The sequence below is a fragment of the Coregonus lavaretus genome (genome assembly GCF_964263955.1).
Source record: "Coregonus lavaretus genome assembly, chromosome: 37".
In the NCBI taxonomy this organism is placed as follows: Eukaryota; Metazoa; Chordata; class Actinopteri; order Salmoniformes; family Salmonidae; genus Coregonus; species Coregonus lavaretus.
The window spans coordinates 25,715,096-25,859,274 of NC_140024.1; the positions used below are offsets into that span (position 1 = coordinate 25,715,096).

At 43.2% G+C, this 144,179-nt stretch overlaps 6 protein-coding genes across 10 annotated transcripts in view; 3 read left to right on the forward strand and 3 right to left on the reverse strand.

Annotated features, from left to right (window-relative positions):
• The window catches only part of scg3 (secretogranin III), a gene marked incomplete at its 5' end in the record, with an annotated part of 23,595 nt that extends 22,183 nt beyond the window's left edge, over nt 1-1,412 (forward strand). Inside the window, one exon of the mRNA XM_084154259.1 lies at nt 269-1,412. Coding sequence (XP_084010385.1) covers nt 269-387 — 119 coding nt within the window. The 3' untranslated portion in view covers nt 388-1,412. The remainder of the gene's footprint in view (nt 1-268) is intronic.
• A 2,068-nt stretch (nt 1,413-3,480) lies between these two features.
• On the reverse strand, nt 3,481-11,305 carry LOC311111925 (lysM and putative peptidoglycan-binding domain-containing protein 2-like). 3 transcript variants are annotated; one of them, XR_014610804.1, is made up of 4 exons: nt 10,813-11,299; nt 9,457-9,818; nt 3,866-4,502; nt 3,481-3,734 (listed from the first exon to the last, which is right to left on the reverse strand). XR_014610804.1 is itself a non-coding variant. In XM_084154849.1 (3 exons), the coding sequence occupies exons 1-3, from the start codon at nt 11,062-11,064 to the stop codon at nt 4,451-4,453; spliced, it is 666 nt and encodes a 221-aa protein (XP_084010975.1). In that variant the 5' UTR covers nt 11,065-11,305; the 3' UTR covers nt 3,481-4,450. The 3 variants fall into 3 exon arrangements, 1 of the variants encoding a protein (XP_084010975.1); XR_014610805.1 differs by having other exon boundaries at nt 3,863-4,502; XM_084154849.1 differs by having other exon boundaries at nt 3,481-4,502; nt 10,813-11,305.
• A 24,402-nt stretch (nt 11,306-35,707) lies between these two features.
• On the reverse strand, nt 35,708-59,687 carry LOC311111692 (monoacylglycerol lipase ABHD2). The gene is made up of 11 exons (XM_084154485.1): nt 59,510-59,687; nt 57,664-57,754; nt 56,863-57,087; nt 51,989-52,164; nt 50,698-50,865; nt 50,267-50,450; nt 47,574-47,666; nt 47,056-47,154; nt 43,628-43,697; nt 43,289-43,373; nt 35,708-39,478 (listed from the first exon to the last, which is right to left on the reverse strand). The coding sequence occupies exons 3-11, from the start codon at nt 57,078-57,080 to the stop codon at nt 39,267-39,269; spliced, it is 1,305 nt and encodes a 434-aa protein (XP_084010611.1). The 5' UTR covers nt 57,081-57,087; nt 57,664-57,754; nt 59,510-59,687; the 3' UTR covers nt 35,708-39,266.
• A 1,978-nt stretch (nt 59,688-61,665) lies between these two features.
• On the forward strand, nt 61,666-82,688 carry LOC311111830 (lactadherin-like). 3 transcript variants are annotated; one of them, XR_014610795.1, is made up of 11 exons: nt 61,666-61,833; nt 66,922-67,047; nt 68,369-68,500; nt 72,942-73,055; nt 73,251-73,432; nt 74,118-74,273; nt 74,551-74,695; nt 75,992-76,176; nt 77,587-77,742; nt 80,644-81,420; nt 81,970-82,688. XR_014610795.1 is itself a non-coding variant. In XM_084154700.1 (10 exons), exons 1-10 carry the CDS (start codon nt 61,755-61,757, stop codon nt 80,785-80,787), a joined length of 1,437 nt encoding a protein of 478 aa, XP_084010826.1. In that variant the 5' UTR covers nt 61,666-61,754; the 3' UTR covers nt 80,788-82,688. The 3 variants fall into 3 exon arrangements, 2 of the variants coding, with proteins under 2 accessions (XP_084010826.1, XP_084010827.1); XM_084154700.1 differs by having other exon boundaries at nt 75,974-76,176; nt 80,644-82,688; XM_084154701.1 differs by having other exon boundaries at nt 80,644-82,688.
• A 3,977-nt stretch (nt 82,689-86,665) lies between these two features.
• On the forward strand, nt 86,666-106,436 carry LOC311111391 (hyaluronan and proteoglycan link protein 3-like; the record flags this gene model as incomplete). Its single annotated transcript, XM_084154107.1, has 8 exons — nt 86,666-86,672; nt 88,301-88,441; nt 88,732-88,954; nt 90,014-90,159; nt 90,563-90,865; nt 93,410-93,688; nt 103,142-103,444; nt 106,147-106,436. The coding sequence occupies 8 exons, from the start codon at nt 86,666-86,668 to the stop codon at nt 106,434-106,436; spliced, it is 1,692 nt and encodes a 563-aa protein (XP_084010233.1).
• A 6,106-nt stretch (nt 106,437-112,542) lies between these two features.
• On the reverse strand, nt 112,543-132,233 carry LOC311111525 (aggrecan core protein-like; the record flags this gene model as incomplete). The annotated part of the gene is made up of 19 exons (XM_084154260.1): nt 112,543-112,622; nt 112,925-113,107; nt 115,003-115,147; nt 115,873-115,955; nt 116,098-116,256; nt 119,339-119,452; nt 120,815-120,928; nt 121,185-123,125; nt 124,979-125,077; nt 125,255-125,548; nt 126,025-126,152; nt 126,567-126,741; nt 127,060-127,641; nt 128,076-128,369; nt 128,641-128,768; nt 129,965-130,139; nt 130,653-130,944; nt 131,808-131,899; nt 132,131-132,233. 19 exons carry the CDS (start codon nt 132,231-132,233, stop codon nt 112,543-112,545), a joined length of 5,181 nt encoding a protein of 1,726 aa, XP_084010386.1.
• Nucleotides 132,234-144,179: the final 11,946 nt, after the last annotated feature.

Below are 144,179 nucleotides of genomic sequence, written 5' to 3' on the forward strand. Positions count from 1 at the left end.
AATAATATGCCATTTAGCAGACGCTTTTATCCAAAGCGACTTACAGTCATGCGTGCATACATTTTTGTGTATGGGTGGTCCCGGGGATCGAACCCACTACCTTGGCGTTACAGGCGCCGTGCTCTACCAGCTGAGCTACAGAGGACCACTATGATATGACATGCAAATTATTTTTTGTTTAGTTTCAGGGTTGGGTTTACACAATCCTTGTTCACATTATTCCAGATTAGATTATAATCTGTCTCTATCCTTGTGTATTGTATTCCAGATTACGACCTGTCCAAACTGAGGGACTTCATGGACCAGCAAGTGGACTCCTACATCGACAAGGGCATCATTGAGAAGGGCGAGGGAGAGACCATCAAGAGGATCTACGGCAGCCTGTAACCTTCAACCAACCTTAAAATAACTAACAACTAACCTTTAAATAACCTACGACCAACCTTAAAAAACCTACGACCAACCTTCAAAAAACCTACTGGAAATGTATGACGATTGATAAACCTATGAATAGGGCCTATAATTTTTCCTGTTCAGGTAACATCATTTGGAAAAACTCCTGGCTTGAGATGATGATCCCTGAAAGTAACTGACTCTGATTTTGGTGTGAATTCTTGCCTTGATGTCAATTGGAGTGTGAGTAAATTGAGTGGATCTCAAGTTAGGATTCGGCCCCTATGAGACGAAATGTATGATCTGTATGTATTTAAAATAAACAATTTAGGCAAAAACATATTGTATTTGACATTTCCAGAAAGCTGGAATGGAATAATCGTAATATTATCACGGAAAGTATATATTAAACTATACAGCACTCAGTTCAGCAGGCTAGAAAACAATCAGCAATAGTCCGATGTCACTGAGTGGCACTGATGATGGGATATCAACGTCAAACTGACTCGATTAGGAAGGGGAAACACAACAGTTATTCTGTCAAATCAACTGACTGCTCTAATGTACCTTGAGGAGTGAAATGTTGACATACTGAGGGGGAATAAGTGTTAAACCATCCCACTGGACACACACTGGTTGAATCAACGTTGTTTCCACGTCATTTCAATGAAATTACGTCTGTTCCCAGTGGGATGATTGTGTCCCAAATGGCATACAATTCCCTATTTAGCGCACTATTTTTGACTAGGCCCCATATGGCTCTGTTAAAAAATAGTGCACTATATAGGAAATAGGGTGCCATTTGGGACACAAATATGTCTGGTAGTAGAGTTCCAACTCTAGCTTTCTCATGGATTACAGGTCATAAGTACTGTATGTCTTTGCAATAGACTTTTGCAACAAGTACACATATCTAAATGTATTCATTCTGTGTAATCTGTCCTAGCATATTATATATATATTTTTTCCCTCTCCAGCATCAATGTAAAATCTATTGTATTAAGGCTTTTAACTCAACCAAAAACAGCTGTGTCCAGTATCATTTCAGTGCCCTGTATGTCCAGCCTCTCCTCTGTTCTTTGTTCTGGGGTCATTCCTTTGGGGCCCTATCTGTGTCCTTTCCCTCTATCTGCATTCTGCAAAATGGGTAGTAGTGGGAAGTTGCCCCTAGATGCTGATCTTGGATCAGTTGTGCGTTTTCCCCACTAATGGTAAAGGTTAGGATTGTGGGAACCCACCTTCTGTACGTCTCAGTATATTCAACATGTATACAACCGCTCTAGAGACACAAAATGAAGTATTTTTTAATGTAAATATTTGTGATGTTTTTTCCAAAAATGTTAAAGCAATTAAAACATTGCCTTTCTTTATCTTTATCTGTGTAGTTGACTCTGGTAAAGAGAATATCAAAGGATGCATCCCAAATGGCACCCTATTCCCTATATACAGTGGGGGAAAAAAGTATTTAGTCAGCCACCAATTGTGCAAGTTCTCCCACTTAAAAAGATGAGAGAGGCCTGTAATTTTCATCATAGGTACACGTCAACTATGACAGACAAATTGAGGGAAAAAAATCCAGAAGGATTTTTAATGAATTTATTTGCAAATTATGGTGGAAAATAAGTATTTGGTCACCTACAAACAAGCAAGATTTCTGGCTCTCACAGACCTGTAACTTCTTCTTTAAGAGGCTCCTCTGTCCTCCACTCGTTACCTGTATTAATGGCACCTGTTTGAACTTGTTATCAGTATAAAAGACACCTGTCCACAACCTCAAACAGTCACACTCCAAACTCCACTATGGCCAAGACCAAAGAGCTGTCAAAGGACACCAGAAACAAAATTGTAGACCTGCACCAGGTTGGGAAGACTGAATCTGCAATTGGTAAGCAGCTTGGTTTGAAGAAATCAACTGTGGGAGCAATTATTAGGAAATGGAAGACATACAAGACCACTGATAATCTCCCTCGATCTGGGGCTCCACGCAAGATCTCACCCCGTGGGGTCAAAATGATCACAAGAACGGTGAGCAAAAATCCCAGAACCAGACGGGGGGACCTAGTGAATGACCTGCAGAGAGCTGGGACCAAAGTAACAAAGCCTACCATCAGTAACACACTACGCCGCCAGTGACTCAAATCCTGCAGTGCCAGACGTGTACCCCTGCTTAAGCCAGTACATGTCCAGGCCCATCTGAAGTTTGCTAGAGTGCATTTGGATGATCCAGAAGAGGATTGGGAGAATGTCATATGGTCAGATGAAACCAAAATATAACTTTTTGGTAAAAACTCAACTCGTCGTGTTTGGAGGACAAAGAATGATGAGTTGCATCCAAAGAACACCATACCTACTGTGAAGCATGGGGGTGGAAACATCATGCTTTGGGGCTGTCTTTCTGCAAAGGGACCAGGACGACTGATATTGTTATTGACCAAATACTTATTTTCCACCATAATTTGAAATAAATTCATAAAAAATCCTACAATGTGATTTTCTGGAATTTTTTTTCTCATTTTGTCTGTCATAGTTGATGTGTACCTATGATGAAAATTATAGGCCTCTCTCATCTTTTTAAGTGGGAGAACTTGCACAATTGGTGGCTGACTAATTACTTTTTTTTCCCCCTGTAGTGCACTACTTTTGACCAGAGCCCTATGGGCCTTTACATGGAATAGGGTGCCATTTGGGACAAAAACTTGTGTGAGACAATGTAGTTCCTCATGTTGCTACCTGACATTAAGAATCAGGATTCTGAGCCAATATTGTTATTGATCGAGAGAGAGCTGATGCTGCAACAAGATTTAAAGAACAAAGGCATAACTTTGAATATTGAGTCACATTCCAGATGAGCCCCTTCTCTGATCCTATAGAAACACATGAAGCTGTTCAACATTTTCAACTCTTCTTTTTTGAAACAATCAACTATCAGAGGGCAGGGTAGCCTCAGAGGCCCGGGCTTCTCACATCATAGTCCAGTCAACAAGATGAGATTTGGAAGGATGCCACACGAGACTAGAGGTGGGGTAACTCAGCAAAATGTACAACAACATCTATCATCAACAAAAACAACTAGGAAACCAAGAGAAGTCTGTTTTAAAGTTGCATTTATTCATCCTCAAAAATCAAGAAAAAAAGCACATTAAAACTCAGTCATGGTTTATTTGCACAGTATTCCACACTTTAAAAACAACGGTACATTCACACTTCAAAAAGAGCTTTCCCTTTATGTTACCAATGAATGCTTCTAAACAGGTAAACAAAACAGTTAAAAGGCTTCACCACCCCGCCCATCCATAGCTTCTGGTGAGAATTCAGTCAAGGGATACGTCCAAAATGGCACCCTATTCTCTATGTAGTGCACTACTCTTGACCAAAACCCTATGGGCCCTGGTCAAAAGTAGTGCACTACATAGTGAGCCATTTGGGATGCGCCCAATATGGGGAATAAATAGGGTGCCATTATGGATGCAGCCTAGTAGGAGTAGGAGGTGAAGGAAGAGGAGGAAGAGAGGAGGAGGAAGAGAGGAGGAGGTAATACTGGAGGCTTCTCCATCTAGCTATCCATCCATCTACTGGACTGATGCTATTCTAGTAGGGATTGGATAATCAGAGTTGGGGTAAAAGCGAGTATCGATCTAATCCCCCAAACACACACCTGTGTGTTTCCTGTGTGTGTTTCCTATGAGTGTGTGTGTGTGTGTGTGTGTGTGTGTGTGTGTGTGTGGTAAACACACAGCTGAGGGTTATTCTGTACAGCAGCATCATGTAGACTTGTAGTGAGTGGATGAGTGTTGAGGTAACAGACTACCTGCTGTTCACATGACTGACAGCAGTTGAACAGTAATAATCCTAATAATAAAACCTATGATAATGATACTAATATTAAAAAGGCAAAGGATGACACCTCACTTGGACATGACGTCCAGTGTCATGGTTTGGTAGAGAGAGATACAAGAAGAACGGGAAAGGAAGGAAGGATGGATGGATGGATGGATGGGTGGATGGTTAGATGGATGGATGGATGGTTGTCAGGGCTTCAGGTAAACAAGTGTGTCCTTTAGATCTCCTGGTATGATGAAACAGGAAGTGTGTATTCCTCTTCACTGTCCCTGTGAACAAACAGAACACACACATTAGCGCACACACATATCAACACACACATATCAACACACATTTGAACTGGACTGACCACATGTACAGACTTTCCGCACCTTAGCACACTCACCCCCACACAGATATACACTCATCCACACACACACCCACACAGATATACACTCATCCACACACACACCCACACAGATATATTGGACTATGTGTATCCTGTACATATGACTAATAAAACTTGAAATAAATAACACACACATATCATCAACACACACAAACATAACATCCAGTGAATTCACTCTATTTGCATATAGACACCCTATAAACAGGGTGTTTGCTAACTAAAGCCATCTCAGACCACAATCGTGTGTGTGTGTGTGTGTGTGTGTGTGGCTCAGACTCAAACCCTAGTCCTACAGTGTGTTTGCTCCAACAAGAGGCACGCTCCTCTGTTTCCTCACAGACGCCAGAGTAAACATAGACCTGGTGCCAGAACCACACTGATAACTATCCTGCTACTAAACACACAGGTCCTTGGCTGGCAGATATACTGCAGTACTGTACAGCTGAGCCATAGCTATATAGATATGGCTCTGGTATCACAGGAGGCTGTTGAGGGGAGGACGGCTCATAATAAATGATAGAATGGAGTGAATAGAATGTGTTTGATAGCGTTCCATTTATTCCGTTCCAGCCATTACTATGAGCCTGTCCTCACCAATGACGGTGCCACCAGCCGCCTGTGTCAGGTACAGAGGATGATAACCCACTGAGTCAATTAAGCAACAAGGCACGAGGAGGTGTGGTATATGGCCAATATATCACGGCTAAGGACTGTTCCATAAGTGCGACAGCGCGGAGTGCCTGGATACAGCCCTTAGCCGAGGTATATTGGCCATATACCACAAACCCCCCAGGTGCGTTATTGCTATTTATAACTGGTTACCAATGTAATTAGAGCAGTAAAAAGAAATGTTTTGTCATACCCATGGTATATGGTCTGATATACCACGGCTGTCAGCCAATCAGAATTCAGGGCTCGAACCACCCAGTTTATAATATCCAGTATTTGCTGATCATGGGGTTTTGAGTTATCTGTAAACAAGGTCCTATAATATTTTAATTGTACAGAGGTAGACAGAGAATGAGAAGTCACATGGTGCGCCGGCCTCAGTGTGTCAACCCTCCCATGGAGATGTTACATTCCTATTAGAGGTGTGAGGGCTGGGATGAATAAGCGTTAGCCTAATCACTGCCACACTCCCTCTCTCCCTTCTTATCCATCACTCCTTAGCCCCTTCCTTCAACCGTTATGTATTCTCTTCACCACTCCTTAGCCCCTTCCTTCAACCGTTATGTCTTCTCTTCACCACTCCTTAGCCCATTCCTTCACCCGTTATGTCTTCTCTTCACCACTCCTTAGCCCCTTCCTTCAACCGTTATGTCTTCTCTTCACCACTCCTTAGCCCCTTCCTTCAACCGTTATGTCTTCTCTTCACCACTCCTTAGCCCCTTCCTTCAACCGTTATGTATTCTCTTCACTACTCCTTAGCCCCTTCCTTCACCCATTATGTCTTCTCTTCACCACTTCTTAGCACCTTCCATCTTCTCTCCCTTCTTTCTGCCAAACTTACTTCCTTTTTTCTTCCTTGCTTTCTTTCCTCTCCTTCTTCCTTTAGTCCTTGCTGCCCTCATACACACTCCCCCCCCCCTCCCCTTTTCTCTCTCTTTCCTGGCAGGTCTATAATTAGCTGATAGATCAGTCTGCAGAGGGATGTGTCCTCCTATGTGGCCTAATAGGGTTGCATCTCAATAGTCTACAGTAGCTTGGACCATAAACCCAAAATAACCAACACCGACATTTCTATGAAAAAGAGGTGGACAGGAAGGAGAGGTGGACAGGAAAGAGAGGTGGACAGGAAAGAGAGGTGGACAGGAAAGAGAGGTAGACAGGAAAGAGAGGTGGACAGGAAAGATAGGTGGACAGGAAAGATAGGTGGACAGGAAAGAGAGGTGGACAGGAAAGAGAGGTGGACAGGAAAGAGAGGTGGACAGGAAAGAGAGGTGGACAGGAAAGAGAGGTGGACAGGAAAGAGAGGTGGACAGGAAAGAGAGGTGGACAGGAAAGAGAGGTGGACAGGAAGGAGAGGTGGACAGGAAAGAGAGGTGGACAGGAAAGAGAGGTGGACAGGAAGGAGAGGTGGACAGGAAGGAGAGGTGTAGATGAAAGAGAGGTGGAGAGGAAGGAAAGGTGGAAGCCTCTCACCTTAACCATTAGATACCAGTGGTTAGGTCAGTCTACTGCTGTGTCCTGAGCACTGTGTATGTACTGAGTACCACACTGCTCCCCGAGCATTGTTCATCCATTATTCACAGACTCACTCAGGCACCACGGCAACCCACATTCCAATTAGACCAGCAGGTGTGTGTCAGAGTGACAGCACAGACTGCATGTTACCAACTAGAACTGTCCTCAACTGCAGAAAATCTAACCCAGTTTCCATTACCAAGTCTCAGATCATGTAAAGCTTGTTTTACTCCATAGATTCAAAACTATATTAAAACAATATTAAAACTATATTTCTCTTGCAACCATAGCTCTTTATAAAAAAATGTGAGAGTGGTTACATTTCTCCTTCCGCATCCCTCAGCTGTTAACCAAAACAAGTGGCAGGGTGACGGCTTGTTGTTTTTCGACTCCCAGATTGCCCGTTTAAACCAGTTTCACTTCAAGGAAATGATTACATTTCCTATCAATCCTGTAACATAGCTTTTAAACCACAGTTCATCTAAGATAACTCAATAAATCTGTCATTCATTTTGACGTTTTGGTCGCGCAATTTTACATCCAACTAAGATACAGTATTATCTGGTGCAGTATTTCTAAAGTGAACAAAATGTGCATGAGAACTAGTTGCCTGTCGTTGAATGACAACAAACACTTAATTGAAGAATCCGTACTGTTGACCAATCACCGACGAAGGGGCGTAGACTTCGGCTACCGAAGAAAAAATGTTGTGTGCTCAAACAGCCGGAAAGAAACCTGCCGAACACCAAAACAAACCAAAATGACACAAAATGTAGTCATAATATATGCACAAACTGTTTCAACTGGGAAGCATATTGTAAGCGTTATTCATTGTGATCTAAAAGGCAAAAGTGATCCTATATCAGCACTCCTATTCTGAGACGCTGTGTGGATGCAGCCCCTGGCCTAGCCAGCTAGACTAGCGGGTCCTAGCAGTTTTTCACCTACCTACCAGTATCATTATTGTAGCCGTAGCCTCCCGCGTCCCGCCTGCCTGCCTGAGAAAGAGAAGTGTGAGAAGGGACAGACTGCAGCTGCTGCCAGCGTGACTCAGTACTGACTTGGCAGTTCCTCTAACTAAATGTGTGTGTGTGTTCGTTCACATGCCAGCCAACTAGCCGATCTTCACAGACGTGACTGTGTCTCAGCACGCAGTCAGCGAGACAAGCTCAGGCCTGACTTATGCTGAATTCCAAATCAACCCCTAGATAGAGCCTACTCCCCTAGATGGCCCCTACTCCCCTAGATGGCCCCTACTCCACTAGATGGCCCCTACTCCCCTAGATAGAGCCTACTCCCCTAGATAGAGCCTACTCCCCTAGATGGCCCCTACTCCCCTAGATGGCCCCTACTCCCCTAGATGGCCCCTACTCCCCTAGATGGCCCCTACTCCCCTAGATGGCCCCTACTCCCCTAGATGGCCCCTACTCCCCTAGATGGCCCCTACTCCCCTAGATGGCCCCTACTACCCTAGATGGCCCCTACTCCCCTAGATGGCCCCTACTCCCCTAGATGGCCCCTACTCCCCTAGATGGCCCCTACTCCCCTAGATGGCCCCTACTCCCCTAGATAGAGCCTACTCCCCTAGATGGCCCCTACTCCCCTAGATGGCCCCTACTCCCCTAGATGGCCCCTACTCCCCTAGATGGCCCCTACCCTACATTGCTTGTTGTTTGCTTGTCTCTCAGTCCTGTACTGTCATCCGTTTGGAAGGGAATCTGAGCAGTAATAGAATAGAGGTTTAAACGTTAGGCTACACTGGGAGTCAGGTGGGCTGAGAACAGACCAAGACACTGTTGATGGACAACTCTCTCTCCTGACGCATCAGTACACACACACACACACACACACACACAGGGTGAAGGCATCTGCAGTGACAGCATCTTCTGGTCTCAGCCTCCTATGCACACCCCCTCACACTCTCTCTCCATCTCTCTCTCACACACACACACTCCTGATCTCAGCCCCTCACCACCCACAGTTTGGCAGGAAGTCCGCATGACTCAGCATTTATGACTAGCAGCCAATCGCAGGCCAGGAGAGAGGGGCACTGGCCAATGGGAATGCAGAATCTGACAGGCATCCGTCACCTGCATCTGTGTAAGCAGGACGTCACACATCACACTTACACTGGCAGCTTTCTGATTCGACGTCACACTCACAGGCAGTCTGCTGATTGGACCGCTGGTTTGATTGATGTGCCTGGACGAAGCAACTTTTAACGAAGACAAGAGTTGGCTAAAGGACAACTACTAGTCTGAATTGCTAGTCTGAAAACCACCCCTAGCTCCTACCACTTTGCTGAGAATTGAGGATTTGTGTTACCTACCCCAAGCTGATTCATTGGTTTTAGCTCAGCGGGCTAACACGTCTTGTGGTATGCAGAAGGGATAAGGAAAATGCTTGTCAACTCAGTTGTTCAGTTCAATGTGGTTCACTGAGTGTGCCAGGGGCACATCTGACATTACACATTATTACCTATATAGTTCCCTACTTCAAATGGCACCCTATTCTGAACATAGTGCACTACTTTTGACCATAGCCCTATAGGCCCTGGTCAAAAAGTAGTGTACTAAATATGGAATAGGGTGCCATTTTGGACGAAACCCATGTGATTGGCTATCACCACCTCAGCGTATTCCGTCTCTTACCTCACTTCCTCTTCTTTGAGCCTGCGTGCTGCCTGCTTTGACTGTTTAATCTGCAAGTCCAGTCTGTGGAGGAAGTCTTGAGCTGACAGCTCTTCTGGCTGGGGCCGTTTAGAACTACTACTGTCCTTTTCCCCGGGGCCAGGGGCCAGGGGCAGCGAGGGGTCCTCCTCAGTGTCCCTGTCCCTGTCCTGCCCCACACACAGGGGGTTGAAGTCCTGGTCCTGGGGCTCTCCGTCGGGGGACTCTAGAGACAGGCCGTTGAAGGGAGAGGTCTTCTCTGAGACGACAGGGATGTTGAGGGTGTTACGCAGAAAGATACAGTCGTTACTGAACAGCTTGTTGGTCCTCTTAATCTGTTCCATCTGGAATCATATATGTGACATAACGATTAGAACAGTATTAATAACATGGTATAACACAATAATAACAGTATTAATAACATGTAACAAAGCAGTAATATCAGTATCAATAACTGCAGTCATAAAGCAGTCATAACAAATAGCAATGCTAATAAGATAGTAATAACACAAAGCAGTAATAACAGTATCACTACAAATACTAATTTAGTTAGTAACACATGTTTTTGGGTGTGAGGTGAGCAATGCACGCTGATGTTCAGGAAGACAGACATTCCTAGAAGCCCCTAGGGTAGGGATGGGCAACTCCAGTCCTGGAGGGACACAGTGTGTGCAAGCTTTTGTTCCACCCCAACACTAACACACCCAATTAAACGAAAACCAGCACACTGTGCTCCTTCAGGACTGGAGTTGCCCACGTTGGTCATCAGTGACAGTGAACTACAGAGATGGGAATGAAGACTGCCAGAGAGCCAAACACTGCATGTGGCTGAAGTTGCTCAAACAAGATCACACAAACCCTTGTGTTGCCTGTTTGTTCCAGTATTCTACAGGTAAGGATACAGTAGCCAACATTGCTACATTGTAGTACATTCTGTTATGACTCATGACCATGTTGTTAATGCAACAATGTAACAGTAAGAATGTAGCTAACAGTAACAGTTGAGCAGGGACGCTCAGGCCTTGAATCTTAAATCTGATACTTCCTGAAGTTCATGGTTCGAAGCCTGTCCAGTCCGTCCGTTGCATTCAGGTATCACGAGAGTAAGTCATACATGTTTGGATCTAAGAATAATTTAATCGTGTAGTAGGTCTAGGCTAATCTTGCAAGCACTGATTTTATTATACTCGCGACCATCATATGACAATTTAGCAAATAGGTGGTCCCAAAAATGCTCGCATGCATGCCAGATGATCAAAACAAATGAATGTGATTTCACATTTGTATATCCACAACCATAACACACAAGACGTGTGTATATACCGGTAATAACCTTACCGTTACTTCGTATTTGAGGGCTATCCCTTGCAAAGTGTCGCTGTCTGTCACCCGATGCTCTATGTATTTCTCGCCGAGAGAAGCCGCGACGCTAGCCGTACTCCCGTACGACCGGATCTTGGTTCGGGCCAGGCTCTGTGACAGTTCACTATCGGATTCAGAACCGGACCGGGAGCGAGGAAAGATGGGCTGTCCAAGACCAAACCTCGCTCCACCATCCCTCATCGGCAGGACAGGCGAGTACTCCGCCATCTTCTCCTCTCCGTAGCTGATTGTTTGTTTGTGATGCGCCGACTACACTCAGCTAACCTGGTCTAGGAGGTAGCTAAGTGGCTGGCTAGCTTACTCAGTCAGGCTGCGGGAAGATTGCCATTTCTAGTTTGGTGATACATGTCGATCCTGTGTGAATGTGGCATATTTCAGGTCAGGCAAAACCGAGCCGCTCGCTGTTTGGTGCCACAGACCAACACTCGTTACTTCACGTTGCAGACGTAAAAAAAAAAAAAAGAACGTGAAACGCTCGGTGTGAATTTGGGGCAATGCAATTGGATACGCACTCCAGCGTGTCTTCCCTGCTCCAAGCTTGTGACATCACCAGTGTCATTTGAGAGCACAGGCATACTGCTAGCTAGGGCCCAAAAATACGGATGTTGTTTTACAGTAGGCCTATCTGATCAATAAAAGTAATGTCAGACTACTTTAAGAAATATATGTTCACACCAAACCATTGTGGAATAGAGTGAATACATAATTTACTGTCCATTTGATTAGAATAGCACCTGTGGATGGAGAGCAATTTTGGGGTTAGTGCCTTGCTCTAGGACACAACGGCAGTGGTTTGTAGGCCTACCTACCAGCCTGGGGCTGCTGGTATTGCCTGGTCATCCTTCTTGGTAAGTCTCATGTCCCTGTGAGCTGTGTGCCTGTGGAATGTAACCATGGCCAGGGACACAGAGGAGGGGAGGGGAGGAGGGAGGGAGGGGGAGGGGGAAATGGGGAGAGAGAAGGAAGGGGGGATATGGGGGAGGGAGAGGTAGGGAGAACTAATTTTCATGTGGAGAGAAAACATTCAGCAACCCACGTCACCAATGTGATTCCTTGTATGTGTGTGTGAGAGAGATGGCAGTTTGGGAGAGTCTCTCGTAGAGATAAGGTCTGTGGTCTCTATGGTCTGTCTCTTCTCAGATGACATGAAAAGGAAGCAGGGACGAATTGGGACCAGAAACCGGACCACTTTTTTCTCTTGAGGCCCCCATATTAGTCAAATAATTATAATTTTGTCCAAAAACACACATTTAGACAGGCCCACAGTGCTAAAAATGGACCAGCCCACCTGGCATTTACCTGAAATGCCCTATGACCAGTCCGCCCCTGAGAGGAAGTGTATATGTGTTTTTATAACTGAGATGTTCCTTCTGTTCCAAAAACACACACATTCTCATGACAACCAACCACTTCTGGGTAGTAGGGCCACTCTCTCTTCCTCATTGGGGAAAACCCATGCAGCTGTTGTCACACACTATTGGGTGTAGTAACCAATTTATGTAATGATTTTAATATTGAACTTAAAATAAAGTACCAAGTTTTTAGCTAGAGTAAGAGTCACGCCTTTTCCTTTGTTAAAATTTTTGGGGTGGCACCTCATGTTGGTTAAGGGCTTCCTACTCCTCTCCATCCTGTACAGTAACCAAACAAGGTTATTATTATTATTTTAGAACCACTGTCATGGCTCGTAAGAGAATCCCTTATTTCTGTTGTGCTGGTGGTGAAACAGGTCTCATAGTGAAAATAGAAAGTTGTATTGTATTGTATCAACATTAAACAGTCTGTACCATTAAACAGTATCAGACGCAGAGATTACACAGAGACACGACGAACAGCATGTGCTGATGTCTCATATACACACACACACACATACACACACACATACACACACACACACATACACACACACACACACACACACACACACACACACACCCACACATATATACACACACACACACCCACATACACACACACATACACACACACACACACACATACACACACACACGTACACACACACATTTCTCTGAATGCATCAACATATTGAAATGTAATTTGCCTTACTGCGGGAAGCAAAAGTGGAGGAATAGAATCATGAATCTTGTATGATTCATTAATATCATTAGATGGAGATTATGCTTCTGTCATGTCATTTTTTCACTGACATTTAACTAATGGAAATCACATCATTAAAACACATGTACGGGGAGATGGACAGAGAGAGAGAGAGAGTGAGAGAGAGAGATTAAGTGAGAGATAGACAGAGCAGAGGAAAGAGAGATGAAGGGTAGAGAGAGAGAGAGAGAGAGAGAGAGAGATGAAGGGGATAGAGAGAGAGAGAGCAGAGAGAGAGAGATAGATAGATGAAGGGAGAGAGAGCTCAGAGAGAGCACGGAGAGAGATGGAAAGAGAGAGAGAGAGAGAGGGAGAGAAAGATAGAGAGATTGGGGCATAGAGATCCTATACTTGACTGTTCTATATCATTCTGTTGATGGGGAAACAGCAACAACAAGTGGGATGGTGAAAGAACAAGACGAGAGAGAGAGAAAGAAAGAGAGCGAGAGAGAGAGAAAGCGTGCACACACACACACACGCACACACACATTTCTCTGAATGCATCACCATATTGAAATGTAATTTGCTCAAAAGCAAATATTGCATTACAAGTGGGAAACAAGTGGAGGAATAGATTCATGAATCCTGTATAATTAATTCATATAATTAGATGGAGATTATGCTTTTGTCACATCCTTTTCTCTCTGAAATTCAACTAATGGAAATCACATCATTAAAACACATGTAAGGGCAGATGGACAGAGAGAGAGAGAGATGAAAGGGGCGAGAAACAGCAGAGCGAGAGAGAGTAGAGTGCAGAGACAGAGTGGAGAGAGAGAGAGCAGAGAGAGAGAGAGAGACCACTGACCACTGTGACTGACCCCAAATTAAGAAAATCCTTGACTATGTACAGACTCAGTGAGCACAGCCCTGCTATTGAGAGAGGCTGCCTTAGGCAGACCTGGCTCTCAAGAGAAGACAGGCTATGTGCCCACTGCCCACAAAATGACAAACTGAGCTGCACTTCCTAATCTTCTGCCAAATGTATGACCACATTAGAGACACATATTTCCCACAGATCACACAAACCCACAAGAATTTGAAAGCAAATCAAACATTGATAAACTCCCATATCTGTTAGGCGAAATAATGCAGTGTGCAATCACAGCAGCAAGATTTGTGGCCCGTTGCCATGAGAAAAGGGCAACCACTGGAGCACAAACAACATTGTAAATACAACATATATTTACTGTATCTGTTTATTTATTTTCCCTTTCATACTTCAACTACTTGCACATTGTTACAATACTGTACATAGCCAATAATATACCATTTTGAATATCTATATTATTTTAAAACTTTTTTGAGTGTAATGTTCACTAATGTTTCCCTTGTTTATTTCCCTTTTGTTTATTGTCTATTCAATTTGATTTGGCAATGTAAATATATGTCTCCCATGCCAATAAAGCCCCTTGAATTGGATTGAATTGAATTGAAATTGAGAGAGAGCAGAGAGAGAGCAAGGAGAGAGACGAAAGAGAACTGAAAGAGAAATGAAGGGAGAGAGAGAACAGAGAGAGAGAGAGCAGAGAGGGAGCAGAGAGAGAACTGAAAGAGAGAGATAAAGGGAGAGAGAGAACAGAGAGAGATAAAGGGAGAGAGAGAACAGAGAGCGAGAGCAGGGAGAGTGATAACAGACATTAGGAGAGAGAGCAGAGAGATAGAGCGATGAAGGGAGAGAGAGAAAGAGAGAGAGCAGGGAGAGAGACACAGAGCAGAGGGAAAGAGAGAGAGAGAATGAAAAAGGAGATAGAAAGAGACAGAGAGTGAAAGGGACAGTGATAGCAGAAAGAGAGAGATGGTGAGGTGATATATTCATCCCAGACTGAACCTGTCTGTCTGGCCTGACCTGTTGAATGTGTTTAAATCAGTTCATTAGTGTCATGGAATAATACCAGCCCTCTGAGACAGCTGCTCACCTCAACACTACACCTTTAAAATATATCTACAGGGAGAGAGAGATAGTGGAGGGAGGGAAGGAAGGAGGGAAAGAGAGAGAGAGTGATGGGGAAGGACTGAGAGAGATGGAGAGAGATAGAGAGATGGGGAGGGAGTGAGAAAGAGAGATTGAGAGAGACAGAGAGATAGGGGAGGGAGAGAGAGAAGGGGAGAAATAGAGAGGGGGGGAGAGAGAGAGATGGGGAAGAAAAATACAGAGCGATTGGGGCATAGAGATCCTATAATTGACTGTATATAATTCTGGGGATGGGGAGACAGAGCAGCAACAGGTAGGATGTAAAACAACAAGGAGAGAAAACGAGAGAGAGAGAAAACAAGATAGAGAAGAAAAGAGAGAAAGAGAGAGAGAAGAGATAAAAAGAGAGAGGAGAGAAAAAGAGAGAGGGAGAGAGAGAGAGAGAGAGAAGAGAGAGAGAAGAGAGAGAGAGAGAGAGAGAGAGAGAGAGAGAGAGAGAGAGAAAGAGAGAGAGAGAGGAGAGAGAGAGAGAGAGAGAGAAAGAGAAGAGAGAAAAGGAGAGAGTAGAGAGAGGAGAGAAAAAGAGAGAGGGGGAGAGAGAGAGAGAGAGAGAGAGAGAAGAGAGAGAGAGAGAAAGAGAGAGAAAGAGAAGAGAGAAAAGGAGAGAGGAGAGAGAGGAGAGAGAGAGCATGTCCTTCAGTGGGCCAGTGTGACCTGTGTCTCAGAGCACCTAGACAACAAGAGAATCTCTTTAATATCAATCAGCTCAACACAAGGCCTGTCTCCCCTAGTTAGTTACACCACTAAGCCCTGGTCAGGGCCAAAGGAAGGTCTGTGTGTCCTCCCCCTTTACCCACAGCTGCAGAGAGGCAGTCAACAGGTGAACAAATACATGGAAAGAAGGAACAAAGTCATGACTCACTACTCATCCTTCAGAACAGGATCACCATAACAACACACACACACACACACAATTTTAACCTCAGCATAAGAATTGGAGTGTTAAAATCAACAACCTCTCCCTCAACGTCAGAAAGGCTGAGTTGATCGTGGACTACAGGAAAGGGGGGCGAGCACGCCCCAATCCACACCAATGGGGCTGCAGTGGAGCGGGTCGAGAGCTTCAAGTTCCTCGGTGTCCAAATCACTAAGAACTAAAAATGGTCCACACACGAGCACAGTCGTGAAGAAGGCGTGACAGCACCTCTTCCCCCTCAGGAGGTTGAAAAGGTTTGGCATGGGCCCTCAAATCCTCAAAACATTATACAGCTGTACCATTGAGAGCATCTTGACTGGCTGCATCATTGCTTGGTATGGCAACAGCACCTCCCTCGCTCGCATTGGCACTACAGAGGGTGGTGCGGACAGACCAGTACATCACTGGGACTGAACTCCCTGCCATCCAGGACCTCTATATCAGGAGGTGTGAAAGGAAGACCCGGAAAATCGTTAAAGACACCAACCACCCAACCCATAGACTGTTCTCTCAGCTTCCACACGGCAAGCGGTACCGGTGCATCAAGTCTGACACCAATAGGCTCCTGAACAACGTCTACCCCCATGCCATAAGACTGCTAAATAGCTAACAGAATGGCCTTTGTATTTTATTCTTATTTTTGCACTGTCTCTATGCACACTCACTGGGCCCTGCACACTACGCACACTGATACTCCAACACACATACAAACACTCCATCATTTGCTCACACACATATAATATGTATCTACATTTATACTGACTCTACACACACACTCACACCCACTCACATACAACCATCATAAACGCTGCTGCTACTCTGTTTATCATATATCCTGATGCCTAGTCACCTTACCCCTATACATATTTACATTTACATTTTAGTCATTTAGCAGTGCATACATTTTTTCATATCATATGTTAATAACATTTGGAAAGTATTCAGACCCCTTCCCCTTTTTCACATTTTGTTACGTTATAGCCTTATTCTAAAATGTATTAAATAAATAAAAATCCTCATCAATCTACACACAACACTCCACAATGACAAAGCGAAAACAGCTCTTTCGAAATGTTTGCAAATGTATACAACATTTAAAACTGAAATACCTTATTTAAATAACTATTTAGACCTTTGCTATGAGACTCGAAACAGAGCTCAGGTGCATCTTGTTTCCATTGATCATCCTTGAGATGTTTCTACAACTAGAGTCCACCTGTGGTAAATTCAAATGATTGGACATGATTTGGAAAGGCACACACCTGTCTATATAAGGTCCCACAGTTGACAGTGCATGTCAAAACAAAAAACAAGCCATGAGGTCGAAGGAATTGTCTGTAGAGCTCCAAGACAGAATTGTGTCGAGGCACAGATCTGGGGAAGTGTACCAAAACATTTCTGCAGCATCGAAGGTCCCCAAGAACACAGCGGCCTCTATCATTCTTAAATAGAAGAAGTTTGGAACCACCAAGACTCTTCCTAGAGCTGGCCACCCGGCCAAACTGAGCAATCGGGGGAGAAGGGCCTTAGTCAGGGAGTTGACCAAGGACCCGATGGTCACTCTGGAGAAAATTACAGAGATCCTTGATGAAAACCTACTCCAGAGCACTCAGGACCTCCGACTGGGTTCACCTTCCAACAGGATAACGACCCTAAGCACACAACCAAGACAATGCAGAAGTGGCTTCGGGACAAGTCTCTGAATGTCCTTGAGTGGCCCAGCCAGAGCCCGTACTTGAACCCGATCGAACATCTCTGGAGAGAGCTGAAAATAGCTGTGCAGCGATGCTCCCCATCCAACCTGACAGAGAGGATATGCAGAGAAGAATGGGAGAAACTCCCCAAATACAGGTGTGCCAAGCTTGTAGCATCATACCCAAGAAAACTTGAGACTGTAATCGCTGCCAAAGGTGCTTCAACAAAGTACTGAGTAAAGGATCTGACTACTTATGTAAATGTGATATTTAATAAATATGCTAAAATTTCAAAAAACCTGTTTTTGCTTTGTCATTATGGGGTATTGTGTGTAGATTGATGAGAGGGGGAAAAGAATGTAATCCATTTTAGAATAAGGCTGTAACGCAACAAAATGTGGAAAAAGTCAAGGGGTCTGAATTCTTGCCCAGCCAATCAGAATGAGTTTTTCCCCACAAAAGGGCTTTATTACAGACATAAATACTCCTCAGTTTCATCAGCTGTCCAGGTGGCTGGTTTCAGATGGTCCCGCAGGTGAAGAAGCCAGATGTGGAGGTCCTGGGCTGGCGTGGTTACACGTGGTATGCGGTTGTGAGGCCGGTTGGACGTACTGCCAAATTCTCTAAAACAACGTTGGAGGCGACTTATGGTAGAGAAATTAACATTAAATTCTCTGGCAACAGCTCTGGTGGACATTCCTGCAGTCAGCATGCCAATTGCACGCTCCCTCAAAACTTGAGACATCTGTGGCATTGTGTTGTGTGACCACACTGCACATTTTAGAATGGCCTTTTATTGTCCCCAGCACAAGGTGCACCTGTGTAATGATCATGCTGTTTAATCAGCTTCTTGATATGCCACACCTGTCAGGTGGATGGATTATCTTGGCAAAGGAGAAATGCTCACTAACAGGGATGTAAACAAATGTGTCCACACATTTTGAGAGAAATAAGCTTTTTGTGCGTATGGGACATTTCTGGGATCTTTTACTTCAGCTCATGAAACATGGGACCAACACTTTACATGTTGCGTTTATATTTTATATATATCAGTATATAATACTTTTGTCCATTTAAATCTATGACACCTACCAATAACCAACAGGGGGAGACTAAGTCCATCTAAAAACCACAGATGCAGTTCCATCTTGAGTCTCAGAGTATTGTATGCACGCACGCAAACACACACGCACACACACGCAAACACACACACACACACACACACACACACACACACACACACACACACTGAGAACATGTTCAGAGAGGTTTATACGCAGCATTAAATCCTGTCTCATAACACCAGAAATGAAACATAATCAATTCATCTGATCAGTAAATAGCCTCCTGCAGTCAGAAAGGATCTCTTCTCCAGTCATCTGTATTGATTATGACAGATGTTTGCAAACAGAAGAGTCAGTCTGGGCTGATAAGCTGCATCCTCATTACTGTGACAGGATCACTTTCATCCCTTTTCACCAAGTTAGCTTGCTTACTTTATTGTGTTCTTCCTATTTCTTATTTTTTCATTGAGTGTGTTTTTGTTCTACCTTGTTATTTTTAATATTACATTGTTATTGATTACTGCATTGTTGGGGTTAGAGCTTGCAAGAAAGGTATTTCACTGTACTTGTGCATGTGACATTAAAACTTAAAACTTTGTCAGCTAGACGCTAGAGGATGGTCAAGACAATATAAGGGGAGAAAACAGAGACATCACAGACGAGGACAGGGTATTGTGTCCTTATCAGTCCATCTCTGTCTGTTTAGAAGGATAGAGATGCAAAGACAGCTGTTCTCTCTCCTCTCCTCTCCCCCTCCCTCCTCTGTGTACTGCTGTGATTGTGTACAGGTCTAACAGAACAGGGTCGTTATACAGATAGAGAAATAAGAGATGTGGGTGACATTTAAAACTTTGAGACCATAACACCTGCTGCATTAAAACAGCTCTCTCCCCCCTTCCTCTCTCTCTCGCTCTCCCCTTCCACTCTCTCTCTCCCGTAGCCTCTCCTGACCTCTGATGGTGACATACTGATGTTACATCTTTATTTATTCACCACTGGTGTTCTCTTTTCTGTCAGCAGGTGGCGCTGCTGAACCACTGCCACCTGGAGTGTGTTGTTTGAACAAGTATAATTAATTGTCTGATCCCTCCTGATGACGTGGATGGAATTATGTGATCCTTCCTTTAACCATAGGAAGTCCCACCCAGTTCAAATGAAATACAATGTTATTGTTTGCTTACACATATTTAGCAGATGTCATGGCAGGTGCAGAGAAATGCTTATGTTTTTAGCTCCAACAGTGCAGTAATACCTAACAAAACATAACAATACACACAAATCCAAAAAATTAAGAGAAAGGAATTTAGAAATATCAGAACAAGTAATGTCAGAGTCCGGAATGTAAATATATACACTGAGTGTACAAAACATTAAGAACACCTGCTCTTTCCATGACATTGACTGACCAGGTGAAAGCTATGATCCCTTATTGATGTCACTTGTTAAATCCATTTTAATCAGTGTAGATCAGGGTTCTTCAATTCCGGTCCTGGAGGGCCGAAACACTTCTGTTTTTTATTTCTACCTGGTAGTTAATTGCACTCACCTGGTGTCCCAGGTCTGAATTAGCCCCTGATTAGAAGGAGAGGATGAAAAACAGAGGTGTTTCGGCCCTCCAGGACCGGAATTGAAGAACCCTGGTGTAGATGAAGGGAAGGACGGAGACAGGTTAAAGAAGGACTTTTAAGCCTTGAGACAATTGAGACATGGATTGTGTATGTGTGCCATTCAGAGGGTGAATGGGCAAGACAAAATATTTAAGTGCCTTTGAACGGGGTATGGTAGCAGGTGCCAGGCGCACCAGTTTGAGTGTGTCAAGAACTGCAACACTGCAGGGTTTTTCACGCTCAACAGTTTCCCGTGTGTATCAAGAATGGTCCACCACCCAAAGGACATCCAGCCAACTTGACACAACTGTGGTAAGCATTGGAGTCAACATCGGCCAGCATCCCTGTGGAACGCTTTAGACACCTTGTAGAGTCCATGCCCCGACGAATTGAGGCTTGTCTGAAAAAAAGGATACAACTCAATAGGTGTTCCTAATGTTTTGTACACTCAGTGTATGTATATAATGGTGTGTATAGACAGTATGGCCAGTATATGAATAGAAAAGGTGTGTACAGCTATAGTTATATAGGATGAGTCATGACTAAATTACACTACATAAATATGAAAGTGGGTAAAACAGTATGTAAACATTATTAACGTGACCAGTGTTCAATGACTATGTACATAGGGCAGCAGTCTCTAAAGTGCAGGGAAGAGTACCGGGTGGTAGCCGGCTAGTAACAGTGACTAAGTTCAGGGCAGGTTACTGGGCGGAAGCCTGATGGTGACTATTTAACAGTCGGATGGCCTGGAGATAGAAGCTGTAGAAGTTTCTTCAGCCTCCTGAGGTGCTGTTGCGCCTTCTTCACCACACTGTCTGTGTCGATGGACCGTTTCAGATTGTCAGTGCCGAGGAACTTGAGGTTTTCACCCTCTCCACTGCGGCCCTGTCGATGTGGATGGGGGCTTACTCTCTCGACTGTCTCCTGAAGTCCACGATCAGCACCTTAGTTTTGACATTGAGGGAAAACGAAGGTGCTCCCCTCCTCCCTGTAGGCTGTCTCGTCGTTGTTGGTAATCAGGCCTACCACTGTTGTGTCTTCTGCAAACTTTATGATTGTGTTGGAGACGTGCATGGCCACGCAGTCATGGGTGACCGGAGTAGAGGACCTACCTTCACCACCTGGGGTCAGCCCGTCAGAAAGTCCAGGACCCAGTTTCACTACTTAAAAATTGTGAAAGTCCTCAATGCCTGTCACGAACGTTGAGAGACGGGTCGGACCAAGGTGCAGCGTGAAAAGCGTACATGTTTATTAACTCAAATAAACATACAAGAAAACAACGTAACGTGAAGTCCAAAGGGCTATACATATACCAGCCTAACAGGAACAAGATCCCACAACTAAGGTAGGCAAACAGGCTACTTAAGTATGATCCCCAATCAGAGACAACGAGCGACAGCTGCCTCTGATTGGGAATCACACCCGGCCAAACATAGAAATACGAATACTAGAATCCTAAACATAGAAATACTAACATAGATCCTCACGCCCTGACCAAACTAACTAAAGACGACCGGCCTCTCAAGGCAAGGGCGTGACAATGCCACTGCCTATGCTAAAACAGGGTCTTTATACATCTCTATGCCTTGCTCCTATACAGTCTACATACAGAAACGCTTTAAAAAACAAAATGGCCTGTTATCATTAACCGTGCTGTCTGAGAGTGTCACCCAATGTCTGTTTCTAAATATTACTCTAGAAACAGTGAATACGTTTCAGCTCGAAGTTAACTTACAGGTAACACGTTTTGTTACGCCATAGCTGCTAAGTTATTGTGGTCTCACTTTTTAAAAATGTTTTTAAAAACACTATCTGCACAGATAGGCAACATCTTGACACAGGGCTGGTGACAAGACTGGAATTACATGAGATCAATCATACCACCAGTTGACACAAGGCTGGTGACAAGACTGGAATTACATGAGATCAATCATACCCCCAGTTGACACAGGGCTGGTGAGACAGACTGGAATTACAGTGCCTTCAGAAAGCATTCATACCCCTCGACTTTTTCCTAATTTTGTTGTGTTACAGCCTGAATTTAAAATTGATTAAAGTGAGATTTTTTTGTCACTGGCCTAACACACAAATTTTTTTTAAAATTAATTATAAATGAAAAGCTGAAATGTCTGGAACCATTAAGTATTCAACCCCTTTTTATGGAAGCCTAAATAAGTTCAGGAGTAAACATTTGGGTAACACTTGAAACCCAGCATCATAACATGTTATGACACGGTCATAACCATGTAATAATATGTCATAACACTCATGACCCATATATTTACACCTGTTGTGACCTATATTGTGTTATTTTATGGCTGGTTATGACACCTACATAAGAGTGTCAAAACCTACGATTATTCAAACGTGTTTTTTCCCTGCCTTCATTTAGTTTGAAAGTTTGTTTCTTAAGTCCTTTGTTGTTGTTGTAATGAATTCTTTTCAGATGTTCTTTTTCCATAAAATTTTAAATAACTTGTAGAAAATACTATTTCTGACACTGTCAAGAAGCATTATGACCATCATAATCATATAAGCTAGATAGGCCTATCACGTACATGCCCTTATGTTAGTCATCAGTCAAAAAGAAGGTGTCCTGCTCCTGAAATCTGCTCCTGCATTCATCCCAGTCATCAGCAAAAGAGCATTGGGGTAGGTGCATGTCTGACATCAATGTGTGCATAATTACATTGATAATTTAATATGGTACATTTCAGAAAATGTTATGTAATATAAACATACTGTTGACAAGTAGGCCATTGTGTAATGGAATGTTATGCCTTGAGTGGTAGGTTTTGTGGATTTTGACACTCTTATGTAGGTGTTATTACCAGGCAAAAAATAACTACCGTGGTAGGTTTTGTTGGTTTTGACACTCTTACAGTGGGGAAAAAAAGTATTTAGTCAGCCACCAATTGTGCAAGTTCTCCCACTTAAAAAGATGAGAGAGGCCTGTAATTTTCATCATAGGTACACGTCAACTATGACAGACCAATTGAGATTTTTTTTCTCCAGAAAATCACATTGTAGGATTTTTAATGAATTTATTTGCAAATGATGGCAAAATAAGTATTTGGTCACCTACAAACAAGCAAGATTTCTGGCTCTCACAGACCTGTAACTTCTTCTTTAAGAGGCTCCTCTGTCCTCCACTCGTCACCTGTATTAATGGCACCTGTTTGAACTTGTTATCAGTATAAAAGACACCTGTCCACAACCTCAAACAGTCACACTCCAAACTCCACTATGGCCAAGACCAAAGAGCTGTCAAAGGACACCAGAAACAAAATTGTAGACCTGCACCAGGCTGGGAAGACTGAATCTGCAAGAAATCAACTGTGGGAGCAATTATTAGGAAATGGAAGACATACAAGACCACTGATAATCTCCCTCGATCTGGGGCTCCACGCAAGATCTCACCCCATGGGGTCAAAATGATCACAAGAACGGTGAGCAAAAATCCCAGAACCACACGGGGGGACCTAGTGAATGACCTGCAGAGAGCTGGGACCAAAGTAACAAAGCCTACCATCAGTAACACACTACGCCGCCAGGGACTCAAATCCTGCAGTGCAAGACGTGTCCCCCTGCTTAAGCCAGTACATGTCCAGGCCCGTCTGAAGTTTGCTAGAGTGCATTTGGATGATCCAGAAGAGGATTGGGAGAATGTCATATGGTCAGATGAAACCAAAATAGAACTTTTCTCAACTCGTCGTGTTTGGAGGACAAATAATGCTGAGTTGCATCCAAAGAACACCATACCTACTGTGAAGCATGGGGGTGGAAACATCATGCTTTGGGGCTGTTTTTCTGCAAAGGGACCAGGACGACTGATCCGTGTAAAGGAAAGAATGAATGGGGCCATGTATCGTGAGATTTTGAGTGAAAACCTCCTTCCATCAGCAAGGGCATTGAAGATGAAACGTGGCTGGGTCTTTCAGCATGACAATGATCCCAAACACACCGCACGGGCAACGAAGGAGTGGCTTCGTAAGAAGCATTCAAGGTCCTGGAGTGGCCTAGCCAGTCTCCAGATCTCTACCCCATAGAAAATCTTTGGAGGGAGTTGAAAGTCCGTGTTGCCCAGCGACAGCCCCAAAACATCACTGCTCTAGAGGAGATCTGCATGGAGGAATGGGCCAAAATACCAGCAACAGTGTGTGAAAACCATGTGAAGACTTACAGAAAACGTTTGACCTGTGTCATTGCCAACAAAGGGTATATAACAAAGTATTGAGAAACTTTTGTTATTGACCAAATACTTATTTTCCACCATAATTTGCAAATAAATTCATTAAAAATCCTACAATGTGATTTTCAGGATTTTTTTTTCTTATTTTGTCTGTCATAGTTGACGTGTACCTATGATGAAAATTACAGGCCTCTCATCTTTTTAAGTGGGAGAACTTGCACAATTGGTGGCTGACTAAATACTTTTTTTCCCCACTGTATGTAGGTGTCATTACCAGCCATAAAATAACACAATACAGTACCAGTCAAAAGTTTGGACAAACCTACTCATTACAGGGTTTTTCTTTATTTTTTACTATTTTCTACATTGTAGAATAATAGTGAAGACATCAAAACTATGAAATAACACATATAGAATCATGTAGTAACCACAAAAGTTTTAAACAAATACAGTGCCTTGCAAAAGTATTCATCCCCATTGGCATTTTCCCTATTTTGTTGCATTACAACCTGTAATTTAAATGGATTGTTATTTGGATTTCATGTAATGGACATACACAAAATAGTCCAAATTGGTGAAGTGAAATGAAAACATTTAATTGTTTCAAAAAATTGGAATAAAAAAATAACGGAAAAGTGGTGCGTGCATATGTATTCACCCCCTTTGCTATGAAGCCCCTAAATAAGATCTGGTGCCTTCAGAAGTCTGGTACCTTCAGAAGTGAAATAATTAGTTAAATAAAGTCCACCTGTGTGCAATCTAAGTGTCACATGATCTCAGTACCTGTTCTGAAAGGCCCCAGAGTCTGCAACACCACTAAGCAAGGGGCACCACCAAGCAAGCGGCACCATGAAGACCAAGGAACTCTCCAAACAGGTCAGGGACAAAGTTGTGGAGAAGACACTTTGAACATCCCACGGAGCACCATTAAATCCTTTATAAAAAAATGGAAAGAATATGGCACCACAACAAACCTGCCAAGAGAGGGCCGCCCACCAAAACTCACGAACCAGGCAAGGAGGGAATTAATCAGAGGCAACAAAGAGACCAAAGATAACCCTGAAGGAGCTGCAAAGCTCCACAGCGGAGATTGGAGTATCTGTCCATAGGACCACTTTAAGCCGTACACGCCACAGAGCTGGGCTGTCATGAACCCTGCGTCCTGAGTCTGTTCCTGCCTGTGTTGCCGTTTTTCTGCTCTGTATCTCCTGTTTCCCGAAGGTGCCTGAACGCACCCTGTCCGGTTGCCGGGCGACGTTGCTAGGCGGGTGATCTCTCGATTACCCGCACCTGCTTCTCATCAGCTTCGGCACACCTGGTCCTGATCATCACCCCTTCATAAGCTCTGACCTGACATCCATTCTCTGCCGGATCGTTAGCCATAAACAGTATGTTTTGCCAGCGTATCAGCCTCAGAGTACTAGCGTTAGTTTTGTTGTTTTTTGCACCTTGTTGACCTGCCTTGTACTTACCTCCGTTTGTTCTGTCTACAGTCATTCTCCCGGAACCTTCACCCAACCCCTGCCGTGCCATCAGTTCATCTGCCACTTCACCACCACCTACTCATCTCCGCCACCCGCTCCGTCTCCTGGACTATTCTGCATCTTTTATCTGTAAATAAACACTCTCATTCGTTCAACTCACCTTGTCCTGGTCTGCTTCTGGGTTCGGTCTTAGAGAACCGTGACATGGGCTTTACGGAAGAGTGGCCAGAAAAAAGCCATTGCAAGTAAAAAATAAGCAAACACATTTGGTGTTCGCCAAAAGGCATGTGGGAGACTCCCCAAACATTTGGAAGAAGGTACTCTGGTCAGATGAGACTAGAATTGAGGTTTTTGGCCATCAAGGAAAACGCTATGTCTGGCGCAAACAGTGAAGCATGGTGGTGGCAGCATCATGCTGTGGAATGTTTTTCATCGGCAGGGACTGGGAAACTGGTCAGAATTGAAGGAATGATGGATGGCGCTAAATACAGGGAAATTCTTGAGGGAAACCTGTTTCTGTATTCCAGAGATTTGAGACTGAAACGGAGGTTCACCTTCCAGCAGGACAATGACCCTAAGCATACTGCAAAAGCAACACTTGAGTGGTTTAAGGGGAAACATTTAAATGTCTTGGAATGGCCTAGTCAAAGCCCAGACCTCAATCCAATTGAGAATCTGTGGCATGACTTAAAGATTGCTGTACACCAGCGGAACCCATCCAACTTGAAGGAGCTGGAGCAGTTTTGCCTTGAAGAATGGGCAAAAATCCCAGTGGCTAGATGTGCCAAGCTTATAGAGACATACCCCAAGAGACTTGCAGCTGTAATTGCTGCAAAAGGTGGCTCTACAAAGTATTGACTTTGGTGATGAATAGTGATGGACGCTCAAGTTTTCTGTTTTTTTGTCTTATTTCCTGTTTGTTTCACCCCAAAAAATATTTTGCATCTTCAAAGTGGTAGGCATGTTGTGTAAATCAAATTATACACACCCCACCATCTCAATGTGGTTGAGGTCAGGGGGTTATGGAGGCCAGGTCATCTGATGCAGCACTCCATCACTCTCCTTCTTGGTAAAATAGCCCTTACACAGCCTGGAGGTGTGTTGGGTCATTGTCCTGTTGAAAAACAAATGATTGTCCCACTAAGCCCAAACCAGATGGGATGGCGTATCGCTGCAGAATGCTGTGGTAGCCATGCTGGTTAAGTGTGCCTTGAATTCAGAAAAAATAACAGACAGTGTCACCAGCCAAGCAACCCCACACCATAACACCTCCTCCTCCATGCTTTACGGTGGGAAATACACATGCGGAGATAATCCGTTCACCCACATCGCGTCTCACAAAGCCACGGCGGTTGGAACCAAAAATCTCCAATCTGGACTCCAGACCAAAGGACACATTTCCACCAGTCTAATGTCCATTGCTCGTGTTTCTTGGCCCAAGGAAGTCTCTTCTTCTTATTGGTGTCCTTTAATAGTGGGTTCTTTGTAGCAATTCGACCATGAAGGCCTGATTCACACAGTCTCCTCTGAACAGCCGATGTTGAGATGTGTCTGTTACTTGAACTCTGTGAAGCATTTATTTGGGCTGCAATTTCTGGTAACTCTAATGAACTTATCCTCTGCAGTAGAGGTAACTCTGGGTCTTCCATTCCTCTGGCGGTCCTCATGAGAGCCAATTTCATCATAGCGCTTGATGGTTTTTGCGACTGCACTTGAAGAAACTTTCAAAGTTCATGAAATGTTCTGTATTGACTGACCTTCATCCCCCCCCCCCCCGATTGGCTCAAACGCATTAAGAAGGAAAGAAATTCCACAAATTCACTTTTAACAAGGCACACCTGTTAATTGAAATGCATTCCAGTCCAGGTGACTACCTCATGAAGCTGGTTAAGAGGTCCTCTGTAGCTCAATTGGTAGAGCACGGCGCTTGTAACGCCAGGGTAGTGGGTTCGATCACCGGGACCACCCATACGTAAAAAATGTATGCGCACATGACTGTAAGCCGCTTTGGATAAAAGTGTCTGCTAAATGGCATATTATTATTATTATTAATGCCAAGAGTGTGCAAAGCTGTAATCAAGGCAAATGGTGGCTATTTGAAGAATCTTGTGTTTTGTTTAACACTTTTTTGGTAACTACATGATTCCATATGTATTATTTCATAGTTGTGAAGTCTTCACTATTATTCTACAATGTAAAAAATAGTAAAAATAAAGAAAAACCCTTGAATGAGTAGGTGTGTCCAAACTTTTGACTGGTAGTGTATGTCACAACAGGTCTAAATATGTGTCATGACAGTGTTATGACCATTTTATGACAAGTTATGTCAGTTATGACATGATTATGACGCTGGGTGTCAAGTAAAGTGTTACATTTACGTCATTTAGCAGACGCTCTTTTCCAAAGCGACTTACAGTTAGTTAGTGAATGCATACCAAGTCACATAATAAGTTGCATGGACTCACTCTGTGTGTAATAGTGTTTAGCATGATTTTTGAATGACTACCTCATCTTTGTACCACACGCATACAAATATCGGTAACGTCCCTCAGATGAGCAGTGAATTTCGAACACAGATTCAACCACAAAGACCAGGGAGCTTTTCCAATGACTCGCAAAGGGCACCTATTGGTAGATAAAACAATTTTAAAAAGCAGACAGTGAATATCCCTATGAGCATGGTGAAGTTATTAATTACACATTGGATGGTGTATTAATATCCCCAGTCACTACAAAGATACAGGTGTCCTTCCTAACTCAGTTGCCGGAGAGGAAGGAAACCGCTCAGGGATTTCACCATGAGGCCAATGGTGACTTTAAAACCATTACAGAGTTTATGGCTGTGATTGGAGAAAACTGGGGATGGATCAACAACATTGTAGTTACTCCACAATACTAACCTAATTGACAGAGTGAAAAGAAGGAAGCCTGTACAGAATACTGAAAACTGTTTTCTGCCCCTCCCAAAAGATAGAATTTGTAGATAATTGGCCCTCTTTCTGGGACTCACCCACAAACAGGACCAAGCCTGACCTGCTGATGAGGGACGGACTCCATCCTAGCTGGAGGGGTGCTCTCATCTTATCTACCAACATAGATAGGGCTCTAACTCCTCTAGCCCCACAGTGAAATAGGGTGCAGGCCAGGCAGCAGGCTGTTAGCCAACCTGCCAGCTTAGTGGAGTCTGCCAATAGCACAGTCAGTGTAGTCAGCTCAGCCATACCCATTGAGACTGTGTCTGTGCCTCGACCTAGGTTGGGCAAAACTAAACATGGCGGTGTTCACCTTAGCAATCTTATTAGGATAAAGACCTCCTCCATTCCTGCCATTATTGAAAGAGATCGTGATACCTCACATCTCAAAATAGGGTTACTTAATGTTAGATCCCTCACTTCAAAGGCAGTCATAGTCAATGAACTAATCACTGATCATAATCTTGATGTGATTGGCCTGACTGAAACATGGCTTAAGCCTGATGAATTTGCTGTGTTAAATGAGGCCTCACCTCCTGGTTACACTAGTGACCATATTCCCCGTGCATCCCGCAAAGGCGGAGGTGTTGCTAACATTTACGATAGCAAATTTCAATTTACAAAAAAAAAAAATGGCGTTTTCGTCTTTTGAGCTTCTAGTCATGAAATCTATGCAGCCTACTCAATCACTTTTTATAGCTACTGTTTACAGGCCTCCTGGGCCATATACAGCGTTCCTCTCTGAGTTTCCTGAATTCCTATCAGACCTTGTAGTCATAGCAGATCATATTCTAATTTTTGGTGATTTTAATATTCACATGGAGAAGTCCACAGACCCACTCCAAAAGTCTTTCGGAGCCATCATCGACTCAGTGGGTTTTGTCCAACATGTCTCTGGACCTACTCACTGCCACAGTCATACTCTGGACCTAGTTTTGTCCCATGGAATAAATGTTGTAGATCTTAATGTTTTTCCACAAAATCCTGGACTATCGGACCACCATTTTATTACGTTTGCAATCGCAACAAATAATCTGCTCAGACCCCAACCAAGGAGCATCAAAAGTCGTGCTATAAATTCTCAGACAACACAAAAATTCCTTGATGCCCTTCCAGACTCCTTCTGCCTACCCAAGGACGTCAGAGGACAAAAATCAGTTAACCACTTAACTGAGGAACTCAATTTAACCTTGCGCAATACCCTAGATGCAGTTGCACCCCTAAAAACAAAAAACATTTGTCATAAGAAACTAGCTCCCTGGTATACAGAAAATACCCGAGCTTTGAAGCAAGCTTCCAGGAAATTGGAACGGAAATGGCGCCACACCAAACTGGAAGTCTTCCGACTAGCTTGGAAAGACAGTACCGTGCAGTACCGAAGAGCCCTCACTGCTGCTCGATCATCCTACTTTTCCAACTTAATCGAGGAAAATAAGAACAATCCAAAATTTATTTTTGATACTGTTGCAAAGCTAACTAAAAAGCAGCATTCCCCAAGAGAGGATGGCTTTCACTTCAGCAGTAATAAATTCATGAACTTCTTTGAGGAAAAGATCATGACCATTAGAAAGCAAATTACGGACTCCTCTTTGAATCTGCGTATTCCTCCAGGGCTTAGCTGTCCTGGATCTGCACAGCTCTGCGAGGGCCTGGGATCGGGAGAGACACTTAAGTGTTTTAGTACTATATCTCTTGACACAATGATGAAAATAATCATGGCCTCTAAACCTTCAAGCTGCATACTGGATCCTATTCCTACTAAACTGCTGAAGGAGCTGCTTCCTGTGCTTGGCCCTCCTATGTTGAACATAATAAACAGCTCTCTATCCACCGGATGTGTACCAAACTCACTAAAAGTGGCAGTGATAAAGCCTCTCTTGAAAAAGCCAAACCTTGACCCGGAAAATATAAAAAACTATCGGCCTATATCGAATCTTCCATTCCTCTCAAAAATTTTAGAAAAAGCTGTTGCGCAGCAACTCACTGCCTTTCTGAAGACAAACAATGTATACGAAATGCTTCAGTCTGGTTTTAGACCCCATCATAGCACTGAGACTGCACTTGTGAAGGTGGTAAATGACCTTTTAATGGCGTCAGACCGAGGCTCTGCATCTGTCCTCGTGCTACTAGACCTTAGTGCTGCCTTTGACACCATCGATCACCACATTCTTTTGGAGAGACTGGAAACCCAAATTGGTCTACACGGACAAGTTCTGGCCTGGTTTAGATCTTACCTGTCGGAAAGATATCAGTTTGTCTCTGTGAATGGTCTGTCCTCCGACAAATCAACTGTACATTTCGGTGTTCCTCAAGGTTCCGTTTTAGGACCACTATTGTTTTCACTATATATTTTACCTCTTGGGGATGTTATTCGAAAACATAATGTTAACTTTCACTGCTATGCGGATGACACACAGCTGTACATTTCAATGAAACATGGTGAAGCCCCAAAATTGCCCTCGCTAGAAGCCTGTGTTTCAGACATAAGGAAGTGGATGGCTGAAAACTTTCTACTTTTAAACTCGGACAAAACAGAGATGCTTGTTCTAGGTCCCAAGAAACAAAGAGATCTTCTGTTAAATCTGACAATTCATCTTGATGGTTGTAAAGTCGTCTCAAATAAAACTGTGAAGGACCTCGGCGTTACTCTTGACCCTGATCTCTCTTTTGACGAACATATCAAGACTGTTTCAAGGACAGCTTTTTTCCATCTATGTAACATTGCAAAAATCAGAAATTTTCTGTCCAAAAATGATGCAGAAAAATTAATCCATGCATTTGTTACTTCTAGGTTAGACTACTGCAATGCTCTACTTTCCGGCTACCCGGATAAAGCACTAAATAAACTTCAGTTAGTGCTAAATACGGCTGCTAGAATCCTGACTAGAACCAAGAAATTTGATCATATTACTCCAGTGCTAGCTTCCCTACACTGGCTTCCTGTTAAGGCAAGGGCTGATTTCAAGGTTTTACTGTTAACCTATAAAGCGTTACATGGGCTTGCTCCTACCTATCTTTCCGAGTTGGTCCTGCCGTACATACCAATACGTACGCTACGGTCACAAGACGCAGGCCTCCTAATTGTCCCTAAAATTTCTAAGCAAACAGCGGGAGGCAGGGCTTTCTCCTATAGATCTCCATTTTTATGGAACAGTCTGCCAACCCATGTGAGAGACGCAGACTCGGTCTCAACCTTTAAGTCTTTACTGAAGACTTATCTCTTCAGTAGGTCATATGATTGAGTGTAGTCTGGCCCAGGAGTGTGAAGGTGAACGGAAAGGCTCTGGAGCAACGAACAGCCCTTGCTGTCTCTGCCAGGCCGGTTCCCCTCTCTCCACTGGGGTTCTCTGCCTCTAACCCTGTTACAGGGGCTGAGTCACTGGCTTGCTGGTGCTCTTTCATGCCGTCCCTAGGAGGGGTGCGTCACTTGAGTGGGTTGAGTTACTGACGTGATCTTCCTGTCTGGGTTGGCGCCCCCCCTTGGTTTGTGCTGTGGTGGAGACCTCTGTGGGCTATACTCGGCCTTGTCTCAGGATTGTAAGTTGGTGGTTGAGGATTTCCCTCTGGTGGTGTGGGGGCTGTGCTTTGGCAGAGTGGGTGGGGTTATATCCTTCCTGTTTGGCCCTGTCCGGGGGTTTCTTCGGATGGGGCCACAGTGTCTCCGGACCGCTCCTGTCTCAGCCTCCAGTATTTATGCTGCAGTAGTTTATGTGTCGGGGGGCTGGGGTTAGTTGGTTATACCTGGAGTACTTCTCCTGTCTTATCCAGTGTCCTGTGTGAATTTAAGTATGCTCTCTCTAATTCTCTCGTTCTCTCTTTCTCTCTGAGAACCTGAGCCCTAGGACCATACGTCAGGACTACCGGGCATGCTGACACCTTGCTGTCCCCAGTCCGCCTGGCCTTGCTGCTATTCCAGTTTCAACTGTTCTGCCTGCGGTTACGAAACCCCTACCTGTCCCAGACCTGCTGTTTTCAACTCTTAATGATCGGCTATGAAAAGCCAACTGAGAGACCTGAGCCCTAGGACCATACGTCGGGACTACCGGCCGTGGTGACTCCTTGCTGTCCCCAGTCCGCCTGGCCTTGCTGCTATTCCAGTTTCAACTGTTCTGCCTGCGGTTATGGAACCCCTACCTGTCCCAGACCTGCTGTTTTCAACTCTTAATGATCGGCTATGAAAAGCCAACTGAGATTTATTCCTGATTATTATTTGACCATGCTTGTCACTTATGAACATTTTTGAACATCTTGGCATGGTTCTGTTATAATCTCCACCCGGCACAGCCAGAAGAGGACTGGCCACCCCTCATAGCCTGGTTCCTCTCTAGGTTTCTTCCTAGGTTTTGGCCTTTCTAGGGAGTTTTTCCTAGCCACCGTGCTTCTACACCTGCATTACTAGCTGTTTGGGGTTTTAGGCTGGGTTTCTGTACAGCACTTCGAGATATTAGCTGATGTAAGAAGGGCTATATAAAATAAAATTGATTGATTGATTGAATACAAATATTCCCAAACATGGATCCTGTTTGCAATAAGGCACTTAAGTAAAACTGTTAAAAATGTGGCAAAGAAAGTAACTTTTTGTCCTGAATACCAAGTGTTATGTTTGGGCCAAATCCAACACTGAGTACCACTTCTCATATTTTCAAGCATGGTGGTGGCTGCATCATGTTATGGGTATGCTTGTCATCGGCAAGGACTAGGGAGTTGTTTTATGATACAAATAAATGTACTAGAGCTAAACACAGGCAAAATCCTAGAGGAAAACCTGGTTCAGTCTGCATTCCAACAGACACTGGGAGATGAATTCACCTTTCAGCAGGACAATAACCTAAAACACAAGGCCAAATATACACTGGAGTTGTTTACCAAGACGACATTGAATGTTCCTGAGTGGCCTAGTTACAGTTTTGACTTAAATCGGCTTGAAAAATCTATGGCAAGACTTGAAAATGGCTGTCTAGCAATGATCAACAACCAACTTGACAGAGCTTGAAGAATTTAGAAAAATAATAATCCAGGTGTGCAAAGCGCTGAGAGATTTACCCAGAAAGACTCACAGCTGTAATCGCTGCCAAAGGTGGGTTGAATACTTATCTCATCAAGATATATCAGGGTTTTCTTTTTCCATTAATGTTAGAATTTTTCTTCCACTTTGACAGAGTACTTTGTGTAGATCATTGACATTTAATTAAATCCATTTGAATCCCACTTTAACACAACAAAATATTGAAAAAGTCCAGGGGTGTGAATACTTTCTGAAGATCAATCATACCACCAGTTGCTCATAAAGACACAACAAAAAAGAAAACTTTTTACAATAAAATAATTTATTTTTGGAACACAACCATATTTTTTAAATTATTATTACATCACACACACCATTGGTTTTCTTTACAAAAACACATCAGTGATCTGAATTCATAATGTCATACTGTATGATTATATCAGTGCACCAAAATTACATTTCCACATCCACCACCCTTCCAAAAGAGCTAACATCATCATACAATGAAATGAATTGTAAACACAAGAATAAAGCTCTATAATGTTAAAGTGAACATTTGTTGATGTCATGGATCACTGTGTTCTTATTGGTGGAAAGGGCTCCATTCCCCATAGCACGGAATGTTCAGAACATTTCAGATAGAAATGGATTGCATAGCATTTAGAGCTTTCTTTCTTCTGGAATTGAGAACCATGTTGGTTCTATGCACTACTTTTCTATGAGCTTCGTTCTGGACATTTCGCCCCATGGAATAAACCCCTGGGGCTGTATGTATCAAGCATTTCAGAGGAGTGCTGATCTAGGTCCCGAATGTCCATACAATCAATCATGTATTTTGATCTAAAAGCCAAAACTGATCCTAGATCAGCGCTCCTACTCTGAGACACTAATTACATTTGTTGAGCTCATCCAGTCTCCAAGGGTTGTCTCTCAAAAGCAGGACCTGCAAGACCATAGTCAGTAACACTTACACAATTAGTTTCAACAAGCGGAAGTTAAGATTAATACATTTTTTCATATTAATCCTAAAATGAACAATTCAGAACATCTGACATCGATTGGAGCCCATTCTCTATGTAGAAACAGAACTGAATAAATAAGATTGTTCTCCCACTTTTATTTTAAAAAATTTTTTATGATCTTTCCCTCACACGTTTGCATTTAAACCTTAAGAGAGAAAAACCAAAAGCCTATTGATTATTGCCTTAATCCTTTATGAAATATCCCCTGGTTCCTGTCATACAGATGGTCATATATAACTGGGTCGTTTCACAAAATGAGTGCCTTTTACATCCCTTTAATATTTTAGGTAGAAATTGTGTACCAATATTGAAGTTTAAAAGTCTGTTATATTCAATGAAGTGCCCTTTAATATAGACCACATGGAGAATTCAATAAATCAGATTTGTAATATCAAGAAAGACTTCCTAAAGTGCCAAAACTCAGCATTTTGACATGTCCCTCCATGCACCCTCTGTTCCCTCCAGGAAGATTTTTAACCCACTTAACCTCAATTTGTCCATCATTGTAAAGCCCTAGTTATTTTGTTGCTTTTGCAGTCATTTCTGAAGATGATAACATATTTCATGTGATTAGTGATTCCTTTTAAGAAAGAAAACAGGGGGAAAAACAGTCCCTTCATTTTAAGGTCAACTCTCCTACGTGAATTGAACACTCCTTTAATATTGAATAGTCAAATAGTGTAAAAGCAGGTGAGCTGGTTCTACTCTTTTTGGAAATGTTCTGGTGTTTTGTGGTGGGAAACTGAGCAGGTCGAGCATAACACGGCAACCCTGTTACCCATATATAGACAGGCTAGAAATGTTTTAACATTTATTTTTTTAAAGGTTGCATTCAATTGCCCTTCCCGGTTGTACACAACAAGCTTCCATTCCCCCACCGTCAGAAGGGGATTTATGGCTGATTTAAGATGAAAACGCCAACCCTGTTACTTCATTTGCCACTTAATATAGTAATTTTTTAAATAAAAGTAATAAAGGTCACCAAGTTACACATCTCAAAAGGCACTGAATTGGTGGAACGACCCAACTATGTATACATTTAATTAATTCATATCTTTACAGTGAAGACATGTTTTGGTTTTCCCAACCAGAGGTGGTGTCAGGACTCAGCATACACACCTACATTCATTCATAAACACTCACGTGCTGACAAATTTGCACATACAAGAAAATAACAATAACAACAATTAGTCACCGTAACAATACAAAATACAAAAAACATTTCGAAAATAAATCTGAAAAAACAATTCTGTAACTAGTTTGAAGAGATACAATCCAAACCTGCATTTCGGTGCAAAGTTAGGTGATAAGCGGATTTCTATAGACAGAACACACCCTGTTTGTGTGGAGTCATAGCAAAGATTGCTTGTTATGCTGGTGTATCAAGACTCAGATCATACTCGCTGGGATATCTCAGAATGACATGACTATTGGTTAGACTGGACGATTCACTGACTAACTGATTTTCTATCAACTTTTAACTATAACTGTGAAGTGTCCTTAAAAATTGGTAACAAACATTGGTAATAAACATCAGTTAGTTCAACAGCGGTATTCAAATCTTCTCTCACTGAGTTAACATCAATAATGTCTAAAGGACTACAGTACAGTAACCTACTGGCTGGATTTTAGACAGTAGTTGTAGTTTGCTCTCCAAGCCTGCAGATGGCACCCTTGTGTTTAGACACCAGTCGACAGAGATGAAATTAGAGCAGGGAGTGGCAGTTTACAAGGCTGAAAGAACTCAGCTAGCCAAATGACTGGCATGAGGTGATGTTAAAAGAGATCATTATGGTACTCAGGAGGTATGGGTTGGGTGGGACTGATACGCCTGGGCAGCATCCCAAATGACACCCTATATAGTGCACTACTTTTAATCAGGGTCCATAGGGCTCAGGTCAAAAGTAGTACACTATATTAGGGAATATGGTGTCATTTGGGATGCAACCCTAATGTACAGTGAATCACAAGCTTTAACTCCCTGCAGTTCACTTGGCTGGATCTCTGGGCTAGCCATGTCATGACACCACACACTACCAGCATGGCTACCACTGCAGGCTTTGAAGGGGAAAATGCATGGCCATTATATATCTGAAGAAGAGGAAACACTGAAAGCTATAACATCTAAACTTGATCTTTTTTTCGCCACTCACCCTTGACTTCGGGGTTGAGACTTTGCGAACCTCATCAGATTCTCACCTACACATCATTCTCATACACCTCAGCATCTTGCAGCATTGACATGTTACAGCATTCCTTAAAACACAAACGTGTGTGCTAAGACCTTCGGTCCTGACAAAATAAAACGGAAAGAAGTTCTCTCCCCTTGTATACAGTTTCTTTCAAATATAATGTTCCCTAGCAACAAAGTTGGGCCATTTCCATGTATAATATACTTCCTCTCTGGGAGACCTCAACACTACCACCAATATTCTATCAGTATTCTACCACTGGTCAACTAAAAACACTTTTCTGTGACGACTTTTGGTTCAACAAAATGGAGTCTGTTAGAAGTGAATGATTATGGCCATCCTACTCAGCACACCTCAGGTCCCATGAACACATGGTCTATTATCCCAGCCATCTACATGATTGTATGTGCATCTGTACAGTGCCCTCGCCAATGAAGGGTTCAACATTGGATGTGATAAACCAGTTATCACAGCAAGTTATGTACGTTTTGACATTGGTGGAAAATGTATTTTAGTGATATTATTGAGTCTGAGGTGCTAGCTAAAACAAGTACAACTAGGTCCATTTCTATATGAGTGTTTGACACTGGAGTGTCTGTGTATTGGCAGTGGGCTACTCTCTGTCTAAGGGAATGATTCCATAGTCAGTCATGTTATAGAAGACCTGGAGCTGATCAAGGGTATAGGACTGAGTAGGTTAGGGTTAGTAGTAAGGCTGAGTAGGTTGACTGCACAGGACAGACAGCCAAGGAAGATTCACCCTGAGGGCTAATCTCAAATGACACTATTCCCTACATGGTGTACTAACATGTAGGGCACTATATGGGAGGGTGCACTGTAGGGTTTAGTGAACATGGGGATCATTTGGGCCATCTAACTTGAAGAGTTACCGACCTCTCTCCCTCCCGTTCGTTCGTTAGTGTCACTGAACAAAACGTTACGCATAAAAAAAAAGAGTTTCTAAACCTTTATCTTCCACTAGTCCCATAAAAGAAAGAACAACAAAATGGTTAAATAAAGAAACGTGGCATACAACGTATAAAGTGCATTGAATTAAAGTGATAGAACCAACGAGACAGTAGGAATGTGCATGGATCCCATTGAGATTGACCACTGGTCAGGTCCGGTAGGCAAAAACCTACCTCCATTGCTTAATATAACGGGGGGGGGGAACCTTGAATGCATCCCAAAAGGCACCCTATTCCCTTTGTAGTGCACTACCTTTGACCTGGGCCACTATATTTCACCATAAGGGTTAGGGTGCCATGTGAGACATACCCCTTGATTCTACATGGAATCAAGTACCAAATAGATACTTATTTTATGGGGGATTCGATTAAAAGTTCCATTACTGTATAATATAGTATTTAATATTTGTATACCTTCCAAAAAGGGCTGATATTCACCAAGAAATCATACTTAGGACTAAAACAGACCGTGAACAGAGAATCAGATCAACCAAATAGAAAAGGTCACATGCTCACAGAGCTATCCCGTAGCTCTCTTTCTCAGCACACACACGGCCTGCTAAACTAAACTGGCTTTTTATACAGTATTTGCGAGTAACATACATTGTATAAAGAGGCGGTGTTGGTTTAAGACGGCAAACTAGGCTAAAGCCTTGGCGGTCGTCAGCAGTGAGCGCACTGTGACGTACAGTAACTGCAGCTTCATTAGTCCTCAGAGATAGTACTAGGAGGTTTCTTCTGTGCTCTTGTTATCTCTACGACTACACCTCTACCATGTCGCTTTCTCTCCCTCTCTACTCATAGGATGTCAGGTTGCTTCATCCCTTTTTAGTGAGTATTTGGTCAAAGTCTCCATGGTTGGATCTCAGGGATCTCTCTTGGTAATGTATACGTAAGGACAAAAGCTGTTGTTCCTCTCCACTCCACTAGTTCCCCTCAGAGACAAAGCACAAAGGCATTTAGTCATTTTAGTTCCTTCACATGTAAGGTTGTTTTGGTTAGAGGGGGGCAGCAGGAGGAGCAGAGGCTGAGGGAACAGGGGTACCAGGGAGGCAGAGGAGGAGGGTTGAGACAGTAGCCCGAGAAGAGGGGTGAGAGGAGAGAGAGAGTAGTAGTTCAAGTTTGGTTAAAGTTTCTCCTCAGTGAGTGGGGAGGGGGGTCTGAGGTGAGCAAGAGAGGAGTTCAGGAGGTTAAAGTTTACGCTGCCTTCTCCTCAGGGCAGGGTGTACTCAGGTTTCCGCTTTTTTGGCACGGCGGTTTCTGTTTCTCCCACTGGCACATGGCGTTGGCATAGCCCACGATCACCTTGTCCATCCAAGTGAGGGGCTGGGGGACAAGCACGGCCCCCTCAAAGAAGCCCAGGTGGCCCCCGTGCAGCGTCAGGGCGAAGATGACATTCTGCTTCTTCTCTGGGTAGGGAGAACAGAAAGGGAGGGGGTAGAATGAGAGGATATCGAGGCATCTTTTAAAACATATTTAAGTTTATTGACAGATAGATGGATAGAAATGTATGAGAGGGAGATATATAAGAGGGATACAGTATAGAAAGCAAGTTGCGGAACAGGGGATCGAACCGCTGCCTCCAGGGGCATATGTGTTCTGGGTCGGCAGCACTACCACCAGACCAGTCCCGGCACCACATGGGAGTCATTGTTTAGTGACAGTTATGTCATGTATGATATGATACATTCTGTAAAATGACGAACACAGCAAATAATGTTACAGCAAGGTCGTAAAAATGGCGTCATCCGCGTAATGGGACATAGAGATATTGAGTCAGTTGTCTAGGCGGACAGGGAGCGGAAGGAGAGCAGGATCCAGTGTATTAACACCGATCACTATCACCAGGTAGCGCAATAACCATGATGAAAGATAAATAGCGCCTTGATAAAGGCAATAAACATGTAATATCTATCAGGATGGACCAACTAGAACAATTAGCCCATATGGCACTGTAGCTTTGTTACTTCATACCGTTTGGTTTTGGTTTTTGTTGAAATAAAAATAATTCTACCCAATCCACTGTGAGGTCAACCAAAATGGGCCAATTCACTTTGACTATAGGCTGTACAGTACAGCCTATTTATAACCTATTTAGTGAGGTTAGTGTTCATATATTAACTTGAAATAAAAAGAACTGTTAGAACCTTGTAAATAAGAGGTATTAAAATAGCACAACATAAACTTTTATGAAATGACTAAGCATGTAGCAAGTAACAACAGTATTGCAGGTATTCCCCAGCTGCTGCCTACCAGTGATAACAGAACCAAGTTAATTCAGGAAGTAAATTGATATTCCAATTCAATCATTTAAAAAATGGCCCCCATTTTCAATTACTTCTAAATAAACTGAAAAGTAGAAGCAATTTATTTAAACATTTAAAAAAAAAATCTAATCACTTCCTGAATTGACTGCCTTCAATTCGAATCGACCCCAACCCTGAACAGAACACTAGTGTGGCATCCAGACATGGATCCCTAATTTCTCCAGCTCTAACTGGGTTAGTGGGGGAAACTGCAGTGTCCGCCTGGTGAGTGTGATCCCAAAGGGCTTGTACCAACCATACACTATTTGCTAACATCTACCAGCGGTTATAATAGCCTAGGTGATTCTAGGAAATTACTCATATTTATAGAAAATTAAAAAGGACACCCCAGCTTTCCATTAGGCTGAACCCTGAAGAGGGTTTGATGTAGGAACACATCATAATAAACCATTCAGTTTGGCTGGCTGGCTGCATCTTTTGGGAAGAGGTGTCCTATCAATTGTTTAATCGCGTTTGCAAAGGACCATGAACTAGACGCAGAGGGAAAAGTTGAAGCTTGCTTTAAAACAGAAATGACATGTCTAATATGCAGCTTCCATTTTGTGACACGGAAGATGAGTATGAGGAAAACATCATGAGGCCCAAAGTGATAGAATGGCGCCGGAGAAGATGGCTGCCGTTTTACAGCCCTCTAGGTCAATTCTACAGAAGCCTAATTCATCTAAAACTACACACTGTTTATTCATAATAAAAATACTGTCATATTCTTCATTTGAATAACACATTCAATTTGAATCCTAAAATGAAATGGAATCAACTTTTACTTGGGGTTAAGCACTACGGAGCACAAGACTGAGGTTTCCAACTAAAAGATTGTTGATTGGATTTGTCCGCCAGACAGTCCTAATGACGTGCCAACTACCATGTGGCTTAGAGTTGAATTCCAGGTGAGGTGACGAGACCACATTAGTTATACAACAGCTTTTGCGTGTTTCCAGGCTTCCTGTGGCCATAGTGTGTGTGAGTGAGTCAGCCTGACTCTTCTAGGGCAAAGGGGACAGAACTGCCAGCTGATTTCCCCTTTAAGAGAGTTAGGCAGGGCACCAGCTGATATCTCCACCCTGCATCTCTCTGTAGTGCAGGAAACGACACGCCAGTGGGCTAGTGTTACCCTCCATCCCAGCTCTGGGACACTATAAATAACAGGACACAGGAGGGATCATATCACCACCACACATTCTGCACCACTTTGAGGAAATGTGATCATAACAGTAGGGAGCTTCTCTTTGGACCTACCCCTTCAATGTTTGCAGATCTGTAAGGTGGAAACAATATGGTGGAAGCTCTACCACTACACAGCTTATCCCTAACCAGACCCTTCAGACATGCCAAGGGGGAGGGATAGGGAGGAATCTGGGATGGGCTGTTCCAGTAATCCCGTGGGAGAAGAGAACTGGCTACAGCCCATGGATTTGAGATAATCCAACAAATGATGACTAGTTGGTAGTGCTGAGGTAGTTGTTTCCATAAATAGCATGCTTTCCTTTACAGCTCCATTTGATCAACTCAGTAAACCCTTGAGGATTGAGCTGATTGGCTGCTATTCTCAGTGTTCTATTTTAAAATGATAGGTTACCATGATGGGTGTTATATCGTTCATTAGAATCAGTTAGTGTTGAAAAAAGGACAGACTTTAGTTCGCATACCTAAAAAGGTAACGCCTAGCGGTGTCTAAAGTCTAAGTCACGAGCACACGTGGAGACAGAGGCTCTCATCTGTGTGATACAGTACTGTGTGTGTGTGGTTGAGTTATTGAGCCAGTGTTAACCAGTCAGACATTCCCAACAGACCTAGTTCTATATGCCTCCCTCTCCCTGGCCTGGGACTTAGTCAGTAGACCAATCCTTTCTATTCCAGCTCTGCTGTTTCAGAGACAAAGTAAGGGACAACCTTGTACCCTGTCTTGAACTGGTGAAAATACAGTAGATTTATAATGATTTCCCTTGTGTTAGTACACAAATAACATGTGCACATACAGTTCTGGGCATTAAAAAGTGACTTTTTCAAAGTGGCTTGCTGACACCAAACACCAAGTTCATTTTAGCAATGTGTATTTCTTACTGTGTTGCAGTACTGGCTAACTTTTTATGGAGCAGCTGTATGATCGGATTCTCTGGACGCCTCTTCTCAATAGCGAAAACAACCACACCTTCAGTCACAATCATTTTAAATGTAGCTCCACTGCTCTGCATAAAGGCATTTTGTACAACATGTCTGCCGTAACTAGAAATGGGACGTGTAGCTCAGTTGGTAGAGCATGGCGCTTGCAACGCCAGGGTTGTGGGTTCGATTCCCACGGGGGACCAGTATGAAAAATGTATGCACTCACTAACTGTAAGTCGCTCTGGATAAGAGCGTCTGCTAAATGACGAAAATGTAAATGTTGTACAAACATCTGTGTCTGTTGTAACTATAAACAACATGATCGACATGTTGCAGCCTACAAACTTCTGTTGTAACTATAAACAACATGATCGACATGTTGTACAAACTTCTGTGTCTGTTTGAACTATAATGACACTGCATTATTACAAACATAAGCAGAGCACAGACAGAATGTAACTTTTTCAGGTGGGAAATTACACATGGGCATGTTTAGCTCTAGATCCAATCACGCAGACTCTGACAACTTTTTTAAATGCCCAGAACTGCACTGTGATTTTAGAGCCAGTACCAGCAGTCAGATCAATGTACTCTCTCTAAATGTTCCCCTCAGCATGGTGTCTTAGGATGAAGACAATAGACTGACTGACAACTTGACCAGGTACTGCCGAGTGGCCCTGTGTCTCTGTAGGGACGAGCTCTGACTAGAGAAACAGGCTGTGTGTGTGTGTGTGTGTGTGTGTGTGTGTGTGTGTGTGTGTGTGTGTGACTAATGCAGGTGTCTGTTACCTGCCAGTGTGCGAGGGATGGTGAGCAGAGACCCGTGCACCAGAGGATCGTCTGCAGAGTTCACCAGCAGTAGTGGCACGTCAACCTACAAAATACAACCTTTATTAGATATACTGTATGGAATACACAAACCCTATAAGAGTCCACTAAGACACAAGCTTAAATCATGAACTCTCCAACGAACCTAACACTGTTCTAAGCACTTCATTTAGTACATTTCTGATATTCATACACGCATACAAAATGTTAAAAAATTATTCTTAATTCAGAGGAGAGAGAGAGAGCGATAGAGAGAGCGAGCGAGCGATAGAGAGCGATAGAGAGAGAGCATCAACCTACATTGTGAATATAATGTACACAGCTCTCCTTCTCGTAGTATTCTTTGAGGGAGTTGTGCCCGTGGAATTTCCTGCAGAGACAGAGGGGTGACAGGTCACAAAACATAGCATAGGATTATTAAGGGACATACTGTACTACCTGGGTGAAAACAGCCCTATAAACCCTGCTCAACAAGATACTCAGAGGCCTTTCTTAGGGCTGGGCGATATATTGAACTCATGTTTTAGCGCAATGTTCTAAATGCCTGTACCGGTTCTAAATGACTGTACCGGTTCTAAATGCCTGTACCGGTTCTAAATGCCTGTACCGGTTCTAAATGACTGTACCGGTTCTAAATGACTGTACCGGTTCTAAATGTCTGTACCGCAAGAATCAAGGTTCGATTTTTAGTTTTGTTTTTATGACTGTCTTTTTAGTGTCTTCTCCTTCTGTGCTGTGGGCACTGTGCACCTTCCCATTGGCACACAGACACCAAGCCACTCACCACAACAAAAGATAACTTCTTCCTCTCTGACAAGCAGTTTCAACTACAGTGGGGAAAAAAAGTATTTAGTCAGCCACCAATTGTGCAAGTTCTCCCACTTAAAAAGATGAGAGAGGCCTGTAATTTTCATCATAGGTACACGTCAACTATGACAGACAAAATGAGGAAAAAAAATCCAGAAAATCACATTGTAGGATTTTTAATGAATTTATTTGCAAATTATGGTGGAAAATAAGTATTTGGTCAATAACAAAAGTTTCTCAATACTTTGTTATATACCCTTTGTTGGCAATGACACAGGTCAAACGTTTTCTGTAAGTCTTCACAAGGTTTTCACACACTGTTGCTGGTATTTTGGCCCATTCCTCCATTCAGATCTCCTCTAGAGCAGTGATGTTTTGGGGCTGTCGCTGGGCAACACGGACTTTCAACTCCCTCCAAAGATTTTCTATGGGGTTGAGATCTGGAGACTGGCTAGGCCACTCCAGGACCTTGAAATGCTTCTTACGAAGCCACTCCTTCGTTGCCCGGGCGGTGTGTTTGGGATCATTGTCATGCTGAAAGACCCAGCCACGTTTCATCTTCAATGCCCTTGCTGATGGAAGGAGGTTTTCACTCAAAATCTCACGATACATGGCCCCATTCATTCTTTCCTTTACACGGATCAGTCGTCCTGGTCCCTTTGCAGAAAAACAGCCCCAAAGCATGATGTTTCCACCCCCATGCTTCACAGTAGGTATGGTGTTCTTTGGATGCAACTCAGCATTCTTTGTCCTCCAAACAAGACGAGTTGAGTTTTTACCAAAAAGTTCTATTTTGGTTTCATCTGACCATATGACATTCTCCCAATCCTCTTCTGGATCATCCAAATGCACTCTAGCAAACTTCAGACGGGCCTGGACATGTACTGGCTTAAGCAGGGGGACACGTCTGGCACTGCAGGATTTGAGTCCCTGGCGGCGTAGTGTGTTACTGATGGTAGGCTTTGTTACTTTGGTCCCAGCTCTCTGCAGGTCATTCACTAGGTCCCCCCATGTGGTTCTGGGATTTTTGCTCACCGTTCTTGTGATCATTTTGACCCCACGGGGTGAGATCTTGCGTGGAGCCCCAGATCGAGGGAGATTATCAGTGGTCTTGTATGTCTTCCATTTCCTAATAATTGCTCCCACAGTTGATTTCTTCAAACCAAGCTGCTTACCTATTGCAGATTCAGTCTTCACAGCCTGGTGCAGGTCTACAATTTTGTTTCTGGTGTCCTTTGACAGCTCTTTGGTCTTGACCATAGTGGAGTTTGGAGTGTGACTGTTTGAGGTTGTGGACAGGTGTCTTTTATACTGATAACAAGTTCAAACAGGTGCCATTAATACAGGTAACGAGTAGAGGACAGAGGAGCCTCTTAAAGAAGTTGTTACAGGTCTGTGAGAGCCAGAAATCGTGCTTGTTTGTAGGTGACCAAATACTTATTTTCCACCATAATTTGCAAATACATTCATTAAAAATCCTACAATGTGATTTTCTGGATTTCTTTTCTCAATTTGTCTGTCATAGTTGACGTGTACCTATGATGACAATTACAGGCCTCTCTCATCTTTTTAAGTGGGAGAACTTGCACAATTGGTGGCTGACTAAATACTTTTTTCCCCCACTGTAGCTACCTGCATGAGGTTTGGTCCAACAGAATTGGTCATATGGACACCAAAACACATTGAGACATTATTTTACTGTAAAAGAGGAGAATTTAACCTTTCTAATGATACCTTTTTTATGTCTCAACTCCCAAAATGTAGAACAGAGCAGACCCTACTAAGACGGGAGTATCAATGACTGTGGCAAATGTTTGCTCAGTTTCTGTCGTGTGCGGCATTGCGGTAACACGTACCGCTAACAGCATTTTAGCCACAGACTGTTATGTGCTAGCTGTCTAATCTGTGTTTTATAAAAGTATAAAAATACGCATTTATGTCAGGAATTGGCAACTCGTTCATATTCTGAGAAATAAGCATCTTCTTATCTAGGTAGGCCACTTGATTTCAATATCTAAACAAAGTGAACAGGCTATGTTGTTCAAACAGTTGAAGACTGACAGGAGGGTGTATTCATAACAGTTCAACTGTTCTGCCTTGTTATAAAGCAAATAAATCAAAGTTGGCTAGTCTTCAAATATAAAGATTAGCTGGCTACCCACTAGAAGATGGGCTTGTGCTTGAGAGATTGTTTATGTGATCGGTGTTCATTTTCTATAATGCCTGCTACAAGAAGTTAGTCGTTATTAGTGGATGTGCATAGTTCTGGTTAAATTTGTAACAAAAATAGCATTTTCAAAGACAGATTTGAAAGCCAGATCAGTGATTATTGCAAAAGGCAATAAATACATTATTTGATAAATAATGTAATTATTAATGGGTCTCATGGTTGAAGGCTTATATTTAGCCTAGGTATAGTTTTACAAGCCCTGAATTCATTAGATTATTACCGACTGTTTGAAATGCAGTGTTTTGACCTTTAATTGTGCAACAAAGCCTTTTGAGAGATATAAATCGAGAATCGCCCATAAGTTTGAATTTGTTTTAGGCCATATCGCCCAGCCCTAGCCTTGCTCAATGGCTCCTAGCATATTATTCCTATGCATTGACAAAACTCGAAAAGTTGCACTTCAGCAGGTGCAGTCTATTTTGAACATACAGCCATACATCTCACATTGACCCCCTGTGAAATCAGTCCTAAATGTTTTAGTGTTGAGGACTAAACACTAAAACATTTAGGACTGATTTCACATGGGGTCAATGTGAGACCGGTTGCTCACAGGAATAATTGAGTTGTGTGTCTCATTTTAGCATGTGTTCCTTATTAGATTCTATTTAATGTATTTTACTAAAATGTATTAGGAAAGCAAAACACAGTGATTTGATTGTGAGTCTAGGTTATTTTTCAGCGTCTCCTATACCTCATGATGGTTTCATCGATCTGCATGAGGGAGGTGGCCGTGTAGAGCCGACTCAGGTCTGAGTCCTCCATCTTCGTCGCACTTCCAAATAGACTGCCCCTGTAAACACACACACAAACGTTGAGACATGGCGTTGAAATGCATGTGACAACACTATAGTTATTCTCAGTAAAATCCATACCTATACCAGGAATTTCCGTGCTATCGCTAATTGCCTCCATTTCATTAGTTAAATAGTTTGCCTCAGGGTACTCTGTACTGGTTTGGTGTTTCTCCTCTCTCTATGGGGAATTTTACTGATCTGCTGGGTTTTGACTGAGTTCAGTCCAAGCCATTTGTCCTAGATCTTAAATAATTTATAATAATATAAGCCATTTAGCAGATGCTTTATTTTCCTATGGGTGGACCCAGCAGGGCTTGAATGGGTGTTATCAGGTGATAGCTCCCAATCACCACATGGAGTTTCCATCATATCGCTTTTACAGTCATGTGCTAAGTATTGGAACAGGGCTGAGTACCTGTGTGAGAGGATGATCTTCTTCATGTTGTCGGCCATGAGGAAGTTGTAGAAGCGTCTGCACTGGTCCCACTGTAGGAATGTCTCCTGGGCCCTGTACACACACACACACACACACACACACACAAAACAGGAAGTCAGTTGTGTGTAGAGAGAGAAACAATTATATTGTTGTCATGGTTATACCCGTTTGGCCTGACAACCAACATATTCAGAAAGGTTGGCTAAAGCATGCAACACAGGTTTCATCACTGTAGGCCAACATGGGACAAAAAAACTCCTGCTCCCAACAACACTTGTACTCTAAGCTAGCATGCTAACCATCGCCCCACCCACCAAATCCGCAGAAGGATCTCTCACTGCACTATGGACTCGCCAACACTACCTAGCTAGCAACTAGCTATCAACAAGCTAGCAGTACTAGCAACTAGCTAATAACAAGCTAGCAACAAGCTAGCAGAACCCATCTAGAAATTAGCTAGTCCAACTTCATATCTGCTAGTGCACATGCGAAACAGGGTTGAGGAGTAACTGATTATGTTATCAGTTACATGTAGGCCTAATCAGATGTATTTTGTCTTAACACAAGTTCAGAGACCACTATGGTGACACCAAATGCGTTTGATGGATCCTTTTTGTCTTCTTCTAACGCCTCTTAACGGGGAAGTCAGATTACGTTACTGAGTTTGGATAATCCAAAAGTTACGTTAATGATTACAATTTTGTACAGGTAACTAGTAACAGATTACATTTAGAAAGTAACCTACCGAACCAACCCTGATGAGAAATACTACTGAGGTAGCATATATTGTGAGAACTACGCAGCAGGCACAACAATCCTATTCAACACATGGGCATGGGCAATGACAAAAGACATGGCTTTAGCTATGCCATAGACAGGAATGGAAAATAAACTGAGGTATGAAGACTAATCCCATTTCACAAAAGGCCAGTCTGCCTGTCCTGACACATACACACCGTTTACTCTCTGGACAGAGCAGACTGTTCCTGCCAAGAGACATTGGCCGCCTTTCAAACTCTAAAAGGTGTGGTTCACATACACCACATGCTTCAGAGTTCCATCTACTCCGTTCCGGAGCTTGTGCAATATCGCAACTAGAAACACCATGCCGTGACAAAACAGTTTTCCCCATCAGTACAGAAGCTCAAGTGTTTACAAAGTCTATGGTCGTTATGATAACAGGCAGTCCACTGTATACCCAAGTGTAATCAAATAGATTACAGGGATTAAGGCAGAGAACGGAAAACGACACTGAAACAACCTCCATGGAAGAACTGCATGATGCATGAACAATAACACTAACAACCCAGGTTAACAGAGCAGCCAACAGTATGCTTCTGTTTCAGTATTCAACAACAGATACAGTATTGTAGCCTAGCCTACATCTTTGTCTAGCTCAAAGACTTGGCAAGGCAACAAGCAGTTGTCTACAGCGGAGACAGACCGGCACCCAGGCAAGGATAAAAGGCAGGGCATCAGTCCTCTGTCTTTGTTGTGTTAGTCACCAGTCCACTGAGATCACAGATGAGAACAAACTACAGGAAATGATCAATGTTTGCTGGAGAAAAAAAACAGGATCCCAGCTACTCTCAGCCTTGTTGCCATCTTGTCAGACAGACAGCTGCTGGGCAAAGTGAATTCCATCTGAGTGAACCTCCTTTTACAGAGTACCAAGGCTCAGGAGAAGGATAGACAGAGCACTTGTATTCAAAGCAATACACTTGGAAAGTCACAGAGGTGCATAAAGATGACGGCCCCCATGTACTTACCACAAACGCCTCATTTACCAAGTTCACCGTATTGTACATTGCGCTCCGTTACTCATTTTTTGTATTGGCATTAGCACAGTATGCATGATTCAAATTCTAGCTCCAAGACTGCGGCAATTTGAATAAACAAAAAAGTAAATTGTGCTTATTTACTGGCACATTGAACCATATCGCAAGCCGTAGTTTACAAACTCAGTGGATAGCGCTCAAACGAAGACATATCTCAATTCCTTCATCTTCATGCGCCTTCACCATTGGTAAAACACAACTAAACAGCTCATTCATTTTTGACAGCTGTGTTACCATAGCTTGCAAAAGAGTAGCAATGGTTGCTAACCAACTGTACATTTACATCTTTGTCATTTAGCAGACGCTCTTATCCAGAGCGACTTACAGTTAGTGAGTGCATACATTTTATTTTATTTTAATACTGGCCCCCCGTGGGAATCAAACCCACAACCCTGGCGTTGCAAGCGCCATGCTCTACCAATTGAGCTACACGGGACCACAGTAAATAACTTCAGCTAGCTAGCTAACTTTGCTAAATTGGGGAGAAGCAATTCACTTATTTGCATTAAGTTAGCTACGTTACAGCTCATTGCTAGCAAGCATAACACTGCCTCTAAAAAAAAGATAGTGTCTCCACTAATGTTTATGACGCCTTCACTTTCCAAGTATACAGCTGTGTGTAAAAAGGGTATATAGTACGTAATGCAACAAACGCAATTAGCTACGCAAAATGGCCGTTCTGCGGACTTGCGTAGCCATAATACACAAACGTGTGCAGCACTGCAACTTGTAACTCCACGCAAGTACACCGGATCGCCGTTTTGCGTAGCTCTTACATGTTGCTTTGCGTACTTGCATAAGGTATAAATAAGTCTTAAGAAGACCATAGCCCACCTGAGTGCGCTGTATCCCTGGCAGACGCTGACGCAGCACAGCACTCTCTCCTGATTGGTCCGGTTCTCTCCCAGGAACTTGCACACGATGTTGCCTCCCAGGCTAAAGCCCACCACTACGAGGTGGGTGTGAGGGAACGTCTTCTTGATGTAGCCAACCATGGACGCAAACTCCCACGTGCAACCTACCAGAACAAGAACACAGGCAAGGACCAGAGCAAAGACATTACATACTGGGGCTTTGAGCTGGTTCATTTCCTTGGTAGCTTAATTCATGACCACTGATCTGAAATGAGGGTGGTGTGGTGAAAACCTATCCTGTCTTTTCACTTATAAAACGTATTGTTGTTGTTTTTGTGTGTGTGTGCGCGCGCATGTCTGTTTTTTTATAAGGAGTGTGTGTGTGTGTGTACACGTCTGTGTAGTCCTCACCGTAGGTGAACATGCGAGGCGAGGTGAGCTCGATGTTGGGCAGAGCGCCCAGGTGATTGAGCACGGCACACCTGTAACCCTCCTTCTGAGAGTGACCCACAAAGGTGCGAATGTAGTGCTTCTCGCTATGGTTACCGATCCCCGGGCATATTACCATGGTGACGTCATCTGTTGGAACAGCAAACATACGGACAGACGGATCAGTGAGCCGTTTGCAAATTAAAATATGTGAAGGCCTGATTACATTTCCTCACGGGCCGATCATTGCACGGTGTGGTACGCAAATATGACAGGCAGCAAACAGAGACAGGACAGTATGGTGCCACAATAAAACCTCTGTAGAGGTTGAGATGTCCCAATCACTCAAATAATAAAAACATGAAGTAGCCTAGTTACCAGAGGCTCTTTTTTTATGACCTCTATTTAACCAGGCTAGTCAATTAAGAACAAACTGTTATTTACAACGACGGCCCGGCAAGAGGCCTCCTCCTGTTGGGACGGGGATAAAAATGTAATAAAAAATAACTATGTAAGATAAAACAGACAACACAGAGAGAAGAGACTGGCAACAGCACAAATAGAACAGCAAATGAACAGTGGATGTGTGTGTGTGTGTGTGTGTGGTGTAAAGTAACATGCTTCCTTCCTCAAGGCAACGCAAACTAGTGACAACTAGAAACAACTACGTCTCAACTCTTAGAGGTCAAAACAAATGGGCTACGTCCCAAATGGCACCCTATTCAGTACACTACTTTTGACCAGGGCCCATAGTCTGGTCAACAGTAGTGCACTAAATAGGGAATAGGCTGCTAGTTGGGTCGTAGACCCTGATCTCATCACCTTAGCCGGAAGTAGAGGTAGTAGAGTTTACCTAGAGTCACGGTGTCCTCAACAACACTGACATAATAATCACCTACAGAACTGGAAATGGAACCATTGGGTAAACAAGTCAAAGGACCAACAAAGGGGTCAAAACCACTTTGTTAAACTGAGGCCATACAGGACAAGTCCATAGCACAACGTTCTATTATGATGAATTTGCTCTCATGCTTCTAATGAGCTCATTCAACAGTTCTCCTTCCCATTGCACTTCTATCCTTGGTCATTGCTGAAAATGAGAATGCGTTCTCAACCAGTTAACCTGGTCAAATAAAGGTAAGGCAAGCAAATCTCAATAGAGGGGGAATTTTTGGGGGCGGACTGTTTATATTGCAAAAAGAGTCCTGTGCCAATAGATTCTCCATTCTCTTTATTACTATAAAAAGGTAAATAAATGATTGAACTAGCCCACCTCCTGTCCGGTGGTCCCCCATGGGCTCGAAGAGGTCAAAGGTGGCAGTGGCCCCGTCCTGCATGGGTAAGTACTTCCTGAGGCCTATGGGGTGAGGGGAGCTCACCCGCCCCATCTTGCCATACAGTGCTGTCTGTAGGTGGCCACTTTTACCCCACAGCAGGGGCGGAATGTACCTGCAAAACACAGATTAATGAGTGTGTATAAAAACAATGCATTACAAATTCAATGCAACATTCTTCCATATGGATTTTTTATTTTATTTTTTATTCCAGGGATTCACTATGGGCCGTTCTGGCTCGGACAAGGCTTACTTTGTCCAAGGCTTACTTAATTTACTTTATTCAAGAGATGAAGGTTTATTTGCAGGTAATAAAATACATAGGATACATTGTAATTCTTCGTATAGGGCCTAGGTAATAGATGCTCTATCACATAGGCTAGTTGCCTACATTACACACATACAGTACACTCCACAAATGCCATGCTAACTGGAGATCTGAGCACAGAAAAATATCTGTGTGTGGAATGTGCAAAAGTGTCAATAAGAGATTCCTGCAAGAAACAAGCACACAACAGCATTAGGATTTGGCCCTTGAAGTAATAGAATAACTATATTTAATGGATTGTTCTTGCTGACAGTGTTGCCTTAGTCGGTCAGTCAGCTAATGCAGTATACTAGTTTTATTTTATTTGTATTAAACCTTTATTTAACTAGGCAAGTCAATTAAGGACTAATTCTTATTTACAATGCCTGCCTACTAAGAGGCAAAAGGCCTCCTGTGGGGACAGGGGATTTAAATAAAACACACATCACGACAAGAGACACCACAACACTACATAAAGAGAGACAACACCACAACATGGCAGCAGCACAACATGACAACAACACAGTAGCAACACATGACAGCAGCACAACATGGTACAAACGTTGTTAGGCACAGACAACAACAAGAAGGGCAAAAAGGTGGGTGGTTTATTTGCAGTGTTGACTTTCAGTCACAGTGTGTTGGAATAACCTTTACACACAGTGGGGGACAGGGAAGAGATTCACATTCCTAAGTAGAACACGCACGAAACCGACCATCCTTGGTAATGCATCTGCCATGGTACTATATCCTACTGCCTCTGTATGGGAGTAGATGTTATGGTGTGGATCTTATGTAATGGTCCAACCCTGCAGGAGATCAAAGTGTATCTATCTGCTGCTAGCACTGCATTGAGACATGAGCTGGGTTATAGTCATATCACAGTCATACAATCTACCATCTCACATCCGCACACTGACTTTAGCACAGAAGTACACTGATCATTTAGCAGGAAACCCTTGGAAAAAGGCCAAGGCCAAAAACAAGTAGTGGTTTCCAATTTGTGTCTGTTTATAGATCAGTGGCTACGATGACAAAAGAAGCAGATCGATGTTGACAATTGCAATGTCCTCAAATGTAGTTTTGGCCTGCGATGCTCTCAAATGTAGTTTTGGCCTGTGATGCTCTCAAATGTAGTTTTAGCCTACACACTATGGCCTGAAATTGAGATAACTAGTACTATAATTTCAGAACAATATTTAGTAACGTATGCAAAACACTGACACCTTATGATATCCCATAGTTTAAGGTACAGCTGGAGCGAATAGCTAGCCAGCTCCCTGACTGGAGCAAATAGCTAGCCAGCTCCCTGACTGGAACAAATAGCTAGCCAGCTCCCTGACTGGAGCAAATAGCTAGCCAGCTCCCTGACTGGAACAAATAGCTAGCCAGCTACCTGACTGGAACAAATAGCTAGCCAGCTACCTGACAGGAACAAATAGCTAGCCAGCTACCTGACAGGAACAAATAGCTAGCCAGCTACCTGACAGGAACAAATAGCTAGCCAGCTACCTGACTGGAACGAATAGCTAGCCAGCTACCTGACTGGAACAAATAGCTAGCCAGCTACCTGACTGGAACAAACAGCTAGCCAGCTCCCTGACTGGAACAAATAGCTAGCCAGCTCCCTGACTGGAGCGAATAGCTAGCCAGCTCCCTGACTGGAGCGAATAGCTAGCCAGCTCCCTGACTGGAGCGAATAGCTAGCCAGCTACCTGACTGGAGCGAATAGCTAGCCAGCTGTGAGGCTGTTTGCAGAGATAAACAAGGTCAGGGTGATCCTCTCTCAGCCAAAGGACGGACAGTCCACACACACACACAGGTGGGTAATGGTACACACTGGTACAGTAAATATTGGCAGCGAGCAAAGTCCGTTGCTACATCAACAGTTACACAACCCCCTCCATCCATCCATCCATCCATCCATCCATCCATCCATCCATCCATCCATCCATCCAATCTTCCTCCACTGTCATTAAAGCAGTCTGAGCACCTGGACATCACTTCCCTTACATAAGGCCTATCTCAAACACACAATGCCTCCCCACACCATTACTAACATTACAGATAAGACCTCCAACCCCTGTGTGTAAACAGCATTATCAGCTCTGACATAGGTAGAGTTAGGGAGGTAGCATGAAGTAGAACAGAAAACCAGGAGTACTCCGGACCTCCAGGCTCTAATGTGAATACCCCCGATATAGATTAATACACTAAAATCTTGGTAGGTTTGATTCCCCAGAACATTCTCGCTCTGCGAATAATCCTTGACTGGCAGTGATGATGTCATTGTTGTCACAGGAGGACTAAGGGATGAACCCAGGCAGGCAGGCTCAGTCCACTTCATCTATTGGCTGAGAGGGGGAGGAGGAGGGCTGGGCAACAGACCAGCTAAGACCACAAGCAAAGGCTATGGCCCAATACTTTTAAAATTACTGATCTGACATGACTGACGAAAGCTACACTTTTTAATGTATCAACACTTTTGAATATCTACTGTGTGAAGGAAATCAATCTGTCAAATTGCCTACACTTTAGAGTCTGGGTGCTCCAGTCAAGACATAAAAAAAGAGGAGAATCTGAATCTCGTGTGTGTGTGACCGCTGTCGCCCTTGACAGTCAGCAGCAGACCAAAGCAAAGGAAATAGAAGCCAGCGTGGGCTGATAGCCTACGCCCTTAGTTGTCTGATGTACAGATCAAAGTCACAGTCACACAGGCCTGTTCTATTGGAGGTCTGATTTAATAACTAGCCTTTTGATATGACGCAATACACAGCCCGCTGATCTACTGCCAAAAGGGGTAACACCACCACTTTTGGGGGGTAAAATAATGGAGTAAGCAAGTTAAACTAAGCTCTTCGAGGCATTCATAAATTATATTATTCAAAAATCAATGGCTACATATAATTAATTTAAACATTCAAAAACGGATGTACTAATCCCACATTGCCCCTTTAAAAGGGCTGGTTTCCTGAACACAAAGCCATCAGAGAGGGATTGAGATAAAAGGCCAAGTAGCCCTCTGATCATGGAAACCTGGCTTCACTCAGTATCAGAGAAGAATAGCTCTGTTGCACATCACTCCAATGCAGGTTCTGCCCTTTGAGGCTAATTCCCAAACTACTTAGGCTAAATTGAGTAAATGTTTCAGCTGTGCCCTTATTTTCTAGAATACAATGACAGATGGAATGCATTGAACGCCTTGAACACAATGGCGTTGCACCCGTCTCGTATTTCCTCCACTGTGTACCCCTCTCCCTCCATCTCCATGATTGATCTGTCCGTGGTCACAGGGGTGACTGTGCTGGAAACAGTGTTATGCAACTCGACTGGGTGTCACTACGAGTTACACAAACCGTCTTGGACCATTAGTCAGCATAAACAGTGCCAAGGAGCAATAAATGAATGAACGACAGCCCTACTAGCCCAACATCCTTTTACACACTTTCTTTCTTGGCTAGCTTTTGAGTGAGTACAGCCCGGTGTAAGGATATAGTGCAAAATGAAGATTAAGATTAATTTAATTAAGATGCAATTCACCTACTGATTATTATAATGAACCTTATAAATTATAAAATGTGCAAGAGTTGGTGCTAAATAAATAGTCTTATCACCTACTTATTAAGCCTATGACTAGATCAGATTAACTGAAGGCAAATATTTAACTGGGCGTCCCTCCCTGAGGCAGTCTGGAACATTCCAAGTCCTTTAGTCAAGGCTAAAAACACACCAGTCTTAAAACACACAGATAGACTGTCAACAAAAGCAAAGAGCGCACATAAACACACACAAACCTCAAACTACATCTACAGTCTGTTTGGATAAAAGTTAGATTTGAAAGTATCTGCATCCCAAATAGCACCCAATTCCCTACATATTGCACTACACTTGACCAGCCTTATGGGGAGCACTCGTGGCGAGAGATTTGAGATTGAGTAACAGAGGCTTACATAATCAGACAGCAGCTGAGGGAAGCCTCCAGAGTCTCCCACTGGGCTTAAGACTCCCTTAAGACAGGACTATTAGGCCAGTAGAGTACTGGCTCTGAACCATGCCACACACTCAGAGAAACCTCTAGTCGTACAGGAGTATCACTAACAGCTTTTTTCCACAACAGACAGGAGTTCTTTGGAATGTGGGACTAGATGTAGGCTATTGTGTACAGTGACAACAGAAGCGTTGGTGCTGTCATTGCAAGGCGAGCATGGGTGCAGTGTTCCAATTACGGGCTACTGAAAACTCCCATAACAAATCATCGGACCCCAATAAGCTATAACATACTTATGGCCAACTCAGTGGCCTTGTGGTTAGAGTGTCCGCCCTGAGACTGGAAGGTTGGGTTCCCCCAGTCGAGTCATACCAAAGACTGTAAAAATGGGACCTGATGGGTCTCTGCTTGGCACTCAGCATTAAGATATATTGGGGGTAAGGTCTTGCGCTAGACTAGTGTTTGTATGATCACCGAACACGGTCAAAGACTGAACGACAGGCAAACAGGTCACTCACTCTTTGGTCAGGATGGGGCAGGACTTGAGCAGGAAGCGGTTGAGGGGCGTGTCCTGGTAGGTGATGTCAGGAGCAGCAGTGGGACTCTTGAGGTTCAGGCAGCGGACGATGACGTACAGCACCGTGGCGACCGCCGCCAGCTTCATGCCGTCGAACATGGCCGGCATCTCCGGGGCGACGATGGTGTAGTCAGAGTAGACTGAGTCTTGGGTGGCCATGGTGCCTCTGAGAGAGACAAACACACAGACATAAACAAAGCAATGACGTTAGACTGTAAATAATCCACTTTGAACAAATACAGCTAGTGCGGATGATCCTGCTACACGGTCCACATTAAATCAACTAGCCTACATCAGCCATGCTCACTAGTACCCTGATGAACTGTACAATAGACAACACAACTACATTTATGTCACTTTAAACCTACGTCTTGTTCACCAAACTTAATCTGCAAAAGTAAACAGTGTGGACCATGGAACAAACAGAGGGCACAAAGTGGTTTAGCTATTTCTCTGTCAAAAATAGGTATTTAAGGCATGTAGCCTAGCAACAGCTAAATATATTTCAGCTGCCTGCTAGAAGCAATGACAAAAGCAGGAAATTAACAAAAACAATCATGCTAAACAGACTGGCCAAAACAAAAAGAGAGATGGTGGAGAAAGAGGTAGGCTGGTTTACAGTCCAAAAAGAGGAACGTGTGGTATGTAAATATGAGAGTCAGATGATGAGGTAGTTTAGATAAAACAAACAAACCCCAGAACATGGATAGGAAAGAGTTCTATCAAGCAATTCTTTACTTACAACGTAGGTTTCAACTCCAATAAAAAGATGATCCACTCCGTCCAACTGCCTTTATTTGTGCGGCGACAGAGTCAAAGTGATGTGGTCAAATCTGGAGGAAAACAAACAAACACTTTTATTTAATGTTTTACAACAGTTGTTAAGAATAGGCGTGATCTGGCCAAGACAACCCAACAGAATATCAGAGAAAAGGTGCCTCTTCATATCTCCATACAACGCTTCTTTCCTTTAACACAGTTCTACAATCCCTAAAGTCCCTCTTCAATAGTAAGCACTGACCTCAAACCAGTCATTTGTGATGGATGTGTTCCAGTTCATTTGTCGCCTTGGTTAACAAGAGAATGCGCAGTGATCAATCCTAACAGCCCCATTACTAACAGTGATCCCCGCTGTCCTCCACTGCTCCAAATGGAATTCCCCATAGAGCACGGACTTGCTGCCCTCTCCAATCAGAGAGAACACTTTCTGATAAGAATCAATTACATCAGCCATGGCCCCTAAGGTCAGCAGGCCGAGCACTTCTATGAATCCTTTCTAAGGCTGCGTGCACTAGGCCTATATAGGGAATAGGGTGCCATTTGGGACATAAAATTGGCTATCTGTGTGTTCTCCTCTATAGCCTCTAGAATGCATTAGTTATGTACTAATAATAACTGCAGTAACTACAAGCCACTTTTTTTATATATATAAATTGAAACTATACTTTTGATTTCATGGATGCTCAGATCTTGCATCCATAGCTCTGTCTATGAATGTGAGACTTTTTACATTTCTCGAATCCCATCCCTCAGCTGTTTACCAAAACAAGTGATGGGGTGGCCGCTTTGTTGTTGTTTCAAGTAAACTGCAGATTGCCTCTGATGTGGGAAGGCCAGTCAGTCATCCAGCCTGATCTATGATGTAGCCTAAATCATTTGGGGGGAAAGCAGGTGCCTCAATAGGCCACGGCTAGCCTATGTGCTAAGAATCACAGCCTGCCCTGCCATCATGAGATACAATAACATTCCAGAGCTGCGTAGTTGAGAGATTAGGGAAGCCACCACGGGCTCAGCCCCATATCACCCTACTCTTTAATCTGTCTGCCTGTCACAGTAATGAACACTGGCAGTTGGGCATGAGTGACAATGCAGAGAGATGGCTCACCCCAAACTTAACTCTACTGTTTTAGTTTTGATCACATGGACCACTTCCCCCCCCCCACCCCATTTGTGTATTGGTAGGCAGGTGTAGGAATAATTTGCCTAATTGTGTGTGTGACGATATAGGAATAGGAACACACACAGTGCATGAGAAGACAGTTACCTAGCTAGCTAATTTAGTTAGCCATCTCAGTGAATGCAGATTATCATGGTGCGCAGCAAGTCACGCCTAATTAAGGGAAACCCACCACCAGCTACCCTACGCACCATGCAGTCCCCGTTGCTATTTATATTAATGGCTGTGCCACCGACAAGTAACGCTGAACACAACAACAATATTTTAGATGTCTTTCCTAAAAGAAAACGTTTTTTTGTCGACATAAGTAATAATATAGTAAACAAGCAAGAGAGGACTGGTAGCTCGATGCTATTTGGCAAAGGGCCCCAACTCACCATCCCTGCTTTTCGCGCATCCACGAGTTAGTGGTGGAATGAATGTTGACAACCTCACTCGCAGTATGTCAAACCAACATACAGCTAGCGAACTAAGCAAGGTATTTGCTTAAATGGAAAATGAAATGTGTTAGGTAGCTAGCATACCTTGCTTAGTTCGCTAGTTGTGTATTCAGCTAGCTAAACCGACGAAAACAACAGAGCTCCCTGCGCCCCCTCCCTGATCGTAGCAGACAGATAGCTGGCAAACAAACCTCGTCACCGTCCTCTACTACACCGCGTCCAGTTGTTTCCTTTTCTCGTCTGTGTCTGGATCCGTGTCTTTCCATAGGGATGTTTCTATATTTATCTCGAAATTATGTACGGTCCGTCTTTTCTATTATTTCCCTCTCTGTCCGTGGACATGCATTGACATGTAGCTACCGCTAGACTGACATCTCAAAATTCACTTCCTATTACTATTACATTTGCATATGATTCCCCTGATTCTATTGGGTTACAAACGCAGCTACGTCATTTTTCTGCCATTTTTTCCCATCACTTACCCCGCCCTGCTCCAATTTCTTAACAGCGATTGGCCAAAGAAAATGTATACTATTGTATCCCCCCCAAAAAATTCTGGAAAATAACATGCTTACGTACTAATCCATTAATTTAATAAATAGCTAGCTCAATGATCACAAGGTATTGCTAAAACGTGTGGAGGGTCGTGTGTCAATGTATAAGCCAATATAATTGGGTCTCATACAATACATTTTCAATGATCAAAATTATCGATGGCATATAGTCTTTCTTGGAATGTGAGAGAAGTGTGAGGAAGCCTCCGGACAACAGTTATGTAACATCAATACGTTCCCTTTTAGAAAAAAATCTAAGCTCTTTGTTCAGATAGCCTACACATGTAAGCTGAATATGTAAAGACTTGTCTTGCAAATCCTTTCTTATTCTTTCAAGCAATAACTTTTGTGTAAACACACAACTTTCGTAATGGATCACACAAGTTCACAACACTATAACAAAATAATTTTCAAATAATCTAATGTACTTGTAGTCAATATTTTAGAGGCTTTTTATCTGTAATTACTGTAATCACTTTATGTAAGTTTGACCCATAGAGATAGTTAGAGCAGTGGTTCCCAAACTGTGGGCGCGCCCCCCGAGGTGCAATTTTGAAATTGTGTAGTGCATCATCAGTTTTTCTCTTGTCATGTTAGTCATTGCATACCTTAGAGAGCTATTTATAACTTGTCAGAAATGTCCATGTCAGCTAACGTTTTTTAGCTAGGATTTTTTGTCCATAGATTTTGTTGTAATGTTGAGTTACTCAATGCGGGATGTTCCCAGTCCATTTTCTTCTTCCACTACTTCTATGAGTTGGTAAACAAATTGAAAGGCTGCATACTGCCACCTGGAGTGTGTTGTTTGAACAGGTATAAAAGCCAAGGTTGGTGATTTACTGCCACATGCAGTTATGGAATGTTTGTTCACAAGTATAATTTATTGCAATGACCTGGATGGAATTATGTGATTATTCCTTAACCCATAGGAAGTCCAACCCAGTTGACTTCTTCAAAATGGTGAAAGTCCTAAATGGCGCTGCCAATGCTAAATATGCTTTTGGGCACTATAGAGTACTCTATCTATCTCTATGGTTTGACCATAGCCACAATTTTGTTCTATTTCATTGGGAAAAACGTCCACTAGGAAGCGACAAAACTCAAAGTGTGGACATCAAACCCCCCAGGTCCAGATCTGCAGAGGGAAGGGTAAAGGTACCCACTTTGAAGGGTAAAGGAGTTACTTATAGCCTAGCTACAGGTAGGCTGCCAGGGGCAGATACCTTACCATTGGTTAGCATAGGCCTTTGTAGTTTGAGAATAAATCCAGAATGTTAAATATATAATAGCTTACACTTTCAAAATGCCATTGAGGGCACCCCTACCCCTGACATTACCTGCTATGATTATTGTTATCACACAATTAAAGATATTTCTGTCATGCATGGTTTTAATTTGTATTAATTTCAGGAAATTCTGAAATGTATAGGCCATTTAAAATTATTATTTTTAAACAAATGTGCTTTAAAAATCTGTCAGTTGGGCCCCCTGTGCTCCTGCTTTTGTGACATATCTAACTTTAAATCTTTCACAGCGATCTTTTTGCAGCCTGAAATGGGCAAAAATGTTAGCCTACCATTGTTCTTATACTATAGCCAGACTTCACTAGATAGTAAGTTCTCTAAGTACATAGGTCTATCACAAAGTGTTTATTAAAACAAATATAAAGTGAAACACAAATGTTAACTCATTTTACAGTAGGGGGTTTAGGGCTATGCTCCAGTAACAGACGCGCGCAACCGCGCATTAATCCATGGAACCAGCTAATTTAGAACCCGCCTACCTTCCCTGTCAATCTCAACCGGAAAACTAGCGGTATCACTGTATTACATTATCCATCTGGTCTACTCTCGGAAAAGCGGGTAATTCTCGGGAAATCAACATGAAACGTCATGGGTTTTTGTTCCATTTGACATTTATTACCGCTTGTGTCCTTATCGCTGCCATCTGCTCAGTGAAAGGTGAGTCCCGTTTATTTAGTTGGTTACCTCATCCAACCCTAGCGCAATAATCTACAGTTAAAAACTAATCCTTCAAAGGGACAATCCGGAGTTCAAACAATAACAAAGCAGAGACCCCACCACTTGTTTTGGTAAACAGCTGAAAGATGTAGCTTGAGAAATATAACCACTCTCAAATTCATAGATAGAGCTATGGATGCAAGGACTGACCATCCATGAGATCAAAATGATAGTTTTAACCATGTTTTAAACCTATAGGCCTACAGTGTATATTTACATGTACTTTGATTACAAACATTGGAGTAAAACAAGCTTATATTTTGAGTTCTGATGAAGTTCATGGAGAATTTATAAGTTATATTCTTCAAGAATCAATGGCTATATGTCATTAATTTAACAGTCCAAAAATGGATGTAGCAACTCCAGATTGTCCCTTTAACGTCCAAGGACCTTATATATTATGTTTAGAGGTAAACTGGCTCTGGCAGCCAAAACAGCCAAAAACTCCATCTAAATGTGAATCGATTCTTAATTGCCATAAGGTTATAGAAACATAAAGCCCTCTACTTTCATATCAGATACAAATTATTTCACAAATGTAAAATATGCACTTACTGTACAGTACACTGTTTTAACCGGTTTTAAAACAGTTGCAGGCAACAATATTTTTGAGTTACAACAAGTTTCTGGCATCCTTCTTCTGTTACACACAGACAGGTTACACACATGTTCATATTTTTATCATTTACCTGTATTGATTTTATTTAGATGACCATTTTTCACTGTAAAATAACCAAGCAAAGTACAGTAATTGTCTGTAGCCCAACACTTCATTAATGTCAGATGTAACTACTGATTTTGCCTGTCACTCTCATGTTATGTCCAACTCTCTTGTATTGACTGCTCTGGCCCATACCGCTTGCATCAGACACTTATAATGCAATGTCCCAACTTGTCACCTGTAGGGCTCAGTGAAAAGGTTAAATGTCACAGGAGATGGACATCCAAATGTGGGCTGGATGATAAACATATTGGGATGAAAAAAAGTTATTGTCACACTCTTTTTAATCAAGAAACTGTCATTTTCCTGTCATGACTTTTTTTGTGTCGTCAGGTCTGTAAAATGAAGGGATGTCAGTTACTATGATCCATGATTAGTTTATCATTTAACTCTCATCATGAATGAGATTTCCCTGCATTGCTCAGCTGAGAATTACGTTTGAAGTGTGCTTTCAGTCAAGTGATTTTCCTTCTCCTCTCCTCAAACACCCTTTTCAAGCTCTGCTTTCATCCTTCTTATGCATTTTAATTGTGTAAATCATATTTTAAACGTTTATCACATATCACCACTGAAATTATTTTGTCTGTCTAATCTTAGTTAAAAAAATCACTAGAATTTAGACAGTGAAGATTCTTTTCCTCAGACAATTCCTCGATCTAATCCAGAGGGCTGTACCTCTCTCAAATGGTCTAAGTGAGTGCAGTTGTTCAGACCATGGTTCTAGTGATGACAACCCCCATAAACCTAAAAGATCATCAAAGTTGGCGCTTCATAAGTGTGAAGTGTATTATTTCAGTCCTGTCTGCTATTTTTACAGCACCCTAAAGAGTCAATGTATGTAATTGAACGCCTGACTCAGACATACTGTTGCCATGTGATTTTTGATGATAGACTGTCAAGCCTGTATTTATAAAGGCTGTATTTGTAAAGATATGGTTAGCAGCACAGGCTTATGTTTATTGACTACGATCACAACAAGTGATTCTTGTAAGAGGCATGTTGTTTCCTCTAAATCATTGTATGTTGAAAAGGAAGAAGAGGAAGAATACTTCATGTCCATTTTCTTTTTGGAGAACAGAAATATATTTTTGTTACTCAACCCACCCCAATGCACACACAGAAGGGTTGGAAGCACAGGGTCAGCCACTGCGCAGCACCCCTGGAGCAGATGGCAGCTAGGGTATTCAATCCTCACCAGATTTTTACTGTCCAGCCTGTGATTCTAACCAGCAACCCTCCGCTTGCTGGCCTGCCTCTCTAACCCTTTAGGCTAACTGCCGCCCCCAAGCAGCCTCTGTTCTCTACTAGTCCTAATGTACACACAGTATACTGTATCTCCATAAGATATGCTTCACAGAAAGTGTGCCACAGGAAGTGTTTAAGAAGCTGTACCGATGGAATAGGAAAACATCTGTATGTGTTGTTATCTGTTCCCACTGTAAAGCAGCATTATCGGCCTACAAAGGTGCTATCTACAACTTAAAAGGGTTATTCGGCTGTTCCCATAGAACCGGGATATACGGGATCGGTGTCCCATATACGGGACAGTTGAGCTAACGTGCGCTAATGTGATTAGCATGACTGTTGTAAGTAACAGCAAACTTTCCAGGACATAGACATGTCTTATATGGGCAGAAAGCTTAAATTATTGTTAATCTAACTGCACTGTCCAATTTACAGTAGCTATTACAGTGAAAAAAGACCATGCTATTGTTTGAGGAGCAGGTGGTATACCTGGCTCAAGCCCCCTGACCCTCAACACACCTAGGTTGCGTTCCACTACTTAGACGCTGTCAGATCTTACAACGCCTGGATAGGTATGTTACCTATCAGATAACCACATCAATCTGTCAGTCGATGACACAGTCAATGAAGTGGCACGCAGCAACCATTGGTTGATGCATGCAACGTCTGAGCAGTGGAACGCGACCCTAGTGTTGTGTAAGTGTTGGTCATTCCTGAAATGAGGAAAATGGGAATCCATATTGAGGTACAGTTTATCCCTGGTCTGTTTATAATCTAGGGCAGGGTTCTTCAATTCCGGTCCTGGAGGGCCGAAACACCTCTGTTTTTCATCCTCTCCTTCTAATCAGGGGCTAATTCAGACCTGGGACACCAGGTGAGTGCAATTAACTACCAGGTAGAAATAAAAACAGAAGTGTTTCGGCCCTCCAGGACCGGAATTGAAGAACCCTGATCTAGGGAATCCTGCATTATTTTAGTCTGGCAGACAAACACATTGTGTTAGTGAAGTAAAGCACAGAGGGAGGTGAGAATGAAATGCACGGTCCATTTAACATGTCAGTGTGTCTGTCTGGACCCAGAGCAATTATCTTTGGCTAGTTCTCATGACAGACTGTTAACATAGCTGACCAGCCTGCACGCAAGATTAGGTTCTTGGTTCCCAGATTAATCTTTGGCTGTGTTTAAATGTGTTTCTTAGTATCCAAGCAGCAGGAAAAGCAGAACATAAGTCATTTTACACACACACACTTCATTACCTCTACTTGAATAGCTGACAATTGGTGAAAGAAACTGAAACAGGTTGATACAATTGATGATTTATTGTCATGAACCATAAACTCAAAGACAGGTGTGTCACTTCTGTGGCCTTTTCCACTCCCTCCATTTCCTGAGTGTAATCAACAGAGGAATTTGACTAGTTTTACCCTAACGAAGATTTCAAGACCCCACTGTCAACATTTGACAACATGACTCCAATACACTCTTAGAAAAAAAGGTTCCAAAAGGGTTCTTCGGCTGTCTCCATAAGATAACCCTTTTTGGTTCCTGGTAGAATCCTTTTGGGTTCCATGTAGAACCATGGAACCCAAAAGGATTCTACCTGGAACCAAATGGGTTCTACATGGAACCCAAAAGGGTTCTGCCTGGAACCAAATGGGTTCTACCTGGAACCAAAAAGGGTTCTTCAAAGGGTTCTCCTATGGGGACAGTCAAAGAACCCTTTAAGGTTCTAGATATCACCTTTTTTTCTAAGAGTATAGGAACGTCCACAAAATCATTAAATGCCTTTAACTTGAAATGCCTCATATACTTTCAATATAACGCTTTCTCTCACCCCTTTGTCAGCTCCACAAAGGAAGTGTTTTAACGCTGGTGTTCATGCTGTATCATGTCTGTTGTCAGTTGGTTGTAAAGCCAGTATGCTCACTACAAAAGGTTGACAGAGGCTGCAAAACCTGTTGATGGATAGAACAGCACAGGTGAGTGATGGGAGGAGTGAGATACCCACCATGCAGCACTCTACATCACATAGACCAGGGTATCTAAAATGCGTACCAAGTGTGTAAATACAGCAAGTATACCTGTAGCTGTATAATAGGCTACTTAGCAATACTTGACAGGGAGCATACAAACTGTTTTTCTCAAGCAGGGAGCTTGTTCATGATTGTCAAAGCTAATGACCATTCTAAGCTCACCTCTTCAAACTCCTGTATGTCGTTGAACCTTCCCATTGTAAAGCAAGTATGATTCTGTTTTATGAATTGGAATAGTATGCTGGTATGTCATGGAGGACTGTAGGGTCACTCTTGGCTTAGTGGAACTACGAAACCACCTGTCTCCCACTGGATGTTCCTGCCCTCTCCCTTCCTGGTCTCATGTGCTATGTGAGTCAGCACTTAGGCCCTCTGTGGCCTCCTAGCTAACATTTGCCCTCAGCATCACCACATCTCCTTTGTGTTCATGGAGGGAAACAACTCTCGTTAGAGTGCCAGTGCCTGTATTCACAAAGTGTCTCAGAATAGGAGAGCTGACCTAGTATCAGGTCATCCCTGCCCATGTAATCTTATTCATTATGATCTGAAAGACTATACTGACCCTAGAACAGCACTCCTACTGTGAGACGCTTTGTGAATACAGGGCCAGGAGACCAGGGAAGTCCCTTATCAAGCCTCCAACTCTTCATGCTATGATGTAAGATATGCTTGATCACATGTAATGGAGAGGCCATTGAGGTGAGGTGTGACTGCCTTTTGACACAGAGATTGTCAAATTGTCCAAAACATGGCAGGTGTATGGAGGCTCCATATCGTGCCTTTATGGGACCACTCTGTGACACTCCTCTCTCTTTCTCTCCTCCCCTCCCCTCTCTCTCTCTCTCTCTCTCTCTCTCTCTCTCTCTCCCCCCCCCCCTCTCTCTCTCTCTCTCTCTCTCTCTCCCTCTCCCTCCCTCTCCCCCTCTCTCTCTCTCCCTCCCTCTCCCTCTCTCTCTCTCTCTCTCTCTCTCTCTCTCTCTCTCTCTCTCTCTCTCTCTCTCTCTCTCTCTCTCGCTCCCCCGCTTCCAGGGGATTACTGTGAAGTGAATCTCTGCCATAACGGAGGGACGTGTGTGACCGGGGTGGGGGAGGACCCATTCATCTGTATCTGTGCTGATGCTTTTACTGGAGACACCTGCCACCTCAATGAGACTGGTAAGGAGGAGTAGAGCTAGCCAAATATGGTCAAGGCAGGTCAATGAGACTGGGAAGGAGGAGTAGAGTTAGCCAAATATGGTCAAGGCAGGTCAATGAGACTGGTAAGGAGGAGTAGAGTTAGCCAAATATGGTCAAGGCAGGTCAATGAGACTGGTAAGGAGGAGTAGAGTTAGCCAAATATGGTCAAGGCAGGTCAATGAGACTGGTAAGGAGGAGTAGAGCTAGCCAAATTATGGTCAAGGCAGGTCAATGAGACTGGTAAGGAGGAGTAGAGTTAGCCAAATATGGTCATGGCAGGTCAATGAGACTGGTAAGGAGGAGTAGAGCTAGCCAAATATGGTCAAGACAGGTCAATGAGACTGGTAAGGAGGAGTAGAGCTAGCCAAATATGGTCAAGGCAGGTCAATGAGACTGGTAAGGAGGAGTAGAGCTAGCCAAATTATGGTCAAGGCAGGTCAATGAGACTGGTAAGGAGGAGTAGAGTTAGCCAAATATGGTCAAGGCAGGTCAATGAGACTGGTAAGGAGGAGTAGAGCTAGCCAAATATGGTCAAGACAGGTCAATGAGACTGGTAAGGAGGAGTAGAGCTAGCCAAATTATGGTCAAGGCAGGTCAATGAGACTGGTAAGGAGGAGTAGAGTTAGCCAAATATGGTCAAGGCAGGTCAATGAGACTGGTAAGGAGGAGTAGAGCTAGCCAAATATGGTCAAGGCAGGTCAATGAGACTGGTAAGGAGGAGTAGAGCTAGCCAAATTATGGTCAAGGCAGGTCAATGAGACTGGTAAGGAGGAGTAGAGTTAGCCAAATATGGTCAAGGCAGGTCAATGAGACTGGTAAGGAGGAGTAGAGCTAGCCAAATATGGTCAAGACACGTCAATGAGACTGGTAAGGAGGAGTAGAGCTAGCCAAATATGGTCAAGGCAGGTCAATGAGACTGGTAAGGAGGAGTAGAGTTAGCCAAATATGGTCAAGGCAGGTCAATGAGACTGGTAAGGAGGAGTAGAGTTAGCCAAATATGGTCAAGGCAGGTCAATGAGACTGGTAAGGAGGAGTAGAGTTAGCCAAATATGGTCAAGGCAGGCGGATGTATTTACAAAGCTTTGAGTTTCAAATGGGACAATTCAATATACTCAGTATACTGAGATTTTGGTCTTGTCACTTCACTTTGAGAAGCAAAGCTAATTTCTTGGACTGGCACCCAGGCGCTTGCTTCCATTTCTGTTAATTAAACCTTACTGTTTTTCATTAAATGAAAGCATATACTTGATTTTTTTCCTGGAGCATGTCCCATCTTTATAAATAATCAATTCTCCCTAAGGTCCCTGCATTCCCAACCCCTGCAGGAATGATGGGTCGTGTGAGGTCATCACTCCGACCAGACGAGGAGACATGTTCAGCGAATACGTGTGTAAATGCCAGCCTGGCTTCGAGGGCGTGCACTGCCAGATCAGTAAGTACCTTACCTGTGACTGTACCTGTTCTGTCGTAATTCGCCCTGCCAACCCGGGCTTTCCTTCCTTCAGGTAATCACAGATCTGAATTGGTTGGTTGGATTGGTGAAAGTAATAGGGTGGTGACCTTGCTTACAGCTATCCAATCATTTATAGATATGTACTTACCTCAAGGAAACCAGGAAGGATTCATTTCTTAAGTAGTCGAACATGGCCAACATGTCTGTGCTACTCTGCGTTTCCTAGATTGTTGTCTTAAGATACATTTTTAAATCGAAAACAATTCATGCCAAATTGTTTTAGATGAGGAGAACCAGCTTGCCTTGGGTAGGGTCCACTACCCCAATCCTAACTTCCACCATTACAGTCAAAACAACAAACTGACAGACTGAATGGTGTGTCATGGCAGGCATTACTAACATTAACGGCTGTTAAAGTTGGAAACACCTGAGACATTTTCCACTCTGTGCATGAGTGTAAGAGAGCATTGTGGTGAGCTCATGATTCATGAAAGACTTTCATTCAGCACGTTGGAGAGATGTTGGCTAATGAGGAAATGGCAACCCACCCAAGTCTCTTAGTGTGAAAAAATGCTTTTCAGCCATTTTGACTAAATGCAGCATGACTGGGTGTATCGTGGATATGAATCTCTTTTCAAACGTTGTATTTGTGTGTTACTGCTTGGATGGCAAGATATCTTCTATGTGATCTCAGCTTTTGAAGAAGTTGTGCTTTAGCTCTTTAGCCTTCACTGGTGGTCCAATCTGGTCCTTACTTTTTAAAATCATTTTAAATATGTGAGTAGCACAGAAAGGATCTTACATGGAGCAGAATGGAGTAAAACTTTATTATCCACATAATATGGAAATGTCCCTTTGGCTTCACACTATGACATAACTGTAACATGACATTAAAGGGGCAATCTGCATTAAATCCATCCATCTTTAGACTTTTAAAAGGAATTGTATGTACCCATTGCCTCATGAGTCGTACCATGTTAGAGGCCAAAATATAAGCTTATTTTACTCCTTTGTTTGTAAACAATGTAATTGTGGTCAAATACTGTATAGCCTAAAAACATGGTTAAAACTATCATTTTGAGATCATGTATGCACAGTCCTTGTATCCATAGCTCTGTCCATGAATTAGAAATGTGTTGATTTCTCCAGCCCCTTCCCTCAGCTGTTAACCAAAACAGCAGCTGGGTGGCTTTGTTATTGTTTCAAACTGCAGATTGCCCCTTTAAAAACAGTGATGTCATTTTGATGACATTTACAACATTTATTTGGATATCAAAAACCTAAGAATGAGTGTTCTAAACCCTTCTATGGTGAGGAGGAGTAACTCTGCCTGCAGTGCATCCAAGGGACACACCCAGGATGTGGTGAAGCGTGGGCTGGCGATTGATGGGCTTTAAATACTGTGTGTGTGTGTGTGTGTGTGTGTGTGTGTGTGTGTGTGTGTGTGTGTGTGTGTGTGTGTGCGTGTGTGTGTGCGTGTGCGTGTGCGTGTGCGTGTGCGTGTGCGTGTGTGTGTGTGTGCGTGGGCGCGTGCGTGCGTGCGAGAAAGCGAGAGAGAGAGAGAGAACACTGACTGGCCAGAACAATGCATTCTGAAAGTATTGGATCCTGTTTGAATAGTTTCTAAATGCATCATTCCATCCTTCCTTTCTTGGAGCAAACACTGATCCAACAAAATTGGATACGTAACAGGCAACAGCCTGGGTTCCACCACATAGCTTTCACCAATCTACACTGTAAAAAATGCAAGAAATCCATGTAGCTTAAATATCCAAATTGGCTGGATTTAAAATGTGGAAATTGTTGAGCTGACATGGAATACTCTACTAACCTAATAATTTCTGCTCAGTGTGAGCTGAATTTGAAAAACAATGTTGTTTGAACTTAAATATTTGAGTTGTAATGCATCATATTTCAGCCTCTAAAATATATGTTATAATGATAAACTGGTCCCTGACAAAAAAAATAATAAAGTAAAATGGAACTTGCAAAGGCAAAAAATTCAACTCACGATGGGCATAAATCATGTCAGCTCAACAATTTCCCAATTTTAAGTTCAGCCAACTTGGATATTTATGTTCATTGGACTTTTCCTAAGTTGCATGTTTTGTGTGTACAAGCTTTCACCAGATTTTCTCTAACACCCCCTCTAGCCAGCCAGGAACTCTCTCTCTGAGGCACCTTTACAGCAATTAGCCATGGTCCACTGTAATCTCAGAAGGCTTTAGCAGAGCAAGGAGACTGCTGCCAGTCCTGCTCTCTACACAGTAGGCCTAGCTATTGAGAGCCCCAGGGCTAGTTGAGTCAGTAGTTGCCTTCTCATTAAAACAAACTGATATTCATGCATGGACTGGTAAAAAAGTGTCTAATACTTCACATTCCAGATTAGGATCTAGGAGGCTAATGCCACCATAACCCTTGTCCTTTCCATTCATATCCTTGGTTTGTCCAAGTCTTCCATTGAAAGTCCAGAATCTGATTGAAAAACCAGGCGCGCTGATGCGACTACAAAACTGTAGATGATTCATAGTATATTTATAACCTCTAACTGCTAGTCTGACCACCTATTGCAGTGTTATTGCTGTCTGGTTGTCACCACCCACATTTGTTCTTGTTCTACCAGACGTCATAGTTTTTATAGGCCTCTAGGTAGGGTGGATCTCAGTATTGTCTTGTCACTCCATCGTTTGGCACCAACATGGCTGGAATACTCCTGCTTGGCTAGTGGTTGGATGTACTGCTGTTTGTTATGGACCACATTATTCTAGAATCTTCTGCCCTTCCTTCTAAGAATGGATCAGACCAGTCTTCACCTTCTGTCAGTGTCCCTGTCTGCCATTGACACAGACACATAGAGACACATGCAGGTGCACACACACACACACACACACAAACAGTCTAAAGATACACCTAGGCCATCTAATCTACCTAATCAAGGTCAGATATATTATTTACTGAGTAGATTGTCAGAATGACTGGAGGGCATGTGTGTGTTTTCTGTGTATGTGCATGCACGTGGGTGTGTGTGCTTGTATTTCTCAGTGTGGGTGTGTGTGTTGTCACGGCGTTGAACGGAATGGGTTTTAGAGTTGGGACCAATCCTCTTAGAGTTAACGGGAACAGCAGCTAAACAGAAGATGTGGTGTTAAAGTGCTGTCTGCCCTGTAGATTACAACCTGGAAGTGGCTCCGAGGGACACTTAGACTGATATAAACACAGTTTTCAACCACTGTGTTTGCTGTTTATGGCCTATTTTTGAATTCCAGGGATGAGTAATTACAATATCAAGATGTTTTAGCTCTGTGGTTACCTAACATTTCTGTCCTATGACCCACCAAACCATTTTGGAATTTTCCTGTGACCCACGGGCACTGAATGAACAAAGCAGATTTTTCTAAGGTGATAGAACGAATCAGTGATGACTCGGGTACCGGCCCACCATTTGCGGGTACCGGCCCACCATTTGGGAAATACTGTTTTATCTGACAACAATAATCACTTATAAAATTCCCCTGACAGCAATGGCTTTGTTGAAGAATTGTTGTTGTTGTTGTTCAGAGGACTAGATTAAAGAACAATGAGTGTATTCACTAAGAACCAAACAGAACCAAACAGAAGCAAACGGGGAGGGACCTACCAATGTTTTCTGTTGCAAAACGTTTTGCTATGGTTTTCTATGGTGTGAACTAATGAATACACCCCAGGTATAAGTCCATGCTATTTATAATACAAGTGAGCCCCCTGGTGGGGGACTAGAAAGAGCTGCAGTAGTGGACAGACTACCACAGACTACTCCCAGATCACCTCACCCTGCAGGCACAACATAGAACACACCCAAAACCACAACCCTGCCCTTCACCTGTGGTAATTAATGTTCTGGCCCCAAAGTTGCCCCCAGCTGTGCCCCTGTCATCACCCCTGTGTCTTAGAGAACACACCTGCAGAAAGGCATTATGGAGCCACACTGGAGGTACTGTGGTGCTTCAAGGTTCACCCACCTGGCTGATTAGCCTGCATGTAGTCTTACTACTGGGCTATATCTGACCTACCTTTGGGGTACAAGTGTCCTGCATTTAACCATCAGGGACTGTGTTCTCTCCTGCTCAGGTCCAGGCAGTGTTTTAGATGTCAGACCCAGTGGGCAGAACTGGTTCATTCGGATGTATTTTCAATCGTTATGGTCCGGTTGTATAGAGCAACCAAGAAAATTATATATGTAGTTATCTGACCAGATAAGGGCAACAATATTTCATCTTTCCCAGACATCTTGATGTCTTCATGAAAAAAATCCATCCAGAAAAGCAGTTTAGAACAAGATGTGTCATTATGAAGTCCCAGATTCCTATGTTAGGACAAGGTGTATTATGACATGCGCAACTTCTATATAACTGTGTCTATCTCTTGTGCTTGTCCTGTCTAGATGTGAATGACTGTGAGAACCAGCCATGTAAGAACGGCGGGATGTGTCGAGATCTGGATGGTGACTACACCTGTCTGTGCCCTTCACCCTACGTTGGGAAGCAATGCCAGCTCCGTAAGTATAGGGCAGGGGAATCACTGCATAGTAGAGATTGAAACATGTCTACAACTCTGCGTATTACAACTTATGAACTGTCTCTCTTTGTACTTTAAGTCACAACCAGTATGTCCATATTAGAGATTATAATCTGTTTATGTCTCTTTATAAGACGTTGTAACGTATGTATGTCTGTGTATGTGTTTGTTCCAGGTTGTATCTCTCTGATGGGGATGGAGGGAGGAGAAATCGTAGAGTCTCAGATCTCGGCCTCCTCTGTGCACTATGGCATTATGGGTCTTCAGCGCTGGGGTCCAGAACTGGCCCGGCTCAACAACCAGGGCATGGTCAACGCCTGGACCGCCGCCAACCACGACAAGAACCCCTGGATGGAGGTTAGAGAACCAAGACAGTTTAGTAAATAATCACTTGTTGTGGTAATCTTGTTGAGGTGAAGTATCCACTGTTTCTCAAATGGTGGGCCAGAACCCACTGGTGGACCGTGGCCAGCTCCTCATGGGTCCAGCTCCTCATGGGCCAGCTCCTCATGGGCCAGCTCCTCATGGGCCAGCTCCTCATGGGCCAGCTCCTCATGGGCCAGCTCCTCATGGGTCCAGCCTAAACTTTGGCTTGAAACATGCTGTTTACTTTATGAAGTCACTCAATTTGGCATCTCTATGGACATTGTCATGGAAAAGAAATGAAAGCCTTTTTGGATGTGTCTGAATGATGCCCTCCAGCTCTAGTACAGTCTAAGCATGCAGCACACATATAAACAGACATGGACTGTACACTCTCAGAAAAAAAGGTGCTATAAAAGTGTTCTTCAGCTGTTCACATAGGAGAACCCTTTGAAGAACCCTTTTTGGTTCCAGGTAGAACCCTTTTGGTTCCAGGAAGAACCCTTTTGTGTTCTATGTAGAACCCTTTCTAGCTGTAACAAAAACAAAATATCCTTTGGGGACAACTGAAGAACCCTTTTGGAACCCTTTTTTCTAAGAGTGTATCATCTAAATCCAAGTGGGGAGGATGATTAGTGGTTTTACCCCTGTCTGACCTCTCTCTGACCTCTGATTCTAGATCAACATGCAAAAGAAGATGCGCCTAACTGGCATCATCACCCAGGGTGCCAGTCGAATGGGCATAGCTGAGTACATTAAAGTCTTTAAAGTGTCTTCCAGCTTTGATGGTAAGACCTACACTCCCTACAGACCAGAGGGACAGCGGAAGGACAAGGTGACTTTACAATATGAGTTTACCATAGTAATAGTCATTTATAGTCAGTGACTCAGTGTGAGTTAATTTAAATAGTTGCCTAATTTCCTACAGTCAAAGTAACTGATAAAGGGTCAGATATTTTTCATCCTCTTAATGGTTAAGGTCAGAATTGTGGGAGGTTTAAGCTGTTCCTAGATCTGTTCCTACTGGCATGTTTTACTTGGAGCTGTACAGTAGCTCCCACATGAATGCCTATAACAACGTGGAGACCTCACTTCTGTGCCCTGTGCCCCAGGTGTTTGTGGGTAACATTGATAATGACAGCACCAAGACCAACCTGTTTGACCCTCCCATCGTGGCCCAGTTCATCCGCGTCATTCCCGTGGTGTGTCGCAAGGCCTGCACCCTACGTATGGAGCTGGTGGGCTGTGAGCTCAATGGTAAACAGACCCCTCTACAAGGGAAAACAGAGAGGAAAGACAACTAGGCTGCATCTCAATAGTCTTACTTGGCTTCCTTTCCACCTCGTCTCCTCGCCTTTATCTGCACCAATCTGGAAACTCAGGACAGGTGATAGAAATATGGTCTGGCTATTTGCTGTCTTGTTTTTTACATCAGATGACCATAAGGAGATAAAGAAAGGAGACCACTTCAGACTATTGAGATGTGGCTGTAAAGAAAACCCCATTCAAATCCCCAGGGACATTCAGGGTCCTCTGCCTGAACCAGAAATAGACCTTGAGAAAACGTACAAACCCCACCAAGTAAAAGGCATTAAGTTGGGTACATACGGTCTCGTTGTGTTGACACTGTGGCTCTTCAGTCCAGCTTGCTGACAATAACAGGAGTTTGTTTAGATGGCCAAACACGGGTCTAGATTTAGTTATGGTTAGACTACATAGGGAATGGTTTGGACAGCATTCAGAGGGAGACCCATGCCGTGCAACAATGGAGACGGAATTCCTGACAAAAACACCACCCATACACACATGCACACACACCATGTCCATATGTGTTCCCAGCCCCACCCTATTACTCAGTGTGGATACAGCTATAGTTCAAATTGCCTTGCTGCTAGGAAGGCTGTTTGGATTCCCTCACTTTTCCTATTCCCCATTATTTTCCTATTCCCTGCCTCCCCTTTCCTATTAATTTCAAAACCTCCTTTATACAAATTATATTTGTTTATTATCAATATCTGTCTGGGACTTTTCATTCCCTGCTTTCATTACTTTGTCTTATTATTGACTTTCTGTACTGTGCCTATACACAGGAAATAATATGGCATACCTACCTGTCCTTCACTGATTATGTCATGCTACCTGTCCTACACTGTTTATGTCATGCTACCTGTCCTACACTGTTTATGTCATGTTACCTGTCCTACACTGATTATGTCAAGCTACCTGTCCTACACTGTTTATGTAATGTAACCTGTCCTACACTGTTTATGTAATGCTACCTGTTCTACACTGTTTATGTCATGGTGTCAAAATACAAATCAATCCATCAATCAGTAAGTAGCTAATCTGCATGCTTTGAGCTGCAGTGGCGGCTGGTGGAGGGAGAAATTAGGAGGACGGGCTCTTTGAAATGTACTCCACTGAGTGGGTGGTTCTTCACTTGGGTGTGATCATTGGTTTCTCTCTATTGGTTTTCTGTCTTTCACCTCTGCTCCTTCCCTGTCCATCATTGTCTCTCTGCTGTTTCGTTTACAGTGTATTCCAACACGACAGGTTGCTCTGAGCCAATGGGCATGAAGTCCCGCCTTGTCTCTGACGGACAGCTCTCGGCGTCCAGTGCCTTCCGCACCTGGGGCATTGACGCCTTCACCTGGCACCCACAGTTCGCCCGGCTAGACAAACAGGGCAAGACCAACGCCTGGTCCCCAGCCACTAACAACCGCTCAGAGTGGCTACAGGTGAGACTGACTCCACCAGCACTAATAGAATGATGAGATCTCCTCTTTTAAAGGGGCAATCTGGATTCGAAAAAACAAACCACTTGTTTTGGTAAACAGCTGAGGGATGGGGCCTGGAGAAATTTAACCACTCTCAAATTCATAGACAGAGCTATGGATGCAAGGACTGAACATCCATGAGCTCAAAAGCATAGTTTTAACCATGTTTCGAAGTTAGTGTTTGTTTAAAATTACATTGTTTACAAACAATGGAGTAAAACAGTATTTTGGGTTCTGATGGAGTAAGGCAGCTAAACGTATATTCTTTAAGAACCAATAGCTAGCGATATAAGTAAAACATTTTTATGTACCAATCCCAGATTGGGAAAGGGTGATACCTAGTCAGTTGTACAACTGAATGCATCTTCTGCATTTAACCCAACCCCTCTGAATCAGAGAGGTGCAGAGGGCTGCCTTAATCGACGTCCACGTCATCAGCGCCTGGGGAACAGTGGGTTAACTGTCTTGCTCAGAGGCAGAATGACAGATTTTTACCTTGTCAGCTCGGGGATTCGATCCAGCAACCTTTCGGTTACTGGCCCAACGCTTCTACCCGCCAGGCTACCTGCCCTTTTAAACTGGGCTCTTTAACAAAGGATTACAGGTAGCACTTTATTTTACGGTTTAGAAATGACTAGGTAATTACTTGGAATGTACTTGGTAAAATGGTATTCATACAGTAATAACCTATGACTTACTTGTTTGTGTCTTTAGGATGGGAACTTTTAGGTACCAGGTAATTCCCAGTTGTGTTAAATTAGTTGTAGTACGTACCAGAATGTACAGATTGTCACCACATTGTTTCTTAGTAAATACCATACAAATATCAATGGAAACAGTGCAACCTTAGAGGAAGGGTCACTTTCTCTTCCTAATATGATTTGTAAAACAAAAAGTAATGGACATTTTTATCATCCTTGTGGGATTCTGATACATCTGCTCTTGCTTCATACTGTTTTATATGATGAAACAGCTATTCAATATTGGGCACAAATTGTGGGGGGAAACAGACATCAGGGATAGGAGTCTGACATATGTTTACGCAGTATCTTTGTTTATAAACTTCTTATTCTGAAAAGTGAATCCATTCCTGTGAGGGGTGTCTACCTGGTAGTAGTTGTAGGTTTTTATGACACTGATGAAGGCCAGATGGGCGAAATGTTTGAAATGGATTAAACATTTTCCTTTTTTCACCTGAAATCGATGTGTGTGAACCGTCCTTCTCTTTTCTACTATGGTTTTCATACAATACCCAAGACACGTTTTGTGATTTTATTTGACCTTGGGAAAAGAGTTACTTCAAAATACAGGGTTCATTGAATTGAATCTGGTCTATATGTTACTGTCCTCTCCTCCATGATCCTGTCCCAGGTGGACCTGGAGAAGACCAAGCGTCTGACAGGCATCATCACCCAAGGGGCTAAGGACTTTGGGGTGGTGCAGTTTGTGTCCGCCTTCAAAGTGGCCTACAGCGACGACGGACATGCCTGGAACCTGGTGAAGGATGAGAACACTAACACAGAGAAGGTCTGTGAACCATTTCTCACAATGTATTCTCATTATGACAGTCTCATATATTGGAACGAAATATGTATTTTTCAGCCTCATAGTTCTGATAGGCTTAACTAGCTTCCTTTCCTTGTCTCCTCTCCTTCATCGCCACTGATCTTACAGTGAGGGGAAAAAAGTATTTGATCCCCTGCTGATTTTGTATGTTTGCCCACTGACAAAGAAATGATCAGTCTATCATTTTAATGGTAGGTTTATTTGAACAGTGAGAGACAGAATAACAACAACAAAATCCAGAAAAACGCATGTCAAACATTTTATAAATTGATTTGCATTTTAATGAGGAAATAAGTATTTGACCCCTCTGCAAAACATGACTTAGTACTTGGTGGCAAAACCCATGTTGGCAATCCCAGAGGTCAGACGTTTCTTGTAGTTGGCCACCAGGTTTGCACACATCTCAGGAGGGATTTTGTCCCACTCCTCTTTGCAGATCTTCTCCAAGTCATTAAGGTTTCGAGGCTGACGTTTGGCAACTCAAACCTTCAGCTCCCTCCACAAATGTTCTATGGGATTAAGGTCTGGAGACTGGCTAGGCCACTCCAGGACCTTAATGTGCTTCTTCTTGAGCCACTCCTTTGTTGCCTTGGCCGTGTGTTTTGGGTCATTGTCATGCTCGAATACCCATCCACGACCCATTTTCAATGCCCTGGCTGAGGGAAGGAGGTTCTCACCCAAGATTTGATGGTACATGGCCCCATTCATCATCCCTTTGATGCGGTGAAGTTGTCCTGTCCACTTAGCAGAAAAACACCCCCAAAGCATAATATTTCCACCTCCATGTTTGACGGTGGGGATGGTGTTCTTGGGGTCATAGGCAGCATTCCTCCTCCTCCAAACACGGCGAGTTGAGTTGATGCCAAACTTCAGACGGGCATGTATATGTGCTTGAGCAGGGGGACCTTGCGGGCGCTACAGGATTTCAGTCCTTCACGGCATAGTGTGTTACCAATTGTTTTCTTGGTGACTATGGTCCCAGCTGCCTTGAGATCATTGACAAGATCCTCCCGTGTAGTTCTGGGCTGATTCCTCACCGTTCTCATGATCATTGCAACTCCACAAGGTGAGATCTTGCATGGAGCCCCAGGCCGAGGGAGATTGACAGTTCTTTTGTGTTTCTTCCATTTGTGAATAATCGCACCAACTGTTGTCACCTTCTCACCAAGCTGCTTGGCGATGGTCTTGTAGCCCATTCCAGCCTTGTGTAGGTCTACAATCTTGACCCTGACATCCTTGGAGAGCTCTTTGGTCTTGGCCATGGTGGAGAGTTTGGAATCTGATTGATTGATTGCTTCTGTGGACAGGTGTCTTTTATACAGGTAACAAACTGAGATTAGGAGCACTCCCTTTAAGAGTGTGCTCCTAATCTCAGCTCGTTACCTGTATAAAAGACACCTGGGAGCCAGAAATCTTTCTGATTGAGAGGGGGTCAAATACTTATTTACCTCATTAAAATGCAAATCAATTTATAACATTTTTGACATGCGTTTTTCTGGATTTTGTTGTTGTTATTCTGTCTCTCACTGTTCAAATAAACCTACCATTAAAATTATAGACTGATAATTTCTTTGTCAGTGGGCAAACGTACAAAATCAGCAGGGGATCAAATACTTTTTTCCCTCACTGTATCTGTTAGATGATATAAGTCTACCCAGCTATTTCAGTGTTCATAAAGGAAAGGAGAGGAAGCCATTTAGAAGTAAAGAAACACAGACATACTCTAATCTTTTTTACCATTACTATTTGTATTCGACAGTAGGGATAAGGGGTTTTGCAAACCTCTGCACAGTTTGTTGACATGAGTTGGGACCTTAGTGTGTTTTTCGTGCCAATTGACGGACCCCCTCTCTGGACCCCCACCCTGTGTGTGGAGTGTATCCCCTGGTCCTCTGTGTGAATGATCTCTTTACTTCCTGTTTTGCCCCTGGCTGGAACAGTGCTAGTGACGCTCGCCCCTGTAGCCCCCTCTCTGTGTGGGATAGTGGAATAGGAGAGGTCCATCTTCACCCCCATGGGAGTACTGCAAACAACGGGCTGATAATTCAATGATCCTCAGTGACGTATAAATAACCTTCAATCTTTTCATTGAGTGTAGACCCTTGACATTATATGACGTAGCCAGGGGCTTCCTCAGAGGGACTGGGAGGGGAGTTGTGTTTGGCTCATAAGGCTGTCATCATGAATGAGGTCATAGTTCAGACCGATTTACAGCCCCTGATGGGAGGCCTCAGACATTGACCTTTGACCTTTACATATCGGTTCATATCAGATCTGTCCTCCCATTCAGTAGTACCATTAAAAATTACTGTTTCAATGAATATGGTGAATATTTAAGTTTATCTGAACAATAACTGTTACACACATGAAGTAATGTCTACACAGTTGGGTAGGAGATTGAAAAACTGAAGTGAACCTTGAGAAGGACTCCCACACACAAAAAAAAATACATTTAATGAGTCCCTTTCAACATGCATATTTAAATATAGACATATTTGTTCAGATGGTTCAGATGGGTGGTCCTCTGTAGCTCAGCTGGTAGAGCACGGCGCTTGTAACGCCAAGGTAGTGGGTTTGATCCCCGGGACCACCCATACACCAAAAAAATGTATGCACGCATGACTGTAAGTCGCTTTGCATAAAAGCATCTGCTAAATGGCTTATTATTATTATTATTATTTATATTATAGATGTAGAATTATTCACACCATACAACAGATATGGTAGTTAACCATTGACCATTGATGTGTGTGTGTTCCTTGACAGATATGGTAGTTAACCATTGACCATTGATGTGTGTGTGTTCCTTGACAGATATGGTAGTTAACCGTTGACCATTGATGTGTGTGTGTTCCCTGACAGATTTTCCAAGGCAACATTGACAACAACATGCATAAGAAGAACCTGTTTGAGCCTTCGTTCTATGCCCGCTATGTGCGCGTTGTGCCCTGGGAGTGGCACGAGCGCATCACCCTGCGCATGGAGCTGCTGGGCTGTGACTACTAGAACTACATTACCCATAATCCACCAGTGCTCCACAAAGCCCTCCACCCAGGCTCCATACCGTACCTGTCCACACGTGACCAACACTGGAATCAGTCACACCTTCCTCTGCACCAGGACATAGAAATCGAATGTATAGAATGTACATGGATCTCTTATCATGTGGATTGGAGAACTGTGTCAGGTTCTAAATTTCATTTCTATATGCAACGTTCCAGAACTTTGCATCAATAGAATATGCTCCAGATTCTCTGCTCTCCATCTTGTATTTCTACAAATATTTTTCTGATTTCAGGGACTTAGCAGCAGATTTAGCCAGGTGTTTTTTTTTTAAGTGCATATTATTCTCTAGCTAAAACGGATCAATTTCCATTGGTTTTTTATCCTTTCCACAGTGACGGTGGCACAGTGTCAATTCTAATTATATGGGCGCTCACATTCTCTCCATAGAATTAGGGTGCGTCTGAAATGTCCACCTATTCCCTATATAGTGCACTATTTTTTAGCTATTGGCAGTACATGGGCTATGGTCAAAAGTAGCACACTATAGGGAACATGTCGGGTCACCCTTCCCCCAGCGCTGCCAGTTCCAACGCGTTCCAAACACTCACAGTTCTGTGTGATGTCACTTTGCCAGCCGACCTAGCAGCTGCTTGTCCCGCCGTGCTCTCTGACATTATGTATCCAGGGTGAGAGCCTTCTATTTACAGCAGTGGTATTCAATGTCAGGGTCGCCAAATAAAAATACAATCCCTATCCCAGTCGGAACGGACTTATCCTAGTTGGCGGCAACCTAAAATATTAAGAGTAGCCAACAGATTATTGTATGGAACAATATACAAACGTATTTGAGAAAGATTATTTGTAAATGTATTTATTCGTTCTCTTAATTTTGATAAGAGAGATGAAAAGGCAATGAATTTAAGGTTATTTGTTGATGTAAAAATCGAAACTTACAGATTTGAAGGTTGTGTCGTTGGATTTGGGTTGGGGTCATCAGAAATTCTGCCAAAAGAATGGGGTCCCTGCTGGAAAAGTTTGAATACCACTGATTTAACACAGGAGGTTGGTGGCACCTTAATTGGGGAGGACGGCCTCGTGGTAATGGCTGGAGTGGAATTAATGGAATGGTATCAAACACATGGTTTCTATGTGTTTGATGCCATTCCATTCGCTCCATTCCAGCCATTATTATGAGCTGTCCTCCACTCAGCAGCCTCCACTGTGATTTACAGTAAACAAAAGGCTCTGTCGAGGACCACAAAAAAGCAGCTTGCGGTCCTGATGTGGCCCCCAGACCTGGAGTTAAAGACCCCTGGTCTACCATTATATAGATGGGTGTATTGAAGGGAGAGTAGACACATCAGCTGGTCGATATGAGCACTTAGTAGTATACTGAAGCAGGGCCTGTGTGCAATATACTTTTTGGGAAATAGCTGGACATAATAAATTAACTAATTAGTTAATTGACAATGGAATTATTGTCCTGTATATTACCTATACTGTATATCACCTATACTGTATATTACCTATACTGTATATTACCTATACTGTATATTAATTGAAGGAAGGACATTGATTTTTAAAGTGAAACTAAAAGCTGCAAAGGATTGTTCAGTATGTTGGTGTACCTTTCACACTTGATCATTTACTTATGTTTTTTTTTCTCCAATTTAGCAGATTTGCTTGTATTCTAATCATTTTCTTGCATTCCAAGTAGCCCTAAACTGTTTTATTCAATAGTTTATTAGTAGAAATAAAATAGTACAGACAAGAGACAAGTAGAAATTATTGAGTGAGTAGAAATGATTACACAAAATGTTGTGGTTTTTCATAATTTTTTTAAGAAATCAATTGTGTTAGTCTTCAACAGACGTCATTAATAAAAAATAAGTTGAAAAACATTCTGTGTTGAACATTTGGATTGAAAACATTTCCATTACATAAGACATTGTATGGGTAGACATTGTTGACAGTCTTACAGTAATAGCATCAACTTAGTTAACAGCATAAAAATAAGTGTCCCTTTGTAATTTCGCCCTTCTGCCTAACTCTCAGTGACAGGCAGTTTCTCTCTCTCATTTCTCTTTGTTCCTCTATTACTTCCCCCTCTTCTCTCTCTCCCTCCCACTGTCTTTCTTCCTCTTGAATGTGTGTCCATGCCGCTGCCAGGACGTTACAGAGCAGAGCTTTGTGTTCCCACTAGCTCTGCAGTGGAGCCCCATTCTACTGCATGACCTGTGTGATCATACTGTCAGGATGGGCGTGTCGTGGATGGCAGGACAGGAAAAAGTCAGTGCCTGCATAAATGGGACCTGATTGTTAAGTGACATCATGGGGGCTTGTTTATGGGGCTGTGTGAGTGTGTGGTAGTCCATACAATCTGAATTGCTTTTATAAAATAAACAGACACTCTTAAACTTCGTAGTTACAACCACGTCAATAAACGTGTTTACAGCCAACTTCAGTATAAACTACAGTAATTTAGTTGACTCTTTGGGTGTGATGACTGTCTAGAAACAATGTTCCGTTCCCGACTTCCCGACTATACAATAGCAGAAGAAGACTTAAAGACCCTGTCATTAAGGCTAGACTAAATCATCTCAACCTTTTTGAAGGAACATTCGATGTCTCCTCCATTTTGGTGTCCCATACATGTTGCAACTAGGAAGTAGTCTGGCCATTCCAGTGTAAACCACAGAAGACAACCCATGGGTTTGTCCTAAATTGCACCCTAATACCTATTGACCAGAGCCCTATTGGTCCCTGGTCAAAAGTAGTGCACCAAATAGGGAATAGGGTGCTTTTTGGGACACTTTTTGGCCCATTGATGACCACTCTACCGCTCTGTTGTATCACTGTCCGACCCCTGAGGGATTTCTGTTGTGGGTCAGACCGGTCAGACCATAGTCATGTCTGTGTCTCTCCCATCCAAACATTCCCTGGCTGCGTCCCAAATGGCACCCATCTAAATATGGCTCTGGTCAAAAGTAGTGCACTATATAGGGAATAAGGTGCCATTTGGGACGGGGCGCCTAAGTCCCAATACAGGACTCTCCTAGCTGGGCAATAGACTGGTGTTTATGATAGTAATTACACCCTCATCTCCCTGCTATTCACACAGGCTGGTATGTCTAGCCCCTGGCCAAGGCTTTCAACTACACTCTATGACTATATGTTATCACTGTGTGTGTGTGTGTGTGTGTGTGTGTGTGTGGTTTTACTATCCTTGTGGGGACCAGGAGATCTTAGTCACAAAATGTTACATCAAACTAAGATGTTTGGTGCAGTATTTCTCAATGAAAACATGTGAATGAAAACAAGTCGTCTCTCGTTGAATGACACTTAACTGAAGATCCCTACTGTTGACCAATGACTGATGAAGGGCCACATCGGCTTGCCTCGAGAAAAAACTATGTGCACGAATGGCTGAAAAAACCCTTGCTGAAGACCAAAACGAACAAAAACGTCACAAAATGTCGTTATAATATACAGTGCCTTCAGAAAGTATTAATCCCCTTTACTTATTCCACAATTTGTTGTGTTACAGCCTGAATTCAAAATTGATTACATTGATTTTTTCCTCACCCATCTACACATAATACCCCATGTTGACAAAGTGAAAACATGTTTTTAGAAATGTTTGCTAATTTATTGAAAATGAAATACAGAAATATCTCATTTACATAAGTATTCACACCGCTGAGTCAATATTTTGTAGAAGCACCTTTGGCGGCGATTACAGCTTTGAGTCGTCTTGGGTATGTCTGTATCAGCTTTGCACATCTGGACTTGGGGATTTGTTCCTTGCAGATTTTCTCAAACTCTGTTAAATTAGATGGGGAGCAGCGGTGAACAGCAATCTTCAAGTCTTTCCACAGATTTTCAATGGGATTCAAGTCTGGGCTTTGGCTGGGCCACTCAAGGACTTTCACATTCTTGTTCTGAAGCAATTCCAGCATTGCTTTGGCTGTATGCTTGGGGTCATTGGGCGGCAGGTAGCTTAGTGGGTAAGAGCGTTATGCCAGTAACCGAAAGGTTCCCCAGATATTTGCCTCATCACAATTCTATCTCGGAGATCTACGGACAGTTCCTTTGACTTCATGGTATAGTTTCTGCTCTGACATGCACTGTCAACTGTGGGACCTTATGTAGACTGCTGTGTTTTTTTCTAAATTATGTCCAAACAATTGAATTGGCCACAGGTGGACTCCAATCAAGTTGTAGTGATGTCTCAAGGATGATCAATGGACATTGGATGCACCTGAGCTCAATTTGGAGTGTCATAGCAAAGGGGTGTGAATACTTATGTAAATTAGATATTTCTGTATTTCATTTTCAATAAATTTGATAACATTTCTAAAACAATGTTTTCACTTTGTCATAATGGGGTATTGTGTGTAGATGGGTGAAAAAAATCAGGCTGTAACACAACAAAATGTGGAATAAGTCATGAATACTTTCTGAAGGCAATGTATGCACAAAGTGTTTCCGAACTGTTTCAGATGGGAATGCCTAAAGGGTTAGGGAAAATAGGATTTTGAATGGGAATCACTTGTTTGGTCCCCACAAGGATATTAAAACAAACGTGTGTGTGTGTGTGTTTGGCAAGAGGGGTGACAGAGAGTGTGTGTGCGCCTGCGTGTGTATATGCGTGCATGTATGTCTATGTGCACACACACACGTGTGTGGACACAGTGCAAGTGCACCGTAAAAGCAAAGGTTGCGCCCAGAAACAACAGTGTCCAGCTGGAGTGCTCCATGCATCTCGGATGAATAACATCTGCTTTTCAGTGTGTATTTAGGATAGATGGATCAGAAGAGAGCATAACCCTCTCTGTCTTCTCTTTCTGCAAGCTGAAAACCAACCATCTACTCCCCCAACAGCTGGCCAAGATGAGCTCATTTGTTATGGTTGGTGTTGTGATAGAAGATAGGGATTCTGTAATGACGGCTGTAAGAGAGAGGGGCCCCATAACTACACAGCAGGCAGAAGTCGACAGAAAGTAAGTAAAACAAGCTTGCATTTTGGGATCTGATGGGGTGCAACAGTTGAGCTAAACTCAGGAGGCATTTATAAGTTATATTCTTCAATCAATAGGTATATGTAATTTTTTTTTTTTTTTTTAATGCATGTAGCAATCGCAGAATGCCCATTTAATTAGAGACTGGGGAAAGTGACTCAATTCATGCAGTGTATTAGAGCATATCCATCATTATTTCTGCTGACCTGGCAATTATGCATTGGCTCCGTTTATAATGAAAGCAAATGGTCATATTTGGAACGGTGGATCGGTTTTCGTTCGTTTTTAATAAATTCACACAACAGTAAATTATTACTCAAGGTTTTTGGGAGACCTTGTAGATTATTTTCATGTATATTTTTGAAGCCAAGTGCTTGGATATGGTTTTTGCGTCATCATTGCGGTCAGAATGCACAGTGTCAATGTAACCACAGGCGGGTACCTTTTCTGAAGACGGTCCAAGAACTCCGCATACGTACACATCTTTTTTTCTGCTGAACATCCATAAGAAGGAGCTGCATCTCTCCCTTTCCTTTGATATAATATTTTGGGGCTTAATAAAAACTCGAAGAAAAGTCAGGCGGCATTGTACCAGCTAGTTGTGAAACTGTAAGTAAATAATAATCACCACATGAAGAATATCATAAAACAAATGACAGATTAACGGTATCAGGTTGAAAACGATTATTCTGATTCAGGTTGATAAATTGTATTACTAGAATCGTCGCTACATTATGTATGTTGATAAGTTGTATTACTGGAATCGTTGCTATGTGTAATTAATAAAATATGTAAGCTACTATCTTTTCTAAAGTTTTGAAAACACTGGCATGTGATGATGAAAGAGTTTCCCACACATGCCAGGTGTGCAGAACAGCAGGCAGTATCATATTCCTCACCACCTTTCTGGAAGATTGACTTTTACGGTGCATATAGCCTCCATAGGCTTCTATATTATAGTCAAAGACTATTATAATCAACAAGTCTAATTGAGATGTTGATTCAAACCACATGTATTGTTGCCTATTGAATATTTTGAGTACTGTTCCAAATGTGTAATTTCTTTATAATCTGTAAAACACAAAATACATTAATAACTTAATAGCTTAATAACCTACAAACACAACAACCCCTACCCTCCACCCCATGGCAACCCTTCTCAGAGAAATTAACAGGAAAAAGAGACTATAGACAGTAAATTAAATTGCCTTTCAGATCTAGTATTCAGGGCAAAGAACTGCAGTAAAATGTTTTAGATCGATTTTATTGTATTATGCCTTTAGTTCCCGTATTCACCCTGATTAACTAGACTGTATTTGGGTCAGAAGCACTGATATCTGGAGCAAGAGCACAGACAAATTATTGCTAAATTAAGATTTTGTTTTCATACCAGCCTTTGACTAGGAGCCAAAGTTTAGGTACTAAATATACACTACCAGTCAAAAGTTTGGACACACCTACTCATTCAAGGGTTTTTCTTAATTTTTTACTATTTCTTACATTGTAGAATAATAGTGAAGACATCAGACCCATGAAATAACGCATATCATGTAGTAACCAAAGAAATCAAAATATATTTTATATTTGAGATTCTTCAAATAGCCACCCTTTGCTTTATGACAGCGTTGCACACTTTTATTTTTTATTTTTATCTACAACCATTGTAATGCTCACACAGTGACATAAACTTCTAATTTCTTCTTAAATCTGATTTGAGTTGCAGATTTTCCATATAAAACATGATATGATACTGCCACCCATTGGCAGTTTATAGCTATGACTACTGTTTAGATGCAAGTGGAATTGAACAGAATTAGGGCTTGGGAAATAGGCCAGCAGCAGGGGAGAGAGAGGCTAGGGGGGTGTGCTGCTAACTGGGATCCTTGGGTTCCCATTGAAGTTGACATTTAAAATGGTTAAGGTAAGGGTTAAGGTTAGGGTTATGGTTAGGTAAGGTTTATGGTTAGGGTAAGGTTAGGGGTTACGTTTAGGGTTAGGGTTTAGAGTAGGGAGGTCCTAAGGATCTCGGATAGCACTAGCTGTGGCGAAAGGGCAGGGGGCTGAAATTGGGGTCAGTCAAAGTCAGTGGTTCCCACACCCTTTACAGCTGTTAAGGTTTTCTCTTAGACCCACCACATTATCTAAAGCAATGTGTCCAAACAGGCCCCAACCCAGAGGGAATTAGATGTGACCCTCCTCTGGGTCCCACCCCACCATATGGGAACCATTGGGAAGGGGGTCCAGTCAAAGACACCATACCAACTCCATTTCTGTACCTTCTCCCTGTATTGGGCACTGGTTCGCTCCCACTCAAGGATTTAAAATAATTCAAATGATGGTTGAATTGGCTGAATAGATGTCAGTCCTTTTATATCCATGAGGGGAGTGAACAAGTGCCCACTTCGGGGAGAAGGGAGAGTATTATAATTAGGCTAAAGACACTATAGTCGTACCCCAGAGCCTTATAGTTGTTTGTATCCTCTATCATTCAGTGACCAGGATGATGGTGGCTCACCCTCGCCCCCTGTTGGTGATGTTGCTGCAGCTGCTCCTCTCCTGCTTGCCCACCCTCGGCTACTCCTCCAACAGATTCTTCTACCAAGACATTCTCAACGGAAATGGCAATGGAGAGAGTAGGAGCATACACTTATGTTTTATGAATGAAGAGTTGAAAATGAGTACATGCCTTAGGTAGGGGCAATGCATCCACCTCCCATGTAACATACATCTAAATGTTTGTAATTGAAAACGACAATGAGCCTTTCTTATTGAACAAGTCCAGGTAGTTCCTCCCTCTTTCATTCCCTTGGTGCCTAATGAACACGACCCATAAATGGCTTATCAATTCAACATCTCAGAGGAGGTTGCACAGACTCAAATTAAGTCGGACTAACTGCTGTTTCGTGTGTATTCTCCCTTCTAGTCCACTTTAACGGTGTAAAGCTCCACGTGGACTCCTCCCAGCCCTCTGTGTTCGCTTTCCGGGGGAGTAACGCCACCCTATCCTGCCGATACTGGTACGAGCCAGAGTTGAGCTCCCCCAGGAGGGTGCGGGTGAAGTGGTCGTGGCTGCCCGTCGTGGGGGGCCATGAGACGGACGTTCTGGTGGCCATCGGGCCCCGCATTCACAGCTTTGGGGATTTCAGGTACTCTAGCTATTCTTGGTGCAGACCCATTCATTCTAAAACCATATGATCATTTGTGTATATTGAGTGTTTGTGTTTCTATTTCCATACTATATTTCTTAAGCTCCTGCCTTAGATTTTGATACTTTATATTTCTATACTGTATTTCTTAAGCTCCTGCCTTAGATTTTGATACTTTATATTTCTATACTGTATTTCTTATGCGCTCACCTTTAATTGTTATAATTGTGTCACAAATTCCTTGTATTTCTTTTGCTGCATTTTTTGTGAGCTGCGTTTTTGTGAATTCAGGGCTTCCTCGCAAAAGAGAAACCTGTTGGAAAATGGGATTTCCCTGTAAATAAATAAATAAATAAAAATAAGGCTTAGTTCACATTCGGCAGAGGTGGAAAAAGTACCCAATTGTCATACTTGAGTAAAAGTAAAGCTATCTTAATAGGAAATGACTCAAGTAAAATGTAAAGCCACCTAGTAAAATACATCCTGAGTAAAAGTCCAAAAGTATCTGGTCTTAAATGTACATAAGTATCAAAAGTCAAATTAAATGCTTTAAATCAATTTCCTTATATTAATCAAATCTGACAGTTATATTCTCTCTTAAATGTACAGACAGCCAGGGGCACACTCCAAAACTCAGACACAATTGACCAACGCAGCATGAGTTTAGTCCACCAGAGCAGACACAGGGGGGTGATGGTGTGTTATCTTGATAAGTGTGTGAATTGGACCATTTTGCTGTCCTGCCTGAGCATTTCAATGTAACAAGCACTTTGGGGTGTCAGGAAAAATGTATGGGAGTAAAAAGTATATACAGTATATTTTCTTTAGGAATGTAGTGGAGTTAAAGTACAGATGCCCCAAAAACTACGTAGGTAGTACTTCAAAGTATTTTGATTGAGTGACTTTACACCACTGACACTCTGGGCTGTATAGATGAGGAACAATGCATTTCACACAACTGCTGTGATACAATGGATATTTTAGAGTTTGCCTGCACAAAAATGTTTATACATCTGTTGAACACATTGAAGATAACAAAGTCATATATTTATCTCTCAGGGGCCGGGTGCGTCTCAGAGAGGACTCGCCAGGAGATGCTTCGCTGGTCATGACTGAACTCCAGCTCAATGACACGGGACGTTACCGCTGTGAGGTCATCGACGGGCTGGAGGACGAGAGCGCCACCGTCGAACTCGAGCTACGAGGTAAACTATATTATAGTGCCGTGTAACAACTTCATTTGTGAGGATCATCCAGTCCCTCCCATCACGACTGTAATCACACACATTAAAGGCGCAATCTGCAATATTTACAGCTATTATGTGGTCATTTAAATGAATGATATATTATATAGCCTACCCATTGATTCTTGAAAAATATAATGTATGTGCTTAGTACTGTTCAACTGCCTTACCCCATCTTATTGATCTCATGTACTGTCATGCACTACATCTATAGTTCCCTCTATGAATTTAAGTGTTACATTGGTCCAGCCCCATCCCTCAGCTTTAACTAAGTTAGGCTAACCAAGTAAGGCTGCTGTTTGGCTGACAAACAAATGAAGGATTGTGCCTTTAAAGTCATTACATATCCCTTGCTCCCCTCCAGGTGTGGTGTTTCCCTACCAGCCTCCTCACGGCCGCTACAACCTGACCTACCATGATGCCCAGCAAGTCTGTGGGGAGCAGGACTCCACTCTGGCCACCTTCGAGCAGCTATTCCAGGCCTGGGAGGAGGGGCTGGACTGGTGCAACGCAGGCTGGCTGGCTGACGGGACAGTGCAGTACCCCATCACCAAGCCCCGGAGCCCCTGTGGGGGGCTGGGCCTCGCCCCCGGGGTTAGGAGCTACGGTAGACGCCACCGTCACCTCCACCGATACGACGTCTTCTGTTTCTCCTCCTCCCTCCGAGGTGAGACACACTACACAGGCACACACACCATACAGGTACACACACTATACAGGTACACACACTATGCAGGCACACACACTACACAGGCACACACACTATACAGGCACACACACTACACAGGCACACACACTATACAGGTACACACACTATACAGGCACACACACTATACAGGTACACACACTACACAGGCACACACACTATACAGGCACACACACTATACAAGCACACACACTATACAGGTACACACACTATACAGGTACACACACTATACAGGTACACACACTATACAGGCACACACACTATACAGGCACACACACTATACAGGCACACACACTATACAGGCACACACACTATACAGGCACACACACTACACAGGTACACACACTATACAGGTACACACACTATACAGGCACACACACTATACAGGCACACACACTACACAGGTACACACTACACAGGTACACACTACACAGGCACAGATATAGAGATAGTTTACCCTACAACTAGAGTCAAGCACAGTACATTCCAGTGCCTTGCAAAATATTAATCCCCCTTGGCATTTTTCCTATTTTGTGGCATTACAACCTGTAATTTAAATTTATTTTCATTTGGATTTCATGTAATGGACATACACAAAATAGTCCAAATTGGTGAAGTGAAATGAAAAAAATTACTTGTTTCAAAACATTTAAAAAAATTAATAACGGAAAAGTGGTGCATGCACATGTATTCACCCCCTTTACTATGAAGCCCTTAAATAAGATCTGGTGCAACTAATTACCTTCAGAAGTCACATAATTAGTTAAATAAAGTCCACCTGTGTGCAATCTAAGTGTCACATGATCTGTCACATGATCTCAGTATATATACACCTGTTCTGAAAGGCCCCAGAGTCTGCAACACCACTAAGCAAGGGGAACCACCAAGCAAGCGGCACCATGAAGACCAAGGAGCTCTCCAAACAGGTCAGGGACAAAGTTGTGGAGAAGTACAGATCAGGGTTGGGTTATAAAAAAATCTCAGAAACTTTGAACATCCCACGGAGCACCATTAAATCCATTATTTAAAAAATTGAAAGAATATGGCACCACAACAAACCTGCCAAGAAAGGGCCGCCCAACAAAACTCACAGACCAGACAAGGAGGGCATTAATCAGAGAGGCAACAAAGAGACCAAAGATAACCCTGAAGGAGCTGCAAAGCTTCACAGCGGAGATTGGAGTATCTGTCCATAGGACCACTTTAAGCCGTACACTCCACAGAGCTGGGCTTTACGGAAGAGTGGCCAGAAAAAAGCCATTGCTTAAAAAAAAAAGAAGCACACATGTTTGGTGTTCTCCAAAAGGCAGTTGGGAGACTCCCCAAACATATGGAAGAAGGTACTCTGGTCAGATGAGACTACAATTGAGCTTTTTGGCCATCAAGGAAAACGCAATGTCTGGCGCAAACCCAACACCTTTAATCACCCCAAGAACACCATCCCCACAGTCTTTTTCAGTCTTCCAGAGATTTGAGACTGGGACGGAGGTTCACCTTCCAGCAGGACAATGACCCTAAGCATACTGCTAAAGCAACACTTGAGTGGTTTAAGGGGAAATATTTAAATGTCTTGGAATGGCCTAGTCAAAGCCCAGACCTCAATCCAATTGAGAATCTGTGGTATGACTTAAAGATTGCTGTACACCAGCGGAACCCATCCAACTTGAAGGAGCTGGAGCAGTTTTGCCTTGAAGAGTGGGCAAAAATCCCAGTGGCTAGATGTGCCAAGCTTATAGAGACATACCCCAAGAGACTTGCAGCTGTAATTGCTGCAAAAGGTGGCTCTACAAAGTATTGACTTTGGGGGGGTGAATAGTTATGCACGCTCAAGTTTTCTGTTTTTTTCTCTTACTTCTTGTTTGTTTCACAATAAAACATATGTTGCATCTTCAAAGTGGTAGGCATGTTGTGTAAATCAAATGATACAACCCCCCCAAAAAAAATCCATTTTATTTCCAGGTTGTAAAGCAACAAAATAGGAAAAATGCCAAGGGGGGTGAATACTTTCACAAGCCACACTCTATTGTGTACTGTCACGCCCTGACTCAGGGGACGTTTATTTGTTGAGTCAGGGTGTGTATATTCCGTGTTGTGTTGTTTCTATGGTGTAGTATCTGGTATGTCTATTTCTATGTTGGCCGGGGTGGTTCCCAATCAGAGGCAGCTGTCGCTCGTTGTCTCTGATTGGGGACCATACTTAGGTAGCCTTTTGGCACCTGTTAGTTGTGGGATCTTGTTCCGTATAGGTTTGTTGTGTGTACCTTAAGACTTCACGTATCGTTTGTTTGTTGTTTTGTCGTGTTTGCACAGTTGTAATAAACATGTACGCTTATCACGCTGCGCCTTGGTCCGTCTCGTCCGTAAACGATCGTGACATGTACATTCTGTTATATGCATTTGAAGACATCTGCAATTGACTCCTACTGTAACTTTCATTTTGTGGTGAACTTTCAGTGAATTGATCACCTTATACCCCTCTGGTCTCTGCCATGTCCTCTTCTCCAGGGAAGGTCTACTACCTCCAGCACCCCCACAAGCTCAACCTCACTGAGGCCCAGCAGGCGTGCTTCGACGACGGGGCCCAGATAGCCAAGGTGGGCCAGCTCTACGCCGCCTGGAGGTTCATGGGCCTGGACCGCTGTGACGCCGGATGGCTCGCTGACGGGAGCCTGCGCTACCCCATCACCAACCCCCGCCGCAACTGTGGCCCCATGGAACCAGGGGTGCGCAGCTTTGGGTTTGCCCCACCACACCACAAGCACGGAGTGTACTGCTACAGTGCAGGTACGCGGTGCATCTGATATACGTGGTAAAAGTACATACTACCCTTAGGTCATACCATTTACATCTCTCGTAGTAGGTAGGGGAACAAACCAAAATCCACAAATGAATAGGTTGTTGACACGCATAGAAATTCAAGATGCTATGGTGAGAGGGCTGTGTTATGATGTAAAGTGGGGGTATGGTGTGTGAGGGCCTCTACTGTGGTCAAGGCTTGACAAAAAATAATAATACTGGGATACGATGCCCTGTTGGTTATGTTTCAGGGTTATAGTCCTCCCTAGTTTGTCAGCCTCCCTTGTGATTTAGACAAGCAGGTTAGCAACACCATGGTGAACAACATGAGTGTTCCACACAGGGTTAGCCACTCACTGTAACAAAAGGAACATTTTGTTCAATGACTTCTCCCTGGATTGGGATGTCCTTGCTCTTTATGTTAAAGGGTATATTTTTTTACAGATGTTTTACCTCATATCCATTATATCTAGCACCATAACAGTCTACAAATGTGAAAATGGCACGTTTCTATGTTTTGTAGTCAAAAATATGGAAGAAAAGGTTGTAAGAAAATTACTCCCAGTGATGTCATCTGTAATTTTCAAATATACAATGACTTTCCAGTCTTCGAAAATCATTGTTTTAATTTGAAAATGACATCAACGGGGGTAATTTCCTCAGAACCTTTTCTTCTAACTTGTTGACTACAAAACCATTTTCACATATGCAGACACTGGTATGGTGCTGGATGTAATGAATATGAGGTTAAACTGTGAAGTGTTCCTTGAATTACTCTGACTGATCCTCTAATGTCATGTATGAATATTAAACTTAATAATAATAATAATAATTGTATAATATTAATATTTTTGACCAATAATTCTGGACCCACCTAAATCTTGCTGTAGCCTATAATGTGATCCATCACTAAGTATGAATGAACCTGTATTTAAACTCTGACCTCAGCTTCAACTGCAATATTATGCATATTGTTATTTATACTTCATGTATTGTATTTATCTACTGTACTCTCTTTGTAAACATATTTGTGTATGACATAGGAGCTGAGCTCAGAATTAATAACTAATTAATTGACTATCAAAGAAAACCAGTTCTGTGATGATTTATAAGCTGTTATTATGTTTATCTCGAAAGCAAGTACTTATCTTTCATACTGTATGGCCTGTACCTCACTTGGTTGGTTGGTTTGATTATGTAGGTGGTGGGTTTTAACATGGTTTTAGATGATAACAGACACATATACTAACTTATTTTTGTAAAATAAATAGTCAACATTTTGATTAATGTGTTAATGATTTTGCTTACTTTGGAGGCATGCTTGGTTTGTTTGTGTTTTTATAACATTCAGTTCAATTCAAACATTAATTAAATCTTTGCACATGTACCAGGCTTCACTGTGCTGCGTAGCAGTGTTGCTTCCTCGCTCACAACATCCTTACCAGTACTTGATCTTGTGCCCTCTGCCTCGCCAACACACGTGCCCACCCTGCCTGACAACGTACTAACCAGTTGCGGCACTAAAAAAATATCAAATTCAATGGCACTATTGGCGACATTTCAAGCTGCGGATTGAGTTTACAGCATGATCTTATCTCCGTTACACTGGTGGGAGGAGCTATAGGAGGACGGGCTCATTGTAATGTCTGACTCACACACAACCCTAACAATTTCTGGGTCTGAAACCTTTGTGGAATGTTATGTTTTACTGTTCTCCTTACATGAAAGTGTCCCGTTTTTTGTGAGTTTCGGCAATGTTTCATTTATGTCAATGAGCACATCACCAGATTATAATTAGCATGTTTTGCCGTGAAGTTTTTAACAGGTTCAGAAAAACATAAAGGCTGGGATTCAATCCATTCATGGGTTATGTCTATTGGGCATATGTTAAGGCAAAGTTCCCTCGTTCGCGAAGACCCCATTCACGGTAAACACTGCATATGTCGGCTCAATAAGAAATTGCCTTTAAAAAGCACCTATGCCTATTACCCAGGATAGGATCCTGGTCTAACACTTAGTGTCCTGCTCTACTTCTGCCTCCATCTGTTCAAGCATTGCAACACTGCTATTAACAACATTGAATACATGATTACACTGCGGCTGCGCATCTTCACTCATACGCTACTCACTTTTCAATGTTAACTCCCCCGGGATTTGAATTTGCAACCTCAAATAAAACAGAATTGTATTTGTCACATAATCTGAATACAACAGGTGTAGACCTTAACGTGAAATGCTTACTTACGGGCCCTTAACAAACAATGCAGAGTTTTAAAAAAGTAAGTAAGAAACATTTGCTCAATAAACTAAAGGAACAATAGTAACACAATAAAAGAACAATAACAAGGCTGTATACAAGGGGTATCGGTACCGAGTCAATGTGCAGGGGTACGGGGTAGTTGAAGTAATTGAGGTAATATGTACATGTAGCTAGGGGTAAAGTGACTACACATAGATAATAAACAGAGAGCAGTAGCAGCGTATGTGAAGTGTGTGTGTGTGGGGGGGGGGGGGGGGGGACAAGAAGTCCCCACAAGAATAGTAAACCAAGAGAAAAATGACCAACTGGGGACATTTTGTTGGTCCTCACGAGGTCACATGCTATTTCTAGGGAGTGTATGTTTAAGGTTAGAATTAGTGTTAGGGTTAGAATTAGGGTTAGGGTTAGGAGATCGGGATAGTTTTAGGTTTAGGATTAAGGTTAGGTTTTTGAGTTAGGGTTAAGGTTAAGGTTAAGGTTAAGGTTAAGGTTAAGGTTAAGGTTAGGGTTAGGGTAAGGGTACGGGTTAGGGTTAGGTTTAGTGGTTAGGGAAAATAGTATTTTCAATGGAACTGAATTGTATGTCCCCACAAGGTTAGCTGTACAAGATTGTGTGTGTGTGTGTTGGAGTGTCAGTGTAGTAGTATGTGTGAGTGTGAGGTTAGAGTCTTGGCCGGGGGTGCGTTGATGTTTCTGCAGTGCCACCAGGTCTTCAGCTTCAGACCTGGTTTGTGTTTGAATTCTTCAATCTTGATTATTCTCTTGAACTAAATAATGTTCTCATGAGCTGGGAATTTTGTTTGAAATGTCAGATAAAGCATCTGTGGCTGATACTGTTATCACACTTCTGCATACATAGTTTTTTGTGTACAGGAAATGCTATTATCATGCACATATGAGCTAGTAACATAGCATAGCTTATGTTGTATAACATAATAGATGAGCATAGCTATTCATAGTTGGCATTCACTGGTTGAGGTTGAAACACCTTTTGCCCACACATTTTCTATAGGATTGAGGTCAGGGCTTTGTGATGGCCACTCCAATACCTTGACTTTGTTGTCCTTAAGCCATTTTGCCACAACTTTGGAAGTATGCTTGGGGTCATTGTCCATTTGGAAGACCCATTTGCGACCAAGCTTTAACTTCCTGACTGATGTCTTGAGATGTTGCTTCAATATATCCACATAATTGTCCTTCCTCATGATGCCATCTATTTTGTGAAGTGCACCAGTCCCTCCTGCAGCAAAGCACCCCCACAGCATGATGCTGCCACCCCCGTGCTTCACGGTTGGGATGGTGTTCTTCGGCTTGCAAGCATCCCCCTTTTTCCTCCAAACATACAATGGTCATTATGGCCAATCAGTTCTATTTTTGTTTCATCAGACCAGAGGACATTTCTCCAAAAAGTACGATCTTTGTCCCCATGTGCAGTTGCAAACCGTAGTCTGGCTTTTTTATGGCGGTTTTGGAGCAGTGGCTTCTTCCTTGCTGAGCGGCCTTTCAGGTTATGTCGATATAAGACTCTTTTTACTGTGGATATAGATACTTTTGTACCTGTTTCCTCCAGCATCTTCACAAGGTCCTTTGCTGTTGTTCTGGGATTTATTTATTTTGATTTTCCCATGATGTCAAGCAAATGGGAACTGCGTTTGAAGGTAGGCCTTGAAATAAATCCACAGGTACACCTCCAATTGACTCAAATGATGTCAATTAGCCTATCAGAAGCTTCTAAAGCCATTACATAATTTTCTGGAATTTTCCAAGCTGTTTAAAAGCACAGTCAACTTAGTGTATGTAAACTTCTGACCCACTGGAATTGTAATATAGTGAATTATAAGTGAAATAATAATAATAATAATAATAATCTGTCTGTAAACAATTGTTGGAAAAATTACTTGTGTCATGCACAAAGTAGATGTCCTAACTGACTTGCCAAAACTATAGTTTGTTAACAAGAAATTTGTGGAGTGGTTGAAAAACAGGTTTTAATGACTCCAACCTAAGTGTATGTAAACCTCAGACTTCAACTGTACACTAAAATAAAAAAAAGGGAACACTAAAATAACACATCCTAGATCTGAATGAATGAAATAATCTCATTAAATACTTTTTTCTTTACATAGTTGAATGTGCTGACAACAAAATCACACAAAAATTATCAATGGAAATCAAATGTATCAACCCATGGAGGTCTGGATTTGGAGTCACCCTCAAAATTAAAGTGGAAAACCACACTACAGGCTGATCCAACTTTGATGTAATGTCCTTAAAACAAGTCAAAATGAGGCTCAGTAGTGTGTGTGGCCTCCACGTGCCTGTATGACCTCCCTACAACGCCTGGGCATGCTCCTGATGAGGTGGCGGATGGTCTTGTCGTATCGGGTGAATGGTGGCCATTATTGCTGTCAACAAAGAGTCCGTTCAAGCTGCATCGTGTTAGAGGCTTTTATTAAAATCACGAGAGTACAGACCCGCGGTATCCGGAGAACGGCACCTCAGATTGCCATGGCCGCTCTGACTTTCTTCTTCGTTTAACCCCTATTTATAAACAATGAAGCTCCCTCTTCTGGCCAATCAACAGTCTCCCCTGTCTACAACCCACTTCCTGTCTGTTGTACATGACATTACACTAAAACATATACTAACGTAAACAACAGTCTCCTGAGGGATCTCCTCCCAGACCTGGACTAAAGCATCCACCAACTCCTGGACAGTCTGTGGTGCAACGTGGCGTTGGTGGATGGAGCGAGACATGATGTCCCAGATGTGCTCAATTGGATTCAGGTCTGGGGAACGGGCGGGCCAGTCCATAGCATCAATGCCTTCCTCTTGCAGGAACTGCTGACACACTCCAGCCACATGAGGTCTAGCATTGTCTTGCATTAGGAGGAACCCAGGGCCAACCGCACCAGCATATGGTCTCACAAGGGGTCTGAGGATCTCATCTCGGTACCTAATGGCAGTCAGGCTACCTCTGGCGAGCACATGGAGGGCTGTGCGGCCCCCCAAAGAAATGCCACCCCACACCAGCAGGCAGCAGAACGTTCTCCACGGCGTCTCCAGACTCTGTCACGTCTGTCACGTGCTCAGTATGAACCTGCTTTAATCTGTGAAGAGCACAGGGCGCCAGTGGCGAATTTGCCAATCTTGGTGTTCTCTGGCAAATGCCAAACGTCCTGCACGGTGTTGGGCTGTAAGCACAACCCCGACCTGTGGACGTCGGGCTCTCATACCACCCTCATGGAGTCTGTTTCTGATCGTTTGAGCAGACACATGCACATTTGTGGCCTGCTGGAGGTCATTTTGCAGGGCTCTGGCAGTGCTCCTGCTGCTCCTCCTTGCACAAAGGCGGAGGTAGCAGTCCTGCTGCTGGGTTGTTGCCCTCCTACAGCCTCCTCCACGTCTCCTGATGTACTGGCCTGTCTCCTGTTAGCGCCTCCATGCTCTGGACGCTACGCTGACAGACACAGCAAACCTTCTTGCCACAGCTCGCATTGATGTGCCGTCCTGGATGAGCTGCACTACCTGAGCCACTTGTGTGGGTTGTAGACTCCGTCTCATGCTACCACTAGAGTGAAAGCACCGCCAGCATTCAAAAGTGACCAAAACATCAGCCAGGAAGCATAGGAACTGAGAAGTGGTCTGTGGTCACCACCTGCAAAACCAGTCCTTTATTGGGGGTGTCTTGCTAATTCCCTATAATTTCCACCTGTTGTCTATTCCATTTGCACAACAGCATGTGAAATGTATTGTCAATCAGTGTTGCTTCCTAAGTGGACAGTTTGATTTCACAGAAGTGTGATTGACTTGGAGTTACATTGTGTTGTTTAAGTGTTCCCTTTATTTTTTTGAGCAGTGTATATACATACAGTTGAAGTCGGAAGTTAAAGCTTGGTCGCAAATGGGTCTTCCAAATGGACAATGACCCCAAGCATACTTCCAAAGTTGTGGCAAAATGGCTTAAGGACAACAAAGTCAAGGTATTGGAGTGGCCATCACAAAGCCCTGACCTCAATCCTATAGAAAATGTGTGGGCAGAACTGAAAAAGCGTGTGCGAGCAAGGAGGCCTACAAACCTGACTCAGTTACACCAGCTCTGTCAGGAGGAATGGGCCAAAATTCACCCAACTTATTGTGGGAAGCTTGTGGAAGGCTACCTGAAACGTTTGACCCAAGTTAAACAATTTAAAGGCAATGCTACCAAATACTAATTGAGTGTATGTAAACTTCTGACCCACTGGGAATGTGATGAAAGAAATCAAAGCTGAAATAAATCATTCTCTCTACTATTATTCTGACATTTCACATTCTTAAAATAAAGTGGTGATCCTAACTGACCTGAGACAGGGCATTTTTACTACGATTAAATGTCAGGAATTGTGAAAAACTGAGTTTAAATGTATTTGGCTAAGGTGTATGTAAACTTCCGACTTCACCTGTATATATATATATAAACAGTACCAGTCAAAAGTTTCACTGTTTTGGTTACTACATGATTCCATTTGTGTTATTTCATAGTTTTGATGTCTTCACTATTATTCTACAATGTAGAATATAGTAAAAATAAAGAAAAACACTTGAATGAGTAGGTGTGTCCAAACTTTTGACTGGTAGTGCATATGTATGTGTATATATGTATATGTGTCTTTATTACTTGAATTCAGGCTAATTTGAACCGTTTTCTATGGCAATAGTTTGGTCTGTACCCCAGTTCCAGAATGTTATTTGAAAACCCTGGATAAGTATCAATGGTGGTGTTCATGCCTGACCACATACTGTAGGAGACGCATGCCAGATCTCGCCTGGATAGGTGTTTAACAGATGAGCTAACCAGATCAAATGATATAGCTTAACAAAATGTGACGTTTCATGCCGTTCACGTGGGGATGTAAAAATCTGCTGTTGGCGCCTATTCAAATTAGCCCACGCTTGCCTTGTTAAATCTTGTTCGTTCTCTTACACTAAATACCATGACTGTTTTCTCATTAGCTGGGAATGTTTGAAATGTCCAATAATTTTGCTGATATCGATATCAACCTACTCCAAATCCTTTAGAAATGTACATTTTTGTGTGCATGGTATGCTATTAGCATGCTAACACTCATTAAGACAGACTGATAGCATAGCTAGCCATCGCAATCATTCACTGGTTGAAGTTGAAGTTACTTTGATTGTAATGGAGTTGACTGGTGACTATGACATGGATGTATATTCATTCATTCACAACATTTGGACAGGAGCTATAATGCAGTTATAACACAATATTTTTTTTTTATTATGTGTGTCGTTATTGCTTGAATTCAGGGTAAGTTTAACTGTTTTTTCAATGTGGAAAGATTGATGCATACCGCAGTTCCGGAATTTCAGTTGAAACTCCCAGATCAGTAGTGATAAGCCATAGGGCGCGTTCTATTGGTAAGGCTAAAGCAACTGACTATAGACGAAAGTTGGCGAGTGAAGTCGTGGGAGGTGCATCTGCACAGCAGAAAGTCAGACGCTGTTATGATTTTCCAACAGCAAGGCTCAGATCAACATGGCAGTGTTGCCATTGTTTATAAAAGTTTTCTTTATAATGTCGAAATTAACATGTCTCCAACCCCCGTATCATACATTCACAAACTGAAATCGTATGTGTATACATTGTACAATCAATTAGTGAGGGAGAGCCTCAAATAACCCCTTCATTTGTAAACAGTGCATTCTGAAAGTATTCAGAGCTCCTTCCTTTTTCCACATTTTGTTATGTTACAGACATATTCTAAAATTGATTAAATAAAACATTTTCCTCATCAATATACACACAATACACCATAATGACAAAGTGAAAATAGGTTTTCAGACATCTTTGCACATTTATTAAAGATAAAAAACTGAAATACCTTATTTCCATAAGTATTCAGACCATTTGCTATGAGACTCGAAATTGAGCTCAGGTGCATCCTGTTTCCATTGATCATCCTTGAGATGTTTCTACAACTTAATTGGAGTCCACCTGTGGTAAATTCAATTGATTGGACATGATTTGGAAAGGCACACACCTGTCTATATAAGGTCCCACAGTTGACAGTGCATGTCAGAGCAAAAACCAAGCCATGAGTTCAAAGGAATTGTCTGTATAGCTCCGAGACAGGATTGTGTCCAGGCACAGATCTGGGGAAGGGTACCAAAAAATGTCTGCAGCATGGAAGGTCCCCAAGAACACAGTGGCCTCCATCATTCTTAAATGGAAGAAGTTTGGAACCACCAAGACTCTTCCTAGAGCTGGCCAAACTGAGCAATCTGAGGGAGAAGGGCATTGGTCAGGGAGGTGACCAAGAACCCGATGGTCACTCTGACAGAGCTCCATAGTTCCTCTGTGGAGATGGGAGAATCTTCCAGAAGGAAAACATCTCTGTAGCACTCCACCAATCAGGCCTTAATGGCAGAGTGGCCAGACGGAAGCCACTCCTCAGTAAAAGGCACATGACAGCCCCCTTGGAGTTTGCCAAAAGGCACCTAAAGGACTCTCAGACCATGAAAGATGAACAGAGCAAAGTACAGAGAGATCCTTGATGAAAACCTGCTCCAGAGCGTTCAGGACCTCAGACTGGGGCGAAGGTTCACCTTCCAACAGGACAACGATCCTAAGCACACAGCCAAGACAACGCAGGAGTGGCTTCGGGACAAACCTCTGAATGTCCTTGAGTGGCCCAGCCAGAGCCCGGACTTGAAACCAATCGAACATCTCTGGAAAGACCTAAAAATAGTTGTGCAGCGACGCTCCCCATCCAACCTGACAGAGCTTGAGTGGATCTGCAGAGAAGAATGGGAGAAACTTCCCAAATACACGTGTGTCAAGCTTGTAGCGTCATACCCAAAAAGACTTGAGGCTGTAATCGCTGCCAAAGGTACTTCAACAAAGTATTGAGTAAAGGGTCTGAATACATATGTAAATGTAATATACAACTGCCTTACCCCATCACAAAACCCAAATATAATGTTGTTTACGCTATTGTTTGTAAAGCTTCTAAACATGGTTAAAACTATCATTTAGATCTCATGGACTGTCTGCCTTTGCACCATGTGGTTAATTTTCTCCAGCCCTATCCCTCAGCTTTATTGCAATTCCAGTGGCAGGGCTGTTGTTTGGATGAATTACATTACAGTCATTGCATATCCCTTGCTCCCCTCCCCTCCAGTTGTGGTGTTTCCCTACCAGTCTCCTCACGGCCGCTACAACCTGACCTACCATGATGCCCAGCAAGTCTGCGAGGAGCAGGACTCCACTCTGGCCACCTTCGAGCAGCTGTTGCAGGCCTGGAAGGAGGGTCTGAACTGGTGCAACGCAGGCTGGCTGGCTGACGGGACAGTGCAGTACCCCATTACCAAGCCCCGGAGCCCCTGTGGGGGGCTGGGCCTCGCCCCCGGGGTTAGGAGTTATGGTAGACGCCACCGCCACCTCCACCGCTACGACGTCTTCTGCTCCTCCTCCCCCCTCCGAGGTGAGACACTTTTCTACTTCTGAACATTCCATGGGGAAGATACACACTGTGTAATTAGATTATACACTCTCAGATAAACACTGTGTAATCAGTTGATACAATCTCAGATAAACATGGTGTAATTAGATGAAACAATCTCAGATAAACACTGTGTAATTAAATGATACAATCTCAGATAAACACTGTGTAATTAGATTATTCAATCTCAGAAAAACACTGTAATTAGATGATACAATCTCAGATAAACACTGTGTAATTAGATGATACAATCTCAGATAAACGCTGTGTAATTAGATGATACAATCTCAGATAAACACTATGTAATTAGATGATACACTCTCAGATTAACACTGTTTAATTAGATGACACACTCCTAGATAAACACTGTGTAATTAGATTATACACTTAAGCAGTAAGGCCCGAGGAGGTGTGGTATATTTACATTTACATTACATTTTAGTCATTTAGCAGACGCTCTTATCCAGAGCGACTTACAGTTAGTGAATGCATACATTCTTTTTTTTCCTACCCCCTGTGGGAATCGAACTCACAACCCTGGCGTTGCAAACGCCATGGGACAAATACCACGGCTAAGGGCTGTTCTTAGGCACGACGCAACCCCCGAGGTGCCTTATTGCTATTATAAACTGGTTACCAATATAATTAGAGCAGTAAAAATACATGTTTTGTCATACCCGTGGTATAAGGTCTGATATACAGTGGGGAAAAAAAGTATTTAGTCAGCCACCAATTGTGCAAGTTCTCCCACTTAAAAAGATGAGAGAGGCCTGTAATTTTCATCATAGGTACACGTCAACTATGACAGACAAAATGAGAAAAAAAAATCCAGAAAATCACATTGTAGGATTTTTAATGATTTTATTTGCAAATTATGGTGGAAAATAAGTATTTGGTCAATAACAAAAGTTTCTCAATACTTTGTTATATACCCTTTGTTGGCAATGACACAGGTCAAACGTTTTCTGTAAGTCTTCACAGTGTTTTCACACACTGTTGCTGGTATTTTGGCCCATTCCTCCATGCAGATCTCCTCTAGAGTAGTGATGTTTTGGGGCTGTCGCTGGGCAACACGGACTTTCAACTCCCTCCAAAGATTTTCTATGGGGTTGAGATCTGGAGACTGGCTAGGCCACTCCAGGACCTTGAAATACTTCTTACGAAGCCACTCCTTTGTTGCCCGGGCAGTGTGTTTGGGATCATTGTCATGCTGAAAGACCCAGCCACGTTTCATCTTCAATGCCCTTGCTGATGGAAGAAGGTTTTCACTCAAAATCTCACGATACATGGCCCCATTCATTCTTTCCTTTACACGGATCAGTCGTCCTGGTCCCTTTGCAGAAGAACAGCCCCAAAGCATGATGTTTCCACCCCCATGCTTCACAGTAGGTATGGTGTTCTTTGGATGCAACTCAGCATTCTTTGTCCTCCAAACACGACGAATTGAGTTTTTACCAAAATGTTCTATTTTGGTTTCATCTGACCATATGACATTCTCCCAATCCTCTTCTGGATCATCCAAATGCACTCTAGCAAACTTCAGACGGGCCTGGACATGTACTGGCTTAAGCAGGGGGACACGTCTGGCACTGCAGGATTTTAGTCCCTGGCGGCGTAGTGTGTTACTGATGGTAGGCTTTGTTACTTTGGTCCCAGCTCTCTGCAGGTCATTCACTAGGTCCCCCCGTGTGGTTCTGGGATTTTTGCTCACCGTTCTTGTGATCATTTTGACCCCACGGGGTGAGATCTTGCGTGGAGCCCCAGATCGAGGGAGATTATCAGTGGTCTTGTATGTCTTCCATTTCCTAATAATTGCTCCCACAGTTGATTTCTTCAAACCAAGCTGCTTACCTATTGCAGATTCAGTCTTCCCAGCCTGGTGCAGGTCTAAAATTTTGTTTCTGGTGTCCTTTGACAGCTCTTTGGTCTTGGCCATAGTGGAGTTTGGAGTGTGACTGTTTGAGGTTGTGGACAGGTGTCTTTTATACTGATAACAAGTTCAAACAGGTGCCATTAATACAGGTAACGAGTGGAGGACAGAGGAGCCTCTTAAAGAAGAAGTTACAGGTCTGTGAGAGCCAGAAATCTTGCTTGTTTGTAGGTGACCAAATACTTATTTTCCACCATAATTTGCAAATAAATTCATTAAAAATCCTACAATGTGATTTTCTGGAATTTTTTTCTCTCAATTTGTCTGTCATAGTTGACGTGTACCTATGATGAAAATTACAGGCCTCTCTCATCTTTTTAAGTGGGAGAACTTGCACAATTGGTGGCTGACTAAATACTTTTGTCCCCACTGTACCACGACTGTCAGCCAATCAGCATTCAGGGCTCGAACCAGCCAGTTTATTATCTCAGATATACACTGTGTAATTAGATGTGTACACAATTAGAAAAAAGGGTTCCAAAAGGGTTCTTCGGCTGTCCCTGTAGGAGAACTCTTTTTAGTTCCAGGTAGAACCATTTTTGGTTCCACATATAACCCTTTTGGGTTCCATGTCGAATCCTCTGTGGAAAGGGTTCTACATGGAACCCAACAGGGTTCTTCAAAGGGTTCTCCTATGTGGTCAGCCGAAGAACCCTTTAAGGTTCTAGATAACACCTTTTTTGCTAAGAGTGTAGCTTTAGATAAACTAAGCTTGGATTTGGATGACAGTACAGTTTCCCATTCTCTTCTCCAGGAAAGGTCTACTACCTCCAGCACCCCCACAAGCTCAACCTCACTGAGGCCCAGCAGGCGTGCTTCGACGACGGGGCCCAGATAGCCAAGGTGGGCCAGCTCTACGCCGCCTGGAGGTTCATGGGCCTGGACCGCTGTGATGCCGGATGGCTCGCCGACGGCAGCCTGCGCTACCCCATCACCAACCCCAGCCGCAACTGTGGCCCCCTGGAACCAGGGGTGCGCAGCTTTGGGTTCCCCCCTCCATACCAGAAGCATGGGGTGTACTGCTACAGTGCAGGTATGCCGTAAATCTGATATATGTGAAAAATCTACATACCACCAATCTCACATCTCTTCTAATATGGTAACAGATCACAATCCACAAATTAATAGGTTTGTCTCATGTATAGAAATGTATAGGGTGCGAAGGTTGTGTTATGGTGTGAAGTTGTGGTATGGTTTGAGGATTTCTAATGTAGCTGGGGCATGCTAACAACAAATGGGAGAATTATCTATCTGTACTTAGTGGCTGTACTATGTTAACTATGGTCCTCCTTGTGAGCAGCCTCCCTTGTGATTTACACCAGCAGGTTAGCAGCACCATGGTGAACATGCATGTCTCACACAGGGTCAACCACTCACTGCATCTAGCCTGTGGTCAATGAGATCAGGAACATTTGTCATAGTCCACCATTCAAGGACTTGAGATTTCCTTGCTCAGTTTTTTTGTTGTATTTGATAGGGACAGATATAATCGAGACATTGAATGAACAACAGTCAGATGCATTGCACCATCATACCTTAGCTAATTTCCAGTGGTTGTCCTCAGATTATCATTGAAGTACACTAATTAGTATTAAAACATCTACAAGTTACACAGTTCTTCTGATGTCATGAGCCAGATCTTTACTGTTGATAGATGTGTCACAGTGTTGTATTATAATATAATGTATGAATACTATACTTTCATTTTGGACCAATAATGGTCAAAAATGTTAGTACATTATGGACCCACCTAAATCTTGCTGTAGCCTATAATGTGATCTATCAGTAAGTGTGAACGAACCTGTAGTTCAACCCGGACCTCAGCTTCAACTGTAATATTATGCGTATTGTTAGTTAAACTTCATGTATGGTATGCATTTACTGTTCTCTCTTTGTAAACATTTTCCTGTACGACATAGGAGCTGATCTCAGCTGATATTTTTGTAAAATAAATTGTCTACCTTAAGAGGCTTTTGATTCATGTGTTAATGATTTTGCGAGGCATGCTTGGTTTGTTTGTGTTTTTAAAACCATTCAATTCAATCAAAAAATGTAATCCTTCACACACAATCCGGAAAGCCAAAGACAGAAAATACTAAATCAACTGCTGGAAGAAAGCGACAAGTAACATCCGTGTTTGGGGAACAATGTCTAATATTGTAGTATAGAAAACTACTATAAACGACTTATTTATTTATATCCCTTCCTTGTTTTCCAACCATAGAGGGCAAACTTGCCAGTTTTTGCAAAACCTGTTTTTGCATGGGCAGCTCCAGGCATTAAAGGGTCAATCTGCAGTTGCTACATCCATTTTTTGACTATTTTAATTAATTGTAAATACCCATTGATTCATGAAGAATATAACTTATACAGTAGATGAGCTTAGTTCAACTGTCATACCCCATCAGAACCCAACATTTAAGATTGTTTTACTCCTTTGTTTGTAAACAATGTACATGTAAACAAACACTTTGTATCCTCAAAACATGGTTAAAACTATCATTTTGGTATCATGGATGGTCGGTCAGTCCTTGTATCCATAGCTCTGTCCATGAGTTTGCGAGTGGTTACATTTCTCCAGCTCCATCCCTCAGCTGTTTACTAAATCAGTGGTGGGGTAAACGCTTTGTTATTGTTCAAACTGCAGATTGCCCCTTTAAGGTTTTCACTATTTTATGGAAGTAAACTGCGTGGGACTTCCCATGGATTAATGAGGGATCACAGAATTCCATTTAGGTACGCAGGAGGGATAAGCCAATGAATTATAGTCCTGAGCAAACATTCCAGCACTGCAGATGGAAGTAAATTACCTACCTTGGCTTTATGCCTGTTCACACACTCCAGCACAGTAGGTGATGGTATGCACCTTTTCAGTTTATTTATGAACCACCAATAAACTCATAGAATAAAGTAGAATAAATACTTTAAAATGGAAATAGCCTTCACTGGCGTTGCCTATGTTGTCAAAGCGATAATGGGCTCTCTTTCTATCTCTATGTTTCCAACCGATCAGCTTCATGGAACAACCAACAGAGGGCGAAACAGGCAAGGGAGAGCTTGTAAGATAGTGACAGAGAGGACAGGAAGAGCGAGAAATAGTGAGAGAGAGAGAGAGAGAGTGTGTTGGAGAGAGAGTATGGTAGAGAAAGTGTGGAAGACAGAGTGACTGTGAGTGATGGGTAAGAAAGTGAGAGAGACAAACAGAAAGAGAGAGCGAGAAAGAGGGCGATTGTGTGATGGGAGAGAGAAAGAGCACACAGCCAGGAGTTCTGGGCCAGGGAGGTGAACCGGTGTGGCCAGACAGAGAAACAGTCAGTCGGAGGGAGGGAGGGAGGGAGGGAGGGGGGGAGGGAAGGAGAGAGGGGACCACAAACAGGCCTCTATTCAGTCATACTCACAGGGCAAAATTGACGGCAACCCACCCTGTTTGCAAATAGAAATTGACCATAATCTGATTATTCCTATGACATATCCTATTTATACTCAACCAGCTGCCTCAGAAACAGTGAGTCGACTGAGACTGATGGGAGGTGAAAGAAGTATTTTGTTGCCTCTACCTAGAATGTTTGGGAGACCCTCCCAGAATTAGAGGGATGTGATTGATCGTTGTTGTGTGTCAATCCTGTTAAACACTCTGAACTAAAAGAGCTGGTTAATATGACTACGGTCAACTGAAATATTGAAATGTATTAAACTATCCATTTGAACATGAATTTTTCACTGTTGAACATGCTTTCTCCGCACACAAAAAGTGAATGAAATCTAGAGAAAGTAACAGGTAGAGTATCTTTATTTGGCATCTGTTGATATGTTTTGGCGCAAATGTTGAATACAGACATTGGAAGACAAACAGTTCATTTCAGGCACATTTGGGTACATTCTGTAGAGCTCCATCAGACTAGAAACTCTACACCTCTAGCTACTCATGATGTTCTCAGTGTGTGGTTTATTTGGCCTGTTCATGCACAGTGTCAGTCGCCCTCACACAACCCACTGGACACAGACGTCAGTTCAACGTCTAGTTTTGACTGTCTACTAACGTGAACCCAAAGTAAAATCAACAAAAATGCTAACCATCTCATTGGACTTAGGATAAAAGTTGGGTAAAAAAAAGACAATTATACCCGAAATCCTTTACGTTGATGACTTTTTGCAAATCCAATCAGTTTTCCACGTTGATTCAACGTCATCACATAGAATTTTGTTGTTAAAATGAGATTGAAACAACGTTGATTCAACCAGTTTGTGCCTAGTGGGAAACAGGAGATAACAGGAGAAGTGTTCAGGTAACTGATCCCCTGCTCCATTTCAGAACATTTTGCTCCTGTTTTGAGCCTACAGTACACAACCCTAAACAGAGGGCCGGGTCGGGGGAGTTGCAGGAGTGCTCTACACCAGTGTTTCTCAACCTCTGGTCCGTGGAGCGGCACCTTTCCCTGGGACGTTGCTGACAGGTCCCTCAGGCGGTTAGTTGTCAAGGGTGTCATAGTTTGCTGGTAGAAAAAGGTTGATAGACACTGCTCTACACCCCTTTGTCAAGTTGCTTCTGCAATGCCAGGAGGCATTTATGCCCTTTTGATTTTATACACAAGGCATTGTGTTATTATCTTCTAAAAGCTCTTAATACTTTCAGCCCTGTAGGGGTACAGTAAAAAAGCAATTGTGTGTGTAACTTTAAATGACACTCTTCTGTCATCGTTCCTTAGAGTTCCAGTTAGAGAATTGCTTTAAGCCTGTTCTGTGTGGAACCTCTCAGTGATCTCTTTGATTGGCGTATGGTTTATGATTGCAGGTGAAGCTTTTGGCCAGCAAGACACATGACGGTGTGTTGAAGGAGGAGGCACAGCCTCCTGTACACATAAACAATGAATGAAGCCTCTATATCTTCATAAGATATAACAGCAAGTTATGCATACAATACAAAACTGAAGGACTACAAGCGATTGACATGGCGATGGATGGTTACCTAGGTGATCTGGAGTTTAAATAAATGTGTCCGCTGAGGTTTTTCTGTGAAACAAAACAGACAAAGAGAAACATTTGATCTGAAAGCTACTGCAGTTGTTAAAACTGGTCCCACATAGATGCTATGCACTGCACAGCCTTGTGTGACATGACAAAGACAACAAAAGAGTCAAACCGACCAATGACATTCATCCATTGGTCCTGCTTAGGCCAACAACATTGTTGACAAACCAAGGGGTCGATCCCCTCAGAAAATAAATACAATGAATTTCACTGAATTTCAATGAATTAACTGACTGAAATTGAAATGGAATTGACCCCGACCCTTTAGTTTTTTATTCTACTGTGTCACTAGTTGAGTCCTCTCTCTCTCACTCTTATTTTAGGGCAGGCTCAGTAGATTGCAGGATGTTGCCTCTCCAGTGTGACAGGCAGAGATTCTAGCACTGATGTGAAATCAATCAATACATTGGTGTGTATTATTCACATCAGGCACTCGGTCTCCCTTCTGCCCTGAACAACTGATGTAGGTCTGGAGTACAGACGGACACAGTAGCCTGCTGTGTCGGCTTCGGTAGCTTTCTCTTTATGAATAAATAATATCTCCCTAATTATCCCCATCCTGCAGTCAAATGACCTAGTGGCCTCATGGGTGGAATATTATTCATATTTTTCATAATTGTATCATTAATAAGCATTATTTGTAAAAAATCAGGTGTTTCTATGTCAAACGGTTTTTGTTATATTTCAGTATTCTGTGATGTATATAAAGTGTAATATGGGATGCAAACTCAAAATTGAATACATTTCAACTATATCTGACATGGTACAGGTGTATACTTTTTTTCAAAAGTAGATTTGTGTGACCCTGATTTAGCCCACTGCAGTAAAAGGTTAAAGGGATCGTTCCCCCCAATATAAAGGCTCGTCAGACATTTTCATTCCTCAAAAGTGTTGATCAATAACGGTGGTGCCAATATTTCCCATATATTTGCAATTGAAACGTTAAAGATTTCTCGGTTTGACACAACACCACTTTTGATGTATGAACACATCTGACAAATATAGATTTTTCGGCAAACTGTCCCTTTAACATCTACAATTTTCAAGATAGGTAACAATTTGGTGACTCATAAATGCTTGTTTGGTGGATACATGCACAAGATGTCATCCCCTTTACTTCATCTTGCTAATCATTGCTACAACCGGACATGGCTAGGCTAACATGGCTAGGCTAACATGGCTAGGCTAACATGGCTAGGCTAACAGCGCTAGGCTAACATGGCTAGGCTAACATGGCTAGGCTAACATGGCTCACAAGTATCTCAATAGACTTTTTCTATCAAATGTACTGTCTTTCATGCATTATTAGACCTCTATCCATCACCCATAGTGAGTGTATGTTACGTAGGCACCTCCAGAATACAAACACGCTTCTGACTGTCTCGTATCTACTCATGGGTGAATTTCACCAAGCCTCTGCTTGGCTCATAGCAACACGCCAAACCACCACTAAATACCGGCCGGTCCAGATGGGGTGTTTACTTCTGGGAGGTACAGTCTAACACACACTATCTCGTTTGGCAAAGATCTAGAACAGACTAGAGAGTCTGATTGATGCGACTGTTGGCATCGTCTATGAGTACATGCTGCGGGGTGAAGTTTCCCCTAGGTACAGAGTTAGGAACAGCTTCCCCTCCACCAACCCCAATCTTAACCATTAGTGGAGGAAAAGCAAAACTGACCCAAGATCAGTGTCTAGGGAAAACTTCACCCTATATCGTGTCTCCATAATCCAGTCTAGTTGGCGACATGGACAAAGTATCTTAACAACAACTCACACCTTATCGACAGCCTCACAATCCACCAAAACTAAAAAATAACAATACAACTCCAAACAATAAAACAATTCTTATATATAATTAAAACATGTCAGTATTTTGGGACAAGAACAACAAAAACTAAAAATAACATAATGGCTTAATTTATCTTTTTTTTTTAAATAGTCAGAGAGTGACACATACCAAAAAGACAATGTTATTGCTCTAAATTGCTTTGGTCTTATGTACAAGGTGGGTACTTCAAATGTTGAAACCTCTTTTGTAAGTTAGAAAATGGCTTTTGTGTGCTGTACATGTTTTTATAAAATAGTTATCTTCAAGAAATCTCCCTTAATCTTCCCTGCTTAGTGACGTTTGCTGCTGGTTGATTCTCCTCGCCTTCTGATCGATCTCCGCTGTATTCTGTTACTGGGGGAGGGCACTGCTGTTGGCAAGAGAAACAAACATTACCTTCATAGATTCATACATTACCTTCAGAGATTCATACATTACCTTCAATGATTCCAAAGTAATCTCAAAGCATCAGACAACATTACAATAAAGCAAAGTTTTCACTGAAAAATACAGTGCCATTTCGTCAACCTACAGGGAACCTCAATTTCCGCCTTTCTAACGATAATTTCAATAGCAGAGTTCTGAACGAGACTTGGAAGTGTGTCAATGTGGGACTAACCTACAGGTACGTTTATAGAGTGTTGAAAGAGCAAAAGAGTGTGTACTACTCACAACCAACGCATTCCACCTGTGGCTTCTCCCACTGTCCGTCTGCCATGCAGCGCACCACAGGCAGGTGGCGCTGTGTGAGGCCTGGGTTACACTGGTAGCGAATGATGGACCCCACGGGATACTGCTCCCGCCTGCTGCCGAACATCCTGGCATTCTCCACCTCTGGCGGCGCACCACAGAAGACTGGGGGAACAGTGATCAGTAAATCAATAAACCAACCAATCAATCCATCAATCAATCAATCAACAAAACAATCAATCCATCAAATTAGAACTTAGGATATTTATTGGTAGCAATTTCTTTTGAAGGGTACCTGCCTAATAAGTTTATAAAACATGAATAAGCTGTAACACCAACACAGGTACAGTGGGGAGAACAAGTATTTGATACACTGCCGATTTTGCAGGTTTTCCTACTTACAAAGCATGTAGAGGTCTGTAATTTTTATCATAGGTACACTTCAACTGTGAGAGACGGAATCTAAAACAAAAATCCAGAAAATCACATTGTATGATTTTTAAGTAATAATTTGCATTTTATTGCATAACATAAGTATTTGATCACCTACCAACCAGTAAGAATTCTGGCTCTCACAGACCTGTTTGTTTTTCTTTAAGAAGCCCTCCTGTTCTCCACTCATGACCTGTATTAACTGCACCTGTTTGAACTCGTTACCTGTATAAAAGACACCTGTCCACACACTCAATCAAACAGACTCCAACCTCTCCACAATGGCCAAGACCAGAGAGCTGTGTAAGGACATCAGGGATAAAATTGTAGACCTGCACAAGGCTGGGATGGGCTACAGGACAATAGGCAAGCAGCTTGGTGAGAAGGCAACAACTGTTGGCACAATTATTAGAAAATGGAAGAAGTTCAAGATGACGGTCAATCACCCTCGGTCTGGGGCTCCATGCAAGATCTCACCTCGTGGGGCATCAATGATCATGAGGAAGGTGAGGGATCAGCCCAGAACTACACGGCAGGACCTGGTCAATGACCTGAAGAGAGCTGGGACCACAGTCTCAAAGAAAACCATTAGTAACACACTATGCCGTCATGGATTAAAATCCTGCAGCGCGCGCAAGGTCCCCCTGCTCAAGCCAGCGCATGTCCAGGCCCGTCTGAAGTTTGCCAATGACCATCTGGATGATCCAGAGGAGGAATGGGAGAAGGTCATGTGGTCTGATGAGACAAAAATAGAGCTTTTTGGTCTAAACTCCACTCGCTGTGTTTGGAGGAAGAAGAAGGATGAGTACAACCCCAAGAACACCATCCCAACCGTGAAGCATGGAGGTGGAAACATAATTATTTGGGGATGCTTTTCTGCAAAGGGGACAGGACGACTGCACCGTATTGAGGGGAGGATGGATGGGGCCATGTATCGCGAGATCTTGGCCAACAACCTCCTTCCCTCAGTAAGAGAATTGAAGATGGGTCGTGTCTGGGTCTTCCAGCATGACAACGACCCAAAACACACAGCCAGGGCAACTAAGGAGTGGCTCCGTAAGAAGCATCTCAAGGTCCTGGAGTGGTCTAGCCAGTCTCCAGACCTGAACCCAATATAACATCTTTGGAGGGAGCTGAAAGTCCTTATTGCCCAGCGACAGCCCCGAAACCTGAAGGATCTGGAGAAGGTCTGTATGGAGGAGTGGGCCAAAATCCCTGCTGCAGTGTTTGCAAACCTGGTCAAGACCTACAGGAAACTTATGATCTCTGTAATTGCAAACAAAGGTTTCTGTACCAAATATTAAGTTCTGCTTTTCTGATGTATCAAATACTTATGTCATGCAATAAAATGCAAATTAATTACTTAAAAATCATACAATGTGATTTTTTGGATTTTTGTTTTAGATTCCGTCTCTCACAGTTGAAGTGTACCTATGATAAAAATTACAGACCTCTACATGCTTTGTAAGTAGGAAAACCTGCAAAATCGACAGTGTATCTAATACTTGTTCTCCCCACTGTATAAGATAACCACACATCATGATGGCGAAGGTACAGTAAAATTACCAGTGCCCATCCAGACTCTAGAACACAATTCTTGACCCCTAACCCCTGATCCCTGTGTGTACCTGGGCCAGTCTTGCAGGTGAAGGGCAGGTGGTAGTTGCAGGGAACGTCGTTCCATTGGCCGTTCTCATGCCAGATCATCACCACACAGTCCTCTCCAGAGTTAAAGTAGTTATCCGGCTGGTTTGGCCGCCAGTTCTCAAATTGCTGAGGGGAGAGGAGAGCAACATTGGTGGGAAGTTACAAAGACCATTTATGTTTCTGTTTGTTTCTTGTTTTCAATGTAGAAAACACAGAAATCAGGAGAGTAAGTCAGTAGGCTATAGCATGTGGATTAGAATCTACAGGTACAGTTTAAACAGTGTATTACTGTACAGGTACATTATGAACAGTGTATTAATGTACAGGTACAGTATGAACAGTGTATTAATGTACAGGTACAGTATGAACAGTGTATTAATGTACAGGTACAGTATGAACAGTGTATTAATGTACAGGTACAGTATGAACAGTGTATTAATGTACAGGTACATTATGAACAGTGTATTAATGTACAGGTACATTATGAACAGTGTATTAATGTACAGGTACAGTATGAACAGTGTATTAATGTACAGGTACAGTATGAACAGTGTATTAATGTACAGGTACAGTATGAACAGTGTATTAATGTACAGGTACATTATGAACAGTGTATTAATGTACAGGTACAGTATGAACAGTGTATTAATGTACAGGTACAGTATGAACAGTGTATTAATGTACAGGTACAGTATGAACAGTGTATTAATGTACAGGTACAGTATGAACAGTGTATTCATGTGGTAGGCTACATTATGAACAGTGTATGAATGCGGTAGGCTACAATAGGTGATCTGGTGGTCCTACTCTGTACTCTGAGTGGGGACTATGTGTCTGTCTGCCTGACTCACCAGTGGTGTGCCGTCTATCCAGCGGAAGTCATTCTCCACTGTCTTGTCATTGAGCCCAATCCACTGGTAGTCCTGGCCGTTGGCTGGAGGGGGGAGAAAATAGTTAAGGGATATTCTATCTCTCTCGCTCTCTTTCTCTCTCTCTCACATCTCACACACACGCACACGCACATACACAGGAACAAACACACACAGGCACACACACACACACAGGCCTTTACTCACAGTTGACAAAGTGCTGTTCCTCTGGGGTGATGATGCTGACCAGGTGAGCGCTGAGGTCTCGGCAGCGCTGCTCGGCGTCCAGCCAGGTCTCTCTCTCGGGGAAGTGCAGGTAACAGTTGCCTTGAAACTTAGTCCAGCCCTCCTCACACTCCTGCTCGTCTGTGGCGTCAACAGCAGGGGGCGATAATGAGACAGAGGCTACCACACCCCGGAGAAGTCCGGTTTATTACAGACACTCAAATACATTTACATTAGATAGGAGGGAAAACTGTTCAACACCACATATGACACAATAGAGGTTTTATGTAGGCTGTGTTTGTTCTAGAACTTATCTTGCTGCTGGCATTCTTTTTATGCTCCATTATTTGTCCAACTGTAAGCATTGATTTCTTTCAGTCCAACCTATGGTGTGATAATTATTACTGCACATTGGTGAAAATACTGCATTTTTCAGGACCTATTAACTATCAACTTGATTCACTGCTTGAGAACACTGGCAACACAAATTTACTTTGGGCCACTTTGAGGTATATTACATTTTTGGGGGGGTGAACCATCCATCAAGCATCCATTTAACCCACAACTACAGGGTTTGGTGACCAAAGCGTTCTGCTTTAGCCAACTTGTTTTTGTCCTGCAAAACAAGCCAACAATGTACAGTTGTTAATGCAGAAAATGGTTGAGGTTCTTTCCATAATGCATTTGGGTTTTAAAACATAAACTAAAACTACCGGAGAATTAGCACAGGGGGTCTCTTGGGTAGTCTTTTACTACATAATAGTTGGTTGTGATACTTTAAATATACAATAAATATTCTAAATAGTCGGTCTAGTGAGTCCCTCCCAACAGTTAATGAGAGTTTCTGGACCACAACAGGAATGGAAGAACCAGAGTTACCTCTGCTGCAGTGGATAAGTTCATTAGAGTTACCAGCCTCAGAAATTGCAGCCCAAATAAATGCTTCACAGAGTTCAAGTCACAGACACATCTCAACATCAACTGTTCAGAGGGGACTGTGTGAATCAGGCCTTCATGGTCGAATTGCTGCAAAGAAACCACTACTAAAGGACACCAATAAGAAGAAGATACCTGCTTGGGCCAAGAAACACAAGCAATGGGCATTAGACCGGTGGAAATGTGTCATTTGGTCTGGAGTCCAAATTGGAGACTTTTGGTTACAACCGCCGTGTCTTTGTGAGACGTGGTGTTGGTGAACGGATGATCTCCGCATGTGTAGTTCCCACCGTAAAGCATGGAGGAGGAGGTGTTATGGTGTAGGGGTGCTTTGCTGGTGACACTGTCTGTGATTTATTTAATATTCAAGGCACACTTAACCAGCATGGCTACCACAGCATTCTGCAGCGATACACCACCCCATCTGGTTTGGGCTTAGTGGGACTATCATTTGTTTTTCAACAGGACCATGACCCAACACACCTCCATGCTGTGTAAGGGCTATTTTACCAAGAAGGAGAGTGATGGAGTGCTGCATCAGATGACCTGGCCTCCACAATCCCCCGACCTCAACCCAATTGAGATGGGTTGGGATGAGTCGGACGGCAGAGTGAAGGAAAAGCAGCCAACAAGTGCTCAGCATATGTGGGAACTCCTTCAAGACTGTTGGAAAATCATTCCAGCTGAAGCTGGTTGAGAGAATGCCAAGAGTGTGCAAAGCTGTCATCAAAGCAAATGGTGGCTATTTGAAGAATCTTGTTTTTTGTTTAACACTTTTTTGGTTACTACATGATTACATATGTGTTATTTCATAGTTTTGATGTCGGCACTATTATTCTACAATGTAGAAAATAGTAAAAAATTAAGAAGAACCCTTGAATGAATAGGTGTGTCCAAACTTTTGACTGGTACTGTTTAGCACCATAAAGGGAACCGCCATGGTTACAAGCCAAAGAACCCTTATTTGGCACTATACAGAACTTCTTGTTTTGTGTGTAGACCTGGCTGAGAAAATCCACCCACCAGACATAAACACAGTCCTGAGTAAAGGACAGGGCGAAGTATGATGACATTGCCCCTAGACTACGGATGCCCCTATACCCCTTTAGGCCGGTGGATCAGTCGGGATCTTAACTTACTGTTGAGAGTTAGAATAGTAGAATACACAAGGTACAATTTCTAAATTTGGTTGTGCATCAGCAGTTTTTCTCTTGTTATGTCATTCACTGACAGTTACACCAATTAGCCTTGTCACTCTCACTCAGATATCATATTAAAAACGGCAAACATTTCTCTCCACCCTATGACAAAATGTGTAGAATTGCAGGAAAGTTGCAGTAAAACTGCTAATTATTCCCTCCACCCCATGGAAAAAGGAGTAGAATTGCATGAAATGAGTTATAAACTTGCAAAATCTTCTCGCCGCCACATGGCAAAATGTGTAGAATTTCAGAAAACTTGCTTTAAAACGACAAAGTTACTCTACACCTGTCACGCCCTGACTCAGGGGATGCTTATAAGTTGAGTCAGGGTGTGTATATTCTTTGTTGTGCGTTTTCTATGTTGTATTCTAGTATGTCTAGATCTATGTTGGCCGGTGTGGTTCCCAATCAGAGGCAGCTGTCGCTCGTTGTCTCTGATTGGGGACCATACTTTAGCAGCCTATTGGCACTGTCTAGTTGTGGGATCTTGTTCCGGGTAAGGTTCGTTGTATGTACAACCTTAGGACTTCACGTTTCGTTTCGTTTCTTGTTTTGTCGTGTGTTTATTCAGTGTAAATAAACATGTACGTATATCACGCTGCGCCTTGGTCTGACCCGTTCCTTAACGAACGTGACAACACCCCATAGCAAAATGTGCAGAATTACAGGAAATGAACTGTAAAAATGTTTTCAAAATTTCTCTCCGCTGTCAAGAGGGGGGCCGCTAAAATATTTTGCTCATAAGGATCTAATGTCAGTTTTGCGTTTTTACCCCTAATGGTAAGGATTTGGCAAGCAACATATTCTGGGGCAGGCAGAATAATTCACTGCCACACCTGTGTCACGTTCAGCACACACAAAACAGGAGAAAACGTTTTTGAAATAGAGGAAGTATACCCAAACTTGCCCGATGATAACCCCGATTGGGGGTTTCCATTTAAAAACGTTTTCGGCCATTTGTCCTCCTGAACGCAGCCCTGCTATGATGCAAGCTGCCAGCGATAACGTTTTGCATCCTTATGACTCCTGTTGTTTTTGAAAGGTTGTTGTTTGTTAGTAAACATTAGCTGAAGCCGACCTCGTACCAATCTCGCAGCGGTCCCCTCCGTAGCTGGGCAGGCATAAGCATTTGTAAGAGTCTGCATTTCCCACACAGGTGGCTCCATTGGCACAAGGGTTGGAATGGCACACATCAACCTCTGCAAAAAAGGGGGGGGGGGGGGTGCGGGGTGAGACTGGTGCCTCAGGGGGTGAAGGGGGGAGGCGGTAGTTGCCTTGGTAGGGGGGAGCAGGAAAACAACATCTTGGAACTCATGGAATCGGAACACTCTGAGATGCTGCAACATAGTGATTCAGACTCCAGCCTTACTGTGTCAGATCATCATTGAAAGGAAGATGAATACTCATCTCAATGATGTTCACTCCTGTACATGTAAAGATCTTTCTTCAGACCACAACATTTTACAACTTTTTTTCCATAAATGTTGAACTTCTGATTCATACAGTTTAGTAGACAGATACTTGATCATATAAATGTATTAAGATCCGAAGTAAGGTTAAGTCCGGATCAGCCACTTGTTGGGTGGCAGACTCATAGAAATAGAATGACTAGATGAGAGTAATTCTAATTCTATGGGCAGCCTTGTGTTCGGATTCATATAGGCAGTTCCAAGTATGCACCAGGATGTCGGTAGGTGTAGCAGGCATGCAGCAGGAGGGGGAATAGACTCAGCAGACAGATCTGGCTGAAATGGCATCATAATGACGTCCTTTCAACCACTTTTGCCAGCTGGGTACGCTTACTGTAACCTAGGCAACAGCAGAACAAAAACAACACAGGATGGAGTGAATCATGATAAAGGAGTATGATGGAGAGACCCTGAGACCTCGGGGCAAGGACACGATACACACACACACACACACACACACACACATGCCAAAGAGCCCGCGACTGTCTGACAAACACAACGAATGAGAGACCCAAAACCAGGTGTAGGAAAACAGGACAAAACAAGACACACAACATCACATTACAACACAAAACCTACAGTACATTAAGACAGGAAAAAGGGGGAACAAAATGCATTGTTAGTGTATCACAAAAATAAAAATACAACTCAAATACAGACTACAGAATATTACTGTCTCAGTATGTACAGTATCAGATAGTAGCATCGGGACAGAGGGTTGCTAAATTCCAGGAACTTTCAATGAATTCCCTGGTTTCCCAGAAATCCTGGTTGGAGGATTACGGATTTCCTGCTTATTCCCTTCTGATTCCGGGAAAACTCCAAACGGGATTTCAGAAAAACCATTTCGCAACCCTAATCGTGACAGAGGGGCTGATGTCCAGGCATACAGTAGAGATATGAGAAAAGCATTGTTAGAAACTTTGTTTACAAAGGTGTGTTACTTTACAGTAAAACATTTACAACACTTCTGAGGACGTCAGAATGGATCAGAAAGAGAGATGTGCAGAGAGTTAGGAACGAAGACCTTGCTCGGTAAGACGTCTTGAGAGAGATAATGAGAGATAATGATACCCCAGCATCAGGACTCACCATACTGGCACCCATCTCCCACTTTCCCGGGTGGACACTGGCATAGCCCATCGCCATCCTCCACTGAGCATGACCCAGCACCACACGGGTTAGGGTCACAGGGGTTAGGCATACCTAAGCATGAATACAATTAGGATGAGTACAATACAGTGTGTACCTTAGCACCGAAATAGCACCCTACTCCCTATTTAGTGCACTATATGGGGAATAGGGTGACATTTCTGATTGGCACCTTAATAAAAACACCATGCCACGTTACTTTACACCATTTAAATACGTCTGTTGGTTCTACAGCATGACAGCAAAACAAACATTATTTTAACTGTTCATAGCAATGAAAATGGAGTAGACTGAAAGTGTGCTGACTCACCCTCCTCTGAGGACGGCTCCTCCATGACGGCAGGGGTCTGCAGGGAGATGGCCGGGGCCGTGGTGGCAGCCAATCCGGTGGGAGCAAGGTTGGGGGCAAAGGTCACGTAAAACTCGCCGGTGATCTCCTCCAGCTCAGCCCCCCCAGCCAGGGCCTCCTCTGGCCCCTCTGTGTCCGCCATAAGCTCCCTGTCACTGGGCAGAGAGGACAGCACCACAGAGAGCAGATCTCCAGAGTGTGCCCCAGATGAGACACCGCTGGCCTGGGTTGGGTGGTCGGAGCCGCTCCCTGAGTGGAACCCGCTTCCCTGCCCGCTGATCTCCACTGGCCCAGCCCCCAGCTCCATGGAAACCGTGGTCACCTTGGAAACCTCTGTCATTAAGTCACTTGTCAGGAAGGTGACAGCGCTGTCCTCCTCACCGCTGGTGGAGGATCTGGAGATTTCAGACATGTCCCCGGATGGGAAGCCCGACGTTCCGAACCCTGATGCGTATCCACCTCTTCCCGCTCCGTATCCATAGTGGAGAGACCCTGAGGCCTCCTGTTCCCCTGAGGCTGACCCCGTAAGGTCGGTGAACCCTGATCCCAAGAAGGTCACACCCGGGAAGAACCCTGAGCCACTGCTGCCCGAGGCTGAACCGCTGATATCACCGCTTCCGGAGCCGTAGTGGAGAGACCCAGAGGCCTCCTGTTCCCCTGAGGCTGACCCCGTGAGGTCGGTAAACCCTGACCCCAAGAAGGTCACACCCGGGAAGAACCCTGAGCCACTGCTGCCCGAGGCCGAACTGCTGATATCACCGCTTCCGGAGCCGTAGTGGAGAGACCCAGAGGCCTCCTGTTCCCCTGAGGCTGACCCCGTGAGGTCGGTAAACCCTGACCCCAAGAAGGTCACACCCTGGAAGAACCCTGAGCCACTGCTGCCCGAGGCTGAACCGCTGATATCACCGTTTCCGGAGCCGTAGTGGAGAGACCCCGAGGCCTCCTGTTCCCCTGAGGCTGACCCCGTGAGGTCAGTAAACCCTGACTCCAAGAAGGTCACACCTGGGAAGAACCCTGAGCCACTGCTGCCCGAGGCTGAACCGCTGATATCACCGCTTCCGGAGCCGTAGTGGAGAGACCCCGAGGCCTCCTGTTCTCCTGAGGCTGACCCTGTGAGGTCAGTAAACCCTGACCCCAAGAAAGTCACACCCGGGAAGAACCCTGAGCCACTGCTGCCCGATCCGGAGCCGCTGAACTCCAGGCCCCCTCCACCAAGCTCCTGCTCTGTGTGTGTGTGAGAGGTGGAAACCTCCACCAGCTTCCCATGGATCAGCAGGACCTGAGTGTCTCTGCTTCCCGACTCCTCTCCCGAATGACCACTGGAGCCTCCTGAGGGAAATAATCCTGAGGGAAATCCGGAAAACTTCTCACTGGAACTAGAGCTGGAGCCGGACGACATTCCAGAAAACGTCCCACTTTTCCCAGAGCTGCTGGAGCTGTCGGACGAAGAGCCGCTCTCTTCAGAGCTGACACCGGATCCACTTCCCGATCCCGACAGGAACGCACTGCCACTGAACATTCCCAATCCCATTCCCGATCCCATTCCTGTGGGGAAGGTTAGGATCCCAATGCTTCCCTCTCCAGCCTCCTGAGGACCCCCAGAGCCCGAACCGGATAAAACACTGCCGCTCCCTGAAGAGAAGATTACCGTTATTCCCGATCCGTCTCCACTCAGCCCCGAACCGGACGCATCTCCACTACTCAGGCCAGACGATCCACTGGGAATCTCGGCGCTCCCGCTGCCTGAAAGATCACCTGACCCAGACAGATTCCCGGAATAAGGCAGTTCACCGGAGTGATCACCAGAGAGATCTCCGGATGATCCACTGGCCCCAGAGGCCCCGGAACCAGAACCAGAGCCTGAGGACTCCACAGAGATGGGAGCAGTGATGGAAGGCAGGACTGTGGAGAGAGAGTGAAAGTGAGAGAAAGAGAAAGAGAGAGAGAGAGAAAGAAAGAAAGAAAGAAAGAAAGAAAGAAAGAAAGAAAGAAAGAAAGAAAGAAAGAAAGAAAGAAAGAAAGAAAGAAAGAAAGAAAGAAAGAAAGAAAGAAAGAAAGAAAGAAAGAAAGAAAGAAAGAAAGAAAGAAAGAAAAGGGATTTACATATTTCAATAATGTACATACAGTTGAAGTCGGAAGTTTACATACACCTTAGCCAAATACATTTAAACTCAGTTTTTCACAATTCCTGACATTTAATCCTAGTAAAGATTCCCTGTCTTAGGTCAGTTAGGATCACCATTTTATTTTAAGAATGTGAAATGTCAGAATAATAGTAGAGAGAATGATTTATTTCAGCTTTTATTTCTTTCATCACATTCCCAGTGGGTCAGAAGTTTACATACACTCAATTAGTATTTGGTAGCATTGCCTTTAAATTGTTTAACTTGGGTCAAACGTTTCGGGTAGCCTTCAACAAGCTTCCCACAATAAGTTGGGTGAATTTTGGCCCATTCCTCCTGACAGAGCTGGTGTAACTGAGTCAGGTTTGTAGACCTCCTTGTTCGCACACGCTTTTTCAGTTCTGCCCACAAATGTTCTATAGGATTGAGGTCAGGGCTTTGTGATGGCCACTCCAATACCTTGACTTTGTTGTCCTTCAGCCATTTTGCCACAACTTTGGAAGTATGCTTGGGGTCATTGTCCATTTGGAAGACCCATTTGCGACCAAGCTTTAACCTCCTGACTGATGTCTTGAGATGTTGCTTCAATATATCCACATAATTTTCCTTCCTCATGATGCCATCTATTTTGTGAAGTGCACCAGTCCCTCCTGCAGCAAAGCACCCCCACAGCATGATGCTGCCACCCCCGTGCTTCACAGTTGGGATGGTGTTCTTCGGCTTGCAAGTTACCCCCTTTTTCCACCAAACATAACAATGGTCATTATGGGCAAACAGTTCTATTTTTGTTTCATCAGACCAGAGGACATTTCTCCAAAAAGTACGATCTTTGTCCCCATGTGCAGTTGCAAACCGTAGTCTGGCTTTTTTATGACGGTTTTGGAGCTGTGGCTTCTTCCTTGCTGAACGGCCTTTCAGGTTATGTCGATATAGGACTCATTTTGCTGTGGATATAGATACTTTTGTACCTGTTTCCTCCAGCATCTTCACAATGTCCTTTGCTGTTGTTCTGGGATTGATTTGCACTTTTCTCTAGGAGACAGAACGCGTCTCCTTCCTGAGCGGTATGACGGCTGCGTGGTCCCATGGTGTTTACACTTGCGTACTATTGTTTGTACAGATGAATCTGGTACCTTCAGGCGTTTGGAAATTGCTCCCAAGGATGTACCAGACTTGTGGAGGTCTACAATTTTTTTTCTGAGGTCTTGGCTGATTTCTTTTGATTTTCCCATGATGTCAAGCAAAGAGGCACTGAGTTTGAAGGTAGTCCTTTAAATACATCCACAGGTACACCTCCAATTGACTCAAATGATGTCAATTAGCCTATCAGAAGCTTCTAAAGCCATGACATCATTTTCTGGAATTTTCCAAGCTGTTTAAAGGCACAGTCAAAGTAGATGTCCTTACCGACTTGCCAAAACTATAGTTTGTTAACAAGAAATTTGTGGAGTGGTTGAAAAACAAGTTTTAATGACTCCAATCTAAGTGCATGTAAAATTCCGACTTCAACTGTATATATATATATATATATATATATATATATATATATATATATATATATATACTCTTTCATTTCTAGTGTAGAATTCCATAAAATGCTTATTAAGAGCAAATGAAGACTATGGCTCTTACCAGGCCTCAGCAAATCAGTGATGGATGTGAGGTTAACCAAAGCCTCTTCTATCTCTGTGATGTTCAATCCAGTTTCATTGGCGAGAAGCAAGATGTCCACTACAAGGAAAAAAAAGATTTTTGAGTGAGTGGGTGAGTGGGTGAGTGAGTGATTGTGTGAGTGAGTGAGAGAGAGTAGGTGAGTGAGTGAGTGAGAATGCGAGCGAGCAAGTGAGTGAGAGTGAGTGAGAAAATGGAAACAACATGACTTATGATTCAACGCATTTCAGTCCATACCTTTGAAGCAGTAGGCGTCATATCTGGAGTACAGGTCTGGGTATTCCGTCTGGTTGTTGTGCGTGAATACTGTGTACACCCCTGCCTTCCCTGCACCACACGCCGCCCGGGGGTTGGTGATGGGGTAGCGGACGCTCCGGTCGATTAGCCAGCCTGCGCGGCACTTATCCAACCCTTGTCTCCAGGCGGCGTAGAGCTGTCCAGTAGAGGCCAGGGTAGCGTTCAGCTCCTGACAGTGAGCCAGAGCACCGTCGTAGGTAAAGCCCTCACTGGAGCCAGCATGGAACACATCGCCTAGAGAAGAGAGGACAGTCAGGTTAAGGGATGAGGGGAGAGGAGAGGAGAGGAGAGGAGAGGAGAGGAGAGGAGAGGAGAGGAGAGGAGAGGAGAGGAGAGGAGAGGAGAGGAGAGGAGAGGAGAGGAGAGGAGAGGAGAGGAGAGGAGACAGTCAGGTTAAGGGATGAGAGGATGGTGAGAAAGTGGAAGAGAAAAGGAGAGAATGAAAGGACATGACAGTTGAGGCAGTGCTCAAAACAACTCCCACAGCGTTGTGGTTTGTGATGAGCCAAACCTCTTTTTCAATTGCCATTCATTTCCCACATGGTTAAGACAGTGTATATACAACAAACTAGCCCAACCTCTTGACTTATCTTTAAAGACTTCTACTGCAATAGACAGACAAGAAATAGACACAAGCTATGACAACGTCTCTGGGTTACAAAGTGATTCAAGAGCAATTTGAATGAACAAAACCTAGTGTGTTTTCTCACCCCTGAGTCTGTCCACGTAGCAGTACACATCGTAGTGTTCATCAGCGGGCCTCAGTCCATAGGACCTCACTCCTGGTAAAGTCTCCAGATCCCCAGAGCACTTTTCCCGAGGAGACACGATTGGATACCTGGGCATGACAACAACCTTTATTCACGGTCATGAATGGGCGTATAAAGAAGAAAAGAAGATGGTTGTACTGATGGTAAGGAACAGTGACAAGGACTTGAAACAAGTACAGTCTCTGTGTGGGGCACAGGCGGCCCGAGGCTGGTGGCACCTTCATTGGGGGGGACAGACTCATAGTAATGGCTGGAACTGAATAAATTGAATGGTATTGAACAAATCAAACACATGGTTTCCATGTTGTTCATACCATTCCATTTACTCCATTCCAGGCATTATTATGAGCCATCCTCCCTTCAGCAGCCTCCCGTAGTTAGTGTGTGTATGCATGTATTAATATGTCTGTAGTTCTGTCTTTAAATATGTTTGTGTGCCCATGTACATCTATACAGACAAGCATGTGTGTCTTCCTTCCTACCTGACGGTCTGATCCAGAAGCCAGCCTGCATCACACTGGTGGTAGCCGGCCTCATAGGCAGCCTGGAGCTGCTCTGGGGTGGCGATGGAGGCTCCAACACTCTGACAGGCCAGCTGGGCCTCCTCGAAGGTGAAGGCGTAGCGGCTAGAGCCAGCACGGTAGTGGAACACAACACCTACAGATGGGGGGGGTGGGTAATAATGCTGATATAATGTGGTTGATCTCATGCACCAGACACATTAATCACCCAAGTGTGTTTTCATTCACAGTTTGTAATCATTCAGATTTTTATATCAATTATAAAGCTGGCAAGTCTCCTCATCAATGACTGCAATTCTTCTCTTTCCATTTCAACATGCAAACTCACAGTAGTATTGAAAGTAGGGCTTGCACACTCAATTGTTCCAGCAACAACTTTTCCAACACAGCATCCCAAGAAAAGTGACTACGTATGCTATTTACACTCAAACACAGCAGATATCCAGTCACTGACCTGTAGCAGAAAATAAATATCCTGATCCGCTCACTTTGCTGATCTCACTCCCCACATCTAGCCTGGCCGTTACTCTCCCCACAACATCCACAACCAACTCTGTCACACTGGGCGGCTGTGGCAGGGGCAGCTCGGTGATATTGGGCGGCTGTGGCAGGGGCAGCTCGGTGACACTGGGCGGCTGTGGCAGGGGCAGCTCGGTGACATTGGGCGGCTGTGGCAGGGGCAGCTCGGTGACACTGGGCGGCTGTGGCAGGGGCAGCTCGGTGACACTGGGCGGCTGTGGCAGGGGCAGCTCGGTGACACTGGGCGGCTGTGGGAACGGAAGCTCGGTGACACTGGGCGGCTGTGGGAACGGAAGCTCGGTGACACTGGGCGGCTGTGACAGGGGCAGCTCAGTCCCGAAGGTGAAGTCCACGCTGGTGGGTTTCTGGGTGGCCAGGACCTCGCCCAACGCCTCGCTCTCCGTGGTCGTCTTCCTGAAGAACACCTCGGGAGGACCCTGGGTCACTGTGGCGACGCTCAGCACGCCGCTGCCCGCCTCGGTGGGCACCACCATGCCCGAGCCTTCCTCGTCCATTTCTGGAGGAGACCGAAGAAAGGGTTCATGCTTGTGATCGCTAAACTCTTGGGAACGGTTTCGAAACGGAAACGTGTGGTGCGAATGGTTGTTTACTGTTGCACTTAACAATGTTGTGATCCTGAACAAATTCAGCCATTTGAAAAATATGAAACAATGAAACGCTTAAAAATATTACACAAATATGACACTAAAATGCACACGCAAACACACACACGCTTACAAATATGACACTAAAACGCTTATGAAACACAAAAATAATCTTGTGTCGGTAGGTTCCTTCCAATGATGACATACTGTACATACACTGGTATTAAGTCTATGGTTGATTCACAGTGTAACCTAGCCTGGTTCTAGATCTGTTTGTGCTATATAGCCTATAGTTGTTGTCATGTTTGGCACAAACAGATCTGGGACCAGGCTAAATGCAACCTACCTGTGTAGCAGTAGGCATCGTAGCGGGATTCAGGGAGTGGGTACCCCGTCTGGTTGACGTGGAGGTACACGGTCCGTACCCCCAGCAGACCCCCTCCGCACTGCGGCCTTGGGATGTTGATGGGGTAGCGGACGCTCCTGTCCCCCAGCCAGCCTGCATTGCACACATCCAGACCAGCCTGCCAGGCCAGGTACAGCTGTCCTGTGGTGGCCAACAGGGCCCCCTGCTTCCTGCACTGTTCCTCAGCCTCGGAGTAGGTGAACTTAGCCACAGAGCCAGAGTAGAACACACTGCCTGGGAGAGGGAACAACAGGGGAGGTGAGGTAGTGACATGTTCAGTGTAACTTGAGGTTGATAGTTGTGTAGTTAAGAATATTTGAGTCAATGTAACTCATTTATTTGATTAAGGCAATGCACATTCATCAAAATGTAAATGTTCCCGATTTTCACATCAGAGTGAAAAAGTTGTCTGTGAAAACGTATTGTATTCTCCAAGGTGAACATGTCCTGATCTCATTCTGTTTTTCACTTATGAAAAAAAGATCAAGGACGTCTCCTTGGTTACCTGTCATCTTCTCGGCAAAACAGTACACGTCGTAAGTCTCGTTGACATCTCTCACTCCGTAGGTTCGCACCCCGGGGAACTCGTCTTTGTCGCCGTAGCAATTCTCACGTGGATCATGGATTGGGTACCTTTCACAGAAAACAGAAATTAGTATAAAATCCATACCAGTGCAGAGCGATAGGCCTACTTTGCAGAGTGATACTTTAAAGTGCTATCCTCTGGGGTTCCGATGCATATCTCGTTGTATATGTTTTGACCCAAATAAATTCAATTAAATTCAATGTGTTGGTTTAATATGGTTAACACCTCCATTACAACATAAACATTCTGAGTGAATCAGTTGAGGCAGTGCCGTGTTAGTTTATTGAATGAATTGGAGCCTTTGTCTTCCTTCCTGGGTAACATATTATTTCAAACATGTTATTTCCATGGATAAATCTTTAAGGGTTTCCTAGACTGAGACTTAAAAAGCTTTAAAAAGCTTCCGGAAAACCGTCCCACAACGTTTCCTCTAAACCCTCTAGTATTTCTGAGAAATCGACTAGAGGAGGCTTATGGAATGAGGGCTTTCATTCTGAGGTGTTGAAAAAACGTACAGGTGAGATCAGAGAAAGGTAAACACAATCCTCTAGGTTTTTGCCAGGGATGGAAGGAGGGATGGAAAGGAGGACAAGAGAGGCTGTGTGTCGAGAGGAAGTGACACGTTCAGAGGCTCAACTGTCAAACATTCAACAGAAAGTTCAGCATGGCAGACGTCTGTGTTTAGACGGATGACCAATCCAAATACTGACATGAAAATGGAATCATGGAATAAATGGACAATGTTGAAATACAAACCGACAAGTCTATCTATATTCATAATTCCTATATAAAGTAAATGATCTCAAGACCTCATGATGCTTAGAGAACTGTATGCACAGTCATTATAAACTGTGTAATAAAATCTTTTAACTTATTTTCAAACTTTGGATAGACTGCAGACCTGGGTTCAAAATTCTAAGTATTTGGTGTATTTTTTTAGATCATTGTTTTCTTTCAAAGCATTTGATTGAGCCTGGTTGGAGTACCAGATAGGCGGAGCTTGCACTTTTGGGACTATTCCATTGGCTCCATTGTGTCAGGCAAGCTCCCTCAAGCTCACTTAATATTTTATAGAAAACAAACACTATTTGAAGACAAGCCTTATAGACTCTCTCCTTCACTTTGATCTGAAATCAGTTCAGTTCTTTCCAGTCACTTCATTCACTTCACTGCTTCGGCATTGATCTGAAAACAGGAACTGATTTCAGATCAGTGCAGATGAAGGAGAGGGATATAGACTGACCTGACAGTCTGATCGGAGAGCCAGCCGGCGTCACACTGGTGGAAGCCGTCATCGTACGCTGCCTGCAGCTGCTCTGGGGTCGCGATCACAGCACTGTTCTGGATACAGGCTGCCTTGGCCTTCTCAAAGGTCAGAGTGTAGCGTGTCGTGATGGCCCGGTAGTGGAACACAATACCTGGAGAGAGATCATAGTATAACAGCGACAGAGCAGCCACTAATGCCTCCATAAAATAATTAGATCACTGTCTATCTGTGTGGATTAAAGATACATTATTTATTTTGCTTGAAAGTTGGCTGCATGGTTTATATACAGTACATACAGCAAATGATAGAATATCATTTTTTTTAAATCACTAATGAAACCATACAAATCCTTAGTTTTAGGCAAATAATATATGATTTTGCTCATTGGTGTGTGTGTGTGTGGGGGGGGGGGGGGGTATTTTCAATTAGGCAATTTATGGACAATGTTTCTGTTAATTTAGGACCCCGTCCCTTTTGGCCAAGAGCAACCATAGAAGCAAAAGTTCCGTATAACCTCTTTAATGTCCTGAAATCTAAAGATAGAAACTCACATTTGTACAGTGGTAGCTATAAGCACCAACTTTGTTTACAAAGAGAGCAATAACAAAATATGAATTCCTTGGCAGCAAGCAGCCGTAACACTCCCACTACCCTCTGTCCCTACCTTGAACCAGGACGTCCACAGTGTCATGGTTGTCCTCGATGCCGTGCTGTACCTCACATCGGTAGGTGCCAGTGTCGTTGGACCTCAACTCTGTGATCTTGATGCTGGCGTCAGTGGGGGTCTGGGGATAGCCCACCATGTGGACCCGATCCAGATAGTCCTCCTCCACCTTGACCTCTCCATCCATGGCCACCAGGATGACAGAGACATGCTCCTTGGTGATGCGGCTCCATTTGATGCGGTGGGACAGGGTGGCAATGGTGGGGGCGCCGGGGTCGTGGACGGTGTGGTCCTGGAAGTAGGGTTAAAGTTCAAGTTCAAGTTTATTAGAAAAACATAATTACATTACAATACGATATTAAATGCTCTTTTTACATGTTGATGACCCCTCTGAAATAAAACACATCAAATCACATAATGGTGGAACTACAATGGGGTTTCTTATCATGGAACTTTGTATCACTGTAACTCATCATTGGTCAATTGAACTGCAGTCCTGTCTAACTGAGTTTTCTCCTCACCAGGAATCAAATATGTGAAAACAATATTATGAGAAACATGAAAACAAGTCAAAACAGAGTGGAGGGAGTTAAAACAGTGAAGGGAGTTAAAACAGTGAAGGGAGTTAAAACAGTGAAGGGAGTTAAAGCAGTGAAGGGCGTTAAAACAGTGAAGGGAGTTAAAACAGTGAAGGGAGTTAAAGCACTGGCGAGAGTTAAAACAGTGAAGGGAGTTAAAACAGTGAAGGGAGTTAAAGCAGTGAAGGGAGTGAAAACAGTGAAGGGAGTTAAAACAGTGAAGGGAGTTAAAGCAGTGAAGGGAGTTAAAGCAGTGAAGGGAGTTAAAACAGTGAAGGGAGTTAAAGCACTGGCGAGAGTTAAAACAGTGAAGGGAGTTAAAACAGTGAAGGGAGTTAAAGCAGTGAAGGGAGTTAAAACAGTGAAGGGAGTTAAAGCACTGGCGAGAGTTAAAACAGTGAAGGGAGTTAAAACAGTGAAGGGAGTTAAAACAGTGAAGGGAGGGTCCCTCAAACAGGAGGTAGTCATGTTGTTTCTTTTAAATAAAAAAATCTAATAATATGATTTGTATTGCTAAATCCAACATCCTTATTTCTCATATCTGTGTAGTATTGATAGTGGCGCCAGGTGGACCTACCTGGAAGTAGCAGGGTAGTACCAAGGTGCTGCCCAGTAGAGGACGCTGGGGCAGCTCCAGTGGGACACTCACACTCAGTGTGTCCTCAGGGTCTGGAGGGGAAGAGGGCAGAGAGATGGACACACACACACACACACACACACACACACACACACACACAGAGACAGACAGACAGACAGACAGACAGACAAAGATTAACAAACATACACAGGTAAAGACACAGACACAGTCACACACACACACACACAAAGCCATGAAACCACACACAGATAAATATGTCATTTCATATGTAATGTATAATGGGGTGTAATAAGTCCCCTTACCCAGAAAGGAGTGCTCCTCATAGCTGCTGATTTGCTGATAGTTGTTGAATGTTGCTGAGGTGACGCACAGACACACACATAGTAATACAATCCACCTGGTCATAGTTTACCTGAAATCAAAAGAAGAAACACTGACTATGCACCTGAGGTAGTGTTCAGTTACATTGTAGATTAAGGTTAATGTTATACAAAGGCATTGATTGGCCTAAAATCGTTCAAATTCATTAAAATACCTTAAAATCAAAGACAGACCAGTTCTGTCTAAGAATGACGACCATTAATGATCACTTCCATACAACCCCTCTGTATCTCTGACTTCTACTAGAACACCTTTTCCATGTAACTAAAGGCCCTCAGGTTCTGGGTGCCTCAGGTTCTGGCCCCAGTCCAGTCCACTGACTGCATCTATAATATATCATCATAATACAATAGTAATACAGCGCATTCGGAACGTATTCAGACCCCTTCGCATTTTCCACATTTTGTTACGTTACAGCCTTATTCTAAATGTGATTAAATTGTTTTTTTTCCTCATCAATCTCCACACAATACTCCATAATGCAATTTTTTATTTATTTTTTTAACTACTGAAATATCACATTTACATAAGTATTCAGACACTTTACTCAGTACTTTGTTGAAGCACCTTTGGTAGCGATTACAGCTTCGAGTCTTCTTGGACATGACGCTACAAGTTTGACACATCTGTATTTGGGGAGTTTCTCCCATTCTTCTCTGCAGATCCTCTCAAGCTCTGTCAGGTTGGATGGGGAGTGTCGCTGCACAGCTATTTTAAGGTTTCTCCAGAGATGTTCAATCTGGTTAAAATGCGGGTTCTGGCTGGGCCACTCAAGGCCACTCCTGCGTTGTGTTGGCTGTGGGCTTAGGGTAGTTGTCCTGTTGGAAGGTGAACCTTCGCCCCAGTCTGAGGTCCTGAGCGCTCTGGAGCAGGTTTTCATCAAGGATCTCTCTGTACTTTGATCCGTTCATCTTTCCCTCGATCCTGACTAGTCTCCCAGTCCCTGCCACTGAAAAACATCCCCACAGCATGATGCTGCCACCACCATGCTTCACCGTAGGGATGGTGCCAGGTTTCCTCCAGACGTGACGCTTGGCATTCAGGCCAAAGAGTTCAATCTTGGTTTCATCAGACCAGATAATCTTGTTTCTCTGGTCTGAGAGTCTTTAGGTGGCTGTCATGTGCCTTTTACTGAGGAGTGGCTTCCGTCTGGCCACTCTACCATAAAGGCCTGATTGGTGGAGTGCTGCAGAGATGGTTGTCCTTCTGGAAGGTTCTCCCATCTCCACAGAGGAACTCTGGAGCTCTGTCAGAGTGACCATCGGGTTCTAGGTCACCTCCCTGACCAATGCCCTTCTCCCTCAGATCGCTCAGTTTGGCCGGGTGGCCAGCTCTTGGAAGAGTCTTCGTGGTTCCAAACTTCTTCCATTTAAGAATGATGGAGGCCACTGTGTTCTTGGGGACCTTCAATGCTGCAGACATTTTTTGGTACCCTTCCCCAGATCTGTGCCTCGACAAAATCCTGTCTCGGAGCTCTACGGACAATTCCTTCGACCTCATGGCTAGGTTTTTGCTCTGACATGCACTGTCAACTGTGGGACCTTATACAGACAGGTGGGTGACTTTCCAAATCATGTCCAATCAATTGAATTTACCACAGGTGGACTCCAATCAAGTTGTAGAAACATCTCAAGGATGATCAATGGAAACAGGATGCACCTGAGCTCAATTTCGAGCCTCATAGCAAAGGGTCTGAATACTTATGTAAATAAGGTATTTCTGTTTATAATTTTTGTATAAATGTGCAAACATTTCTAAAAACCTGTTTCATTATGGGGTATTGTGTGTAGATTGATGATGATTTTTTTTTTTTATCAATTGTAGAATAAGGCTGTAACGTAACAAAATGTGGAAAAAGTAAAGGGGTCTGAACATTTTCCGAATGCACTGTATATGTAATTTAACAGACACTTTTATCGAAAGCGACTTACAGTCATGCGTGCATACATTTTACGTACGGATGTCCCGGGTATCACACACCGACAGCGTCAATGTGCAAAATAGTACGCATCTGGATATGTGTGAAACAGAAGTTCAACATTCAACATACAGTTTGATGCATACATTCGATAAATCCAAGGTATGCACCACACAAAATGCACTGCAACTGTCTCTGCAACTCAATGCTGCAAGGCAAACGCAGCGTTCCATTGGAAATGAATGTACTTCTGGTGCACCAAAACGCAATGATGCTGTCGGTGTGATGGAGGCATAAAACATCAACTTCTAAACCGGAGGGAGGAGGTGGACAGGGAAGAAAGCAGCCAATAGAAATGCTTAGTAACATCCTCAGATACATAGACATGTACTCACACTCATACACTACCTCCCTGTTCTCCCACCATTAACAAACAGCTACTCAGTTATTTTAGAAGTAAATGTTCAGAATTACTGTTATTGCGTTGGATATCGATTCAGTTATTTCTGAGTAACAGCCCCTCCCTCCTCTTTAAGTAAAGACGACAACTTTTCCGTAGAGAGAGAAGGGAGGTTGCTTCTTGCTCAAAATGTCCAATAGCTGACCTGGGTGAATTTCTCAGAGCAGGATCAATGTATTAGCCACGTATAGTAAACTTGAAACAGACATCTGATTATAGATGTTGGAAGGGGGGATAAATGGGGAGGGGAGAGGACAGGCTTATCATAATGGATGGAATGTAATGAATGCAACGGTAGCAAATAAAATATGAGTTTGGTAAACCCAGAGCAGTCATAGTTTTGTCTTTCATGATTTGGACAGTACATAAGTCTGACTAGAATAGCAGTGTGTGTGTGTGTGGGTTTGTATGTGTGTATGTGTGCGTCGGTGCGTGAGTGCGTATGTGTGCGTGCATGCATGGCTCACCGAGGTTCAGTCCCTCACTGATCTAAGTATATAATGATGCATTTTCGATGTATATTTGTTATTCAGAATATGGTACCGGCTTAGGGCCATTTGGAACAGGTCATCTCAACAATAGCAACCTGAATATATAAAGGTTAAATAACTCAATATAAACCAAATCTAGTGGCAAGCTATGGTAATCTAATCTCTCATGACATCTTTAACAGTAGCTTATTTGGTTCTGGCTGCCGAGATTAATGGTAATGAAATAATCACAGCTGTTCTCTTGATGGGACGTGACCAGTAAATGAGCCATGAGAGTAAGTCTTCATCCCAAATGATACCCTATCCCCTTTATAGTGCACTACCTTTGACCAGGTCCCATAGGGCTCTTGTCAAAATAATTGTACTATATAGGGAATAGGGTGCCATATGGGATGCAACCTAAGACTCTAACCTAACACTGGGGTCACTATGAGCACCATGCTATTCCCAGACCAGGCCGGATGGTTACACCCACTAACACAGCATGTTTCCCACACTTATCCTAACATAAAAAGAACACAGGGTACCCATTCTATCTATAACGTGTTAGAGGTAGGGCTATATTAGATCTCGGACGATAAACTGAAAATTATCGACACCGACCATACCGATCACTTATCGCAGGCATTTTGCTGATATCGTTCATTACGATAAGTAGCCTATACTAGAGAAATGTGAAGTTTTAAATTAAATAAGTTTGCTAATATGGGTGAATGTTAATGGGACAATTGATGGCTACAAACTAGTAGTAGGATAATTTAAACAAACGGTGGTGTACATTAAAGTTATAAATGTTTCGTTTTATTTATCGTTTTCACATCAATTCAGACAATTTATCACCATATGGATTATAGTCCAGCTCTATGCTATATTGTCACACCAGAATAAAGTCATTTTCTGAGCAAAAAGCAAACGCAGTTTCCTTAATGTTCATAGTTTCTGACTACCTGACTGTGATTACCCCCTTGTGTGAAGATACCCATTACATAACAGCATGAAGCCATTTCAGATCTTGTGACCTTAAGTTAATGTTATTTCATCCTTGATCTCCAGTTACAACATTGTGCATATACAAGGTTAATATTGTGTACTAGAATATCCAATATACAATTATTCAGTTATTCCCGTATAGTTCCATAGGTATAAGGGCAACTCAACTTAAAGTGTTAGTCAACTGTCACACTGCTATAAACAACAAACATCAGATCAATACCTCTCCCTTCAACACCCAAGCCTGATTAAGTAATAATACAGTAGACCTGAGCAGGATAGGACGAATCCCAGTACTGGACCACTGTCCTGAGATAACCTCTCAGCAGGACAGGAAGAATCCCAGTACTGGACCACTGTCCTGAGATAACCTCTCAGCAGGACAGGAAGAATCCCAGTACTGGACCACTGTCCTGAGATAACCTCTCAGCAGGACAGGAAGAATCCCAGTACTGGACCACTGTCCTGAGATAACCTCTCAGCAGGACAGGAATAATCCCAGTACTGGACCACTGTCCTGAGATAACCTCTCAGCAGGACAGGAAGAATCCCAGTACTGGACCACTGTCCTTGGATAACCTCCCAGCAGGACAGGAAGAATCCCAGTACTGGACCACTGTCCTTGGATAACCTCTCAGCAGGACAGGAAGAATCCCAGTACTGGACCACTGTCCTTGGATAACCTCCCAGGAGGACAGGAAGAATCCCAGTACTGGACCACTGTCCTTGGATAACCTCCCAGGAGGACAGGAAGAATCCCAGTACTGGACCACTGTCCTTGGATAACCTCCCAGGAGGACAGCCAAGATTCGTCCAGTCAGGTGGAGAGGGCGCCCACTCTGGCAGAGCCAATGGATTCTGCACGTCCCTGCAAACTCTACTGTGACATGATGATACATGTGGTGTGGAGGAGTTCTAAGAGACACTATGGGTCAGCAGTGTAGGAGGCTGGTATAGCGGTATTGCTGAAAGCTCCAAACCAGATATGGCCCCTGGAGATGAGGGTTCAATCCATTAGTCCACCTCAACCTTTCAGCCTTCTCAACTACTGTATCTCCCTGTCATTGTTTAACATATTGCCGGCTTCCTTGAGTCAGTGTAGTAGGGCATATATGAAGAGAATGGCTGCTCTCAATACAGTCCAACCCCATAAAACCTTAACAAAATCAGACATCTAAAAACCAACCACTAGCAAAGAGTTAACAACTGGTACGTGCCTCGAAAGACATAGCCAACCCTGGAATCAAGGTTCAAAGCTGGCAGCACCAGGGCTTTTCAGCCGAACATGGACTAAAACGTCTTGTTTGGGGGAAAAAAGTGACAGTTCATTAGCCGCCAGGTTATTTGAGAGCCGTGCTAACAGCTAACTCCCACAGTGTGTCCATTGAGCTGGTGTGGTACGGTCTATTCCCGGTGAGGCTGGGGCCCATAAAACGGGGTCTGTTCCCCCTGAAGCTGGTATTATAGGAGCTCTGACAACATTAGGCCCAACATTAGGCCCAATGTAAACACTTGGAGGCCCTTTCCATTCCACGGAGAGACCAGTGGCAGTGTAACACTGCTCACATTCAGATAGAGAGGTTAGCTAGCAGTGTAAGACATGATGGCAGCAGTTAGGGTCCATAGCTAATGGATGTGATGGCTACTGCTGACTAACACACGGATTGGATTAGAGCTCTCATAGTGAATGTAGGATTTGAAAAGTGAGAGGGACACACCTTTTGCAAATCAGCATTGAACAGAAACCACAACAGAGAACATTTTGTCAATTAATTTGGCCTTCGTGCCCATGATAACTGCCTGGACATTGACAAGCATTGGCACAGCAGTGTCCATCATTGGTGAAACTCATGACAGTATTCAAGCTTTGGCATTATCAAGGCAAATCTGCATGTACCAGGCAAGGTTACTTATACTTGTCCCATTATAGGCTCTTTTGCACTGTTACCCGTTTCACACCATCGTGGAAATTTGAACCGTACAGTGCTGGCTCGTTTTCACATTGTTCTGCCCAGCACCATCCCAGCAACTATGATGGATGTTTAACCAGGCTAGCACAGTCTGGCTTGGCTCAGTACGGTTCAGCTCAGTAGTGTGGAACGGGAACAGGGCATAGGCACTATCAGCATGGTATTATGACAGCATTGAATGACAATTTTTTTTAATATATTTTTTATTTATTTAACCTTTATTTAACCAGGTAAGCCAGTTGAGAACAAGTTCTCATTTATAACTGCGACCTGGCCAAGATAAAGCAAAGCATTCCGATAAAAACAACAACACAGAGTTACATATGGGGTAAACAAAACATAAAGTCAAAAATACAACAGAAAATATATATACAGTGTGTGTGAATGTAGTAAATTATGGAGGTAAGGCAATAAATAGGCCATAGTGCAAAATAGTTACAATTTCGTATTAACACTGGAATGATAGATGTGCAAAAGATGATGTGCAAATAGAGATACTGGGGTGCAAATTAGCAAAATAAATAACAATATGGGGATGAGGTAGTTGGATGGGTTAATTACAGATGGGCTGTGTACAGGTGCAGTGATCGGTAAGCTGCTCTGACAACTGACGCTTAAAGTTAGTGAGGGAGATAAGAGTCTCCAGCTTCAGAGATTTTTGAGTTCGTTCCAGTCATTGGCATCAGAGAACTGGAAGGAATGGCGGCCAAAGGAGGTGTTGGCTTTGGGGATGACCAGTGAGATATACCTGCTGGAGCGCATACTACAGATGGGTGTTGCTATGGTGACCAGTGAGCTAAGATAAGACAGGGATTTGCCTAGCAGTGATTTATAGATGACCTGGAGCCAGTGGGTTTGGCGACGAATATGTAGTGAGGGCCAGCCAACAAGAGCGTACAGGTCACAATGGTGGGTAGTATATGGGGCTTTGGTGACAAAACGGATGGCACTGTGATAGACTACATCCAATTTGCTGAGTAGAGTGTTGGAGGCTATTTTGTAAATGACATCGCCGAAGTCAAGGATCGGTAGGATAGTCAGTTTTACGAGGGCATGTTTGGCAGCATGAGTGAAGGAGGCTTTGTTGCGAAATAGTAAGCCGATTCTAGATCTAACTTTTGATTGGAGATGCTTAATGTGAGTCTGGAAGGAGAGTTTACAGTCTAACCAGACACCTTGGTATTTGTAGTTGTCCACATACCTAGTCAGGTGGGCGGGTGCAAGCAGCGTTCGGTTGAAGAGCATGCATTTAGTTTTACTAGTGTTTAAGAGCAGTTGAAGGCTACGAAAGGAGTGTTGTATGGCGTTGAAGCTCGTTTGGAGGTTTGTTAACACAGTGTCCAATGAAGGGACAGATGTATACAAAATGGTGTCGTCCGCATAGAGGTGGATCCGAGCGTCACTAGCAGCAAGAGCAACATCATTGATATACACAGAGAATAGAGTCTGCCCGAGAATTTAACCATGTGGCACCCCCATAGAGACTGCCAGAGGTCCAGACAACAGGCCCTCCAATTTGAAACATTGAACTCTATCTGAGAAGTAGTTGGTGAACCAGGCGAGGCAGTCATTTGATAAACCAAGGCTATTTAGTCTGCCAATAAGAATGTGGTGGTTGACAGAGTCGAAAGCCTTGGCCAGGTCGATGAAGATGGCTGCGCAGTACTGTCTTTTATCGATCGCGGTTATAATATAATTTAGGACCTTGAGCGTGGCTGAGGTGCACCCATGACCAGCTCGGAAACCGGATTGCATAGCGGAGAAGGTACGGTGGGATTCAAAATGGTCGGTGATCTATTTGTTAACTTGGCTTTCAAAAACTTTCGAAAGGCAGGGCAGGATGGATATAGGTCTGTAACAGTTTGGATCTAGAGTGTCACCCCCTTTGAAGAGGGGGATGACCGCGGCAGCTTTCCAATCTCTGGGGATCTCAGACGTTACGAAAGAGAGGTTGAACAGGCTAGTAATAGGGGTTGCGACAATTTTGGCAGATAATTTTAGAAAGAAAGGGTCCAGATTGTCTAGCCCAGCTGATTTGTAGGGGTCCAGATTTTCCAGCTCTTTCAGAACATCAGCTGTCTGAATTTGTGTAAAGGAGAAGCGGGGGAGGGGGTATGGGCAAGTTGCAGCGGAGGGTGCAGAGCTGGTGGCCGGGATAGTTGTAGCCAGGTGGAAAGCATGGCCAGCCGTAGCAAAATGCTTTTTGAAATTCTCGATTATTGTAGATTTATCGGTGGTGACAGTGTTTCCTAGCCTCAGTGCAGTGGGCAGTTGGGAGGAGGTGCTCTTATTCTCCATGGACTATACAGTGTCCCAAAACTTTTTGGAGTTAGTGCTATAGGATGCACATTTCTGTTTGAAAAAGCTAGCCTTTGCTTTCCTAACTGATTGACATTAGGGTATAGTTGTATGGTTCATGGATTCTTTTTATTTTTCTCCTTTTGTGGTGACAAAATTCAGTATGTTCATATCACATATAATACTATCTCTCATTCAAACTATGTTATACAGACAAATTCATTGATACATCTGGGCTCTTGATTAGGGTTATCAATACTGTCAGTCAAACACCTTAATCATTATGCCAAGAGATCTGAACGTCTGGGACAAAGTCACACACTAGGCATCCAGAAGAGGACCGGACAGTGGACACACCTCGAAGCCTGGTTCCTCTCTAGGTTTCTTCCTAGGTTCCTGCCTTCTAGGGAGTTTTTTTCCTAGCCACTGTGCTTCTGCATCTGCATTGCTTGCTCGTTAGGCTTTTAGGCTGGGTATCTGTAAAGCACTTTGTAATTGTGACAACTGCTGATGTAAAAAGGGCAAGGAGTTGTACTAGGTCAATACACTACCCATTATTTCGGAAAGCGTGTACCAACGCTTCACTCTCGTAAGTCCTTGTGTCCGTACTGATGGGACATGCTTTTGATGGCTGCACCGAGGTGCCATCCCACTTCTGACACCAATGTGGTGAATTCTGGGAGAGCCCTGACTGGGACTCATCCACAGGTTCCTCCGACTGTCAGTCCCAACACCTTAAAAGTTACACTAAGAGGTCCAAACCACTTGACGAGGTCGCTAGCTAGGCTCATTGTTAGGTGGGGCTGAGGTGAGAGAAGCGCACTAGATTAATTGTTCTATCACATTTAGGGGCAGCAGGTAGCCTCGAGGTTAGCATGTTGGGCCATTAACCGAAAGGTTGCTGGTTCGAATACCGGAGCTGACAAAGCGAAAAAAAATAAAAAATCTGTCACTGTGCCCTTGAGAAAGGCACTTAACCCTAATTGCTGCAGGGGCGCTGTACAATGGCAACCCTGGCTGTGACCCCACACTCTGCGGGTGTCTCATGGGGAGTTGGGATATGAAAGAAAATATCCATTACACACTTGTGTATAACAGGACAAATATAAGTACCACCAAATTACTATTATGTTATATCCTTCAAAATAATGGACACCAAGTGAAAGTAGCCAACTTGTTGAATATCTATAGATAGATAGCGTCCTTTAAAACAGGGATTTGGCAGAGAGCTGAGCAAATCTTTCTATGACAAAGCAATACTTATTAGGTTGTCATAATATCCTTAAAAATTTGAATTTAGAACAGATACAACTATTTAAATGTCAAATCTAAATTTACTGATGTCTATGTAGGCTTAAACATTGTTTTTGTTTTCAAATATTAAATAGCCAAGCACACCTATGCATACAGATAGGTCCCGGATGCCATCCTTTACAGATAGCTAAGGTGTAGATTAGTCTACGTAAGGAGGTTGTATTATCGGCACGCGTGACTTGCGCATCATTTTAGGTAGTGTGACGATGATGAATTCTGTTCGTTCGTGGACAATACACTACAGCATAAAGCTAAAGTTTGTAATTTGATAAGCAAGCTCCTGTGAACCAAATAATTACATTTTGCTCACCTGTAGAAATGCAGACTCTCCGCGATCTGTCAGCTCAAAGATAAAAACTGCACCTGCAGAAAAGGTAGATTCTTCAGGTATTTTTATTTCTTTGAGGGACGTTTATTCTCTTATGGAGTTTTCTGTCGTAAATGTCACTTGTCCCGTTGATGGTGGCGTGCGTGAGTTTAAAATCCCAGTGACAGCCCACGAGCTCAGGTAGAGGACGATGGTCCGCGCGCCTGTCAAGAGCGAAAAGAATCCACTTTCACACGGGAAGCAAGTTTAGCTGTCAAAAACCTGGAAAAGGGGGGAGGGGTAGGAGAAAGGAGTGATGTAGTGAGGAAAGGGGAGGATAGAGAAAACCTATTCAAACTTGCTACCTCTTGGCACCAAACTCTCGTGCTTAGTGAAATTAGGTAATGCTTCACATTTACACATCAAAGCACAGCCTGCCTGCAGTGGGTGGGAGCTCAGCCCAATACGGCAGACACAAGTCAAATGATCAGTGGCGATTTTAGCATGTCAATCTTGGTGGGGCAAACGATTATTTATTTTTTAGATGCATGCCAGCAAAGCCACTATACAACACTAAACAATACATTAATTGGACGATAATGGTGACAAACGGTGCCCACAAACTGTTAGGGCATACATAAAGCTGTCCCAACAGCAGTCTCAACAGCAGTCCCAACACCTTACCACTGCTACACCTGGCGGCGCCTTGTCTGGCAGGGAAACAGTTAATTCAGTCTCATTCCGCCTCATTTAAAAACATAGTTGATATGGCTGACTTGCTTCAACAAATGTGGTTTTACTGACAATTGAGATGTACAAACTATGGCATAAGGGGAAGACAAGCGGATAAGAGGCAATCTGTAATTTTGATTAAGACATTAATGAGCGAGCTAGGACGGACGTGGTCAATATAACTATTTGTTCAGCACTTTTGAAATCTACAGCAACAGAATTCAGAACATGGGCCGTTCTTACAGTATTCTCCCTGTACACCAATTCACAACCGTAGGATAAATAAAGGGGGCATATAAGCAGACAATGAAAGCTATTACAATATTCAATGATGACATTTTTCTAAAACACGCTATAGGCTACATGTTCACCACCAAGTCAGAACAGTAGGCTAAATTATGAGGGGGAAAGGGACCAAATTGTTAGGGTGAGGCACATGGGCTACTAACAGTTTACTACACAACATACACTTAGTATTACTTTCTTCTGGCATATTACATCATTTATGCAGCAGCATACAATACGTTTTCTTGACTCACCTAGTTGTGCTGTGCTCACTTGAACAGGAAGGTGGCACAGCGGTCCTTCGTGGGCAAATTTTGTCATCAAACTGTCGTCAAAGTCTGGCATTCTCTGGATTTATGGTGATTTCAAGACAACTGGGAACTCTGAAAAAAACAAGGTCAAATCATGAAGTTAGTGATCTTCAGGTCGGAAAGAGGCCCGAGTTCCCGACTTGGAATTCCGAGTTGGATGACCATTCAAAACATATTTTCAGAGTTCCCAGTTGTCTTGAACTCACTGAAGTCTGAGATTTCCCAGTTCCGAGTTTCCAGTTGTTTTGAACGCAGCAGAAGTTATGCTGGATTGACAGCATGGCCAATGTTGAATGTTTATCCCTTTAAGCTTGGAAAAGAGACCCTTAAAGCCAGACTAGGACCACACATCCACTCCACTGAATAACAGGCTAGTGATTGCTTTGCAATGCCTGCAGTTAGCCACTGATCCTTCCAAACCACTCATTGTTGAATTTGCGATTTCCAACTTGTTGTGTAATATGTATGTCCAATGGCCGATGAGCACTGATACGTTTTATCTATAATTTCTCTTCATTTGACAAGGATTGAAAAGGATTTGCCAGTAGATTATCGACTTGATTCATGACGATGACTGCTAATTTGCTAGCTAAGATTTTGAAAGTATGATGTTGACATGATCAGTCCAATCAAAGATACTGTAGATATAATGTGATTTGACGTCATTTTATCTGTGACCAATGACCTTGAGCCTTCTTGAATGGGCACTTCTAATGTAACTCTATGGCAGCACCCAAGGGGCTTGAATTTTCGAGCTCTCCCCGTAGAGTTTGTGGTGACTTAGTGTCCCCATGAGTGACAGAACACTGAGCCAATCACGGCGCAACTAGAGAACATTACCAACCCCTACGCTCTGTATTTTCCGCTGGCTGCCCCACCACTACAAAAAGCACT

Coding starts and splice junctions, on each gene's coding strand:
- LOC311111830 (XM_084154700.1), top strand. CDS start 61,755: ATGAAACGTCATGGGTTTTTGTTCCATTTGACATTTATTACCGCTTGT. Junction 68,501..72,941: donor GGGCGTGCACTGCCAGATCA/GTAAGTACCTTA, acceptor TGTCCTGTCTAG/ATGTGAATGACTGTGAGAAC. Junction 74,274..74,550: donor AGGGACAGCGGAAGGACAAG/GTGACTTTACAA, acceptor CCTGTGCCCCAG/GTGTTTGTGGGTAACATTGA.
- LOC311111692 (XM_084154485.1), bottom strand. CDS start 57,080: ATGGCCACCCAAGACTCAGTCTACTCTGACTACACCATCGTCGCCCCG. Junction 50,866..51,988: donor GGGGGACCACCGGACAGGAG/GTGGGCTAGTTC, acceptor CTGTTCCAACAG/ATGACGTCACCATGGTAATA. Junction 47,667..50,266: donor CAGGGATACAGCGCACTCAG/GTGGGCTATGGT, acceptor GTGTGTGTACAG/GGCCCAGGAGACATTCCTAC.
- LOC311111925 (XM_084154849.1), bottom strand. CDS start 11,064: ATGGCGGAGTACTCGCCTGTCCTGCCGATGAGGGATGGTGGAGCGAGG. Junction 9,819..10,812: donor CCCTCAAATACGAAGTAACG/GTAAGGTTATTA, acceptor ATATGATTCCAG/ATGGAACAGATTAAGAGGAC. Junction 4,503..9,456: donor CTCAAAGAAGAGGAAGTGAG/GTAAGAGACGGA, acceptor GTTTGTTCACAG/GGACAGTGAAGAGGAATACA.